Below are 116,548 nucleotides of genomic sequence, written 5' to 3'. Positions count from 1 at the left end.
AGCTGAATGCGTTTGCATCGACACTGGCTATCGCGCGCACTACGTTCTGCGTGTAAAATTTAGTAAAATGAGAGTTTAAACGTCGAAATTTCGCTCACTCGAGGGAAATATCGCATAGTTTTCGACCAAATCGACGTATGAATGAATTTTTCTAGCTTCTGGGCTTGTTTCAAGGATAGAAATCGCGTGCACTACGTTCTGCATGTACAATGGAGTAAAATGGGCGTTTAAACGTCGAAATATCTCACACGCGGAAGAAATAACGCGTAGTTTTCGATCAAATCGAAGAATGATTGAATTTTAAGAGCTGAATGCGCTTGCATCGGCACTGGCTATCGCGCGCACTGGGTTATGCGTGAATATGGAGTAAAATTGGCGTTGAATCCTCGAAATATCTCAAACTGGAAAGAAATATCACTTAGTTTTCGATCAAATCGAAGAATGATTGAATTTTAAGAGCTGAATGCGTTTGCATCGACACTGGCTATCGCGCGCACTACGTTCTGCGTGTAAAATTTAGTAAAATGAGAGTTTAAACGTCGAAATTTCGCTCACTCGAGGGAAATATCGCATAGTTTTCGACCAAATCGACGTATGAATGAATTTTTCTAGCTTCTGGGCTTGTTTCAAGGATAGAAATCGCGTGCACTACGTTCTGCATGTACAATGGAGTAAAATGGGCGTTTAAACGTCGAAATATCTCACACGCGGAAGAAATAACGCGTAGTTTTCGATCAAATCGAAGAATGATTGAATTTTAAGAGCTGAATGCGCTTGCATCGGCACTGGCTATCGCGCGCACTGGGTTATGCGTGAATATGGAGTAAAATGGGCGTTTAAACGTCGAAATATCTCAAACTGTAAAGAAATATCGCTTAGTTTTCGATCAAATCGAAGAATGATTGAATTTTAAGAGCTGAATGCGCTTGCATCGGCACTGGCTATCGCGCGCACTACGTTCTGCGTGTAAAATTTAGTAAAATGAGAGTTTAAACGTCGAAATTTCGCTAACTCGAGTGAAATTTCGCATAGTTTTCGATCAAATCGACATATGAATGAATTTTTCGAGCTTCTGGGCTTGTTTCAAGGATAGAAATCGCGTGCACTACGTTCTGCATGTATAATGGAGTAAAATGGACGTTTAAACGTCGAAATATCTCAAACTGGAAAGAAATATCGCTTAGTTTTCGATTACATCGAAGGATGATTGAATTTTAAGAGCTTGTCACGTCCCACGCTCCGCTCGTGCCGGAACAAAAACATAGATAACCGCAATACACTAACGACGCAGGTGTCAACTTGTATACCTCGAAACAAACACACAGTGCAATGAAAATGGAAATTCTTTGATAAAATGTATTAAACATAGTTAATTATTCATATATATAGATATAATTAATATACGAGGGTAAGATGGAAAATAAAATAGAAATAGATAGGCTTCAACACTCCATCAGGAATTTCCTCCGGAAAACGGACCTTGGCGTAGGCATTTGTATGTACCACTTCGACCACACGAGGTACGAACGGCCTGCGCTTCCCTCTATTCCTTTTCTTTTTCTTACACTAAAATAAAATACACAAATTCAAGATAAAGGACAACAATATGAAATATGATGAAATCAACACAAATCAAATTAATACATACCTCTACAGCTCCAGACATGTCAGTATCCATGATTCAATATAACCTGCATTCATAAAAGAAATATGAGAATACAACAAACAAAATTAACACTACAGATCATACAAACATCAAGCAATATCAAAATCACTTATTGCTACGAACAAACATTTTATAAAAAGGAAAACTAACCTAAAACTCGGCAAGCAAATCAACAAATAGAAACTACCACCACGCACCACCTCTTATAGAATGACGTATTAAAACTTGTCCTTGAACTCACAATAACTTTGGGGAACATAAGAAATAGAGCATACAACACGTGCAAAGACTCGGCAAGCACCTCGTACGCTTCACCGACATCAGCAGGGCGATCACCGGACACACAAAATGCAACCTCAGCAAGGCCAAGCAGCCACGCGACAGGCACATTCCACTGGTATCAGTAACGAAGGCCATGGAAAGAACGCAGACGCAGCATCAGCAAAATACGACCACCTGTAACATGTACATTCTTTCAAGCACCTTGTATGTCATTAACACCAAGCAAAGGGTGAGATAATCAAGAAGACAAGAACCCCAGCGGAAATAGGTAGTTACGATATTCATAAATTGTCACGTAGTAATGGTACAATTACAAAAGAAATAATCGGTCACGTGACAATTAGGAAGAATATAGATAGAGATTCAGTACTCAATAGAGAGTTGTTGGAGTGCAGTTTAATTGAGGTCAGAGCTGGTTTTACCAAGTTCAGAATATAATTGAAAGTAGTGTTGAAAGTAGTTAGAGTTCAGTTTTAATTCAGAGCAGTCAGAAGTCAGTCTTAGTTGGAAACAGTGAGTTTAACTTAAATAATATTGTAAGAGTATTGCACTTAAGGTTCGGTATTAACTTGAGATTCGGTGATTCATTTGTTCTTTTGTTCATTCGCAAGTCGATCCGTCTGCGACAAAGAAACAATCTAGTACATATTGTAATTCCGTTTAATAAAATTGTTAATTAAGTTCGAAAATCCGAAACATCGAGTAACTAATCGCGAAACAAAATTTAATTGTTAAAACCGATTCATCGCCAAACCATACTCACACCTGATCGACTCCACAAATCAAACAAGGTAGGAGATTCGAAATTGTACACCCTCTTCCTTTCTTTTTTAACTTTTAATTGAACAAAGTTGTCTTTAAACGAAAGTATCCGTCGGCAGCTATAGTTGACAGATAGAAGTATCGAGTAAATAACTCACATAAAATTTCATTCGAACATTTTGAATTCACGACAATTATTCTCTGTATCGACCAATGATCACGGTGTTTTTAATCATTGGAAACATCTATGGTTTTCGTTTTTCTCTTCCCACCGTTAGCAGATTGCTCATCCTTGGGCGAGGCCTACGAAGCCACACTGATTGTCTACAGTGAACTCAGTCACCAAATAAAATAATCATTTACTCATTTACGACTTTACTTGTTGCCAAGAACGAATTATAATTCCATGACGAAATCAAAAAAAGAATAGAAAAGATAAAAGTCACCTCAACAAAAAGCGAGCCGAACGTTGGTACAAACGATTAATTGCTGCAGAAATAAAAAAGGAAGAGAGGAGGCATCGAGACGAATTAGAGTCGAATCGCGAAGGTTCACCACCTAGTTTTTCACCCTCAAATTCACCAATTTCCGAACACTGCGAGGCGCATTCCTTTCGATCTCGTTTGCCATCGCCCACATCACACCATAGCGTTTGTTATTAATCTTATTGGTACGAATAAATATTATCCTACCAAACATTTGTAAAATTTATCCAGTTAGAAGCTAGAATATTTATTTATTGTACATCGCTGTATAATATATCTACATTTGCATCCGACGTACTTATTGCTGATATTGTAATACCTTTAATCAACTAACAACGAATAAATTAAAATATAGTTAAACCAACATAACTCTGTCAGACGAAATAAATACGTTGCCAATTGTCTATCCCTAATAACTTTAATCCTCTCCCGTGCCAGTATTCCTGCGCATAGCAGGTTAGTCGAAAAGTGGAATTCATTTGCCAGTTGCATCAAACGTAAGTCAACGCTACCCATTAAACATCAGTTAGTAGATAATAGACACTCACCTAGTTCAAACCCCACGACAGACAGGGTACAAGGTTTGTTTTCCTACAGACAAGAAAGTGCTTACAGAGGCACTTCCAGTCTGGGAATTCAACAGACACAACAGACAAGGTACAAGATTTGTTTTCCTACAGCCACGAAGGTGCTTATAGAGGCACTTCCAGACTGGGAATCCAAAAGACACGATAGACAAACAATACCCATCATACACTAACACTCCCAACTTTAAGAAATAATAATAATAAAAGGAAATTCTTTGAAATAGTTCTTAGACTATTTCTGTTGGCAGCAACTACCATATTAATCGGACATCTCGATTAATATTTCATAAACAATCATACCATTTCAATTTTCCCCTTCCGATTAAACTTAAGATAACATAAATAAAAAAAAAAAAAAAATTTTATCTGGACTTAGTCTAGACTAACACGGAAGGCATAGCACAATCAAATCGAACATAACAGAACGTAACACATGCAGAACGTAGTGCACGCGATTTCTATCCTAGAAACAAGCCCAGAAGCTCGAAAAATTTATTCATACGTCGATTTAGTCGAAAACTATGCGATATTTCTCTCGAGTTAGAGAAATTTCGGCTTTTAAACTCTCATTTTACTACATTTTACACGCAGAACGTAGTGCGCGCGATGGCCAGTGTCGATGCAATCGAATCCAGTTCTTAAAATTCAATCATTCTTCGATTAGATCGATAACTAAGCGATATTTCTTCCGCGTGTGAGATATTTCGACGTTTAAACGCCCATTTTACTCCATTGTACATGCAGAACGTAGTGCACGCGATTTCTATCCCTGAAACAAGCCCAGAAGCTCGAAAAATTCATTCATTCTTCGATTTGATCGAAAACTACGCGTTATTTCTACCGCGTGTGAGATATTTCGACGTTAAAACGCCCATTTTACTCCATATTCACGCATAACCCAGTGCGCGCGATAGCCAGTGCCGATGCAAGCGCATTCAGCACTTAAAATTCAATCATTCTTCGATTTGATCGAAAGCTACGCGTTATTTCTTCCGCGTGTGAAATATTTCGACGTTTAAACGCCCATTTTACTCCATTCTGCACGCAGAACGTAGTGCGCGCGATAGCCAGTGACGATGCAATCGAATTCAGCTCTTAAAATTCAATCATTCTTCGATTAGATCGAACACTACGCGATATTTCTTTCCAGTTTGGGATATTTCGACGTTTAAACGCCCATTTTACTCCATTGTACATGCAGAACGTAGTGCACGCGATTTCTATCCTTGAAACAAGCACAGAAGCTCGAAAAATTCATTCTTACGTCGATTTGATCGAAAACTATGCGATATGTCTCTCGAGTTAGAGAAATTTCGACGTTTATACTCTCATTTTTACTACATTTTGCACGCAGAAGGTAGTGCGCGCGATAGCCTGTGTCGATGCAATCGCATTCAGCTTGTTACGTTCTGTTATGTTCGATTTGATTGTGCTATGCCTTCCGTGTTAGTCTAGACTAAATCCAGAAAAAATTTTTGTTGTGTTATCTTGAGTTTAATCGGAAGGGGAAAATTGAAATGGTATGATTGTTTATGAAATATTAATCGAGATGTCCGATTAATATGGTAGTTGCTGCCAACAGAAATAGTCTAAGGACTATTTCAAAGAATTTCCTTTTATTATTATTATTTCTTAAAGTTGGGAGTGTTAGTGTAAGATGGGTATTGTTTGTCTATTGTGTCTTTTGGATTCCCAGTCTGGAAGTGCCTCTATAAGCACCTTCGTGGCTGTAGGAAAACAAATCTTGTACCTTGTCTGTTGTGTCTGTTGAATTCCCAGACTGGAAGTGCCTCTGTAAGCACTTTCTTGTCTGTAGGAAAACAAACCTTGTACCCTGTCTGTCGTGGGGTTTGAACTAGGTGAGTGTCTATTATCTACTAACTGATGTTTAATGGGTAGCGTTGACTTACGTTTGATGCAACTGGCAAATGAATTGCACTTTTCGACTAACCTGCTATGCGCAGGAATACTGGCACGGGAGAGGAATAAAGTTATTAGGGATAGACAATTGGCAACGTATTTATTTCGTCTGACAGAGTTATGTTGGTTTAACTATATTTTAATTTATTCGTTGTTAGTTGATTAAAGGTATTACAATATCAGCAATAAGTATCGTCGGATGCAAATGTAGATATATTATACAGCGATGTACAATAAATAAATATTCTAGCTTCTAACTGGATAAATTTTACAAATGTTTGGTAGGATAATATTTATTCGTACCAATAAGATTAATAACAAACGCTATGGTGTGATGTGGGCGATGGCGAACGAGATCGAAAGGAATGCACCTCGCAGTGTTCGGAAATTGGTGAATTTGAGGGCGAAAAACTAGGTGGTGAACCTTCGCGATTCGACTCTAATTCTTCTCGATGCCTCCTCTCTTCCTTTTTTATTTCTGCAGCAATTAATCGTTTGTACCAACGTTCGGCTCGCTTTTTGTTGAGGTGACTTTTATCTTTTCTATTCTTTTTTTGATTTCGTCATGGAATTATAATTCGTTCTTGGCAACAAGTAAAGTCCTAAATGAGTAAATGATTATTTTATTTGGTGACTGAGTTCACTGTAGACAATCAGTGTGGCCTCGTAGGCCTCATCCAAGGATGAGCAATCTGCTAACGGTGGGTAGAGGAAAACGAAAACCTTAGATGTTTTCTGTGACGAAAACACCGTAATCACTGGTTGATACAGCGAACAATTGTAAACAAAATAGATCGAAAGCTGATTGAGTTTATTCCAAACTATTCGTTAAATGTTGAGCAAGAACGTTTATCTCAATTTTGTAATTATATTCTCTGTAAACAATCCGTGTGGCTTCGTAGGCCTCGCCCAAGGATGAGCAATCTGCTAACGGTGGGAAGAGGAAAACGAAAACCATAGATGTTTCCAATGATTAAAAACACCGTGATCATTGGTCGATACAGAGAATAATTGTCGTGAATTCAAAATGTTCGAATGAAATTTTATGTGAGTTATTTACTCGATACTTCTATCTGTCAACTATAGCTGCCGACGGATACTTTCGTTTAAAGACAACTTTGTTCAATTAAAAGTTAAAAAAGAAAGGAAGAGGGTGTACAATTTCGAATCTCCTACCTTGTTTGATTTGTGGAGTCGATCAGGTGTGAGTATGGTTTGGCGATGAATCGGTTTTAACAATTAAATTTTGTTTCGCGATTAGTTACTCGATGTTTCGGATTTTCGAACTTAATTAACAATTTTATTAAACGGAATTACAATATGTACTAGATTGTTTCTTTGTCGCAGACGGATCGACTTGCGAATGAACAAAAGAACAAATGAATCACCGAATCTCAAGTTAATACCGAACCTTAAGTGCAATACTCTTACAATATTATTTAAGTTAAACTCACTGTTTCCAACTAAGACTGACTTCTGACTGCTCTGAATTAAAACTGAACTCTAACTACTTTCAACACTACTTTCAATTAAATTCTGAACTCGGTAAAACCAGCTCTGACCTCAATTAAAACTGCACTCCAACAACACTCTATTGAATACTGAATCTCTATTTATATTCTTCCTAATTGTCACGTGACCGATTATTTCTCTGTAATTGTACCATTACTACGTGACAATTTATGAATATCGTAACTACCTATTTCCTATTTCTTGTTTTCTTGATTGTCTCTCCCTTTGCTGAAATTTCGTCTTCTTGATCATCTCACGTTTTGCTTGGTGTTAATGATATACAAGGTACTTGAAAGAATGTAGATGTTGCAGGTGGTCGTATTTTGCTGATGCTGCGTCTGCGATCTTTCCATGGCCTTCGTTACCGATGCCGGTGGAGTGTGCCGGGCGCGTGGCTGCTTGCCCTTGCTGAGGTTGCATTTTGTATATCCGGTGATCGTCTTGCTGATGTCGGTGAATCATACGAGGTGTGTGGCGACTTGGTGCTTGCCGATTCTTTGCACGTGTTGTATGCTCTATTTCTTATGTTCACCAAAGTTATTGTGAGTTCAAGGACAAGTTTTAATACGTCATTCTATAAGAGGTGGTGCGTGGTGGTAGTTTCTATTTGTTAATTTGCTTGCCGAGTTTTAGGTTAGTTTTCCTTTTATAAAATGTTTGTTCGTAGCAATAAGTGACTTTGACGTTGCTTGATGTTTGTATGATCTGTAGTGCTAATTTTATTTGTTGTATTTTCATATTTTCTTTTATGAATACAGGTTATATTGAATCATGGATACTGACATTTCTTGAGCTGTAGAGGTATGTATTATTCTGATTTGTGTTGATTTCATCTTATTTCATATTGTTGTCCTTTATCTTGAACTTGTGTATTTTATTTTAGTGTAAGAAAAGAAAAGAAATAGAGGGAAGCGCAGGCCGTTCGTACCTCCTTTGAAACGTTCCAGGAAACCTGGTCGTCGTGGCGGTGCGAAAGGTCGTAGTCGGGTGCTAAAGAGGTTGAGAGGCTCAACTTCCATGGAGGGTAGTAATGGCGTGGTTACAACCCCATCGCCGAGTTCTGATGGTCCTTCGGTTATTGACCTTACTTTCTCCGACGAAGACACCCTTGAGTCACCACCAAGTTCTCCTGTGGTCGAAGTGGTAGATACAAATGCCTGTGCCAAGGCTCGTTTTCCGGAGGAGATTCCTGGAGTGTTTTATTTCTTATATTTGTCAATAAAAGTATAATATATATTCTCGTCCTTTTCCTCAAATTATTTCCTCTTCGTCACGGTGTTATTTACTTATTTTGGATTCATCAGGTGAGTTCGCAGTTCATCTAGTTATTAATTAATTGTTTTATAGGTTCTCCTCTCTTGTTGATTAATTTAAATATGTATTGCATTTATTTCCCTTTTGCTATTATGTGGTATTTAGTTATTTTAATTTCTAGATTTTACATATACATTTACGGATACATTTGCGTATTCTGTTTTTATTAACTAATTGTGGTATATTTTCTGTCGTCGGATAAAATTGTTCTTCTCCCGGATTGATTCGTAGCTTGCTCGAGTATAGGTTATGTTATACCCTGTTATATTCGTTACTTGGTTGAAGTATCTATTTCTATTTTATTTTCTATCTTACCCTCGTATATTAATTATATCTCTCTCTATATATATATGAATAATTAACTATGTTTAATAGATTTTATTAAAGAATTTCCATTTTCATTGCGCTGTGTGTTTGTTTCGAGGTATACGAGTTGTCACTTGCGTTGTTTGTGTATTGCGGTTATTTATGTTTTTGTTACGGCACGTGCGGAGCGCGGGACGTGACATTACCACGGCCGCCCGGTCGTCTCTACTACCGTGAACATATTTTTCAATGTACCCATAACACGCTCTACCTGTCCATTGGCTCTACTAGCACCGGTCGCTATCAAGTGAATTTTAATTTGCTTGCTTTCGCAGAACTCTTGGAATTCTTTACTCTTAAAACGTCTGTCCCGATCTGCTATTATCCGGCAGGGACTTCCGAATAAAAATATAGCGGATTTAAGCGGATATATATATGTCGGAGATGAAAGAACATCGGAGCCTCCCCTTTGGAGCGGTGGGAGGACCCCCTTAGTGCTGTAATCCAGATTTCATCATAGCCGCACTAAGAAACTGTTGTAATTCGATCCGACTGTACTTATTTGAGATTTATGATAGTGAGCTCGGCTCGAGGCGACTACCGGTCGCCGAACGTAGTCGCGGTCAAGGGATGAACGTTTTATCTAACAAAGGCATGAAGTAACTCTATAGCTCTCCTTAAAAGAAATACTTGGGACGGGGCACGACGGTAAACATTTCAACGATTTCTGTCCCGTGGCTCGCCACACGCAGACCTTGTCCTTCGGGTAAGATGATTGCCAGATGTCAACGCATCTTCATAGTATATGTTTAGCTGGGCGAGGACCCGCTACGAATATTAAGTTTCAGTTATACAAAGTCTCTCAAATAGACAAATGGCCTTTGCCCCAACTACGGGAAGATAAGAGAAATCTATCCTTCCACGAACGACGCTTCTCGCTAGCAACTTTCCCCAAGGACAGCTAATATCTTTCTCTAACCATCAACATGGAAATTGACCAATTAACAGCAACGTCAATTTCCCTCACCCTTCGAACGAAGACTTTTCTCCGCGAATCCGATGATCTCGTGCCCTTAGGCACACCCATCATAGTTTTCTTCGACAGCGTCACCGCGACGGAGAGTCATTCTCTAGTGCGATCTCATCAGTAATCGACCTGTCTTTCGTATACGTAATAATTGCCCCTTGCTCTAACATACAGTGTAATTTCGACGCAAACGAAGGATAAAGTTCAGCATCCGTTGACCGCGGAAACATTGCCGGAGCCGAGACCATTGTCATAGTGCCGCGAATATCGAAACCTTGCGATTATCTATCGACGCTGTAATCTCCTGAATTTGTGTCAATAAACTCAGCTATTGTTACACCGCACCTATGGCTAATTCCAACGAAGATTCACCGAACACCCCCACCCCCAATCCTGACGTGCATCCGACATATATATATATGTCGGGTTATCGATAGGATATATATATGTCGGAGATGAAAGAACACCGGAACCTTCCCTTTGGAACTTTGGGAAGACCCCTAGTATTGTAATTTAGATTTCACCATAGCCGTATTAAGAAACTGTTGTCATTCGATCCGTCTGTATTTATTTGAGATTTATGATAGTGAGCTCGGGCTCGAGGCGACAATCAGTCGCCGAACGTAGCCGCGGTCAAAGGGATGAACGTTTTGTCTAACAAAGGCATGAAGTAATTCTATAGCTCTCCTTAAAAGAAATACTTGGGACGGGGCATGACGGTAAACATTTCAACGATTTCTGTCCCGTGGCTCGCCACACGCAGACTTTGTCCTTCGGGTAAGACGATTGCCAGATGCCAACGCATCTTCACAGTATATGTTTAGCTGGGCGAGGACCCGCTACGAATATTAAATTTCAATTACACAAAGTCTCTCAAATAGACAAATGGCCCGTGCCCCAACTACGGGAAGATAAGAGAAATCTATCCTTCCACGAACGACGCTTCTCGCTAGCAACTCTCCCCAAGGACAGCTAATATCTTTCTCTAACCACCAACATGGAAATTGACCAATTAACAGCAACGTCAATTTCCCTCACCCTTCGAGCGAAGACTTTTCTCCGCGAATCCGATGATCTCGTGCCCTTAGGCACACCCGTCATAGTTTTCTTCGACAGCATCACCGCGACGGAGAGACACTCCCCGGTACGATCTCGACGACGATTCAAGTAACTCTCGGATACGTAGTGATTGCCCCACGCATTAACATTGAGTACAACTTAGACGCTAAAGAAGAGTAGAGTTCGTCATCCCGATGACCGTGGATTCGTTATTGAGCCTAGGATCATTGTCATTAGCTTCTCGAGTGTCAATTTATCGCGATTACTTGTCCAATTCCAACATGGTCATGTTTGCACTAGTAAATATCTCCTCTATTGCATAGTGATCACGTCTAGTGTCAATAGGGATTCGTTTACGCCCTCAACCCTAACTCTAATCGTAACGCCAACCCGACATCAGAAGTGGGATCAGTGCCGATTATAACAGTGTTAGAACTTACGACCATCGTGCGCGAGTAACCCAGTCGCTAGTGCAAAATCGAGTGTGAAACCTAACAAGTTTTCGCTACCACGTTTTAACCCTTAAAATCGCACGTTCCGACCCCGCTGCACGGGGCGCAACTGTCAACCTGATTATGAAAGAAAACCATAATTTCAATAACAAGTGGCGAGTCGACTTCTACGTACTGGAAGCATCATCGGGTAGATCAAGTCATCTGGGTGAGTCGTTTCCATTTTACTCCGATTCGGGAGCCGAGCGTTCACTAATTAAAGAGTCCGTGGCCTCGAGATTTCTGGCAAAAGAATGACTGACATATTAGTAATGCGAGGAGCAGGAAATACTTGTATTAAACATACGCCTCCCATTTGTTCATCGTGTGTATTAATGATTTTTACATCGAAGACAATTTCTCATGTCCTTGCTGATAGTTATCTAAAATATGATATCGCGATTAGTTGCGGAACTCTAAGTCTGGGTTTTGACGTAACATTACACAAAATAGCCTCGCTATGTGTAAAACAAAAATAATTAATGTCTGTAATGAAACCACTGCAAACGAGATCGTCGTTAATGAAGCTGACACTGATGTACATGGTAATAATAAAAGTCGATCAATTTCTCTTCTCGACAAATTCAAAGATTCATTCGTTACGGATTCCCTACGTATTCGCGTAAATACAGGCCGGTTAGAAATACGATTAATTGATCCTAACATCACCGTACGAGGAAGTTCTTATAGATTTAGTGAGGAGGACCGAAGAGCGGTACGTGAGAAAATAAGCGTTTTAATTAAAGCAAAGATCATAAGGCCTAGTAATTCGCCATTCGCGAGCCTTACGTAACTCGTGAAGAAGAAAGCGGCTCAGATAGATTACGAGTGGATCCCCGAGAACTAAATCAAAGTACCGTCGCGGATCGGTACCCTTTACTCCTTATTGCGGATCAAGTCGCGAGATTGCAAGAGGCGAGATATTTTATTAGCCTGGATATGGCCAGCGGGTTTCACCAAATTCCTACTTATCCTAATTCAGCGCAGTATACAGCGTTCGTTACTCCCGACAGACAATATGAGTAGATAACGATGCCGTTTGGACTGAAAAATTGCGCCGTCCGTCTTTCGGAGGGCCATTCGCAAGGCCCTAGGCGACCTCGCTCATTCGTACGTTGTTATTTATTTCGATAACGTTCTAATTATTGCCGACTCGATAGATCAAGCTTTAGGAAGACTGAACACCGTATTAGATACCCTCGTAAAAGCAGGATTCTCTGTTAACATTGCGAACTGTTCTTTTCTAAAGACATCGGTGCTCTATTTGAGATATGTAATTCATAACGAAGAAGTTCGTCCGAACCCGGGTAAAATACACACCTTAAGCTCTTTACCTGTGCCATCAGCCGTCACACAGTCCAGGCAGTTCATAGGCTTAGCTTCGTACTTCCGAAAGTTCATCCCTAAATTCTCACAGGTGATCAAACCCCTGTATGCGCTCATCTCAAATAACAGAAATATAACTTGGACAGATAGGCACGAGAAAATAAGACAACAGGCAGTTTCCGCCCTGACCGACGCGCCGGTGTTAATGATATTCGACCCCAGTTACCCGATAGAACTACATACTGACGCTAGCTCGGAGAGTTACGGGGCGATTTTGACGCATCAAGTCGAAGGTAAAGGCAAAGCAATAGAGTATTACAGCAAAAGAACTACCCTCGCAGAATCTAGGTATAATTCCTACGAACTAGAGACGTTAGCAGTCGTAAACGCAGTCGAGCGTTTCCGTCACTATCTACATGGACGGGAATTTCTTGTCGTCACGGATTGCGACTCGTCGAAAGCGTCGAGTAATAAAGTACATTTAAATGACAGGGACCATCGGTGATGGGCCTACTTGCAGACTTTTGTTTTTGACATTATGTATCTGGAAAGTAAACGGACAGCCCACGTAGATTTCTTCTCGCGAAACCCCGTAGATTTAGACCACCGTAAAATTGATAAAATTGCGGAGAAAGAAATCAATCTGGCCGAAATATCGGAATACTAGCTATTAGCCGAACAACGTCGTGACTCTCAAACCTTGGGAATCGTCAAGAAATTGCAAAACGATGAGCTCGCGGAAGACATCGCGAATACATACGAATTACGGTCCGGTACTCTTTACCGTAGGATACAAAGAAAAGGCAGGACTCTCTGTTTACCTATAGTCCTAAGAGGTTTTAGATAGTCTGTTATTAACCATGTGCACCAGTCAATTATGCACTTAGGTTGGGAGAAAACGCTCGAGAGACTGTACAGGTATTACTGGTTCGAAGGGATGGCGAAGTACGTTCGCCGATTCATTGAGAACTGTCATGCTTGTCAAGTTTCGAAAGCTAGTTCAGGTAAGATACAAGCCGAACTACATCCTATACCTAAGACCAGCATACCCTGGCATACGGTCCACATGGACATAACAGGCAAGTTGAGTGGTAAAAGCGATTCAAAGGAGTACGTCATTGTTTTGATCGATGTGTTCACTAAATTCGTATACCTGCATCGTACTCGTAAGATAGATTTCCGTAACACCATTAAAGCGCTTAAACCCGCTATATTTTATTCGGAGGTCCCTGCCGGATAGTAGCAGATCAGGAAAGATGTCCTAAGGGTAATGAATTTCGAGAATTCTGCGAAAGCAAACGAATTAAAGTTCACTCGATAGCGACCGATGATAGAGCCAATAGACAGGTAGAGTGTGTTATGCGTACATTGAAAATACGTTCACGACAGTAGAAACGACCGGGCGGCCGTGGCAAGACGCGATTGGGGAAATACCGCTAGCGTTGAACTGCACCACCAACCGCGTGACTAATTCGAGCCCTTTACAACTACTAATCGGTAGAACAGCGAGACCGTACGACCTATTGCTACCCGACAATATCGAGGAAAAGGAAGTCGATATCCCTGATGTAAGATAGCAGGCTGCGTAGAACATAGAGAGTAAAGCCCAGTACAACAAAGAAAGATTTGATAGAAACAAAGCTAAAGTGGTTAGGTTTAACCTCGGCGATTTCGTACCACGCAAAAACGAGAAAAGAAACCAAACCAAGCTAGAGCCAAAATTCAAGGGTCCATTCGTAATAGCAGAGATTTTGGAAGGGGATAGATATACTTTAAAGACATTAGATGGCAAACGATCGTATAAATACAGTCATGACAGATTAAGAAAAATGCCGAATAGTTGCGTTCCTGCTGAGTTGGACGTCTGTAGTGATGACAATGGCAGTGACAATGACGATATGACTACACCGATCTCAGAGGATCATTAACACTATGACTATGACATGTAACACAGTGTTTCCACACAAGCCTAGTGTTACCATACACTAGCACACAAGCCTAGTGCGACCACACACTAGCATTCGATATTTCCACACAAGCCTAGTGTTACCATACACTAGCACACAAGCCTAGTGCGACCACACACTAGCATTCGATATTTCCACACAAGCCTAGTGTTACCATACACTAGCACACAAGCCTAGTGCGACCACACACTAGCATTCGATATTTCCACACAAGCCTAGTGCGACCACACACTAGCATTCGATATTTCCACACAAGCCTAGTGCGACCACACACTAGCATTCGATATTTCCACACAAGCCTAGTGCGACCACACACTAGCATTCGATATTCCCACATAAGCCTAGTGTGACCACACACTAGCATTCAGTGTCTCCATACACGCCTATTACATCAATGCACTCGTGTTCAGTGTCTCCATACACTGCACTCGCATTCAGTGTCTCCATACACGCCTATTACATCAATGCACTCGTGTTCAGTGTCTCCATACACTGCACTCGCATTCAGTGTCTTCATACACACCTATTACGTCAATGCACCCGCACTCAGTGTCTCCACACACGCCCAGTGCGGTAATATGATCCAACAAACTGAGACTCGTCCGTGTACGAAATCGAAAATGATCTGTCATGTCATTACGGTCTGACTGGTAACTCACAAAATGCAACTGGCGCTTTGAATACCAATCATAATGCTACTGACTTTTGTGTTTTTTTTTCTTCCCTACTTTATCATTGAACGTCCGATCGAAATTTTTGTTGTTAACCTGGGCCCTTGACCTATTTGGACAGTTATTTAAACCATAAATAAACTAGTATAATTTAGCTAAACTACAAAGGAGTAAAATATTAGTCATATCAAGTCTAATGTTGGGAGAACCCAATATTTTAGATCCACCCGAGGACGTGTGATAGTCAGAATGGCCGTGTCGGAGATGAAAGAACACCGGAACCTTCCCTTTGGAACTTTGGGAAGACCCCTAGTATTGTAATTTAGATTTCACCATAGCCGTATTAAGAAACTGTTGTCATTCGATCCGTCTGTATTTATTTGAGATTTATGATAGTGAGCTCGGGCTCGAGGCGACAATCAGTCGCCGAACGTAGCCGCGGTCAAAGGGATGAACGTTTTGTCTAACAAAGGCATGAAGTAATTCTATAGCTCTCCTTAAAAGAAATACTTGGGACGGGGCATGACGGTAAACATTTCAACGATTTCTGTCCCGTGGCTCGCCACACGCAGACTTTGTCCTTCGGGTAAGACGATTGCCAGATGCCAACGCATCTTCACAGTATATGTTTAGCTGGGCGAGGACCCGCTACGAATATTAAATTTCAATTACACAAAGTCTCTCAAATAGACAAATGGCCCGTGCCCCAACTACGGGAAGATAAGAGAAATCTATCCTTCCACGAACGACGCTTCTCGCTAGCAACTCTCCCCAAGGACAGCTAATATCTTTCTCTAACCACCAACATGGAAATTGACCAATTAACAGCAACGTCAATTTCCCTCACCCTTCGAGCGAAGACTTTTCTCCGCGAATCCGATGATCTCGTGCCCTTAGGCACACCCGTCATAGTTTTCTTCGACAGCATCACCGCGACGGAGAGACACTCCCCGGTACGATCTCGACGACGATTCAAGTAACTCTCGGATACGTAGTGATTGCCCCACGCATTAACATTGAGTACAACTTAGACGCTAAAGAAGAGTAGAGTTCGTCATCCCGTTGACCGTGGATTCGTTACTGAGCCTAGGATCATTGTCATTAGCTTCTCGAGTATCAATTTATCGCGATTACTTGTCCAATTCCAACATGGTCATGTTTGCACTAGTAAATATCTCCTCTATTGCATAGTGATCACGTCTAGTGTCAATAGGGATTCGTTTACGCCCTTAACCCTAACTCTAATCGTAACGCCAACCCGACATATATATATATATATATATATATATATATATATTGAATCGTCGTCGAGATCGTACCGGAGAGTGGTTCTCCATCACGGTAACGCTGTCGAGGAAAACTATGACGGGTGTGCCTAAGGGCACGAAATCATCGGATTCGTGGAGAAAAGCCTTCATTCGGAAAGTGAGGGAAATCGGCGTTACTGTTAATTGGTCAATTTCCATGTTGGTGGTTAGGGAAGGGTGCTAGGCGCCCTTAAGAGAAAGTTCGAGAAGAGGAAGCGTCGTTGGTGAGAAAAATAGATTTCTCCTATTTTCTCGTAGTTGGGACGAGGACTGTTTGTCGGTTTGAAGGACTTTAGTTAAACAGATCTTAAGATTTATAGCGGGTCCTCGGGCTAGCTGAACATGTACTGTGGAGACGCGTCGACATCTGGTAATCATCTTACTCAAAGAATAGAGTCTGCGTGTGGCGAGCCACGGGACAGAAATCGTTGAAACGCTTACAGTCGTGCCCCGTCCTAAGTATTTCTTTTAAAGATAGCTATAGGGTTACTTCATGCCTTTGTTAGACAAAACGTTCATCCCTTGACCGCGGCTACGTTCGGCGACTGGTTGTCGCCTCGAGCCCAAGCTCACTATCATAAACCTCGAACAATCGGAGCGACATTTGTTTAATCTAAATTACGACATTACGGTATTCCCGAGAATCCAAGGAGAGGTTCCGGTGCTTTTCCATCTCCGACATATATATATATATATGAATAATTAACTATGTTTAATAAATTTTATTAAAGAATTTTCATTTTCATTGCACTGTGTGTTTGTTTCGACGTATACGAGTTGTCACTTGCGTTGTTTGTGTATTGCGGTTATCTATGTTTTCGTTACGGCACGTGCGGAGCGCGGGACGTGACAGCAAGACGCAATTGGGGAAATACAGTTGGCTTTGAATTGCACCACCAACCGCGTGACCAACTCGAGCCCATTAGAACTACTAATAGGTAGAACGGCAAGACCTTACGATCTGTTGTTACCCGGTAACATCGAAGAAAAGGAAATCGATATTTCCAATGTAAGACGACAGGCAATAAGAGGGATAGAAACGAATGCTAAATACGAGAAAGACAAGTTCGACAAAGCTAAAGCTAGGGTGGTTAGGTTTAACCTCGGTGATTTCGTATTACGCAAGAATGAGGAAAGGAATCAAACCAAACTAGATCCAAAATTTAGAGGTCCACTTGTAATAGCAGAAGTCTTGGAAGGGGACAGGTATATCTTAAAGACATTAGACGGTAAGCGATCGTACAAATACAGTCACGACAGGTTGAGGAAAATGCCAGATGGTCGCATCCCTGCTGAGTTGGATGTCTGTAGTGATGGCAATAACAGTGACCATGACGATATGAGTACTTCGATCTCGGAAAATCAGTAGCACTATGCTAATAACACCCGGCAGAGCGAGTTCGCGCATGTTTCGGGGCGATAATGTGCTAAAGCTCAGAGAGAACGCGTGATGTGGTTCATACGCATTTCATGGTAACATTGTGATAAAGCTCAGAGAGAACGTGTGATGTGGTTCACACGCTTTTCATGGTAATGAGGCTCAGTGAGGACATGCGATGTGACTCGCATGCTTCTCGGGGCGACAGTATGATGAGGCTCAGTGAGGACATGCGATGTGACTCGCATGCTTTTCGGGGCGACAATATGGTGAAGCTCGGTGAAACCGTGGAACGAAGCTCTATGTGCTCATACGATCTAGAAGACAGAGATCCTTTGGAGTGCGAAATCGAAACTGGTCCATCATGCCGTTACGATCCAACTGATAACCTGCAGGATGCAACTATCACCTTGAATACTAACTATAACGCTACTAATTTTCATTATCTTTTATTTCTTTGCTGCCAAACCCCCGTACAGGATTTGTTGCTACACTGGACCCTTGCCTCATTCAAGCATTTAGTTAAATTGTAAATGATGTTAATCGTATCGAGTCTAATGTTAGAAAACTCAATATTTTAGTTACACCCGAGGACGTGTGATAGTCAGAATGGCCGTGTCGGAGATGAAAGAGCACCGGAGCCTTCCCCTCGGAACTTTGGGAAGACACCTAGTACTGTAATTTAGATTTCACCATAGCCGTATTAAGAAAACCGTTGTCATTCGATCCGACTGTACTGTTTCGAGATCTATGATAGTGAGCTCGGGCTCGAGGTGACAACCAGTCGCCGAACGTAGTCGCGGTCAAGGGGATGAACGTTTTGTTTAACCAAGGCAGGAAGTAACTCTATAACTCTCCTTAAAAGAAATGCTTGAGACAGGGCACGATGGTAAACGTTTCAATGGTTTCTGTCCCGTGGCTCGCCACACGCAGACTATGCTTCGAGTAAGACGATTACCAGATGTTGATGCGTCTCCACAGTACATGTTCGGCTAGCCCGAGGACCCGCTATAAATCTTAAGATTTATTTAACGAAAGTCCTTCAAACCGACAAACAGCCTTTGTTCCAACTACGGGAAAATTGGAGAAGTCTATTTTTCTCACGAACGACGCGGCCCGATGGCGACTTTCTCTTAAGGGCGGCTAGCACCCTTCCCCAACCATCAACATGGAAATTGACCAATTAACAGCAACTTCAATTTCCCTCACTTTCCGAATGAAGACTTTTCTCCACGAATCCGATGATCTCGTGCCCTTAGACACACCCGTCATAGTTTTCCTCGACAGCGTCACCGTGATGGAGAGACACTCTTTCGTACGATTTTAACGACGATACAAGTAATTCTCCGGTACGTAGTGCTTGTTCTGTGGCGACACGAATATAACTTAGACTTTCACGAAGTATACACGTTCGACATCCTGTTGACCGCGGATTCGTTACCGGACCCGAGGCTATTGTCATAGCGCCGCTAGTATCTAACATTGTGATTAATTACCAACGCTGTAATACCACTCACTTGTGCCAATAAACTCATTGTTACACCGCATCGATGGCCAATATCAACGAAGATTCATCGAACACTTCCACCCGCAATCCTAACGTCCAGCCGACATCAGAAGTGGGATCAGTGCCGATTATAACAGTGCTAGAACTTACGACCATCGTGCGCAAGTAATTCAGTCGCTAGTGCAAAAACCGAATGTGAAACCTAACAATTTTTCGCTACCACATTTTAACCCTTAAAATCTTGTGCTCTGACTCCGCTGCATGGGGCGCAGCTGCCAACCTGATTATGGAAGGAAACTATAATTTCAATAACGAGTGGCCAGTCGACTTCTACGTACTGGAAGCATCAACGGATAGATCAAGTCATCTGGGTGAGTCGGTTCCATTTTACTCCGATTCGGGAGCCGAGCGTTCACTAATTAAAGAGTCCGCGGCCTCGACATTTTCTGGCAAAGGAATGACTGACATATTAGTAATGCGAGGAGTAGGGAATACCTGTATTAAACATACGCCTCCCATTTGCTCATCGTGTGTATTAATGCTTTTTACATTGAAGTTAATTTCTCATGTCCTTGCTGATAGTTATTTAAAATACGTTATCATGACTATGATGGAATTGGACAAGTAATCGCGATAATTAGATACTCGAGAAGCTAATGACAATGATCTTAGGCTCACTAACGAATACGCGGTCAAGGGGATGACGAACTCTACTTTTCTTCAGCGTCTAAGTTGTACTCAATATTAATGCATGGGGCAATCGCTACGTATCTGAGAGTTACTTGAATCGTCTGTGAGATCGTACGGGAGAGTGGTTCTCCATCACGGTAACGCTGTCGAGGAAAACTATCATGGGTGTGCCTAAGGGCACGAAATCATCGGATTCGTTGATTCGTTCGGAAAGTGAGGGAAATTGGCGTTACTGTTAAATGGTCAATTTCCATGTTGGTGGTTAGGGTGCTAGGGTGTAAGTGGGAAGGGTGCTAGCCGCCCTTAAGAGAGAGTTCGATAAGAGGAAGCGTCGTTCGTGAGAAAAATAGATTTGTCCTATTTTCTCGTAGTTGGAACGAGGACTGCTTGTTGGTTTGAAGGACTTTAGTTAAACAAATCTTAAGATTTATAGCGGGTCCTCGAGCTAGCTGAACATGTACTGTGGAGACGCGTCGACATCTGGTAATCATCTTACTCAAAGAATAGAGTCTGCGTGTGGCGAGGCACGTGACAGAAATCGTTGAAATGCTTACCACCGTGCCCCATCCCAAGTATTTCTTTTAAGGAGAGCTATAGAGTTACTTCATGTCTTTGTTAGAAAAAACGTTCATCCCTTGACCGCGACTACGTTCGGCGACTGGTTGTCGCCTCGAGCCCGAGCTCACTATCATAAATCTCGAATAAGTACAGTCGGATCGAATGACAACGGTTTTCTTAATACGGCTATGGTGAAATCTAAATTACAGTACTAGGTGTCTTCCCAAAGTTCCGAGGGGAAGGCTCCGGTGCTCTTTCATCTCCGACATATATGTATATGTGTATAGTATCGTGGGAAAGGGCCTAGGAAAAATGTCTAGTTAACCATAAACAATGTCGCGAGAGCCGAGACATAGTCGGGTCCATTAATGTGTCGTCGGTCCTTGAAGTGAATAGTTTCGTAGAAAAGCCTGCGTGACCTTGGCCACGGGCCTTCGCGGAACTCATGGGTGTTGGGGCTAAGAAAAGACAAAGGGATGCTAGCCTAGGGGGCATTAGTTAGTTAGAAATCGTACAGTGTGAGTTGAGAAATCAGAGAGAATGAGTGCAGAAGCCGGAGAGTGTGAGTGGAGGAGCCGGAGGGTATGAATCGGGAGGTTGAGAACCGAGTATGATAATAAGACGTACGACAATACTGTAATCAGTTCGTTGTATTGAATATTACTTGTTGAACCAAAACACCATTACTTGTCCTTATTCTAAGACCCATTAAGTGACTACATGTGTAAGTCGTCAATGACGGTATATATTTGTTTTACTACGTGTATATATGTATATACCTTGTTATTATATGTATGTTATCGTCCCAAGGGCCAGGAAATTTTTTCCTGTCTGGGTTAGATCCAGATAGGTGTTTATGCATTCGGCAGAGGATACTGCAGGTTGTAGCTGTGATATATATGTATCGCATAATCGGCAGTGCATTGCTTTAATTCACCTCGGTATTCCACACAGGAAGTGGGTTGACGGATCCTCGTACAAGTTGTCACTTAAAATAAAAAGAAATTTAAGAAAAAAAAGAAACTTTATTTCTTTTTTGTTTACAATATACTTCTGAGCTTCGGGAGTGACTGTTCAAGACTGACTTGGATGATTTTAGGGGGAGTATTTAAATTCTTTTATTCGTGGGAATGGGAAAAGGCTTCGATCATATATCTCGGAGATATGATAGAGTGACCGGATATTATTCTGATGGTCACTCATGTTAAGGCGCCTGGAATTTCGCTATCTTATCGCTTTGTTTAGTCGGATTTCGTCTGTGACAAAGTCTCGGTCGTCCGGATCCGAAGTGTCACAACAACATTGGCAAATGAAAAAATTATGGAACTGGTAGTCAGAACGAATTAGCTGGACGCAACAACAGGATAACAATTCTTCATAAACTTCCGGATAGTCCATGGGTAAGACTCCATCCGGAAGATATAACAATTGGTTTCCCTGATTGTTAGATTCAACACCCATTCTGTGCAAACAAAACAAAAAAAAAATATTTTTATAATATTATCAATGTGTCTCGTTCTATTATGCGGTTTCTTAATCGATTCATTTTGTGAGTGCGTCACAATGGGTATCTCTCTCTCTTTTTTTTTCAGGGATATAGTCCGCTGCCTTTAGCTTCCTATGTGTCATATGTTCTTTCCATTAATTCGTTAATCATGAATAGGTTGATAGTTAATTGCGACCCAGTTTTCATTTCTCGTGACCGTTCTTTATTGGATTTTAACATTCTTGCTACAATGTATTGTATTAATTGTTATTTATTATCCCTTATTGGTCCGTCCACCATAAGTAGCTGATGGTTTAGTAGTTAATTGCGAAGTTTTAATTCATGGTTTGTTTCACATGGGTGGTTTCTATAAATTTCTAAGATTCTTGTTATTATATAATAACGCTGTATTGTATTGCATTAGTTATTATTCATTTTCTTGATACAATCTTTCATTTGTTCTATTATCGTCTTGTTAAATATTTATTTCTTCGTTGAAAATACAATTATTTGCAACGTATAAAAGTTACTACATGCATTTGTTGATTAACATCACTTTCCAAAATGGCCGTTTGCAACTGTACCTAATATATAGTAACTTGTATTTGTTATTTATCTGTTTGTAATTTTATTTTAGTAGATAGAGTGTAATTGGATTGAGATTAACGTTATTTTGCGTTAATCATACTGTATATAATTATTGTATGTATTCCATTGCGCATGCGTAAAAGCTACTACATGTTCATGACAATCCAAGATAGCTGCTCGTGAATGTCTGCAGTAAAAGTATGGTGACGTGCTGTTAAATTTTATTTAATACCGAAATAATTATTTGTTTGTTTCTTATTTTTTCTCTATTTTAGTGCGGTTGGAATTTTGAAATGACAATAATATTGGTTTTGTGTTCGTTATAATGTGTATGTTTACAGTGTATTACTTTATTTATTATTTAGCTGTTATTTGTTTCTAATAGCTACAATATTGTTTTGTGTTTGTTGTAATATATATATAATATAATATATATATAATATTAATAATTATATATATGTCGGATGCACGTCAGGATTGGGGGTGGGGGTGTTCGGTGAATCTTCGTTGAAATTAGCCATAGGTGCGGTGTAACAATGGTTGAGTTTATTGACACAAATTAGGGAGATTACAGCGTCGATAGATAATCGCAAGGTTTCGATATTCGCGGCACTATGACAATGGTCTCGGCTCCGGCAACGTTTTCGCGGTCAACGGATACTGAACTTTACCCTTCGTTTGTGTCTAAGTTACACTATATGTTAGTGCAAGGGGGCAATTATTTCGTGTACGAAACACAGGTCGATTACTGATGAGATCGCATTAGAGAGTGACTCTCCGTCGCGGTGACGCTGTCGAAGAAAACTATGATGGGTGTGTCTAAGGGCACGAGGTCATCGGATTCGCGGAGAAAAGTCTTCGTTCGGAAAGTGAGGGAAATTGACGTTACTGTTAATTGGTCAATTTTCATGTTGGTGGTTAGGGAAGGGTGCCAGCCGCCCTTGAGAGAAAGTTGCTATCGGGTAACGTCGTACGTGAGAAAAACAGATTTCTCCAAGTTCCCGTAGTTGGAACAAAGACTATTTGTCGGTTTGAAGGACTTTCGTTAAATAAATCTTAAGATTTATAGCGGGTCCTCGGGCTAGCTGAACATGTGGTGTAAAGATGCGTCAACATCTGGTGATTGTCTTACTCGAAGAATAGAGTCTGCGTGTGGCGGGTCACGGGACGGAAATCGTTGAAGCGCTTACCGTCGTGCCCTGTCCCAAGTATTTCTTTTAAAGAGAGTTATAGAGTTGCCTCGTGCCTTTGTTAGACAAAGCGTTCATCCCTTGACCGCGACTACGTTCGGCGACTGGTTGTCGCCTCGAGCCCAAGCTCACTATCATAAATTTCGAATAAGTACAGTCGGATCGAATTACAACAGTTTCTTAGTGCGGCTATGATGAAATCTGGATTACAGCACTAAGGGGGTCCTCCCGCTCCAAAGGGGAGGCTCCGATGTTCTTTCATCTCCGACACGGCCATTCTGATTATCACACGTCCTCGGGCGGATCTAAAATATTGGGTTTTCCTAACATTAAACTTGATATAACTGGTATTTTGTTCCTTTATAGTTTAGCTAAATTATATTGTACTGGTTTCTTTATGGCTTAACTAACTGTCCAAATAGGTCAAGAGCCCAGGTTAACAACAAAAATTTCGATTGGACGTTCAATGATAAAGTAGGGAAGAAAAAAACACAAAAGTCAGTAGCATTATGATTGGTATTCAATGCGCCAGTTGCATCTTGTGAGTTATCGGTCAGACCGTAATGACATGACAGATCATTTTCGATTTCGTACACGGATGAGTCTCAGTTTGTTGGATCATATTACCGCACTGGGCGTGTGTGGAGACACTGAGTGCGGGTGCATTGACGTAATAGGTGTGTATGGAGACACTGAATGCGAGTGCAGTGTATGGGGACACTGAACACGAGTGCATTGATGTAATAGGCGTGTATGGAGACACTGAATGCGAGTGCAGTGTATGGAGACACTGAACACGAGTGCATTGATGTAATAGGCGTGTATGGAGACACTGAATGCTAGTGTGTGGTAACACTAGGCTTATGTGGGAATGTCGAATGCTAGTGTGTATTCGCACTAGGCTTGTGTGGAAATATCGAATGCTAGTGTGTGGTCGCACTAGGCTTGTGTGGAAATATCGAATGCTAGTGTGTGGTCGCACTAGGCTTGTGTGTGGAAACACTGTGTTAAATGTCATAGTCATAGTGTTAATGATCCTCTGAGATCGGTGTAGTCATATCGTCATTGTCACTGCCATTGTCATCACTACAGACGTCCAACTCAGCAGGAACGCAACTATTCGGCATTTTTCTTAATCTGTCATGACTGTATTTATACGATCGTTTGCCATCTAATGTCTTTAAAGTATATCTATCCCCTTCCAAAATCTCTGCTATTACGAATGGGCCCCTAAACTTTGGATCTAACTTGGTTTGGTTTCTTTCCTCGATTTTGCGCAATACGAAATCACCGACATTAAACCTAACCACTTTAGCTTTGGTGTTATCGAATCTTTCTTTGTCGTGTTTGGCGCTACTTGCTATATTTTTTGTCGCCTGTTGTCTTACATCGGAGATGTCTATTTCTCTTTCTTCAACGCTATCAGGTAGCAACAAGTCGTACGGTCTTGCTGTCCTACCGATTAGTAGTTCCAGTGGGCTCGCCTTAGTCACGCGGTTAGTGGTGCAATTCAGGGCCAATTGTATCTCCCCAATCGCGTCTTGCCATGATCGACCGGTCGTCTCTACTACCGTGAACATATTTTTCAACGTACTCATAACACGCTCTACCTGCCCATTGGCTCTACTAGCACCGGTCGCTATCAGGTGGACTTTAATTTGTTTGCTTTCACAGAACTCCTGAAATTCCTTGCCCGTAAAACATCTTCCCTGATCTGCTAATATCCGGCAGGGACTGCCGAATAAAAATATAGCGGACTTGAGAGCTTCGATGGTGTTAAAGGAGTCTATCTTACGGGTATGATGTAAGTGTACAAACTTCGTGAAAGCATCGACTAAAACAATGACATATTCCTTGGAATCCTTTTTACCGCTTAGCTTGCCCGTTATGTCCATGTGGACCGTATGCCAAGGTATGCTGGTCTTAGGTATAGGATGTAGCTCGGCCTGGATCTTACCCGAGCTTGCCTTCGAAACTCTACAGGCATGACAGTTCTCTACGAATTTGCAAACGTACTTCGCCATTCCTTCGAACCAGTAATACTCGTACAGCTTCTCGAGCGTCTTATCCCAACCCAAGTGCATAATCGACTGATGCACATGGTTGATAACGGACCATCTAAAGCCTCTCGGGACAATGGGCAAGCAGAGGGTTCTACCCCTCCGCTGCACTTTGCGATAGAGGATACCTGAGCGCAACTCATAGGTATTCGCGATATCTTCCGCGAGCTCGTCGTTTCGTAGTTTGCGGGTAGTTTCTATAATTTGCGGGTCGCGACGCTGTTCGGCCAGTAGCCAGTCTTCCGATATTTCGGCCAAATTGATTTCTTTCTCCGCAATTTTATCAATTTTACGGTGGCCTAAGTCTACGGGATTTCGCGAGAAGAAATCTACGTGGGACATCCTCTTCCCTTCTCGGTACATAATGTCGAAGGTGAAAGTCTGCAAGTAAGCCCACCACCTGTGGACTCTGTCGTTCAAATGCGCTTTGTTACTTGACGCTTTCAGCGAATTGCAATCCGTAACAACAAGAAATTCTCGTCCGTGTAGGTAGTGACGGAAATGCTTGATGGCGTTTACGACTGCTAACGTTTCTAGTTCGTAGGAATGATATCTAGATTCCGTGGGGGTAGTTCTTTTGCTGTAGTACTCAATTACTCTATTTTTACCTTCGACTTTATGCATCAAGATCGCCCCGTAGCCCTCCGAGCTGGCGTCAGTATGTAGCTCAATTGGGTAATTAGGGTCGAATATCATTAGTACCGGCGCGTCTGTCAGGACGGAAACTACCTGTTGTCTGATTTTCTCGTGCCTATCTGACCATGTTATGTTTTTGCTACCTGAGGTGAGCGCATACAGGGGTTTCATCATCTGCGAGAATTTAGGGACGAACCTACGGAAATACGAAGCTAACCCGATGAATTATCTGAGCTGAGTGACGGTCGTTGGCGCGGGTAAGGAACTTAAGGCATTTATTTTACCCGGGTTGGGGCGAACTTCTCCGTTATGGATTATATATCCCAAGTAAAGTACCGTTGTTTTCAGAAAAGAACATTTCGCGAAGTTGAACGAAAATCCGGCTTTCACAAGAGTATCTAGTACGGTGTTCAACCTTTCTAGAGCTTGATCTATCGAGTCGGCAATAACTAAGACGTTATCTAAATAAACGACGACGTAAGAATACGCAAGGTCGCCTAAGGCGTTAAAGATGGCCCTCTGAAAAACGGACGGTGCATTTTTCAATCCGAACGGCATCGTTACATACTCATATTGTCCGTCGGGTGTAACGAACGCGGTATACTCCGTTGAATTGGGATGTATGGGGATTTGGTGGAACCCGCTGGCCATATCCAGGCTAATGAAGTATTTCGCGTTCTGCAATCTCGCGATTTGGTCTGCGATAAGGGGTAGGGGATACCGATCCGCAACCGTATTTTTATTTAGCGCTCGGAAGTCTACGCACAGTCTATCCGAGCCGTCCTTCTTCTTCACGAGCAACATAGGACTTGCGAACGGTGACTTACTAGGTCTTATAATGTTTGCTTTAATTAGTTCGCTAATTCTCTCCCGCACGGTTTTCCGCTAAAATGGGCGTAAAAATTATACGCGCTAATAGTACGCGGGTCGATCGAACACGTTCTGCGCCTCTCCTCGGCACCGGCGTCAAAGCCACCCCCGATGGCTGCAACGCACTGGTGCACTTGCAACATTAACCACTGGTCCTTCCTTTTTCGTGTGATATTATACCAGCATCTGTGATGCCATTTCAAAGACCGCAATCAAAGCATTAAATGCCAGATTAAAGCGACGCGATAATATTACCCGAATATTCGTCCGCAAATGTTACCGTATAGATGTTTAATTAAGCATTATTATGCTTCGAATAATTTACTATCACATGTTCCACAAGAAAACATATGTTTCACTTTTCCCCGTAGTATGATTGTAATTTATAACAAATATTTATATGTCGGAGATGAAAGAACACCGGAACCCCTCCTTGGATTCGCGGGAATACCGTAACGTTGTAACTTAGATTAAACAAATGCCGCTCCGATTATTCGAGATTTATGATCATGAGCTTGGGCTCGAGGCGACAATCAGTCGCCGAACGTAGCCGCGGTCAAAGGGATGAACGTTTTATCTAACAAAGGCACAGAGTAACTCTATACCTCTCCTTAAAAGAAATAGTCATAGCGACACGTGGCAGTAAATACTTCAATAGTTTCTATCCCGCGGCCCGCCACACGCAGATTTTGTCCTCCGGGTAAGATGATCGCCGGATGTCGGCATGCCTTTGTAGTGTATGTTTAGCTAACGTGAGGACCCGCTATAGATCTTAAGATTTAGTCAAGCGAAGTCCGTCAAATAGACTTTGTTGCAACTACGGGAAGATAGGAGAAACCTATCTTCCACGAACGTTGCCCCCCGTCAACAACCTCCCCTCAAGGGCGGCCAGCATCTCTTTCAAAACGCCGATATGGAGATCGACCAATTAGCAACAGCGCTAATTTCCCTCGCCTTTGGAACGAAAGCTTTCGTTGACGAATCCGAGGATCTCATGTCCTTAGACACACCCATTATAGTTTTCCTCGACGGCATCATCGAGACGGAGATTCTTTCTTTCGTACGATCTCATCGACGAATGACAGTACCACCTTACAACCAGTGAATACCCCACATCTAGTTAACAAAGAGTTAGACTTGAACTGTGCGAGAACATACGTTTATCATCCCGTGACCGCGGATTCGTTTCGAACCTAAGGTCATTATCACTAGTGCTACGAGTGCCTAACCTTGTTGATAAGCCTGTGCTAGTAAACTCTTTATTGTATCACGGCAATGGCTAATTGTAATGAGAATTCATCAAACGCCCCTCTCCATAATCCTGACCCTAATCCGACATATAATTTATAATTTAAAATATTTATAATTCACTGAAAGTATCTTCCTGTCACGATTATAGACGTAAAATGTCAAATTAAAAGTACCAAATTAAAAACATATGGTATCCCGAAACCAAACGTACGACATGGCGAATCACGATGATACGATAAAAATTGATCTATGTCTTGATTTATTCAAACAGAACGAACTTACTCGAACTTTTCCAGAATAAACGATTTATTCGATAATATCCGTCACCAGCTTCTCCTCCTTCAACGGTAACAACTGACACCGAAAGCTCGAGAGACCCGAACGGTGAGACGTACCCAGAAGCAATGCAGTTACCTGGGCAAAAGAGTCCCAAAGACCAAGGACGTAGGAAATTTCGAGAAACGGAAATGGAAACTGGAGTAGCGCGTCAATCAGCACTGACGGAAACTAATAAAAATGAAAAAAACCAAACTAATTCGTTTCACAAATTATTAAAACGATATTATTCAAAATTTCACTTGATTTTCTCACTGCACACGTCAATATTTGTCGAAATATCAATATTAAAAAGATAATAAAAAAAATATCTTCTTTCTTCATACCTGTCTTTCTCCCGGGCGGCGAAGGAATACTAGAATGTTCGAGAACAACGGATACTTTTTGATTTTATCTCAATATCAACTTCAATCTTTTTAAACGAAATATAATCTGAACGATGAAACGTTTGATCAAATAATGTTCTTCGTTCGATACTAAAGGAAATTGAGAAGAAACATCGAAAATTCGTTAATAAAACGAATTTCTTTGTTTCTGTGAGATAATAAACTTGATATACGTATTGGTTTTTAAAATCAATCTATCTAACCAATGGGCACACTTTTAACAAGGGTGATGGAACATACCAAAAATCTTTCAAGATGGTCTTGGCAACGGAAGAGTCGAAAATATGACAATTATAAATGAAAAATTCTAATATTTTACAGCTGACAACGATAAAGAACTCCAGATATTCTCCTAATTAATTTACAACAAATTCGCGTATATGATCGATAGCTGACGTCATTGTGCCCCACAGCCCTTGTAAAACGATAAGAATTTCCTGGAAAAACTTGTAGCCACGAAATGAAAAAGATGATAAAACTTCTAACAAGAGTACTGAGACGAGCAACTTTGTACTTACCCCTTCGGAGTAGGGAACGTGATTAAACGTCCGCGAGTTCGAAACTTTTGTAAGTCACTGGCACGGCCGCTGCTTATGGTGGGAATGTAATAGATATAAGTACAGAGCGCGTGAGCGAACTAAAAACGCGATATAGGGGTAAAGAGAGAGACCGTTCCGTCCTTCTCTAATGCCCGCGTACTTGTACCGGAAATATGTAACAACGGTAAACGAGCGCCGTCAGTGTCCATTAATGTGCATGCCTGATTAAACAAGGACAGGAAATGCCTATATACAGCCTTCTCTTTCTATTTCCATGTCGCATCCATCTTTCTATACAGTAGACAGGACTCGACTATTCCATCATTATATTCGCACCCTGCTTATGTGTGAACCAACATCGCCATGACAACAAATCGTTCGTCTCCTGTTTGATGCTCAGTTTTCAACGGAGTTGAAGGGAAACTTTATAAGAGAAAGGAAGTTACGGATTGTCTCAAAGTAATAAACGAAAATTCTCGTAACTATCGAAAAACGATAGTCAATACAAGGATATCATTATCACATTTAAAACTATCACTATGAACGGTGATTTATCGCTGCAAGGTACCACAAATAAGATATCTCATAATTTGCGAAAAGAGGTAAGGAATATTCTAGATTTTAGACTTTGGAACTTCCATGACAGTCATGAGTGTGTTTTGTCATTGATTTGCCATATTGCGTTTTTCACAATTGTTGTTCATTTTTTGTGATATTTTACACTCGCACATAGCATCTATGATTTTTTCTTTCGATAATTCTTATAATTATTGTCAATAATTAATTATTTATAACCATTTACGCTGTATTATATATCATTCAGATTTATCTTTGCACGTATCAAGATAGTAGATAACAAAATTATGTGTAACAAATTTATTAAACTCGCAATGTAACAGAAAATTGCATGAAAATCTTTATATTATTAATAATTATTGTTAATAATAAAAAAAAAATAAATGTCGCATTAGGAGGAGAGTCGTACTTCGGAACGTAATCGGAACATATTGTACCTTATATGTGATTATTTGGAACGCAATGGGTGAGTACATTGCAATTTAGATATCTTCTTAGTTGCAATTTTTTCGAATAATATCGGTGACCAATCGAAATAGAAATTAGTGCGGAAAGAGGGGAAGGAACCAAAATTTGAAAATCGACATCGGTAACTCAGTAGTTATAGAATAACTCAATCGATAACGTAGATTAACTAGTTATAAATGAAAATATATTTAAATTCAAACTTTAAAAATTAGAAATTAAAAAGCAGAAGGCAAAATATTATCGCCGAGGATTTATATAATAATAAATAGACAGTACATTCTTTTTGTCTGTCTTACCTAGAAATAAAACAGTTAATTGATGATTATCGTATAGTGTGTACTCATAGCATAAAATTTGTTCAATGAATTAAAAATTATATTTTTTAGATATGTAGACATTAGCGATGTATTAATCCGGGAAGCTCGTCTACCTCGGAAATATCGAGTCTGCGACAACGTCGATTTGGAAATTATTCTTACAGAATATGAAAATTATTACAAGATGAAATTCCAAAAATATCCTATATTGTGCAAGAAAATAACTGAAAAGGAAATAAAGACGAGGGAAATGACAAATGCGAACAAAGTGTAAGAATTTAAATTATTTAACACTATTCAACGTTCTCAACGTATTCAACGTATCGATTACAATATCATTCAATCTTCGAAGAAGTAGTAAAACGTGTCAAATCTGTTAGCAAAGAAACGAGAAGTGAGTCTGTGAAAGGGAGGAATGTACAACAGAAGATGACGGGTGACGCTACGGATGATATTAATCTCGCAATGACAGTGACACCAATTTTCGCCAATGAAAGCGATGGAGCTTCATCAGAAGAGCTATTTAACGTCTCAATGGAACAATCCACGCAATCAAAGATATCGAAACGGGCTCGGAAGCTTTATATAGACAATCCGGAATTGCGGAAGATTGCTGAAGATATTTCATCCGTAAGTTATTTTCGATTAATATACGTATTGTAAAGCTTTTTAAAAATAAAATACCTATCGATAAACAATCCACTGTATATCAATGACGCAGGGATTTCAGTAAAGCTTTAAATAACGAATTACATAACACTTACGGAAATTAATACGGAGATTATGCGCCATTTCATCTTTGTATTGTCGCAGGAAATCATACTGACAAAATTAAATGTATATTGGGACAACATTGTAGGCCTAGAGGAATGTAAATCTGCTATTAAGGAGGCCATTGTGTATCCCCTTAAGTACCCTATCTTTTTTAATGGCCCATTTTCTCCCTGGAAAGGTATTCTGCTATACGGACCACCTGGTACAGGTAAGATACTCGTGTTTCTTTCATTCCCGTACATGTTTACAAGCAATTACGAAATAGGGAAGACGATGTTGGCGAAGGCAGTCGCAACAGAATGCCAATGCACCTTTTTTAACATAACGGCCAGCTCATTGGTGAGCAAATGGAGAGGCGATTCCGAGAAGTATATCCGTGTAAGTTGATTTCCTTTGTCTATGAAGAAGAGATTCTAGGTTTAAAAAGATTTGTTTTTATTTGTCGTCATTCATATATAAATAGAATAGTTGTTTGGAAAACGAAATGATATTACGTTCGTGATGAAACAATGAATTTAAGGAATTTTGAATATAATATTTAATAAATAATAAATACATTTGTTAAACTGAACAGGTTTTATTTGAACTTGCCTATAATTTTTCGCCTACAATTATTTTTATCGATGAGATTGACTGGATAGGCACAAATAAAGGAGTAAACTGTACATTGTCTGAACCTGCAAAGAGATTCAGATCAGAACTTCTTTCTAGATTGGATGGATTAGTATCTAACGAAAATTCTAATGTAGTTCTTTTGGCTGCAACTAATTGCCCTTGGTATGTATATCACCCTATTTCAATGTTTTCTAAGTAGAAAATATCTTAATATCATAATTATTCATTATCTTAATCTTAATTATTGTGTTGTGCGGAATATTCCTTTGTTATTATTAATATAACAGAACAATAATATTTATTGTAAATATATTATTAGGGACATTGATGCAGCTTTACAGAGACGCCTCGAAAAGAAAATATACGTATCATTACCAAATGAAGTTACTCGACTCGATATGTTCAAATTATACCTTAGCAACCAGTTATTAGAGAATATGGATATTGTAAACCACATAATAAAATCTACTGAAAAATATTCTTGCGCGGATATAAAATTGCTTTGTAAGCAAGCATGGCTGCTAGAAATAAGTCCAATATGGGAAAAACTTGAAAAAAAAAAAAGAAACATCTGTTACGACTTTGAAATATGAATTAAAGAATTATGAAATAATAGCAAAATTGTTAAAAACAATGTCACCTACAGTTACGGATGTGGATAGATATAAAGCGTGGAATAAATATGTATGCCATAAGAACATATATTAAAAAATATAAATGGTTATCATAATATATATCATTAATATAATTATCGTTCGAAAAATTGTTCATGTGCGTGCATGTATGTGTGCGCACGGGCTATAAACAAGTTTGAAATATTCGTTCTACATATATACGTGGTATACATATTCCCTTATAATATATAATGTGTGTAATCTGAGTGGTAATATATCCACCTATTACATATGTGTTAGTGTATTTTATCGATAATCTGTCTTTTATTTCCTCTTATCTTATTAACGCATGTATGGGCGCGTATATGCGCCGGGCGAAAGCTATGGTTATATATGGGATTGTTAACAAATAAAAATTAATCTAGGTGTTATTAAAGAAATTTGTTTCACCTTCTAAACTTTTTGATGATTGGTTTACTTTGAATATTTTGCATATTTTTGCATATCATGAGCATTTTGTACATTTCTATACATTCAAATTTTCTATGAATATAAAATGATCCGCACTACTATCTACTTCATGGTATACTCTATACGTTTAAAATGCTCCATTAGAAGCTTAAATCTATCAAAATACAGCTCCTAGGGAAATGTGAATTTTCACATGAACACATAATATCGATTTTCTGATTGAAACGTATAGGCAGGTATATACTAGCATAAGCCACCTTCGGTATTTGGCCGTATGGTGCAGCACTAGCTCTGTAACATAGAAAACCATAGGCGTCAGTTCTTCTTATTTCCTCTCTCATATATGTTTACTTTAATGTCACTTATTCAGGCGCTTGATACATTGTCGGAATGAAATTTTAGTAATGTGCAAGTAATTTTGAGTAGATTAATAAAGTATAATAAGATATTAGATTCATGTACATAGTTTCAAGTGACATCAATCTTTATGTCTAGTATATACATGTGTATTGATCTATAAGTCAGTGTTAAAATAACAAATAAATGGCAGAAGAAGGAAAGAAGAAATCTATTAAGAAACCTGTGTTAAAAAATGCTATTCCACAAGAAAAAAAGAAAGTTGATTACATTGAATGCCTTGATGAGAAAGGTATTAAAGTAATAGGGTGAGTTCAAAAAGTAAAATTTATAATCAAGAAACATATAACCTCAACCTAACCTATAAAAATCACCAATAGCGGAATATATATATTTGAAAACAATTTTTTTATTTCAGTGAGGAAGAAAAAAAAGATGAACCTCTAATTATTCCATTACTAGGTTCAAAAACCTGGCATGATAGAATTGTTAATAAAATAGATGTAGACATTTTCCTTCCGAAGGCAGATAAGGAAAAGGTAGGAAACGCTAGTGTTAACGAGGCAAAATCAAAGCTATCTAATGGAAAAACATCGCCAATAATATCAATAAAGAAAGAGCCAGTTGAAGATAGTGAAAATAAAGTTGTTACTTTAGAAGAGCAAGCGACGAAAGAGATCATTGAGGAACTTAAGTCAAAGAATAAATATGAAACTAAAACAAATGATTTAACTTTACCTTTAGTAGAAGATGAATCATTAAGAGGCAAAGAACAGGTACGTTATCAACATATTGATGTGCAATGCACAGATGTATTACATTTGCATATTATAAATATTGTTTTTTATTCTTCAGTCTACTTTAGAAGATTATGAAAAAATTCCTATTGATGCTTTTGGTGTAGCAATGTTACGGGGAATGGGATGGCAACCAGGAAAGGGAAATGGTTGAAATGAAAAGTATGAATTTTATTCTAGATTAAATTAATTATATGTGTTTAATACATCACTTATTGGAAAGTAAACAGAGAACATCATTTTTTATTTCACAATCGTTTATTCTAACTATAACAGATTAGTAGCAGCTGTGATACCAGAATTACGACCAAAAGGTATGGGTCTTGGAGCAGACAAAGTAGCATTGCAGAAGAAAAATACAGATTCCAAAAAAGAAGAGGAAGAAGTTAAAATCGAGAAAGGAACATTTGTGAAAATTATAGCTGGAAAACAAAGTAATAATTATGGTCAAATAGAAGGATTCGATGATGATGCAGGAAGGCTCATAATAAACCTAGCTCTTGGTGGAAATATAATATCTGTAAATGAATTTATGGTACAGACAGTGACTAAATCAGAATATTCTAAGAACTCAAAAGTTCTAAGTTAGTATGAAGTGTTAGTTTTTCATTAAGGGACTTTTAAGAAAATAAATTTGAATTGACATACACATATAAAGACATAATCAGACATGTAGAAAAACTAATTCAAGAGTACCTGTAAGTGTGTTGTCGCATGCAATTTTTTAAACGTCCCTTCTAATTTTATATAAAATATGATAAATGTAGATCGGTCCGTCGTGTCCAGTAGTTGGGTGACTAGTGGGTTGTGGTGGTTGTTGACTCTTGTGTTATATCTGCTTCTGGACTTGTGTATTTCATCTTTGACTGTAGGTATCTTGAGGTCACGGTGGATTGTTTCGTTGGTAACATATCAGGGTGCATTTCATAGGGATCTTAGCGTTTTCGATTGGAAGCGTTGGAGTATTTCAATGTTGGAATTACTTGCTGTTCCCCATAGTTGGATTCCGTAGGTCCAGACAGGTTTTATTACGGCCTTGTAGAGGGTTATTTTGTTCTGTATGTTTAGCTTGGAGCGTCGACCCGTGAGCCAATAGAATTTTCTTAGTTTTTCCTTTAGTTGCTTTGTTTTTTCTGAGATATGTTTTTTCCAAGTTAGCCTCCTGTCCAGGCTCATGCCCAGGTATCTTACGGAGTCCTTGCTTGGGATTATTGTGTTGTTAATGGTGACCTGGGGGCAGGTTTGTTTTCGGAGCGTGAAGGTTACATGAGAGGATTTTTTTCGTTTATTTTGAAGCCTCATTTTTCGAACCACTTTTCCATGGAGTCGAGACTTCGCTGGAGAGTGGATGAGGCAATTGCCGGGTCTGCGTGGGTAGCTAATAGTGCTGTGTCGTCGGCAAATGTTGCTATTGTTACCTCGTTTGATATAGGTAAGTCGGCAGTGTAGATGGAGAACAGTAGGGGTCCGAGGACACTACCTTGGAGGAGGTAGTGGTGGTTTGGTGGCGGGCCTGCGATTTCCATGGCGTCGTTTGAGGATTCCAATATTGCGAACCTGTTATGAGTGTTAATTTGTGTTATTGGCTGTTCGTTCGAGTTTGGTTCAATTTTGCGTTTTTTCGCCTTATTGGCGTCGTTGGCACGGGGGGATCTGCTGCACTTCTGCCACGGGGGGGGGGGGGGGTAGAGCGGGGTAGTTGTGAGTTTGCACAGGCGAGCCTGGTCGTGTTTGCTGGGCGATCATCGAGCTAGCTATTTCAATATGAATAACTAGTCGTGAGGCTATGAGGCAAGGTTCGGGTTGGGGTTAGGTGCGTAGGCTTTTCTTCTGCCTGGCGGATAGGAAACACTTGGGAGGGTAAGAGCACGCTGTGTTCACTTTCGACGGTTGGGTGACACGTGTTACTTTCGAACTTCACTGGGCACTAGAGACACGTCTGCACGCTTCGGCACTCAACAGCGAACTGTTCCAGAGCGAATGACAATCAATTATACGTCGCCTGTATATCACCGGCTCGTGTTCCTTCAGCAAGTTATGTCGCATGGGGACATACACAGTTGACAAATCTCTGGGGGAAAATCCTTTATGATTTGGAAACTCAGGAAAATATGGTGGTCACCGATATCGGTAATTTCCAGCTTAACATTAAAAGCGAGAAATCCATGATGTAATTAACTTTTAGTCTCGTTGGTTCATCGATTTTGCCGGCTCCCTCTGTATTTGCTGAATTTATTAGCAAGCATTACTTATTACTTCGTATGTTTTTCTTTTCTCTCAGATTTGAAAGTTGTTGAGGAAGTAAGGGCTCAGATATCTACATTTTCTCAAAGACGTACGGATTTGTACGACACTGTCTATAAAAAGGAGTAACTCTACACTGAAACAGAATATGTTTTCTTATAATATTTCTACTACAATACCGTTTTGTTATGAATTATTACTAATTACTTATCATTTGTACTAAATGAATAACTCAATTAAGAAAACCAAAATGTTATAAATAATAATCTGTATATCTTGCGTATCAATATGTAATTGGATATTGTAATAATATTGGAATGTCTTTGATCAGGGATATGATAAAGAACACGCGAAGACTACATTCTTTTGAACATCTTTGATATCCATCATTTATAAAATTAAACATCTTTTTAAATATTTAGATAGATTAATACGTAACTCTTTATATATATAAACATTAATTTGAAGTTACAAGCTTAGAGAAATTGGTCGATTAATATTTATAGATCGGCTGTCTTGATGAAAGGCTTAAAGAAAGCAAATACATAACAATGTCGCAAATATAATTTATAGTTTAACTTCTTTCTTGTATCTGTCTGCCTTTCACGATGTTTTACCAATTACAATAAGTAATTTCGACTTCTTTGCGCTCCGTTTTAACGCATTCGAGACCGAAAGAAATTCATATCAATCAGTAGGCATAATATAGAATTATATATATATATATGTCGGATGCACGTCAGGATTGTGGGTGGGGGTGTTCGGTGTATCTTCGTTGGAATTAGCCATAGGTGCGGTGTAACAATGGTTGAGTTTATTGACACAAATTAGAGAGATTTACAGCGTCGATAGATAATCGCAAGGTTTCGATATTCGCGGCACTATGACAATGGTCTCGGCTCCGGCAACGTTTCCGCGGTCAACGGATACTGGACTTTACCCTTCGTTTGCGTCTAAGTTACACTATATGTTAGAGCACGGGGGCAATTATTTCGTATACGAAAGACAGGTCGATTACTGATGAGATCGCACTAGAGAGTGACTCTCCGTCGCGGTGACGCTGTCGAAGAAAACTATGATGGGTGTGCCTAAGGGCACGAGATCATCGGATTCGCGGAGAAAAGTCTTCGCTCAAAGGGTGAGGGAAATTGACGTTGCTGTTAATTGGTCAATTTCCATGTTGGTGGTTAGAGAAAGATATTAGCTGTCCTTGGGGAAAGTTGCTAGCGAGAAGCGTCGTTCGTGGAAGGATAGATTTCTCTTATCTTCCCGTAGTTGGGGCACAGGCCATTTGTCTATTTGAGAGACTTTGTGTAATTGAAATTTAATATTCGTAGCGGGTCCTCGCCCAGCTAAACATATACTGTGAAGATGCGTTGGCATCTGGCAATCGTCTTACCCGAAGGACAAAGTCTGCGTATGGCGAGCCACGGGACAGAAATCGTTGAAATGTTTACCGTCGTGGCCCGTCCCAAGTATTTCTTTTAAGGAAAGCTATAGAGTTACTTCATGCCTCTGTTAGGTAAAACGTTCATCCCTTGACCGCGACTACGTTCGGCGACCGGTTGTCACCTCGAGCCCGAGCTCACTATCATAAATTTCGAATAAGTACAGTCGGATCGAATTACAACAGTTTCTTAGTGCGGCTATGATGAAATCTGGGTTACAGCGCTAAGGGGGTCCTCCCACCGCTCCAAAGGGGAGGCTCCGACATATATATATATGTCGGAGATGAAAGAACACCGGAACCTTCCCTTCGGAACTTTGGGAAGACCCCCAGTACTGTAATTTAGATTTCACCATAGCCGAATTAAGAAACTGTTGTCATTCGATTCGACTGTACTTATTTGAGATTTATGATAGTGAGCTCGGGCTCGAGGCGACAACCAGTCGCCGAACGTAATCGCGGTCAAGGGATGAACGTTTTGTCTAACAAAGGCATGAAGTAACTCTATAGCTCTCCTTAAAAGAAATACTTGGGACGGGGCACGACGGTAAGCATTTCAACGATTTCTGTCCCGTGCCTCGCCACACGCAGACTCTATTCTTTGAGTAAGATGATTACCAGATGTCGACGCGTCTCCACAGTACATGTTCACCTAGCCCGAGGACCCGCTATAAATCTTAAGATTTGTTTAACTAAAGTCCTTCAAACCGACAAACAGTCCTCGTTCCAACTACGAGAAAATAGGAGAAATCTATTTTTCTCACGAACGACGCTTCCTCTTCTCGAACTCTCTCTTAAGGGCGGCTAGTACCCTTCCCTAACCACCAACATGGAAATTGACCAATTAACAGTAACGCCAATTTCCCTCACTTTCCGAACGAAGGCTTTTTTCCACGAATCCGATGATTTCGGGCCCTTAGGCACACCCATCATAGTTTTCCTCGACAGCGTTACCGTGAACAGTTTGCTGGTGAGTGCCGAGGCGTGCAAACGTGTGTCCAGTGCCCTGCGAAGTCCACAAAACAGCACGTGACCATCCAGTTGCTGCTGAGTGCCGAGACGTGTGTCCAGTGCCCTGTGAAGTTCACAAAACTGCACGTGACGCCCATCTGTCGAAAGCAAATCCAACAAACCTAGCTAAGGGTTAACAGCCTCTCGACTAGTTCTTTCACACTAAATTAACTAGCTCGATGATGGCTCTATCATTCCCAACAGGCTCTCCGGAGCTAAATTATAACTCCGCCGCTTTTCCTCCCCCGTGGCAAGGGGGCAACACATCTATCCTGGTAAACGATCATCACTCGAAAAAACGCAAGCTGGAACCAAGCAAGACAAATGTGAATAAGAGTCAAACTAAACCACCAGCCAGCCAGGTGACCACCTTCAATAGATTCTCAATACTGGAGTCTACGGAAAACTCCATGAATACAACCGAAAAGGTAAATAATCTCCATACTCAAAGAATTCCCCCTCCTCCACCAATATTCATTGACGACGTAATCGACATACAGTCAATGATAAGGACCATTGAAAAAGACATCAGCAAAGAGGACTACAAGTTAAAAATTAACAACAACCACGTGAAAATTCTGCCGACCCAGCCAGACGCCTGTAGAAAGTTAACTAAGTTGCTAAAAACGTTAAACGCTAAATTCCACACATATCAGCTCAAAGAAGAAAGACCTTTTCGTGTGGTGCTACGCAACATCCACCACTCAGTCGACCTAGATGAACTAAAGTACGAACTTCAAAATCTTGGCCATGAGGTAACAAACATAAGCAACATTAAACATAGAATCTCAAGAAACCCACTATCACTATTCTTCATAGATTTAAAACAAAAAGGGAACAACAAAGAAATCTACAACGTCAACCGGCTGATGAACTCCATAGTTAAGTTCGAACCACCTCTTGTAAAGAAAGAAATAGTACAATGTAAAAGGTGCCAAAGGTACGGCCACATGCAGAAATACTGCAACCATAACTTCCGGTGCGTAAAATGTGCAGATAATCACCCCACTGACCAATACACTAAATCCCCCGAAACCCCCGCTAAGTGCATCCACTGTCAAGGAGAGCATCCTGCGAACTACAAAGGATGCTCAGCATATAAAACACTACATAATATTAAGTATCCAAAACTGAGACCGAAGGACATAACCATACAAGAACCTAGACCCCAAAAACTCACCTCACCATCAGTATCCTACGCGCAGGCAACACAAGGAAACGTAAACAACTCGAAAACCCACAGTGTACACACAGAAAATAGAATTCCCACCCCACAAAACACAGACAACTTCACCAGAGTCGAAAAACTTATCGAGAAGCAAACTGAGCAAATTAACAATTTGCTGTCACTACTCACACTCTTCATGGACAAATTCATACGCACAGAGGCAAAATAAAACCAATGCGAATAGCTCTGCGGAACGCCAACGGTCTAGCTCAGCACAAATTTGAACTAGAACTATTCTTAAAACAACAGCAAATCGATGTGATGCTCATATCCGAAACCCACTTCACCGATAAAAACTACCTCAAAATACACGGCTACAACTTCTACCACACCCAACACCCCAGCGGAAAGGCCCACGGCGGCACCGGCATTATAATCAAATCAAACATGAAGCACTACGAACTTCCACCATTCCAGAAAGACTACCTCCAAGCAACAAACGTAGCAATAGAAGACTGTCATGGTACAATCACCACTTCAGCTGTATACTGCCCTCCCAGACACTCCATCGCCAAAGAAGACTTTGACGACTTCCTGGACACCATGGGCAATAGATTCATAGCTGGAGGAGACTACAACGCCAAACACACCCAATGGGGCAGCAGACTGGTTACAGTAAGAGGCAAAAACCTCCTCAACAGCGTAATAACCAACAACCTCAACTACCTTACCACATACGAACCTACACACTGGCCCACCGACACAAACAAAATACCCGATCTCCTTGATTTCCTCATAACTAAAAATATCTCGTCAAGACACGTCCAAATCAATTCCTCGGCTGATCTCTCCTCTGATCATTCCCCCGTGATAGTAACAGTCAGTTCAACTATCATCGAGAATACACGTAATGGCTCCATACATAACCAACACACCAACTGGCAGCTCTTTAGAGAAGTCTTTACACACACAACTTCAGCCTCAACTTCACTAAAAACCAATGAAGAAATCGAAGCAGCCACGGAATACCTAAACACGAGCATAATAAACGCTATCCGCTTCTCCACACCGGCAAAAACGTCCATCGGCAATCAGGAATACCCCCAGTACATATTAAAAAAAATAGCAGAAAAACGTAGACTAAGAAGGATATGGCAGACCCATAGAACACCGGAGGACAAACGCAAACTAAACAACGCAACTAGAAAACTATCCAAAACTATAAAAAACTACAATAATGACCGTTTTAACAAATATCTCGTCAGCTTGTCCCCCACAGCCGACTCCAACTACTCACTATGGAAGGCCTCCAGGAAACTCACGTGCCTCCCACAAATAATACCTCCAATCCGCCGTCCGCAGGGTGGATGGGCGCGTAGCCCTATAGAAAAAGCCAACCTATTTGCCAAACACTTGACTGAAGTATTCCAATCCCATTCCTCCATAGCTGCAGCGGACGTTACCGAATATCTGCACACTCCCTTCCAAATGTCCCCTCCTATTGAACCCTTCACTTCTTCAGAGATCATAGAAGCAATCAGTCGCCTAAACCCCAAGAAAGCAGCAGGTCACGACCTAATAGGCAATAAAGCAATCAAGGAACTTCCCATAAAAGGGATTGCACTCATCGCATCAATCTTTAACGCTATCTTCCGCCTTGAACACTTTCCTCAGGCGTGGAAAATCTCACTGATCACCCTCATCCCTAAACCCGGTAAACCAATATATGAAACCAGCTCCTATCGCCCAATCAGTCTTTTACCTATCCTGTCTAAACTATTCGAGAGGATGTTCACGAATCGTCTCCTTCCACTCCTAGAAGAATTGAAAACACTCCCAGATCACCAATTCGGCTTCCGAAAACAACACTCAACAGTAGAGCAAATCCACCGCATAACCCACATGATCAGCCAAACTCTTGAAAAGAAAAAATACTGCTCAGCGGTATTCCTAAACATCCAGCAGGCATTCGACAAAGTATGGCATGAAGGGCTACTCTACAAGCTTAAAAAGATCCTACCCCACCCATACTACTCCATCTTAAAATCCTACCTAACCAACAGACAATTCATAGTCAAATGCCTAGGCGCCACTTCCGCAACATTCCCAATAGAATCCGGCATACCCCAAGGTAGTGTCCTCGGACCCCTACTGTTCTCCATCTACACTGCCGACTTACCTATATCAAACGAGGTAACAATAGCAACATTTGCCGACGACACAGCACTATTAGCTACCCACGCAGACCCGGCAATTGCCTCATCCACTCTCCAGCGAAGTCTCGACTCCATGGAAAAGTGGTTCGAAAAATGAGGCTTCAAAATAAACGAAAAAAATCCTCTCATGTAACCTTCACGCTCCGAAAACAAACCTGCCCCCAGGTCACCATTAACAACACAATAATCCCAAGCAAGGACTCCGTAAGATACCTGGGCATGAGCCTGGACAGGAGGCTAACTTGGAAAAAACATATCTCAGAAAAAACAAAGCAACTAAAGGAAAAACTAAGAAAATTCTATTGGCTCACGGGCCGACGCTCCAAGCTAAACATACAGAACAAAATAACCCTCTACAAGGCCGTAATAAAACCTGTCTGGACCTACGGAATCCAACTATGGGGAACAGCAAGTAATTCCAACATTGAAATACTCCAACGCTTCCAATCGAAAACGCTAAGATCCCTATGAAATGCACCCTGATATGTTACCAACGAAACAATCCACCGTGACCTCAAGATACCTACAGTCAAAGATGAAATACACAAGTCCAGAAGCAGATATAACACAAGAGTCAACAACCACCACAACCCACTAGTCACCCAACTACTGGACACGACGGACCAGATCCGCAGACTAAAAAGAAAATACCCTCTAGATTAAATCCTTAGTTTCTACTAGAACCAACAATATAAAAGTATTATGATCCATGTCATTGTATCACGTCAAATTAAATTAATTACTGAAAATTCTCAACGAGAATTGATTGTAAATATTCTAATAAAAAAAAAAAAAAAAAAAATCTCTAAAAAATTCGATGAAAATTCCCATGAAACATCAATTGAAACAATTAAACGCAACAGAGAATGGGTATAATCATATAATTCCTCCCCATTTCAAAATTCATTCATATACATCGATGTTTGTTTTCATATTTGTTTTATGTGTGAAGAATACGTATTTACTGGCATCAAAATATTTTCTGTTTCAATTCCTGGTCATTTTAGATCGAAACTTCCAAATATCGTTGATTAAAAATTTTTTAATTTTTAAAATGAAAGGCACTAATTATAGGACAAAAAGTTGTTTCAATTATTTGAACATTCTGCTTCATTCCTACAATAACATATTTTATTTTAAATTAAAACAAGAATCAATACTATTGTGTATAAGTTTAATGGAGTGACACAGGTGATTTGTAGCTAACACTGTAGCTAACATAGTTTCTGCAATATACCCTTTAATCGAGTAGAAACAAGGGGATTTTAGAAATTTCTATTAACCGACAGTATTGTCAACAAGTTTTAACAATGACTGAAGGTTGCAAAATTAAATATAAAATGATTTATTAATAGCATATGCAGTGTTAAATTTGTAAATAAGCAGTTTATCTTTTAAGAATAACAAAGACACCAGAAAATAAAGATAATATTCTAATTATATTGCAAACTAACGAATAATGTAAAGAATTTATTTTTGTTATCTATATCACAGATTTTAGGTAAAATATTAATTTACTTATTACTAGGAGATTGAATTTGAAATATAATTATAATTTATAAGGGACACCTTTAAACTAGCAGATATTTGGTAGCAGTTCTCTAGCCTTTGTACAATATAACACAGTTCAGTTTAATTGAGTTTAATCCCTTTGACCAGCTAGTTTCCAATTTCATTTATGGCATAATCTCCTGACAATTTCATACCCTTCAAAAGAAACACGATTTTCTATTATTGTTTTACAATCGCGGAATATGATCAGTGTTTCAATTAAGCTCCACTGTTTTAATTTCCCGTCTACGCACGATGTGGTTACACCGTTTTTTTTGTTGTTTTCAGATACAAGTGACAAGAAATTATGAAATGATATTTTAAATTTAAACTGATTTCATTCATTGATTTATTGTAGCGACAATGGTAACTTGTTTAAATAAAGATTTTATAAATAAAATATTTAAGGTCTAAAATAATAAATAAACACATGTGAAAACATTAAAGCTGTTATCCTTATTCATGGTCTTGTTGGAACGTGTTTAACGAGCGTAACGTAGGCGTGAAAACGAAAACGTTGAGACTCTTGTGGCGTAAAAAGACTGAATTCCTCATAAAAATACAAGAAACGAGAGAAAACGTGCAGATAGTTTATTCTCGACCTTGGATACATAAAACCAAAAAAAAAAAAAAAAAAAAAAAAAAAAGAAAAAGAAAAAGGAACAAAAATTTTTATTGGTTATTTACCGAAACTCATTGTATCATTTTTATTACTCTATATAAAACGTAGAATCATATACTGACGAATGTTATTTCGAATTTCTAACTTCAGAACGATAATTACATATTTGAAATTACCAATAAGTGGTAGTAGCATTAAAAATATGGAATATTCAACGAGATGAAATATAGGTAAGGTATTTAAAAGAAAAAAGATTGAAACGTTCGATGTAAAACGATGAAATTAAATGATTGGATTTGAAAACTTGATTCGGTTTAATAATTCGATGAAAAAAGTATTCATCCTATGAAAAAAGAATTCATGTTCCTGTCGATATATCAACGACGTGCGCCGTTACTTCCGACTGCTCTGCAATTCAAATGCAATACTCGAATATACATGGCGAAAGAAATGAAAATTGAGCAATTTAAGGGAACGAATTACTCTCGCGTCCACGTAACTTCAAAATGTTTCACGTGTCCGTGTTTGCGAAACGAAATTCGTGGTTGTCCAACTAACACGCTTGCAGATGCTACGTTCACTTTGTTGCATATAGGGCTTAAATATGTGAACAAATAGAACGGCGCAACTGTCACTAGCGTAATTTTTAAAGTGAATTAATGCATAACCTCGTCATCTACGTTCGACCATGATTATGGCAGTGATTATTGTTATATACGAATTTTCGTGCAATATATGTGAAAATTCGTGGTTGTCCAACTAACACGCTTGCAGATGCTACGTTCACTTTGTTGCATATAGGGCTTAAATATGTGAACAAATAGAACGGAGCAACTGTCACTAGCGTAATTTTTAAAGTGAATTAATGCATAATCTCGTCATCTACGTTTGACCATGATTATGGCAGTGATCATTGTTATATACGAATCTTCGTGCAATATATGTGAAAATTCGTGGTTGTCCAATTAACACGCTTGCTGATGCTACGTTCACTTTGTTGCATATAGGGCTTAAATATATGAACAAATAGTACTGCGCAAGTGTCACTAGCGTAATCTTAACGTGTTAAAGTGAATCAATACATAACTTCGTCATCTACGTTTGTCCATGACTACGGCAGTGGTCATTGATATATGTGAAGCTTCGTGGAGTAGATGTGAAAATTCGTCGTTGTCCGGTTAACACGCTTGCAGATGCTCCGTTCACTTTGTTCCATATAGGGCTCAAATATGTGAACAAATAGAATGGAGCAACTGTCATTAGCGTAATTTTAACGCGTTAAAATAAATTAATGTATAATTTCGTCATTTACGTTTAGTCTACGTTTTTTCATCTACGTCATCTACGGCACCTACGCGAATCTTATTGATTACGAACATTGATCGATTACATTAATTGATGAACTTTGGCAGTGTTCGTTGCTATAAATGAAACTTAATAGTTGTTGAAACCGCTCGAAAGTCGTGTTCCTAAATCATTCCCTCGCCTCGTATCGTGTTCATCAAATGGAAAAGGAGATTGTGTTTTAATGAAATCGCTTGTTACTATCAATCTTGCTGTGTCACTCGCATAGGAGAAGAAAATGAGGAAGGAGAAAAAAATTAAGGTAAGGTCATCAATGAGCAAAATGTTTAATGTACATTAAAATTGAGTCCGCTGCAACCCTCGTGACTTTTAAAATTCCATACGTATATTGTTATACGTAACATTGCCATATTAAATATATTCGATCAAATATTCAATCTCGTTCCCTGAAAGCTGTTCCTGGATATCTGGTTGGATACTTTACGCACGGAAATACAGAGTGTTAACAGTAACAAACCCTCTATGTAGTGTTTTTGCTTTGCTCTTTTGAACAGGTAGATGACATTTTGCTTCGAAAAACGGATATATGTTCCACGGATATGCACATACAGAGTATGTGTATCGATATACACATTGATATACACCTTTGTACAAAGTGCCAAAAAAGTATTTATCGCGGTTTTTTTTCAAGCCATTCTACACCTTCGATTTGATGAAAATTGGTTAAATAAGTGTAGCGCAAAATTGATCTTGACTACAATTTTCAGTGTCAAATTGTTTTTCTATTGCATCATATAGTGCTCATTAGAAAGGAAAGTTCCGTTCTTTTAGAAAAAATGTTTGCAATTTCATTAATACTTAGACTGATTTTATTCATATTTTAAGGTCAAATATGGAATACAATAACATCAATACTAATATCTACTTTTTTGTGCGAATTACTTTATATTTCAATCTTCCTTGATACGCCGTGACAAGCAAAAGTGTAAACACAGCCCGTTGATTTTATGTAGAAAGCGAATGTCGAAGGTATAATGAGAAAAGAGCATTATTTGACCATTCCACAAAATAATTTACCTAAATAGTAGTTAATTCTATTGGATATAATAAACGTGAAGTAGTACTAGTGGACGAAATACTATGTTGAAACCTTGATTCGACGAGTATAATTAATGTGTAAAACTGTAAACGTGGTTTGAGATGTCCATTTTTGTAAAATGTTTTGTACATTATTAATGTTAATGAAAATTAACTATTACATTTCGTTAATAATAACTTGTAGTTACTGTTACCTAATCTTTACCGATCACTTGAAAAATTAGTCTTTTACATTTATGTGTTTACTTTTTTCGCTCGTCGCAGTACATGTTTAAGTCAGATATGAAATATCTGGCGTATTCCAGCGGCTTTAATTAAATCTAAGATGTTGATATCCTTAATATTGAGAATGTGTTGTTAGTAAAGTAACTATTTCTATCCAAAAACAAGATATCTTTGAGACAACGTGAATTTTCGTTCCAATTTTCTTAACTTACAAGTATAAAATTTTCATCGCATGATACAATCTATCCTACAAAGTTCTTGCACACGACGAAGCTGAGAACATAGATCTTCTTCAAATATTATTTTTCTCACTGCTTCGTGTGGAATTTCTACTCGACGAGATGTTATTAAACGCTTAAAAGCTTATTATTAAACGATAACATACTTTTTCCTACATGAATGAACATGAAAGACGTCGAGTGAGGAATTAGAACAATTGTGGATGGTTGGAAACTATTATGCTGCGATCTACCATTCGTTTTTGCCTATACATACCACGGAACAAAGGATAATTATCACCGAATTCATCCAGAGCACATTTTCTAAGTTTTACTGTATATGATTACGCCCATTATATTATATTATGTTATTACGATGTTATCTAATTAATTGTTGTCTATTTGCTTTGATACTTATATTAACCATTATTTATAACATAATATACTAAATACAATTAGTATAGGGATTAGTATAAGAAATTTTAAACAGCTTTTTTCAAAAGAACGATTATGAACGATTTATAGTACGCCATTATCAAAGAAGATATGTTTGCGTGCGTTATCGATTATACGCTTTTGCCACGTAAACATGGAAATTGCGATTCAAAATTGAATTTGCACTGGAAACGGTTGACGTTACGACATCAATAACATATTTCAAAAACACTGATGATATCATACGGAATCAGAGAGATTCTATGAGAAGTTAAACGCATAATCATCCTATTGTAAATAACAGGAACAGAAAGTACACAAGGAATAATACAGAATCGTCCTATCATCCTATCCTATTATACAGGATTGCTTTGATTCGAGCTCAAACATAGGGAAATCTGAAAGAATTTTTCGCAGAATTTCCTTCCCCTTTGAATTGGCTTTTATACAGAACGACTTTAACCTTTTCAAGGAAATACCTATAGAGTGTGACGATCTATGATTTTAAATAGAGGTATATCTGAACAGAGGTGGATGTAAAACGTAGCGTATAAAACGTAGATCAAATCTTTATTCAAGGTGTGGCGGCACTCGACAAGCCGAAAAATCAGCAGTACCCCGGCAGTGACATCTACAGCCCCCATCTACAGCGGAACAGGCCTACTATCTACTACAACTATAACTCACAACACGGCCACCTCAAAGGATTTTTCTCTTCGCAGAGAACCAGGTTTTCAAGAACGATCGAATATGTATGCACTTGATTTACACGTGAAGTTGTCATTAAAAATATTGTTGCGTTTAAAAAGATAAATATTGATTTAAATTTAATGAAATTGTTAGTCCAATTGTTTTAAGCTTAAAGATATGTAGGTGTCACATTTATATATTGAAAACCTGGGAGCGGCATTAATTAACAAACCTAGTCACGCGCACACGTACTTTAAAACCATGCTTGAAAATCGATATTCCCTGAAACAATGCATCGTTCGCCGCTACCAATTTATTTTCGCACGAAGAATCAGTCCATTCATCGTTGCCGTCACCATCGCTACTGTAATCTATATTACTCGAATAAATTCTATATCTTGATTGGAAAATCGCATATTTTAACGAACTTTCTGTGTTTTTTTTTTTTTTTTTTTATGATTTTAATTGGCAATTTCCGAAATTGAACTATAGCTTGAGAATAAACCGATAATATTTGAGGGTATATATACATACATCATGTTTTTGATGGGTTTTGTAGTAAAATAATTGTAGAAAAAGCAAACTTTTTAAGAAAAAATTACCATATTCGAGTAATAAATTATAGAAAATTACCAATGTAAATTAAAACTTAAAAAGAAGAATCTATTACACGTAATAAAGAGAAGGACTTGTTCACGAACGGCAATTCAACAAATACAGTCGTTGCAGAAACATAGTTTTACAAGGGAGAAGAATCTCTCTAGGAACTCGACGATGTCACGTCAAGCGAAAATTCAATAAAGTGATTACTAACCGTATTACCAGCGGCAATCGTGTTACGGCAATTGGTAAATAAGTTAGTCGTCTATTTGGAGAAACGTCGCTGGCAATATCGTCACATTTTAATTACGTCAGCGCTATCAATTGGTCTTGGAAGAAAGTTTTCCATTATGTACTTTTGCCCACGGCGTCGTTCCAACAAATGAGTTCGAGTTTTGAATCGCTTTCTCTTATATCACGAATTTGTAACGGTGCTTCTTCAAACTTTAAACGATTGTAATGAATGCCTTTGCGTACAAAGATTGATACCTGGTTTAACTAGAAGCTTCAGCTAATTAGTGCCCCAGTTAATTTGGATGTTCACTACCACGCCACTTATGAAGTGGCTTCGTGTCCGAGCGGATTTCCTCCACGTAAAAAAAAAAGAAAAAGGAAAAGGAAAAAAAAAGAAAAAGAGATAGGAAAAAAAGAAAAAGAAAAAGGAAAAAAAAATAGAAAAAGAGAAAGGAAAAAAAAGAAAAAGAAAAAAAAACAGTTAATTTGGATGTTCACTACCACGCCACTTAAGAAGTGGCTTCGTGTCCGAGCGAATTATCCCCACGTAAAAAAAAAACAAGAAAAAGAAAAAGAAAAAAAAAGAAAAAGAGAAAGGAAAAAAAAAGAAAAAGAAAAAGGAAAAAAAAATAGAAAAAGAGAAAGGAAAAAAAAAGAAAAAGAAAAAAAAAGTTAATTTGGATGTTCACTACCACGCCACTTAAGAAGTGGCTTCGTGTCCGAGCGAATTTTCCCCACGTAAAAAAAAAAAGAAAAAGAAAAAGAAAAAAAAAGAAAAAGAGAAAGGAAAAAAAAAGAAAAAGAAAAAGGGAAAAAAAAGAAAAAGGGAAAAAAAGAAAAAAAAGTTAATTTGGATGTTATAAAATGTTATATAACCAAGAACTTATCTACTACTTGGTAGTCGCATAAGAGAAGACCGAATTTCGATGGTATAATTAATCAGTATCAACTTACCAGCCCCTAACGAGAAGAAAGTGATAAGGATAATCTGCAAGCAGATGAGCATTGCAAGTATTTTCGAGTACGAGTTCTTCATGGTTGTAAAATATCAGGAAATTTGTCGCTGTAGAATATGGGAAAATCAGGTGTTTCAATATCAGTTGTGCGGGCACTGGAGTGCGTAGACCAGAAATATCTGCGACAAAAATCAGAATACATTTGTTTTCACATGATTGGGATTAGGTATTGGGTATGATTGGGGTTAGGCTTTGCTAATTGTAGAAAAAGCAAACTTTTTAAGAAAAAATTACCATATTCGAGTAATAAATTATAGAAAATTACCAATGTAATTTAAAACTTAAAAAGAAGAATCTATTACACGTAATAAAGAGAAGGACTTGTTCACGAACGGTAATTCAACAAATACAGTCGTTGCAGAAACATAGTTTTACAAGGGAGAAGAATCTCTCTAGGAACTCGACGATGTCACGTCAAGCGAAAATTCAATAAAGTGATTACTAACCGTATTACCAGCGGCAATCGTGTTACGGCGATTGGTAAATAAGTTAGTCGTCTATTTGGAGAAACGTCGCTGGCAATATCGTCACATTTTAATTACGTCAGCGCTATCAATTGGTCTTGGAAGAAAGTTTTCCATTATGTACTTTTGCCCACGACGTCGTTCCAACAAATGAGTCCGAGTTTTGAATCGCTTTCTCTTATATCACGAATTTGTAACGGTGCTTCTTCAAACTTTAAACGATTGTAATGAATGCCTTTGCGTACAAAGACTGATACCTGGTTTGACTAGAAGCTTCAGCTAATTAGTGCCCTAGTTAATTTGGATGTTCACTACCACGCCACTTAAGAAGTGGCTTCCTGTCCGAGCGGATTTCCCCCACGTAAAAAAAACAAGAAAAAGAAAAAGAAAAAAAAAAGAAAAAGAGAAAGGAAAAAAAAAAGAAAAAGAAAAAGGAAAAAAAATAGAAAAAGAGAAAGGAAAAAAAAGAAAAAGAAAAAAAACAGTTAATTTGGATGTTCACTACCACGCCACTTAAGAAGTGGCTTCGTGTCCGAGCGAATTTTCCCCACGTAAAAAAAAAAAGAAAAAGAAAAAGAAAAAAAAAGAAAAAGAGAAAGGAAAAAAAAAGAAAAAGAAAAAAAATAATTAATTTGGATGTTCACTGCCACGCCACTTAAGAAGTGTCTTCGTGTCCGAGCGAATTTTCTCCACGAAAAAAAAAAAGAAAAAGAAAAAGGAAAAAAAAAGAAAAAGAGAAAGGAAAAAAAAGAAAAAGAAAAAGGGGAGAAAAAAGAAAAAGAAAAAGGGAAAAAAAAGAAAAAGAAAAAGGGAAAAAAAGAAAAAGAAAAAGGGAAAAAAAGAAAAAAAAGTTAATTTGGATGTTATAAAATGTTATATAACCAAGAAGTTATCTATTACTTGGTAGTCGCATAAGAGAAGACCGAGCCATTGAATCGCTCAAGTAGATTAGCTGATTCGCTTAACGTATTTTTACTTCCGATGACGTAAACAAGAGCAGACAGTACACAAGTAATAATACAGAAATGTCAAATGTACAGAGGAATAGATTAATAATTTCAGCATTTCTCTGAACAGTTTCGTTGCGATTAAAAAATATACAAAGCTTACGACGTGCTTGTTTAAAAATATTCATATGGAAGAAGATTTCGAATTTGTCACATCAATCGCGATCTCAGCAGGTGTAAATTAATTCGTTCTAATGAACGATTAAATTAAACGGCTCGTGACAAAAATTATCCCTGTCCATGTTTGTCTTTCTAAAACTAATTCAAGGCGAGTTAAATGAATCGCTGTGTACCCTATTCGCGCAGCATGTGTTTTAACGACTAGCATGCAAGCGTTAACGGTGTACTTTAGTTTCTCATGGTTGTGTTAAGCTGGTTGCTCTTAGAATGAGCATATACTTACCAAAGGAGGTGAACAGAAGATAGCCTGGCACCATTTTGGCTCCGAATGGTAACAGAAGCATTGACTGCAAATCGAAGGTCCCGGCACATACATCATTCCATGCGAGACAACTTTTCCTTCGAGATCAGTACAGTTTCCTCTTAAAGACGCTGAAAACGATTACCAGCGTCAATATTTTTGCCACTCGACAATTTTTCGTACTTCGCCGCATATATTCTCCATGTTAGACATACCATAAAATATTTCGTGCAATCGCGTATTCCTGTCTAATGTCAGGAATTCTCTTTCCATAGGTCTGCGTTTTCCATATTATCTATTTTGCTTATCAGTAAACATTCTTACAATTTGTGATTAATACTGTACGTACAAGAACGTTAAGTTTCTGACGTTGTAATATTTCACATGAAATAATAATGGCTGTATATCGACTAACTTATTAATTAATTAAATTCGTGTATATCAAGTTTCCTATCATTTAATACTTTCGTGTAACTACAGAGATTTGATACTATCAAATGAAATATAAAACTTGGTAAAAAAACGCGCTTCGTTAGGAAATGAGGGTAATGATGCAAATATTTTTTGTAGCCATTATATAATAGAATTTCGATGGTATAATTAATGAGTATCAACTTACCAGCCCCTAACGGGAAGAAAGTGATAAAGATAATCTGCAAGCAGATGAGCATTGCAAGTATTTTCGAGTACGAGTTCTTCATGGTTGTAAAATATCAGGAAATTTGTCGCTGTAGAATATGGGAAAATCAGGTGTTTCAATATCAGTTGTGCGGGCACTGGAGTGCGTAGACCAGAAATATCTGCGACAAAAATCAGAATACATTTGTTTTCACATGATTGGATCAATTTTGTGTAGGACTAATCTGACCGAACCTAACACGGGATAATTGTCCAACTTACGACCTTAACAAGCCCGCTTGATTCCCTATAAGCGCTTGAAATTGATGCTTGTATTCTTTCCAGATTAACAAGCTTTGCCCCCCCCCCCCCCCCTTAGATCGTGTTTTCTCAAACAGAAAATATTGGAAGCGTACTCGTTGGCAAAACAGTTCACGGATAGTTCGTCCTCTGCTTGTTACTTGTTACAATGCCGTTAACAAATAAATTCATGAAACATAGTGGTATCGCATAAATTGAAAATAAAAGCTTTGCGTATACTTGGGAGTTGAACTTTGGCTATTATACGTGTGTTATATATATATAATACACAATTATATGTACATATATAGAAGATTGCTTAGAATTTGGAGCTTAATAACATATCTCAAAATCATTGACATTAAAGAAGGTGAACCTTACTTGAACGATGAAACGTTTGATCAAATAATGTTCTTCGTTCGATACTATAGGAAATTGAGAAGAAACATCGAAAATTCGTTAATAAAACGAATTTCTTTGTTTCTGTGAGATAATAAACTTGATATACGTATTGGTTTTTAAAATCAATCTATCTAACCAATGGGCACACTTTTAACAAGGGTGATGGAACATACCAAAAATCTTTCAAGATGGTCTTGGCAACGGAAGAGTCGAAAATATGACAATTATAAATGAAAAATTCTAATATTTTACAGCTGACAACGATAAAGAACTCCAGATATTCTCCTAATTAATTTACAACAAATTCGCGTATATGATCGATAGCTGACGTCATTGTGTCCCACAGCCCTTGTAAAACGATAAGAATTTCCTGGAAAAACTTGTAGCCACGAAATGAAAAAGATGATAAAACTTCTAACAAGAGTACTGAGACGAGCAACTTTGTACTTACCCCTTCGGAGTAGGGAACGTGATTAAACGTCCGCGAGTTCGAAACTTTTGTAAATCACTGGCACGGCCGCTGCTTATGGTGGGAATGTAATAGATATAAGTACAGAGCGCGTGAGCGAACTAAAAACGCGATATAGGGGTAAAGAGAGAGACCGTTCCGTCCTTCTCTAATGCCCGCGTACTTGTACCGGAAATATGTAACAACGGTAAACGAGCGCCGTCAGTGTCCATTAATGTGCATGCCTGATTAAACAAGGACAGGAAATGCCTATATACAGCCTTCTCTTTCTATTTCCATGTCGCATCCATCTTTCTATACAGTAGACAGGACTCGACTATTCCATCATTATATTCGCACCCTGCTTATGTGTGAACCAACATCGCCATGACAACAAATCGTTCGTCTCCTGTTTGATGCTCAGTTTTCAACGGAGTTGAAGGGAAACTTTATAAGAGAAAGGAAGTGACGGATTGTCTCAAAGTAATAAACGAAAATTCTCGTAACTATCGAAAAACGATAGTCAATACAAGGATATCATTATCACATTTAAAACTATCACTATGAACGGTGATTTATCGCTGCAAGGTACCACAAATAAGATATCTCATAATTTGCGAAAAGAGGTAAGGAATATTCTAGATTTTAGACTTTGGAACTTCCATGACAGTCATGAGTGTGTTTTGTCATTGATTTGCCATATTGCGTTTTTCACAATTGTTGTTCATTTTTTGTGATATTTTACACTCGCACATAGTATCTATGATTTTTTCTTTCGATAATTCTTATAATTATTGTCAATAATTAATTATTTATAACCATTTACGCTGTATTATATATCATTCAGATTTATCTTTGCACGTATCAAGATAGTAGATAACAAAATTATGTGTAACAAATTGATTAAACTCGCAATGTAACAGAAAATTGCATGAAAATCTTTATATTATTAATAATTATTGTTAATAATAAAAAAAAAATAAATGTCGCATTAGGAGGAGAGTCGTACTTCGGAACGTAATCGGAACATATTGTACCTTATATGTGATTATTTGGAACGCAATGGGTGAGTACATTGCAATTTAGATATCTTCTTAGTTGCAATTTTTTCGAATAATATCGGTGACCAATCGAAATAGAAATTAGTGCGGAAAGAGGGGAAGGAACCAAAATTTGAAAATCGACATCGGTAACTCAGTAGTTATAGAATAACTCAATCGATAACGTAGATTAACTAGTTATAAATGAAAATATATATAAATTCAAACTTTAAAAATTAGAAATTAAAAAGCAGAAGGCAAAATATTATCGCCGAGGATTTATATAATAATAAATAGACAGTACATTCTTTTTGTCTGTCTTACCTAGAAATAAAACAGTTAATTGATGATTATCGTATAGTGTGTACTCATAGCATAAAATTTGTTCAATGAATTAAAAATTATATTTTTTAGATATGTAGACATTAGCGATGTATTAATCCGGGAAGCTCGTCTACCTCGGAAATATCGAGTCTGCGACAACGTCGATTTGGAAATTATTCTTACAGAATATGAAAATTATTACAAGATGAAATTCCAAAAATATCCTATATTGTGCAAGGAAATAACTGAAAAGGAAATAAAGACGAGGGAAATGACAAATGCGAACAAAGTGTAAGAATTTAAATTATTTAACACTATTCAACGTTCTCAACGTATTCAACGTATCGATTACAATATCATTCAATCTTCGAAGAAGTAGTAAAACGTGTCAAATCTGTTAGCAAAGAAACGAGAAGTGAGTCTGTGAAAGGGAGGAATGTACAACAGAAGATGACGGGTGACGCTACGGATGATATTAATCTCGCAATGACAGTGACACCAATTTTCGCCAATGAAAGCGATGGAGCTTCATCAGAAGAGCTATTTAACGTCTCAATGGAACAATCCACGCAATCAAAGATATCGAAACGGGCTCGGAAGCTTTATATAGACAATCCGGAATTGCGGAAGATTGCTGAAGACATTTCATGCGTAAGTTATTTTCGATTAATATACGTATTGTAAAGCTTTTTAAAAATAAAATACCTATCGATAAACAATCCACTGTATATCAATGACGCAGGGATTTCAGTAAAGCTTTAAATAACGAATTACATAACACTTACGGAAATTAATACGGAGATTATGCGCCATTTCATCTTTGTATTGTCGCAGGAAATCATACTGACAAAATTAAATGTATATTGGGACAACATTGTAGGCCTAGAGGAATGTAAATCTGCTATTAAGGAGGCCATTGTGTATCCCCTTAAGTACCCTATCTTTTTTAATGGCCCATTTTCTCCCTGGAAAGGTATTCTGCTATACGGACCACCTGGTACAGGTAAGATACTCGTATTTCTTTCATTCCCGTACATGTTTACAAGCAATTACGAAATAGGGAAGACGATGTTGGCGAAGGCAGTCGCAACAGAATGCCAATGCACCTTTTTTAACATAACGGCCAGCTCATTGGTGAGCAAATGGAGAGGCGATTCCGAGAAGTATATCCGTGTAAGTTGATTTCCTTTGTCTATGAAGAAGAGATTCTAGGTTTAAAAAGATTTGTTTTTATTTGTCGTCATTCATATATAAATAGAATAGTTGTTTGGGAAACGAAATGATATTACGTTCGTGATGAAACAATGAATTTAAGGAATTTTGAATATAATATTTAATAAATAATAAATACATTTGTTAAACTGAACAGGTTTTATTTGAACTTGCCTATAATTATTCGCCTACAATTATTTTTATCGACGAGATTGACTGGATAGGCACAAATAAAGGAGTAAACTGTACATTGTCTGAACCTGCAAAGAGATTCAGATCAGAACTTCTTTCTAGATTGGATGGATTAGTATCTAACGAAAATTCTAATGTAGTTCTTTTGGCTGCAACTAATTGCCCTTGGTATGTATATCACGCTATTTCAATGTTTTCTAAGTAGAAAATATCTTAATATCATAATTATTCATTATCTTAATCTTAATTATTGTGTTGTTCGGAATATTCCTTCGTTATTATTAATATAACAGAACAATAATATTTATTGTAAATATATTATTAGGGACATTGATGCAGCTTTACAGAGACGCCTCGAAAAGAAAATATACGTATCATTACCAAATGAAGTTACTCGACTCGATATGTTCAAATTATACCTTAGCAACCAGTTATTAGAGAATATGGATATTGTAAACCACATAATAAAATCTACTGAAAAATATTCTTGCGCGGATATAAAATTGCTTTGTAAGCAAGCATGGCTGCTAGAAATAAGTCCAATGTGGGAAAAACTTGAAAAAAAAGAAACATCTGTTACGACTTTGAAATATGAATTAAAGAATTATGAAATAATAGCAAAATTGTTAAAAACAATGTCACCTACAGTCACGGATGTGGATAGATATAAAGCGTGGAATAAATATGTATGCCATAAGAACATATTTTAAAAAATATAAATGGTTATCATAATATATATCATTAATATAATTATCGTTCGAAAAATTGTTCGTGTGCGTGCATGTATGTGTGGGCACGCGCTATAAACAAGTTTGAAATGTTCGTTCTACATATATGTATACGTGGTATACATATTCCCTTATAATATATAATATGTGTAATCTGAGTGGTAATATATCCACGTATTACATATGTGTTAGTGTATTTTATCGATAATCTGTCTTTTATTTCCTCTTATCTTATTAACGCATGTATGGGCGCGTATATGCGCCGGGCGAAAGCTATGGGTGTAGACTCAGAACACATATATGCGTTTTTTGCAAGTATTCCGCATGGCCTAAGGACAGATATACGCGTTTGTCGATTTTTCCGATCAAGTAGAAGTAATACTATTACATTTATGTGAGATAAATATGAATGTATTCCTTAGTAACGGCAGTAAGCAAATGCCAATAATGTCTCGTTATAATTGTCTACCTGTTTCGAGGACAGTCGCATCTAATTATCGAGAAGAAAATGTGTTGTTTGTGTGAAAAATAAGAGAATGCAGAAAATGCGATGTCGGATTATGTATCGATAATTGTCTTGAAATTTTTCTCATACAACTGAATTATTAGCCAAATTCTGTTGTAAATTCTAAATGTTTATTGTAAATTTCAATGTTTAAAATAAATAATCAATACTAAAAAATAACGCTCTTGAATTATTTAATCTCGTGCAAAAGAATTACTATAACTTATTACGCTTTGCGCTTTCAATAGTCAATCAACAGAGTTCAGTCTAACGAAGAAGTTCCCTCCTACGCTAACGAACTGTCCTGTTTTTGCGTCCAGGCTTTCACGACATAAATTAAAATATCGCACATAAGCACAGCGTAACAGCGGCTTAAATTTAAGTTACAATAATAATCTTAAAAAAAAAAAAGAAAGAAAAAAAAAAGTGTAATAATGCATGGCTATGTCGTACCGTCGCGTATCGGTACTTTTGCCTGTACCACCCTACAATCAGAATTCAGCGTTTATTCTGGAAAAAAAATCATGTAAAAAAAAAAAAAATATGTAAAAAACCTGGAATTAATAAACAAAGGTTTAAAAAAATCAACAATTAAACAAGGGATTGAGATGACCAACCCCGGTCACGCTGCGAACTTCGAACGCGGAAGAGTCGAGCCGTGGCCATGATGGGTGATTCCAGGAATCGGTCGCGTATGGCAGGATCTGCCATGCTTTACCGATCCCAGCCGCGCCGATTTCCGTCAACAGGCACAGTAACGGAGATATTTGGAACAGAAGCAGCCGCATATTCGTCTATCTGAAATTAAAGAGATGATTTCATGTAGAAGATACAAATTCGTTCCCTGATATTGAAATGCCGAACACGAGGAAAATGAGACATGCAAATGACAAAGTCGATGATCAATAGGAAGATAACATAAACAATTGTAGATTGCAAGGAAAATTTTGAAAAATGATACGTGTTCTAATAATAGAATATAAATAATAAAAAGGAGAATATAATTGCCATTCTTCTATGTATTTTAATTTATGAGACGTAACTTCTGAATGACCTGTAATGCCCGTTTCCGCGACATTATGCGCCGAGTTCCGGACTACGCGTAGATCCGGTAGCGCGATTGTTCACTCGACTACATTTACCATAGCGAAATCGAACCTCCCGCGAAATCGAACTAGAATTCGACTCGACACGCGTACGCGCGCAACCACTGAAAGTTCAACGCACCAGTACCGTCAGACGATTCGAAACTTGTGAATCATCTGCTAACGATACGTATCCACCGTCAAAATTTTTCATTGCAATAATTTTTCATAACGTTGCAACGATCGCTATATTTTCAATATACATGTATGATCGTAATAAAGAGTGTTTACTCTTCTTAGACTGTTATTTGTACAACATTATACGGAAATGTATGTTTTACGTGATATGGCTTCTCTCGACGCGTGGATCCATTTGGAAAACTGCTATATTTATGGTAACTTAATCGTTAAAATAACATAAGAACACGTAAAACCGACTCAAAGTTGTAAAAACATGCTTGATACAACTCAAGTGTATTATATACGTTTGAAGCATCACCGCCCATTACTACACCATCAACATCAATCATGTTCTACACCACGGTCATTCTTCTGCAAAAAACGATAATTAAAAGAGAAAGAGAAAGAAGAATTACTGCACAAACTTCGACAACCATGGGACTTCCGTATACATATACAACAATGAGATCACCGTGAAATTGTCTTATCTTGTTCTTTTAATCGCGAAAAATCTGTCCGTAAGTTCGTGGACCGTGTCGAACAGAACGCTATATACGAGGTAGAACGGGTTTTTGTCCGACTGTTGCACGGTTAAGAGCACGACGAGCAACATTGTTCGTGGCGATAAAATGAAGGTAAAAAAATGCAACGAGGAAACAAAGGATAGAACGTCTAGACATAGCGGAACAAATCTTCGGCAGGAAGATCTTCTCCGTTAACATCGACTCCGCACAGTTACGCTCGCTCTTTTACAGTTAGCCTCGCGGACCTGTCTTAATTTGTAACTACGTTTCGGGACATCCTCAACACGTTCCCCAACGCGTAGGTTTCATACGACAAATTCAATGTCATAGTGGTTTAAGTCGTAATTCCGAATGTTTGAATTCATTTTTACTCTCAAACATATCTTCCCTTTGGTTTCAGAACCGATTAAGTCGTAACTTTATTCTCTACCATTTCTGTTTCCACGGTTTGAACAGATGTAATCTATTTTTACGGTAATAAACACAGAAGATTATTTGATGAAAACTGGCAATGGCCTAACTTACACCACTATGATTCTCAACCCTGTTTTCCAAATTGTGTTATATAATATTTTATGAAATGTTGGTGCCATACAGGATGAAACGATCTTAGGCGAATCAAACATCTTATTTTCCCTTACGCCATTCAAATTATAAAATATGCAAACTTTTTAACATTTAACTTCGCTGTCTCATTATGTCGATTCCGTCAACTGTACGTATGCTGATGAACAGTAGTTAATTGTCGGTTTCACGATGGGATTTCGAAGAGGAAATTGGATAACGGATAGGTGAGGGGCTCTGAAGTAGGATAAGAACGTAATTGTAACTCGACTTTTGATGATTTATTGCCTAGCTAGCGGGATCGAGAGCGTGACTGGTGATGTAAGATACTGAGGAAAGTTAATTAAACTTAGCTTCATTACGTAGAGTAAATAAGATGTTTGATTGCAGTAGAAATTGTCACATATTTGATAAATGTTAGATTTCTATATATAAGAAAAATGTATAAAAGATATGTAAGAGTATAAGACTATTCCTAAGAAAGGTAAATTATGGGTTTTTCATCAAATGTTTGAATCAACTTTGTTAAAGCATTCCCTAATTTAACCATTTAGATGTTAACTATCGAGAAACCAGTCCAGTGTGTCGTATATCTCATCATTTACATAGGAACAAAATCTCCACGTTCAGGCTGTACAGTTAATTGAAATTAAAGGCAAACACTGTAACTCTGGCACAACTGTCCTTATTTTCGCAACTAATTACCATTTGTCCCATTTCATTAAAACTTTTTAACAGCCGGTAAATAAATTGATGGAATTTCCTCGGTTCAATTTATGAGTGATGAAAATCAAAATTACTTAAAAGTACCATTCCTCGATATCTCCAAAAATATGTCATTTCTAACCGTATAATAATCTATAAGCAGAGAAATGTCAATGAAAATTTAAGACGAAAAAGAGGTAAATTTACCTGAATTCCAGAGCGCGGCCGGCTTTCAAATGTCGTTGACTGTTCAGAGTTACCACGCTTACTACGGTCCGTGAACTACGGCTTCCCGGTTTACCCCGGCTTCGTATCTGCATACCGTGTGCTGTTGTCGCCGCTAAAACACGCTCACCCCTCTACTCGCGGACTTAACTACCGTTCTCAATTGGTCGCTGTTTTTAACTGTAGTTCTTGTTCCGAAAGATAGGTAAATCGCTTCCTCTATGATCTACGAGCCAACACAATCAAAGATGATCGTTTAAAGTAGCTTATAGGAACAGGCAGACTACGGGCACATTTACGCTCCGATCGTGTGTAGAACGCTAAAAGGTAGAATTCTGAAAACTGTAGAACAAACGAGCGATAGTATTGCTAAAAAGACAAGTTAAGAGTACATAAATATGTAGTAAGAGGAAAGAAAAGATCTTCAACTGACAAACAAGTAATTGTGTCTATCATCATTTCGTCAATGCGGTTAAGGATAGTTATATACATTTATACATTACATTCTAAGAGTTACAGTTGCATGAAACAAAGGAGAAAGTGATGGGAGCAACTTACCTGCTCATTTATCCTCTGCACGTTCGGAGATGCGCATTAACATTATCATAATCGCTCAGTTGAATTATGCTTGTATTAGTATGTTTTATCTTCTTCGTTAATACATAAGAAGTACTTCAATATCGAAATAATCTGTGAAATCTAAGTTACATATAAATATATATACTTTCAATGTGATTATCAATAGTTTAGTTTATTTAATTCAACATATGTATATTTTCATGAAAACAAAAGTACGTCAAATTTTAACGAGCAATAGCTTTCGTTTTACATCTCTATACGGTAATTTGCAGGATGCAAAAAGAAAAATAGAGAGTCTGATCTGAAAATAGAATGATCTTGAATAAATTGTAAAGGACATAATAGCGCTGTCATGCGCTATGGTGCATAAACTAGGGTAGAATTAAAAGCGTAGTAGAATGCAGATCGTTAACAAATAAAAATTAATCTAGGTGTTATTAAAGAAATTTGTTTCACCTTTTAAACTTTTTGATGATTGGTTTACTTTGAATATTTTGCATATTTTTGCATATCATGAGCATTTTGTACATTTCCATACATTCAAATTTTCTATGAATATAAAATGATCCGCACTCTACTTCATAGTATACTCTATACGTTTAAAATGCTCCATTAGAAGCTTAAATCTATCAAAATACAGCTCCTAAGGAAATGTGAACTTTCACATGAACACATAATATCGATCTTCTGATTGAAACGTATAGACAGGTATATACTAGCATAAGCCACCTTCGGCATTTGACTGCATGGTGCAGCACTACTCTCTCTGGGATATCCTAGCCACTTTCGGCATTTGGCCGTATGGTGCAGCACTAGCTCTGTAACATAGAAAACCATAGGCGTCAGTTCTTCTTATTTCCTCTCTCATATATGTTTACTTTAATGTCACTTATTCAGGCGCTTGATATATTGTCGGAATGAAATTTTAGTAATGTGCAAGTAATTGTGAGTAGATTAATAAAGTATAATAAGATATTAGATTCATGTACATAGTTTCAAGTGACATCAATCTTTATGTCTAGTATATACATGTGTATTGATCTATAAGTCAGTGTTAAAATAACAAACAAATGGCAGAAGAAGGAAAGAAGATTTCCTTCGGTTTTGCAAAATCTATTAAGAAATCTATTAAGAAAAAATGCTATTCCACAAGAAAAAAAGAAAGTTGATTACATTGAATGCCTTGATGAAAAAGGTATTAAAGTAATAGGGTGAGTTCAAAAAGTAATATTTATAATCAAGAAACATATAACCTCAACCTAACCTATAAAAATCACCAATAGCGGAATATATATATTTGAAAACAATTTTTTATTTCAGTGAGGAAGAAAAAAAAGATGAACATCTAATTATTCCATTACTAGGTTCAAAAACCTGGCATGATAGAATTGTTAATAAAATAGATGCAGACATTTTCCTTCCGAAGGCAGATAAGGAAAAGGTAGGAGACGCTAGTGTTAACGAGGCAAAATCAAAGCTATCTAATGGAAAAACATCGCCAATAATATCAATAAAGAAAGAGCCAGTTGAAGATAGTGAAAATAAAGTTGTTACTTTAGAAGAGCAAGCGGCTAAAGAAATCATTGAGGAACTTAAGTCAAAGAATGAACATGAAACTAAAACAAATGATTTAACTTTACCTTTAGTAGAAGATGAATCATTAAGAGGCAAAGAACAGGTACGTTATCAACATATTGATGTGCAATGCACAGATGTATTACATTTGCATATTATAAATATTGTTTTTTATTCTTCAGTCTACTTTAGAAGATTATGAAAAAATTCCTATTGATGCTTTTGGTGTAGCAATGTTACGGGGAATGGGATGGCAACCAGGAAAGGGAAATGGTTGAAATGAAAAGTATGAATTTTATTCTAGATTAAATTAATTATATGTGTTTAATACATCACTTATTGGAAAGTAAACAGAGAACATCATTTTTTATTTCACAATCGTTTATTCTAACTATAACAGATTAGTAGCAGCTGTCATACCAGAATTACGACCAAAAGGTATGGGTCTTGGAGCAGACAAAGTAGCATCGCAGAAGAAAAATACAGATTCCAAAAAAGAAGAGGAAGAAGTTAAAATCGAGAAAGGAACATTTGTGAAAATTATAGCTGGAAAACAAAGTAATAATTATGGTCATATAGAAGGATTCGATGATGCTGCAGGAAGGCTCATAATAAAACTAGCTCTTGGTGGAAATATAATATCTGTAAATGAATTTATGGTACAGACAGTGACTAAATCAGAATATTCTAAGAACTCAAAAGTTCTAAGTTAGTATGAAGTGTTAGTTTTTCATTAAGGGACTTTTAAGAAAATAAATTTGAATTGACATACACATATAAAGACATAATCAGACATGTAGAAAAACTAATTCAAGAGTACCTGTAAGTGTGTTGTCGCATGCAATTTTTTAAACGTCCCTTCTAATTTTATATAAAATATGATAAATGTAGATCGGTCCGTCGTGTCCAGTAGTTGGGTGACTAGTGGGTTGTGGTGGTTGTTGACTCTTGTGTTATATCTGCTTCTGGACTTGTGTATTTCATCTTTGACTGTAGGTATCTTGAGGTCACGGTGGATTGTTTCGTTGGTAACATATCAGGGTGCATTTCATAGGGATCTTAGCGTTTTCGATTGGAAGCGTTGGAGTATTTCAATGTTGGAATTACTTGCTGTTCCCCATAGTTGGATTCCGTAGGTCCAGACAGGTTTTATTACGGCCTTGTAGAGGGTTATTTTGTTCTGTATGTTTAGCTTGGAGCGTCGACCCGTGAGCCAATAGAATTTTCTTAGTTTTTCCTTTAGTTGCTTTGTTTTTTCTGAGATATGTTTTTTCCAAGTTAGCCTCCTGTCCAGGCTCATGCCCAGGTATCTTACGGAGTCCTTGCTTGGGATTATTGTGTTGTTAATGGTGACCTGGGGGCAGGTTTGTTTTCGGAGCGTGAAGGTTACATGAGAGGATTTTTTTCGTTTATTTTGAAGCCTCATTTTTCGAACCACTTTTCCATGGAGTCGAGACTTCGCTGGAGAGTGGATGAGGCAATTGCCGGGTCTGCGTGGGTAGCTAATAGTGCTGTGTCGTCGGCAAATGTTGCTATTGTTACCTCGTTTGATATAGGTAAGTCGGCAGTGTAGATGGAGAACAGTAGGGGTCCGAGGACACTACCTTGGAGGAGGTAGTGGTGGTTTGGTGGCGGGCCTGCGATTTCCATGGCGTCGTTTGAGGATTCCAATATTGCGAACCTGTTATGAGTGTTAATTTGTGTTATTGGCTGTTCGTTCGAGTTTGGTTCAATTTTGCGTTTTTTCGCCTTATTGGCGTCGTTGGCACGGGGGGATCTGCTGCACTTCTGCCACGGGGGGGGGGGGGGTAGAGCGGGGTAGTTGTGAGTTTGCACAGGCGAGCCTGGTCGTGTTTGCTGGGCGATCATCGAGCTAGCTATTTCAATATGAATAACTAGTCGTGAGGCTATGAGGCAAGGTTCGGGTTGGGGTTAGGTGCGTAGGCTTTTCTTCTGCCTGGCGGATAGGAAACACTTGGGAGGGTAAGAGCACGCTGTGTTCACTTTCGACGGTTGGGTGACACGTGTTACTTTCGAACTTCACTGGGCACTAGAGACACGTCTGCACGCTTCGGCACTCAACAGCGAACTGTTCCAGAGCGAATGACAATCAATTATACGTCGCCTGTATATCACCGGCTCGTGTTCCTTCAGCAAGTTATGTCGCATGGGGACATACACAGTTGACAAATCTCTGGGGGAAAATCCTTTATGATTTGGAAACTCAGGAAAATATGGTGGTCACCGATATCGGTAATTTCCAGCTTAACATTAAAAGCGAGAAATCCATGATGTAATTAACTTTTAGTCTCGTTGGTTCATCGATTTTGCCGGCTCCCTCTGTATTTGCTGAATTTATTAGCAAGCATTACTTATTACTTGGTATGTTTTTCTTTTCTCTCAGATTTGAAAGTTGTTGAGGAAGTAAGGGCTCAGATATCTACATTTTCTCAAAGACGTACGGATTTGTACGACACTGTCTATAAAAAGGAGTAACTCTACACTGAAACAGAATATGTTTTCTTATAATATTTCTACTACAATACCGTTTTGTTATGAATTATTACTAATTACTTATCATTTGTACTAAATGAATAACTCAATTAAGAAAACCAAAATGTTATAAATGATAATCTGTATATCTTGTGTATCAATATGTAATTGGATATTGTAATAATATTGGAATGTCTTTGATCAGGGATATGATAAAGAACACGCGAAGACTACATTCTTTTGAACATCTTTGATATCCATCATTTATAAAATTAAACATCTTTTTAAATATTTAGATAGATTAATACGTAACTCTTTATATATATAAACATTAATTTGAAGTTACAAGCTTAGAGAAATTGGTCGATTAATATTTATAGATCGGCTGTCTTGATGAAAGGCTTAAAGAAAGCAAATACATAACAATGTCGCAAATATAATTTATAGTTTAACTTCTTTCTTGTATCTGTCTGCCTTTCACGATGTTTTACCAATTACAATAAGTAATTTCGACTTCTTTGCGCTCCGTTTTAACGCATTCGAGACCGAAAGAAATTCATATCAATCAGTAGGCATAATATAGAATTATATATATATATATGTCGGATGCACGTCAGGATTGTGGGTGGGGGTGTTCGGTGTATCTTCGTTGGAATTAGCCATAGGTGCGGTGTAACAATGGTTGAGTTTATTGACACAAATTAGAGAGATTTACAGCGTCGATAGATAATCACAAGGTTTCGATATTCGCGGCACTATGACAATGGTCTCGGCTCCGGCAACGTTTCCGCGGTCAACGGATACTGGACTTTACCCTTCGTTTGCGTCTAAGTTACACTATATGTTAGAGCACGGGGGCAATTATTTCGTATACGAAAGACAGGTCGATTACTGATGAGATCGCACTAGAGAGTGTCTCTCCGTCGCGGTGACGCTGTCGAAGAAAACTATGATGGGTGTGCCTAAGGGCACGAGATCATCGGATTCGCGGAGAAAAGTCTTCGCTCGAAGGGTGAGGGAAATTGACGTTGCTGTTAATTGGTCAATTTCCATGTTGGTGGTTAGAGAAAGATATTAGCTGTCCTTGGGGAAAGTTGCTAGCGAGAAGCGTCGTTCGTGGAAGGATAGATTTCTCTTATCTTCCCGTAGTTGGGGCACAGGCCATTTGTCTATTTGAGAGACTTTGTGTAATTGAAATTTAATATTCGTAGCGGGTCCTCGCCCAGCTAAACATATACTGTGAAGATGCGTTGGCATCTGGCAATCGTCTTACCCGAAGGACAAAGTCTGCGTATGGCGAGCCACGGGACAGAAATCGTTGAAATGTTTACCGTCGTGGCCCGTCCCAAGTATTTCTTTTAAGGAAAGCTATAGAGTTACTTCATGCCTCTGTTAGGTAAAACGTTCATCCCTTGACCGCGACTACGTTCGGCGACCGGTTGTCACCTCGAGCCCGAGCTCACTATCATAAATTTCGAATAAGTACAGTCGGATCGAATTACAACAGTTTCTTAGTGCGGCTATGATGAAATCTGGGTTACAGCGCTAAGGGGGTCCTCCCACCGCTCCAAAGGGGAGGCTCCGACATATATATATATGTCGGAGATGAAAGAACACCGGAACCTTCCCTTCGGAACTTTGGGAAGACCCCCAGTACTGTAATTTAGATTTCACCATAGCCGAATTAAGAAACTGTTGTCATTCGATCCGACTGTACTTATTTGAGATTTATGATAGTGAGCTCGGGCTCGAGGCGACAACCAGTCGCCGAACGTAATCGCGGTCAAGGGATGAACGTTTTGTCTAACAAAGGCATGAAGTAACTCTATAGCTCTCCTTAAAAGAAATACTTGGGACGGGGCACGACGGTAAGCATTTCAACGATTTCTGTCCCGTGCCTCGCCACACGCAGACTCTATTCTTTGAGTAAGATGATTACCAGATGTCGACGCGTCTCCACAGTACATGTTCACCTAGCCCGAGGACCCGCTATAAATCTTAAGATTTGTTTAACTAAAGTCCTTCAAACCGACAAACAGTCCTCGTTCCAACTACGAGAAAATAGGAGAAATCTATTTTTCTCACGAACGACGCTTCCTCTTCTCGAACTCTCTCTTAAGGGCGGCTAGTACCCTTCCCTAACCACCAACATGGAAATTGACCAATTAACAGTAACGCCAATTTCCCTCACTTTCCGAACGAAGGCTTTTTTCCACGAATCCGATGATTTCGGGCCCTTAGGCACACCCATCATAGTTTTCCTCGACAGCGTTACCGTGAACAGTTTGCTGGTGAGTGCCGAGGCGTGCAAACGTGTGTCCAGTGCCCTGCGAAGTCCACAAAACAGCACGTGACCATCCAGTTGCTGCTGAGTGCCGAGACGTGTGTCCAGTGCCCTGTGAAGTTCACAAAACTGCACGTGACGCCCATCTGTCGAAAGCAAATCCAACAAACCTAGCTAAGGGTTAACAGCCTCTCGACTAGTTCTTTCACACTGAATTAACTAGCTCGATGATGGCTCTATCATTCCAAACAGGCTCTCCGGAGCTAAATTATAACACCGCCGTTTTTCCTCCCCCGTGGCAAGGGGGCAACACATCTATCCTGGTAAACGATCATCACTCGAAAAAACGCAAGCTGGAACCAAGCAAGACAAATGTGAATAAGAGTCAAACTAAACCACCAGCCAGCCAGGTGACCACCTTCAATAGATTCTCAATACTGGAGTCTACGGAAAACTCCATGAATACAACCGAAAAGGTAAATAATCTCCATACTCAAAGAATTCCCCCTCCTCCACCAATATTCATTGACGACGTAATCGACATACAGTCAATGATAAGGACCATTGAAAAAGACATCAGCAAAGAGGACTACAAGTTAAAAATTAACAACAACCACGTGAAAATTCTGCCGACCCAGCCAGACGCCTGTAGAAAGTTAACTAAGTTGCTAAAAACGTTAAACGCTAAATTCCACACATATCAGCTCAAAGAAGAAAGACCTTTTCGTGTGGTGCTACGCAACATCCACCACTCAGTCGACCTAGATGAACTAAAGTACGAACTTCAAAATCTTGGCCATGAGGTAACAAACATAAGCAACATTAAACATAGAATCTCAAGAAACCCACTATCACTATTCTTCATAGATTTAAAACAAAAAGGGAACAACAAAGAAATCTACAACGTCAACCGGCTGATGAACTCCATAGTTAAGTTCGAACCACCTCTTGTAAAGAAAGAAATAGTACAATGTAAAAGGTGCCAAAGGTACGGCCACATGCAGAAATACTGCAACCATAACTTCCGGTGCGTAAAATGTGCAGATAATCACCCCACTGACCAATACACTAAATCCCCCGAAACCCCCGCTAAGTGCATCCACTGTCAAGGAGAGCATCCTGCGAACTACAAAGGATGCTCAGCATATAAAACACTACATAATATTAAGTATCCAAAACTGAGACCGAAGGACATAACCATACAAGAACCTAGACCCCAAAAACTCACCTCACCATCAGTATCCTACGCGCAGGCAACACAAGGAAACGTAAACAACTCGAAAACCCACAGTGTACACACAGAAAATAGAATTCCCACCCCACAAAACACAGACAACTTCACCAGAGTCGAAAAACTTATCGAGAAGCAAACTGAGCAAATTAACAATTTGCTGTCACTACTCACACTCTTCATGGACAAATTCATACGCACAGAGGCAAAATAAAACCAATGCGAATAGCTCTGCGGAACGCCAACGGTCTAGCTCAGCACAAATTTGAACTAGAACTATTCTTAAAACAACAGCAAATCGATGTGATGCTCATATCCGAAACCCACTTCACCGATAAAAACTACCTCAAAATACACGGCTACAACTTCTACCACACCCAACACCCCAGCGGAAAGGCCCACGGCGGCACCGGCATTATAATCAAATCAAACATGAAGCACTACGAACTTCCACCATTCCAGAAAGACTACCTCCAAGCAACAAACGTAGCAATAGAAGACTGTCATGGTACAATCACCACTTCAGCTGTATACTGCCCTCCCAGACACTCCATCGCCAAAGAAGACTTTGACGACTTCCTGGACACCATGGGCAATAGATTCATAGCTGGAGGAGACTACAACGCCAAACACACCCAATGGGGCAGCAGACTGGTTACAGTAAGAGGCAAAAACCTCCTCAACAGCGTAATAACCAACAACCTCAACTACCTTACCACATACGAACCTACACACTGGCCCACCGACACAAACAAAATACCCGATCTCCTTGATTTCCTCATAACTAAAAATATCTCGTCAAGACACGTCCAAATCAATTCCTCGGCTGATCTCTCCTCTGATCATTCCCCCGTGATAGTAACAGTCAGTTCAACTATCATCGAGAATACACCTAATGGCTCCATACATAACCAACACACCAACTGGCAGCTCTTTAGAGAAGTCTTTACACACACAACTTCAGCCTCAACTTCACTAAAAACCAATGAAGAAATCGAAGCAGCCACGGAATACCTAAACACGAGCATAATAAACGCTATCCGCTTCTCCACACCGGCAAAAACGTCCATCGGCAATCAGGAATACCCCCAGTACATATTAAAAAAAATAGCAGAAAAACGTAGACTAAGAAGGATATGGCAGACCCATAGAACACCGGAGGACAAACGCAAACTAAACAACGCAACTAGAAAACTATCCAAAACTATAAAAAACTACAATAATGACCGTTTTAACAAATATCTCGTCAGCTTGTCCCCCACAGCCGACTCCAACTACTCACTATGGAAGGCCTCCAGGAAACTCACGTGCCTCCCACAAATAATACCTCCAATCCGCCGTCCGCAGGGTGGATGGGCGCGTAGCCCTATAGAAAAAGCCAACCTATTTGCCAAACACTTGACTGAAGTATTCCAATCCCATTCCTCCATAGCTGCAGCGGACGTTACCGAATATCTGCACACTCCCTTCCAAATGTCCCCTCCTATTGAACCCTTCACTTCTTCAGAGATCATAGAAGCAATCAGTCGCCTAAACCCCAAGAAAGCAGCAGGTCACGACCTAATAGGCAATAAAGCAATCAAGGAACTTCCCATAAAAGGGATTGCACTCATCGCATCAATCTTTAACGCTATCTTCCGCCTTGAACACTTTCCTCAGGCGTGGAAAATCTCACTGATCACCCTCATCCCTAAACCCGGTAAACCAATATATGAAACCAGCTCCTATCGCCCAATCAGTCTTTTACCTATCCTGTCTAAACTATTCGAGAGGATGTTCACGAATCGTCTCCTTCCACTCCTAGAAGAATTGAAAACACTCCCAGATCACCAATTCGGCTTCCGAAAACAACACTCAACAGTAGAGCAAATCCACCGCATAACCCACATGATCAGCCAAACTCTTGAAAAGAAAAAATACTGCTCAGCGGTATTCCTAAACATCCAGCAGGCATTCGACAAAGTATGGCATGAAGGGCTACTCTACAAGCTTAAAAAGATCCTACCACACCCATACTACTCCATCTTAAAATCCTACCTAACCAACAGACAATTCATAGTTAAATGCCTAGGCGCCACTTCCGCAACATTCCCAATAGAATCCGGCATACCCCAAGGTAGTGTCCTCGGACCCCTACTGTTCTCCATCTACACTGCCGACTTACCTATATCAAACGAGGTAACAATAGCAACATTTGCCGATGACACAGCACTATTAGCTACCCACGCAGACCCGGCAATTGCCTCATCCACTCTCCAGCGAAGTCTCGACTCCATGGAAAAGTGGTTCGAAAAATGAGGCTTCAAAATAAACGAAAAAAATCCTCTCATGTAACCTTCACGCTCCGAAAACAAACCTGCCCCCAGGTCACCATTAACAACACAATAATCCCAAGCAAGGACTCCGTAAGATACCTGGGCATGAGCCTGGACAGGAGGCTAACTTGGAAAAAACATATCTCAGAAAAAACAAAGCAACTAAAGGAAAAACTAAGAAAATTCTATTGGCTCACGGGCCGACGCTCCAAGCTAAACATACAGAACAAAATAACCCTCTACAAGGCCGTAATAAAACCTGTCTGGACCTACGGAATCCAACTATGGGGAACAGCAAGTAATTCCAACATTGAAATACTCCAACGCTTTCAATCGAAAACGCTAAGATCCCTATGAAATGCACCCTGATATGTTACCAACGAAACAATCCACCGTGACCTCAAGATACCTACAGTCAAAGATGAAATACACAAGTCCAGAAGCAGATATAACACAAGAGTCAACAACCACCACAACCCACTAGTCACCCAACTACTGGACACGACGGACCAGATCCGCAGACTAAAAAGAAAATACCCTCTAGATTAAATCCTTAGTTTCTACTAGAACCAACAATATAAAAGTATTATGATCCATGTCATTGTATCACGTCAAATTAAATTAATTACTGAAAATTCTCAACGAGAATTGATTGTAAATATTCTAATAAAAAAAAAAAAAAAAAAAATCTCTAAAAAATTCGATGAAAATTCTCATGAAACATCAATTGAAACAATTAAACGCAACAGAGAATGGGTATAATCATATAATTCCTCCCCATTTCAAAATTCATTCATATACATCGATGTTTGTTTTCATATTTGTTTTATGTGTGAAGAATACGTATTTACTGGCATCAAAATATTTTCTGTTTCAATTCCTGGTCATTTTAGATCGAAACTTCCAAATATCGTTGATTAAAAATTTTTTAATTTTTAAAATGAAAGGCACTAATTATAGGACAAAAAGTTGTTTCAATTATTTGAACATTCTGCTTCATTCCTACAATAACATATTTTATTTTAAATTAAAACAAGAATCAATACTATTGTGTATAAGTTTAATGGAGTGACACAGGTGATTTGTAGCTAACACTGTAGCTAACATAGTTTCTGCAATATACCCTTTAATCGAGTAGAAACAAGGGGATTTTAGAAATTTCTATTAACCGACAATATTGTCAACAAGTTTTAACAATGACTGAAGGTTGCAAAATTAAATATAAAATGATTTATTAATAGCATATGCAGTGTTAAATTTGTAAATAAGCAGTTTATCTTTTAAGAATAACAAAGACACCAGAAAATAAAGATAATATTCTAATTATATTGCAAACTAACGAATAATGTAAAGAATTTATTTTTGTTATCTATATCACAGATTTTAGGTAAAATATTAATTTACTTATTACTAGGAGATTGAATTTGAAATATAATTATAATTTATAAGGGACACCTTTAAACTAGCAGATATTTGGTAGCAGTTCTCTAGCCTTTGTACAATATAACACAGTTCGATTTAATTGAATTTAATCCCTTTGACCAGCCAGTTTCCAATTTCATTTATGGCATAATCTCCTGACAATTTCATACCCTTCAAAAGAAACACGATTTTCTATTATTGTTTTACAATCGCGGAATATGATCAGTGTTTCAATTAAGCTCCACTGTTTTAATTTCCCGTCTACGCACGATGTGGTTACACCGTTTTTTTTGTTGTTTTCAGATACAAGTGACAAGAAATTATGAAATGATATTTTAAATTTAAACTGATTTCATTCATTGATTTATTGTACCGACAATGGTAACTTGTTTAAATAAAGATTTTATAAATAAAATATTTAAGGTCTAAAATAATAAATAAACACATGTGAAAACATTAAAGCTGTTATCCTTATTCATGGTCTTGTTGGAACGTGTTTAACGAGTGTAACGTAGGCGTGAAAACGAAAACGTTGAGACTCTTGTGGCGTAAAAAGACTGAATTCCTCATAAAAATACAAGAAACGAGAGAAAACGTGCAGATAGTTTATTCTCGACCTTGGATACATAAAACCAAAAAGAAAAAAAAAAAGAAAAAGAAAAGAAAAAGAAAAAGGAACAAAAATTTTTATTGGTTATTTACCGAAACTCATTGTATCATTTTTATTACTCTATATAAAACGTAGAATCATATATTGACGAATGTTATTTCGAATTTCTAACTTCAGAACGATAATTACATATTTGAAATTACCAATAAGTGGTAGTAGCATTAAAAATATGGAATATTCAACGAGATGAAATATAGGTAAGGTATTTAAAAGAAAAAAGATTGAAACGTTCGATGTAAAACAATGAAATTAAATGATTGGATTTGAAAACTTGATTCGGTTTAATAATTCGATGAAAAAAGTATTCATCCTATGAAAAAAGAATTCATGTTCCTGTCGATATATCAACGACGTGCGCCGTTACTTCCGACTGCTCTGCAATTCAAATGCAATACTCGAATATACATGGCGAAAGAAATGGAAATTGAGCAATTTAAGGGAACGAATTACTCTCGCGTCCACGTAACTTCAAAATGTTTCACGTGTCCGTGTTTGCGAAACGAAATTCGTCGTTGTCCAACTAACGCGCTTGCTGATGCTACGTTCACTTTGTTGCATATAGGGCTTAAATATATGAACAAATAGAACGGCGCAACTGTCACTAGCGTAATTTTTAAAGTGAATTAATGCATAACCTCGTCATCTACGTTCGACCATGATTATGGCAGTGATTATTGTTATATACGAATTTTCGTGCAATATATGTGAAAATTCGTGGTTGTCCAACTAACACGCTTGCAGATGCTACGTTCACTTTGTTGCATATAGGGCTTAAATATGTGAACAAATAGAACGGAGCAACTGTCATTAGCGTAATTTTAACGTGTTAAAGTGAATTAATGCATAATCTCGTCATCTACGTTCGACCATGATTATGGCAGTGATCATTGTTATATACGAATCTTCGTGCAATATATGTGAAAATTCGTGGTTGTCCAATTAACACGCTTGCTGATGCTACGTTCACTTTGTTGCATATAGGGCTTAAATATATGAACAAATAGTACTGCGCAAGTGTCACTAGCGTAATCTTAACGTGTTAAAGTGAATCAATACATAACTTCGTCATCTACGTTTGTCCATGACTACGGCAGTGGTCATTGATATATGTGAAGCTTCGTGGAGTAGATGTGAAAATTCGTCGTTGTCCGGTTAACACGCTTGCAGATGCTCCGTTCACTTTGTTCCATATAGGGCTCAAATATGTGAACAAATTGAATGGAGCAACTGTCATTAGCGTAATTTTAACGCGTTAAAATAAATTAATGTATAATTTCGTCATTTACGTTTGATCTACGTTTTTTCATCTACGTCATCTACGGCACCTACGCGAATCTTATTGATTACGTCTTTGGCAGTGTTCGTTGCTATAAATGAAACTTAATAGTTGTTGAAACCACTCGAAAGTCGTGTTCCTAAATCATTCCCTCGCCTCGTATCGTGTTCATCAAATGGAAAAGGAGATTGTGTTTTAATGAAATCGCTTGTTACTATCAATCTTGCTGTGTCACTCGCATAGGAGAAGAAAATGAGGAAGGAGAAAAAAATTAAGGTAAGGTCATCAATGAGCAAAATGTTTAATGTACATTAAAATTGAGTCCGCTGCAACCCTCGTGACTTTTAAAATTCCATACGTATATTGTTATACGTAACATTGCCATATTAAATATATTCGATCAAATATTCAATCTCGTTCCCTGAAAGCTGTTCCTGGATATCTGGTTGGATACTTTACGCACGGAAATACAGAGTGTGAACAGTAACAAACCCTCTATGTAGTGTTTTTGCTTTGCTCTTTTGAACAGGTAGATGACATTTTGCTTCGAAAAACGGATATATGTTCCACGGATATGCACATACAGAGTATGTGTATCGATATACACATTGATATACACCTTTGTACAAAGTGCCAAAAAAGTATTTATCGCGGTTTTTTTTCAAGCCATTCTACACCTTCGATTTGATGAAAATTGGTTAAATAAGTGTAGCGCAAAATTGATCTTGACTACAATTTTCAGTGTCAAATTGTTTTTCTATTGCATCATATAGTGCTCATTAGAAAGGAAAGTTCCGTTGTTTTAGAAAAAATGTTTGAAATTTCATTAATACTTAGACTGATTTTATTCATATTTTAAGGTCAAATATGGAATACAATAACATCAATACTAATATCTACTTTTTTGTGCGAATTACTTTATATTTCAATCTTCCTTGATATGCAGTGACAAGCAAAAGTGTAAACACAGCCCGTTGATTTTATGTAGAAAGCGAATGTCGAAGGTATAATGAGAAAAGAGCATTATTTGACCATTCCACAAAATAATTTACCTAAATAGTAGTTAATTCTATTGGATATAATAAACGTGAAGTAGTACTAGTGGACGAAATACTATGTTGAAACCTTGATTCGACGAGTATAATTAATGTGTAAAACTGTAAACGTGGTTTGAGATGTCCATTTTTGTAAAATGTTTTGTACATTATTAATGTTAATGAAAATTAACTATTACATTTCGTTAATAATAACTTGTAGTTACTGTTACCTAATCTTTACCGATCACTTGAAAAATTAGTCTTTTACATTTATGTGTTTACTTTTTTCGCTCGTCGCAGTACATGTTTAAGTCAGATATGAAATATCTGGCGTATTCCAGCGGCTTTAATTAAATCTAAGATGTTGATATCCTTAATATTGAGAATGTGTTGTTAGTAAAGTAACTATTTCTATCCAAAAACAAGATATCTTTGAGACAACGTGAATTTTCGTTCCAATTTTCTTAACTTACAAGTATAAAATTTTCATTGCATGATACAATCTATCCTACAAAGTTCTTGCACACGACGAAGCTGAGAACATAGATCTTCTTCAAATATTATTTTTCTCACTGCTTCGTGTGGAATTTCTACTCGACGAGATGTTATTAAACGCTTAAAAGCTTATTATTAAACGATAACATACTTTTTCCTACATGAATGAACATGAAAGACGTCGAGTGAGGAATTAGAACAATTGTGGATGGTTGGAAACTATTATGCTGCGATCTACCATTCGTTTTTGCCTATACATACCACGGAACAAAGGATAATTATCACCGAATTCATCCAGAGCACATTTTCTAAGTTTTACTGTATATGATTACGCCCATTATATTATATTATGTTATTACGATGTTATCTAATTAATTGTTGTCTATTTGCTTTGATACTTATATTAACCATTATTTATAACATAATATACTAAATACAATTAGTATAGGGATTAGTATAAGAAATTTTAAACAGCTTTTTTCAAAAGAACGATTATGAACGATTTATAGTACGCCATTATCAAAGAAGATATGTTTGCGTGCGTTATCGATTATACGCTTTTGCCACGTAAACATGGAAATTGCGATTCAAAATTGAATTTGCACTGGAAACGGTTGACGTTACGACATCAATAACATATTTCAAAAACACTGATGATATCATACGGAATCAGAGAGATTCTATGAGAAGTTAAACGCATAATCATCCTATTGTAAATAACAGGAACAGAAAGTACACAAGGAATAATACAGAATCGTCCTATCATCCTATCCTATTATACAGGATTGCTTTGATTCGAGCTCAAACATAGGGAAATCTGAAAGAATTTTTCGCAGAATTTCCTTCCCCTTTGAATTGGCTTTTATACAGAACGACTTTAACCTTTTCAAGGAAATACCTATAGAGTGTGACGATCTATGATTTTAAATAGAGGTATATCTGAAAAGAGGTGGATGTAAAACGTAGCGTATAAAACGTAGATCAAATCTTTATTCAAGGTGTGGCGGCACTCGACAAGCCGAAAAATCAGCAGTACCCCGGCAGCGACATCTACAGCCCCCATCTACAGCGGAACAGGCCTACTATCTACTACAACTATAACTCACAACACGGCCACCTCAAAGGATTTTTCTCTTCGCAGAGAACCAGGTTTTCAAGAACGATCGAATATGTATGCACTTGATTTACACGTGAAGTTGTCATTAAAAATATTGTTGCGTTTAAAAAGATAAATATTGATTTAAATTTAATGAAATTGTTAGTCCAATTGTTTCAAGCTTAAAGATATGTAGGTGTCACATTTATATATTGAAAACCTGGGAGCGGCATTAATTAACAAACCTAGTCACGCGCACACGTACTTTAAAACCATGCTTGAAAATCGATATTCCCTGAAACAATGCATTGTTCGCCGCTACCAATTTATTTTCGCACGAAGAATCAGTCCATTCATCGTTGCCGTCACCATCGCTACTGTAATCTATATTACTCGAATAAATTCTATATCTTGATTGGAAAATCGCATATTTTAACGAACTTTCTGTGTGTTTTTTTTTTTTTATGATTTTAATTGGCAATTTCCGAAATTGAACTATAGCTTGAGAATAAACCGATAATATTTGAGGGTATATATACATACATCATGTTTTTGATGGGTTTTGTAGTAAAATAATTGTAGAAAAAGCAAACTTTTTAAGAAAAAATTACCATATTCGAGTAATAAATTATAGAAAATTACCAATGTAAATTAAAACTTAAAAAGAAGAATCTATTACACGTAATAAAGAGAAGGACTTGTTCACGAACGGTAATTCAACAAATACAGTCGTTGCAGAAACATAGTTTTACAAGGGAGAAGAATCTCTCTAGGAACTCGACGATGTCACGTCAAGCGAAAATTCAATAAAGTGATTACTAACCGTATTACCAGCGGCAATCGTGTTACGGCAATTCGTAAATAAGTTAGTCGTCTATTTGGAGAAACGTCGCTGGCAATATCGTCACATTTTAATTACGTCAGCGCTATCAATTGGTCTTGGAAGAAAGTTTTCCATTATGTACTTTTGCCCACGGCGTCGTTCCAACAAATGAGTTCGAGTTTTGAATCGCTTTCTCTTATATCACGAATTTGTAACGGTGCTTCTTCAAACTTTAAACGATTGTAATGAATGCCTTTGCGTACAAAGATTGATACCTGGTTTAACTAGAAGCTTCAGCTAATTAGTGCCCCAGTTAATTTGGATGTTCACTACCACGCCACTTATGAAGTGGCTTCGTGTCCGAGCGGATTTCCTCCACGTAAAAAAAAAAGAAAAAGGAAAAGGAAAAAAAAAGAAAAAGAGATAGGAAAAAAAGAAAAAGAAAAAGGAAAAAAAATAGAAAAAGAGAAAGGAAAAAAAAGAAAAAGAAAAAAAAACAGTTAATTTGGATGTTCACTACCACGCCACTTAAGAAGTGGCTTCGTGTCCGAGCGAATTATCCCCACGTAAAATAAAAACAAGAAAAAGAAAAAGAAAAAAAAAGAAAAAGAGAAAGGAAAAAAAAAGAAAAAGAAAAAGGAAAAAAAAATAGAAAAAGAGAAAGGAAAAAAAAAGAAAAAGAAAAAAAAAGTTAATTTGGATGTTCACTACCACGCCACTTAAGAAGTGGCTTCGTGTCCGAGCGAATTTTCCCCACGTAAAAAAAAAAAGAAAAAGAAAAAGAAAAAAAAAGAAAAAGAGAAAGGAAAAAAAAAGAAAAAGAAAAAGGGAAAAAAAAGAAAAAGGGAAAAAAAGAAAAAAAAGTTAATTTGGATGTTATAAAATGTTATATAACCAAGAACTTATCTACTACTTGGTAGTCGCATAAGAGAAGACCGAATTTCGATGGTATAATTAATCAGTATCAACTTACCAGCCCCTAACGAGAAGAAAGTGATAAGGATAATCTGCAAGCAGATGATCATGGCAAGTATTTTCGAGTACGAATTCTTCATGGTTGTAAAATATCAGGAAATTTGTCGCTGTAGAATATGGGAAAATCAGGTGTTTCAATATCAGTTGTGCGGGCACTGGAGTGCGTAGACCAGAAATATCTGCGACAAAAATCAGAATACATTTGTTTTCACATGATTGGGATTAGGTATTGGGTATGATTGGAGTTAGGCTTTGCTAATTGTAGAAAAAGCAAACTTTTTAAGAAAAAATTACCATATTCGAGTAATAAATTATAGAAAATTACCAATGTAATTTAAAACTTAAAAAGAAGAATCTATTACACGTAATAAAGAGAAGGACTTGTTCACGAACGGTAATTCAACAAATACAGTCGTTGCAGAAACATAGTTTTACAAGGGAGAAGAATCTCTCTAGGAACTCGACGATGTCACGTCAAGCGAAAATTCAATAAAGTGATTACTAACCGTATTACCAGCGGCAATCGTGTTACGGCGATTGGTAAATAAGTTAGTCGTCTATTTGGAGAAACGTCGCTGGCAATATCGTCACATTTTAATTACGTCAGCGCTATCAATTGGTCTTGGAAGAAAGTTTTCCATTATGTACTTTTGCCCACGACGTCGTTCCAACAAATGAGTCCGAGTTTTGAATCGCTTTCTCTTATATCACGAATTTGTAACGGTGCTTCTTCAAACTTTAAACGATTGTAATGAATGCCTTTGCGTACAAAGATTGATACCTGGTTTAACTAGAAGCTTCAGCTAATTAGTGCCCCAGTTAATTTGGATGTTCACTACCACGCCACTTATGAAGTGGCTTCGTGTCCGAGCGGATTTCCTCCACGTAAAAAAAAAAGAAAAAGGAAAAGGAAAAAAAAAGAAAAAGAGATAGGAAAAAAAGAAAAAGAAAAAGGAAAAAAAATAGAAAAAGAGAAAGGAAAAAAAAGAAAAAGAAAAAAAAACAGTTAATTTGGATGTTCACTACCACGCCACTTAAGAAGTGGCTTCGTGTCCGAGCGAATTATCCCCACGTAAAATAAAAACAAGAAAAAGAAAAAGAAAAAAAAAGAAAAAGAGAAAGGAAAAAAAAAGAAAAAGAAAAAAAATAATTAATTTGGATGTTCACTGCCACGCCACTTAAGAAGTGTCTTCGTGTCCGAGCGAATTTTCTCCACGTAAAAAAAAAAGAAAAAGAAAAAGGAAAAAAAAAGAAAAAGAGAAAGGAAAAAAAAGAAAAAGAAAAAGGGGAGAAAAAAGAAAAAGAAAAAGGGAAAAAAAAGAAAAAGAAAAAGGGAAAAAAAGAAAAAGAAAAAGGGAAAAAAAGAAAAAAAAGTTAATTTGGATGTTATAAAATGTTATATAACCAAGAAGTTATCTATTACTTGGTAGTCGCATAAGAGAAGACCGAGCCATTGAATCGCTCAAGTAGATTAGCTGATTCGCTTAACGTATTTTTACTTCCGATGACGTAAACAAGAGCAGAAAGTACACAAGTAATAATACAGAAATGTCAAATGTACAGAGGAATAGATTAATAATTTCAGCATTTCTCTGAACAGTTTCGTTGCGATTAAAAAATATACAAAGCTTACGACGTGCTTGTTTAAAAATATTCATATGGAAGAAGATTTCGAATTTGTCACATCAATCGCGATCTCAGCAGGTGTAAATTAATTCGTTCTAATGAACGATTAAATTAAACGGCTCGTGACAAAAATTATCCCTGTCCATGTTTGTCTTTCTAAAACTAATTCAAGGCGAGTTAAATGAATCGCTGTGTACCCTATTCGCGCAGCATGTGTTTTAACGACCAGCATGCAAGCGTTAACGGTGTACTTTAGTTTCTCATGGTTGTGTTAAGCTGGTTGCTCTTAGAATGAGCATATACTTACCAAAGGAGGTGAACAGAAGATAGCCTGGCACCATTTTGGCTCCGAATGGTAACAGAAGCATTGACTGCAAATCGAAGGTCCCGGCACATACATCATTCCATGCGAGACAACTTTTCCTTCGAGATCAGTACAGTTTTCTCCTAAAGCCACTGAAAACGATTACCAGCGTCAATATTTTTGCCACTCGACAATTTTTCGTACTTCGCCGCATATATTCTCCATGTTAGACATACCATAAAATATTTCGTGCAATCGCGTATTCCTGTCTAATGTCAGGAATTCTCTTTCCATAGATCTGCGTTTTCCATATTATCTATTTTGCTTATCAGTAAACATTCTTACAATTTGTGATTAATACTGTACGTACAAGAACGTTAAGTTTCTGACGTTGTAATATTTCACATGAAATAATAATGGCTGTATATCGACTAACTTATTAATTAATTAAATTCGTGTATATCAAGTTTCCTATCATTTAATACTTTCGTGTAACTACAGAGATTTGATACTATCAAATGAAATATAAAACTTGGTAAAAAAACGCGCTTCGTTAGGAAATGAGGGTAATGATGCAAATATTTTTTGTAGCCATTATATAGAATTTCGATGGTATAATTAATCAGTATCAACTTACCAGCCCCTAACGGGAAGAAAGTGATAAAGATAATCTGCAAGCAGATGAGCATTGCAAGTATTTTCGAGTACGAGTTCTTCATGGTTGTAAAATATCAGGAAATTTGTCGCTGTAGAATATGGGAAAATCAGGTGTTTCAATATCAGTTGTGCGGGCACTGGAGTGCGTAGACCAGAAATATCTGCGACAAAAATCAGAATACATTTGTTTTCACATGATTGGATCAATTTTGTGTAGGACTAATCTGACCGAACCTAACACGGGATAATTGTCCAACTTACGACCTTAACAAGCCCGCTTGATTCCCTATAAGCGCTTTAAATTGATGCTTGTATTCTTTCCAGATTAACAAGCTTTGCCCCCCCCCCCCCCCCTTAGATCGTGTTTTCTCAAACAGAAAATATTGGAAGCGTACTCGTTGGCAAAACAGTTCACGGATAGTTCGTCCTCTGCTTGTTATTTGTTACAATACCGTTAACAAATAAATTCATGAAACATAGTGGTATCGCATAAATTGAAAATAAAAGCTTTGCGTATACTTGGGAGTTGAACTTTGGCTATTATACGTGTGTTATATATATATAATACACAATTATATGTACATATATAGAAGATTGCTTAGAATTTGGAGCTTAATAACATATCTCAAAATCATTGACATTAAAGAAGGTGAACCTTACTTGAACGATGAAACGTTTGATCAAATAATGTTCTTCGTTCGATACTAAAGGAAATTGAGAAGAAACATCGAAAATTCGTTAATAAAACGAATTTCTTTGTTTCTGTGAGATAATAAACTTGATATACGTATTGGTTTTTAAAATCAATCTATCTAACCAATGGGCACACTTTTAACAAGGGTGATGGAACATACCAAAAATCTTTCAAGATGGTCTTGGCAACGGAAGAGTCGAAAATATGACAATTATAAATGAAAAATTCTAATATTTTACAGCTGGCAACGATAAAGAACTCCAGATATTCTCCTAATTAATTTACAACAAATTCGCGTATATGATCGATAGCTGACGTCATTGTGTCCCACAGCCCTTGTAAAACGATAAGAATTTCCTGGAAAAACTTGTAGCCACGAAATGAAAAAGATGATAAAACTTCTAACAAGAGTACTGAGACGAGCAACTTTGTACTTACCCCTTCGGAGTAGGGAACGTGATTAAACGTCCGCGAGTTCGAAACTTTTGTAAATCACTGGCACGGCCGCTGCTTATGGTGGGAATGTAATAGATATAAGTACAGAGCGCGTGAGCGAACTAAAAACGCGATATAGGGGTAAAGAGAGAGACCGTTCCGTCCTTCTCTAATGCCCGCGTACTTGTACCGGAAATATGTAACAACGGTAAACGAGCGCCGTCAGTGTCCATTAATGTGCATGCCTGATTAAACAAGGACAGGAAATGCCTATATACAGCCTTCTCTTTCTATTTCCATGTCGCATCCATCTTTCTATACAGTAGACAGGACTCGACTATTCCATCATTATATTCGCACCCTGCTTATGTGTGAACCAACATCGCCATGACAACAAATCGTTCGTCTCCTGTTTGATGCTCAGTTTTCAACGGAGTTGAAGGGAAACTTTATAAGAGAAAGGAAGTGACGGATTGTCTCAAAGTAATAAACGAAAATTCTCGTAACTATCGAAAAACGATAGTCAATACAAGGATATCATTATCACATTTAAAACTATCACTATGAACGGTGATTTATCGCTGCAAGGTACCACAAATAAGATATCTTATAATTTGCGAAAAGAGGTAAGGAATATTCTAGATTTTAGACTTTGGAACTTCCATGACAGTCATGAGTGTGTTTTGTCATTGATTTGCCATATTGCGTTTTTCACAATTGTTGTTCATTTTTTGTGATATTTTACACTCGCACATAGTATCTATGATTTTTTCTTTCGATAATTCTTATAATTATTGTCAATAATTAATTATTTATAACCATTTACGCTGTATTATATATCATTAAGATTTATCTTTGCACGTATCAAGATGGTAGATAACAAAATTATGTGTAACAAATTGATTAAACTCGCAATGTAACAGAAAATTGCATGAAAATCTTTATATTATTAATAATTATTGTTAATAATAAAAAAAATAAATGTCGCATTAGGAGGAGAGTCGTACTTCGGAACGTAATCGGAACATATTGTACCTTATATGTGATTATTTGGAACGCAATGGGTGAGTACATTGCAATTTAGATATCTTCTTAGTTGCAATTTTTTCGAATAATATCGGTGACCAATCGAAATAGAAATTAGTGCGGAAAGAGGGGAAGGAACCAAAATTTGAAAATCGACATCGGTAACTCAGTAGTTATAGAATAACTCAATCGATAACGTAGATTAACTAGTTATAAATGAAAATATATTTAAATCCAAACTTTAAAAATTAGAAATTAAAAAGCAGAAGGCAAAATATTATCGCCGAGGATTTATATAATAATAAATAGACAGTACATTCTTTTTGTCTGTCTTACCTAGAAATAAAACAGTTAATTGATGATTATCGTATAGTGTGTACTCATAGCATAAAATTTGTTCAATGAATTAAAAATTATATTTTTTAGATATGTAGACATTAGCGATGTATTAATCCGGGAAGCTCGTCTACCTCGGAAATATCGAGTCTGCGACAACGTCGATTTGGAAATTATTCTTACAGAATATGAAAATTATTACAAGATGAAATTCCAAAAATATCCTATATTGTGCAAGAAAATAACTGAAAAGGAAATAAAGACGAGGGAAATGACAAATGCGAACAAAGTGTAAGAATTTATATTATGTAACACTATTCAACTTTCTCAACGTATTCAACGTATCGATTACAATATCATTCAATCTTCGAAGAAGTAGTAAAACGTGTCAAATCTGTTAGCAAAGAAACGAGAAGTGAGTCTGTGAAAGGGAGGAATGTACAACAGAAGATGACGGGTGACGCTACGGATGATATTAATCTCGCAATGACAGTGACACCAATTTTCGCCAATGAAAGCGATGGAGCTTCATCAGAAGAGCTATTTAACGTCTCAATGGAACAATCCACGCAATCAAAGATATCGAAACGGGCTCGGAAGCTTTATATAGACAATCCGGAATTGCGGAAGATTGCTGAAGACATTTCATGCGTAAGTTATTTTCGATTAATATACGTATTGTAAAGCTTTTTAAAAATAAAATACCTATCGATAAACAATCCACTGTATATCAATGACGCAGGGATTTCAGTAAAGCTTTAAATAACGAATTACATAACACTTACGGAAATTAATACGGAGATTATGCGCCATTTCATCTTTGTATTGTCGCAGGAAATCATACTGACAAAATTAAATGTATATTGGGACAACATTGTAGGCCTAGAGGAATGTAAATCTGCTATTAAGCAGGCCATTGTGTATCTCCTCAAGTACCTTATCTTTTTTAAAGGCCCATTTTCTCCCTGGAAAGGTATTCTGCTATACGGACCACCTGGTACAGGTAAGATACTCGTATTTCTTTCATTCCCGTACATGTTTACAATCAATTACGAAATAGGGAAGACGATGTTGGCGAAGGCAGTCGCAACAGAATGCCAATGCACCTTTTTTAACATAACGGCCAGCTCATTGGTGAGCAAATGGAGAGGCGATTCCGAGAAGTATATCCGTGTAAGTTGATTTCCTTTGTCTATGAAGAAGAGATTCTAGGTTTAAAAAGATTTGTTTTTATTTGTCGTCATTCATATATAAATAGAATAGTTGTTTGGGAAACGAAATGATATTACGTTCGTGATGAAACAATGAATTTAAGGAATTTTGAATATAATATTTAATAAATAATAAATACATTTGTTAAACTGAACAGGTTTTATTTGAACTTGCCTATAATTATTCGCCTACAATTATTTTTATCGACGAGATTGACTGGATAGGCACAAATAAAGGAGTAAACTGTACATTGTCTGAACCTGCAAAGAGATTCAGATCAGAACTTCTTTCTAGATTGGATGGATTAGTATCTAACGAAAATTCTAATGTAGTTCTTTTGGCTGCAACTAATTGCCCTTGGTATGTATATCACGCTATTTCAATGTTTTCTAAGTAGAAAATATCTTAATATCATAATTATTCATTATCTTAATCTTAATTATTGTGTTGTTCGGAATATTCCTTCGTTATTATTAATATAACAGAACAATAATATTTATTGTAAATATATTATTAGGGACATTGATGCAGCTTTACAGAGACGCCTCGAAAAGAAAATATACGTATCATTACCAAATGAAGTTACTCGACTCGATATGTTCAAATTATACCTTAGCAACCAGTTATTAGAGAATATGGATATTGTAAACCACATAATAAAATCTACTGAAAAATATTCTTGCGCGGATATAAAATTGCTTTGTAAGCAAGCATGGCTGCTAGAAATAAGTCCAATGTGGGAAAAACTTGAAAAAAAAGAAACATCTGTTACGACTTTGAAATATGAATTAAAGAATTATGAAATAATAGCAAAATTGTTAAAAACAATGTCACCTACAGTCACGGATGTGGATAGATATAAAGCGTGGAATAAATATGTATGCCATAAGAACATATTTTAAAAAATATAAATGGTTATCATAATATATATCATTAATATAATTATCGTTCGAAAAATTGTTCGTGTGCGTGCATGTATGTGTGGGCACGCGCTATAAACAAGTTTGAAATGTTCGTTCTACATATATGTATACGTGGTATACATATTCCCTTATAATATATAATATGTGTAATCTGAGTGGTAATATATCCACGTATTACATATGTGTTAGTGTATTTTATCGATAATCTGTCTTTTATTTCCTCTTATCTTATTAACGCATGTATGGGCGCGTATATGCGCCGGGCGAAAGCTATGGGTGTAGACTCAGAACACATATATGCGTTTTTTGCAAGTATTCCGCATGGCCTAAGGACAGATATACGCGTTTGTCGATTTTTCCGATCAAGTAGAAGTAATACTATTACATTTATGTGAGATAAATATGAATGTATTCCTTAGTAACGGCAGTAAGCAAATGCCAATAATGTCTCGTTATAATTGTCTACCTGTTTCGAGGACAGTCGCATCTAATTATCGAGAAGAAAATGTGTTGTTTGTGTGAAAAATAAGAGAATGCAGAAAATGCGATGTCGGATTATGTATCGATAATTGTCTTGAAATTTTTCTCATACAACTGAATTATTAGCCAAATTCTGTTGTAAATTCTAAATGTTTATTGTAAATTTCAATGTTTAAAATAAATAATCAATACTAAAAAATAACGCTCTTGAATTATTTAATCTCGTGCAAAAGAATTACTATAACTTATTTCGCTTTGCGCTTTCAATAGTCAATCAACAGAGTTCAGTCTAACGAAGAAGTTCCCTCCTACGCTAACGAACTGTCCTGTTTTTGCGTCCAGGCTTTCACGACATAAATTAAAATATCGCACATAAGCACAGCGTAACAGCGGCTTAAATTTAAGTTACAATAATAATCTTAAAAAAAAAAAAGAAAGAAAAAAAAAAGTGTAATAATGCATGGCTATGTCGTACCGTCGCGTATCGGTACTTTTGCCTGTACCACCCTACAATCAGAATTCAGCGTTTATTCTGGAAAAAAAATCATGTAAAAAAAAAAAAAATATGTAAAAAACCTGGAATTAATAAACAAAGGTTTAAAAAAATCAACAATTAAACAAGGGATTGAGATGACCAACCCCGGTCACGCTGCGAACTTCGAACGCGGAAGAGTCGAGCCGTGGCCATGATGGGTGATTCCAGGAATCGGTCGCGTATGGCAGGATCTGCCATGCTTTACCGATCCCAGCCGCGCCGATTTCCGTCAACAGGCACAGTAACGGAGATATTTGGAACAGAAGCAGCCGCATATTCGTCTATCTGAAATTAAAGAGATGATTTCATGTAGAAGATACAAATTCGTTCCCTGATATTGAAATGCCGAACACGAGGAAAATGAGACATGCAAATGACAAAGTCGATGATCAATAGGAAGATAACATAAACAATTGTAGATTGCAAGGAAAATTTTGAAAAATGATACGTGTTCTAATAATAGAATATAAATAATAAAAAGGAGAATATAATTGCCATTCTTCTATGTATTTTAATTTATGAGACGTAACTTCTGAATGACCTGTAATGCCCGTTTCCGCGGCATTATGCGCCGAGTTCCGGACTACGCGTAGATCCGGTAGCGCGATTGTTCACTCGACTATATTTACCATAGCGAAATCGAACCTCCCGCGAAATCGAACTAGAATTCGACTCGACACGCGTACGCGCGCAACCACTGAAAGTTCAACGCACCAGTACCGTCAGACGATTCGAAACTTGTGAATCATCTGCTAACGATACGTATCCACCGTCAAAATTTTTCATTGCAATAATTTTTCATAACGTTGCAACGATCGCTATATTTTCAATATACATGTATGATCGTAATAAAGAGTGTTTACTCTTCTTAGACTGTTATTTGTACAACATTATACGGAAATGTATGTTTTACGTGATATGGCTTCTCTCGACGCGTGGATCCATTGGGAAAACTGCTATATTTATGGTAACTTAATCGTTAAAATAACATAAGAACACGTAAAACCGACTCAAAGTTGTAAAAACATGCTTGATACAACTCAAGTGTATTATATACGTTTGAAGCATCACCGCCCATTACTACACCATCAACATCAATCATGTTCTACACCACGGTCATTCTTCTGCAAAAAACGATAATTAAAAGAGAAAGAGAAAGAAGAATTACTGCACAAACTTCGACAACCATGGGACTTCCGTATACATATACAACAATGAGATCACCGTGAAATTGTCTTATCTTGTTCTTTTAATCGCGAAAAATCTGTCCGTAAGTTCGTGGACCGTGTCGAACAGAACGCTATATACGAGGTAGAACGGGTTTTTGTCCGACTGTTGCACGGTTAAGAGCACGACGAGCAACATTGTTCGTGGCGATAAAATGAAGGTAAAAAAATGCAACGAGGAAACAAAGGATAGAACGTCTAGACATAGCGGAACAAATCTTCGGCAGGAAGATCTTCTCCGTTAACATCGACTCCGCACAGTTACGCTCGCTCTTTTACAGTTAGCCTCGCGGACCTGTCTTAATTTGTAACTACGTTTCGGGACATCCTCAACACGTTCCCCAACGCGTAGGTTTCATACGACAAATTCAATGTCATAGTGGTTTAAGTCGTAATTCCGAATGTTTGAATTCATTTTTACTCTCAAACATATCTTCCCTTTGGTTTCAGAACCGATTAAGTCGTAACTTTATTCTCTACCATTTCTGTTTCCACGGTTTGAACAGATGTAATCTATTTTTACGGTAATAAACACAGAAGATTATTTGATGAAAACTGGCAATGGCCTAACTTACACCACTATGATTCTCAACCCTGTTTTCCAAATTGTGTTATATAATATTTTATGAAATGTTGGTGCCATACAGGATGAAACGATCTTAGGCGAATCAAACATCTTATTTTCCCTTACGCCATTCAAATTATAAAATATGCAAACTTTTTAACATTTAACTTCGCTGTCTCATTATGTCGATTCCGTCAACTGTACGTATGCTGATGAACAGTAGTTAATTGTCGGTTTCACGATGGGATTTCGAAGAGGAAATTGGATAACGGATAGGTGAGGGGCTCTGAAGTAGGATAAGAACGTAATTGTAACTCGACTTTTAATGATTTATTGCCTAGCTAGCGGGATCGAGAGCGTGACTGGTGATGTAAGATACTGAGGAAAGTTAATTAAACTTAGCTTCATTACGTAGAGTAAATAAGATGTTTGATTGCAGTAGAAATTGTCACATATTTGATAAATGTTAGATTTCTATATATAAGAAAAATGTATAAAAGATATGTAAGAGTATAAGACTATTCCTAAGAAAGGTAAATTATGGGTTTTTCATCAAATGTTTGAATCAACTTTGTTAAAGCATTCCCTAATTTAACCATTTAGATGTTAACTATCGAGAAACCAGTCCAGTGTGTCGTATATCTCATCATTTACATAGGAACAAAATCTCCACGTTCAGGCTGTACAGTTAATTGAAATTAAAGGCAAACACTGTAACTCTGGCACAACTGTCCTTATTTTCGCAACTAATTACCATTTGTCCCATTTCATTAAAACTTTTTAACAGCCGGTAAATAAATTGATGGAATTTCCTCGGTTCAATTTATGAGTGATGAAAATCAAAATTACTTAAAAGTACCATTCCTCGATATCTCCAAAAATATGTCATTTCTAACCGTATAATAATCTATAAGCAGAGAAATGTCAATGAAAATTTAAGACGAAAAAGAGGTAAATTTACCTGAATTCCAGAGCGCGGCCGGCTTTCAAATGTCGTTGACTGTTCAGAGTTACCACGCTTACTACGGTCCGTGAACTACGGCTTCCCGGTTTACCCCGGCTTCGTATCTGCATACCGTGTGCTGTTGTCGCCGCTAAAACACGCTCACCCCTCTACTCGCGGACTTAACTACCGTTCTCAATTGGTCGCTGTTTTTAACTGTAGTTCTTGTTCCGAAAGATAGGTAAATCGCTTCCTCTATGATCTACGAGCCAACACAATCAAAGATGATCGTTTAAAGTAGCTTATAGGAACAGGCAGACTACGGGCACATTTACGCTCCGATCGTGTGTAGAACGCTAAAAGGTAGAATTCTGAAAACTGTAGAACAAACGAGCGATAGTATTGCTAAAAAGACAAGTTAAGAGTACATAAATATGTAGTAAGAGGAAAGAAAAGATCTTCAACTGACAAACAAGTAATTGTGTCTATCATCATTTCGTCAATGCGGTTAAGGATAGTTATATACATTTATACATTACATTCTAAGAGTTACAGTTGCATGAAACAAAGGAGAAAGTGATGGGAGCAACTTACCTGCTCATTTATCCTCTGCACGTTCGGAGATGCGCATTAACATTATCATAATCGCTCAGTTGAATTATGCTTGTATTAGTATGTTTTATCTTCTTCGTTAATACATAAGAAGTACTTCAATATCGAAATAATCTGTGAAATCTAAGTTACATATAAATATATATACTTTCAATGTGATTATCAATAGTTTAGTTTATTTAATTCAACATATGTATATTTTCATGAAAACAAAAGTACGTCAAATTTTAACGAGCAATAGCTTTCGTTTTACATCTCTATACGGTAATTTGCAGGATGCAAAAAGAAAAATAGAGAGTCTGATCTGAAAATAGAATGATCTTGAATAAATTGTAAAGGACATAATAGCGCTGTCATGCGCTATGGTGCATAAACTAGGGTAGAATTAAAAGCGTAGTAGAATGCAGATCGTTAACAAATAAAAATTAATCTAGGTGTTATTAAAGAAATTTGTTTCACCTTTTAAACTTTTTGATGATTGGTTTACTTTGAATATTTTGCATATTTTTGCATATCATGAGCATTTTGTACATTTCCATACATTCAAATTTTCTATGAATATAAAATGATCCGCACTCTACTTCATAGTATACTCTATACGTTTAAAATGCTCCATTAGAAGCTTAAATCTATCAAAATACAGCTCCTAAGGAAATGTGAACTTTCACATGAACACATAATATCGATCTTCTGATTGAAACGTATAGACAGGTATATACTAGCATAAGCCACCTTCGGCATTTGACTGCATGGTGCAGCACTACTCTCTCTGGGATATCCTAGCCACTTTCGGCATTTGGCCGTATGGTGCAGCACTAGCTCTGTAACATAGAAAACCATAGGCGTCAGTTCTTCTTATTTCCTCTCTCATATATGTTTACTTTAATGTCACTTATTCAGGCGCTTGATATATTGTCGGAATGAAATTTTAGTAATGTGCAAGTAATTGTGAGTAGATTAATAAAGTATAATAAGATATTAGATTCATGTACATAGTTTCAAGTGACATCAATCTTTATGTCTAGTATATACATGTGTATTGATCTATAAGTCAGTGTTAAAATAACAAACAAATGGCAGAAGAAGGAAAGAAGATTTCCTTCGGTTTTGCAAAATCTATTAAGAAATCTATTAAGAAAAAATGCTATTCCACAAGAAAAAAAGAAAGTTGATTACATTGAATGCCTTGATGAAAAAGGTATTAAAGTAATAGGGTGAGTTCAAAAAGTAATATTTATAATCAAGAAACATATAACCTCAACCTAACCTATAAAAATCACCAATAGCGGAATATATATATTTGAAAACAATTTTTTATTTCAGTGAGGAAGAAAAAAAAGATGAACATCTAATTATTCCATTACTAGGTTCAAAAACCTGGCATGATAGAATTGTTAATAAAATAGATGCAGACATTTTCCTTCCGAAGGCAGATAAGGAAAAGGTAGGAGACGCTAGTGTTAACGAGGCAAAATCAAAGCTATCTAATGGAAAAACATCGCCAATAATATCAATAAAGAAAGAGCCAGTTGAAGATAGTGAAAATAAAGTTGTTACTTTAGAAGAGCAAGCGGCGGAAGAAATCATTGAGGAACTTAAGTCAAAGAATGAACATGAAAATAAAACAAATGATTTAACTTTACCTTTAGTAGAAGATGAATCATTAAGAGGCAAAGAACAGGTACGTTATCAACATATTGATGTGCAATGCACAGATGTATTACATTTGCATATTATAAATATTGTTTTTTATTCTTCAGTCTACGTTAGAAGATTATGAAAAAATTCCTATTGATGCTTTTGGTGTAGCAATGTTACGGGGAATGGGATGGCAACCAGGAAAGGGAAATGGTTGAAATGAAAAGTATGAATTTTATTCTAGATTAAATTAATTATATGTGTTTAATACATCACTTATTGGAAAGTAAACAGAGAACATCATTTTTTATTTCACAATCGTTTATTCTAACTATAACAGATTAGTAGCAGCTGTGATACCAGAATTACGACCAAAAGGTATGGGTCTTGGAGCAGACAAAGTAGCATCGCAGAAGAAAAATACAGATTCCAAAAAAGAAGAGGAAGAAGTTAAAATCGAGAAAGGAACATTTGTGAAAATTATAGCTGGAAAACAAAGTAATAATTATGGTCATATAGAAGGATTCGATGATGATGCAGGAAGGCTCATAATAAAACTAGCTCTTGGTGGAAATATAATATCTGTAAATGAATTTATGGTACAGACAGTGACTAAATCAGAATATTCTAAGAACTCAAAAGTTCTAAGTTAGTATGAAGTGTTAGTTTTTCATTAAGGGACTTTTAAGAAAATAAATTTGAATTGACATACACATATAAAGACATAATCAGACATGTAGAAAAACTAATTCAAGAGTACCTGTAAGTGTGTTGTCGCATGCAATTTTTTAAACGTCCCTTCTAATTTTATATAAAATATGATAAATGTAGATCGGTCCGTCGTGTCCAGTAGTTGGGTGACTAGTGGGTTGTGGTGGTTGTTGACTCTTGTGTTATATCTGCTTCTGGACTTGTGTATTTCATCTTTGACTGTAGGTATCTTGAGGTCACGGTGGATTGTTTCGTTGGTAACATATCAGGGTGCATTTCATAGGGATCTTAGCGTTTTCGATTGGAAGCGTTGGAGTATTTCAATGTTGGAATTACTTGCTGTTCCCCATAGTTGGATTCCGTAGGTCCAGACAGGTTTTATTACGGCCTTGTAGAGGGTTATTTTGTTCTGTATGTTTAGCTTGGAGCGTCGGCCCGTGAGCCAATAGAATTTTCTTAGTTTTTCCTTTAGTTGCTTTGTTTTTTCTGAGATATGTTTTTTCCAAGTTAGCCTCCTGTCCAGGCTCATGCCCAGGTATCTTACGGAGTCCTTGCTTGGGATTATTGTGTTGTTAATGGTGACCTGGGGGCAGGTTTGTTTTCGGAGCGTGAAGGTTACATGAGAGGATTTTTTTCGTTTATTTTGAAGCCTCATTTTTCGAACCACTTTTCCATGGAGTCGAGACTTCGCTGGAGAGTGGATGAGGCAATTGCCGGGTCTGCGTGGGTAGCTAATAGTGCTGTGTCGTCGGCAAATGTTGCTATTGTTACCTCGTTTGATATAGGTAAGTCGGCAGTGTAGATGGAGAACAGTAGGGGTCCGAGGACACTACCTTGGAGGAGGTAGTGGTGGTTTGGTGGCGGGCCTGCGATTTCCATGGCGTCGTTTGAGGATTCCAATATTGCGAACCTGTTATGAGTGTTAATTTGTGTTATTGGCTGTTCGTTCGAGTTTGGTTCAATTTTGCGTTTTTTCGCCTTATTGGCGTCGTTGGCACGGGGGGATCTGCTGCACTTCTGCCACGGGGGGGGGGGGGGTAGAGCGGGGTAGTTGTGAGTTTGCACAGGCGAGCCTGGTCGTGTTTGCTGGGCGATCATCGAGCTAGCTATTTCAATATGAATAACTAGTCGTGAGGCTATGAGGCAAGGTTCGGGTTGGGGTTAGGTGCGTAGGCTTTTCTTCTGCCTGGCGGATAGGAAACACTTGGGAGGGTAAGAGCACGCTGTGTTCACTTTCGACGGTTGGGTGACACGTGTTACTTTCGAACTTCACTGGGCACTAGAGACACGTCTGCACGCTTCGGCACTCAACAGCGAACTGTTCCAGAGCGAATGACAATCAATTATACGTCGCCTGTATATCACCGGCTCGTGTTCCTTCAGCAAGTTATGTCGCATGGGGACATACACAGTTGACAAATCTCTGGGGGAAAATCCTTTATGATTTGGAAACTCAGGAAAATATGGTGGTCACCGATATCGGTAATTTCCAGCTTAACATTAAAAGCGAGAAATCCATGATGTAATTAACTTTTAGTCTCGTTGGTTCATCGATTTTGCCGGCTCCCTCTGTATTTGCTGAATTTATTAGCAAGCATTACTTATTACTTCGTATGTTTTTCTTTTCTCTCAGATTTGAAAGTTGTTGAGGAAGTAAGGGCTCAGATATCTACATTTTCTCAAAGACGTACGGATTTGTACGACACTGTCTATAAAAATGAGTAACTCTACACTGAAACAGAATATGTTTTCTTATAATATTTCTACTACAATACCGTTTTGTTATGAATTATTACTAATTACTTATCATTTGTACTAAATGAATAACTCAATTAAGAAAACCAAAATGTTATAAATAATAATCTGTATATCTTGCGTATCAATATGTAATTGGATATTGTAATAATATTGGAATGTCTTTGATCAGGGATATGATAAAGAACACGCGAAGACTACATTCTTTTGAACATCTTTGATATCCATCATTTATAAAATTAAACATCTTTTTAAATATTTAGATAGATTAATACGTAACTCTTTATATATATAAACATTAATTTGAAGTTACAAGCTTAGAGAAATTGGTCGATTAATATTTATAGATCGGCTGTCTTGATGAAAGGCTTAAAGAAAGCAAATACATAACAATGTCGCAAATATAATTTATAGTTTAACTTCTTTCTTGTATCTGTCTGCCTTTCACGATGTTTTACCAATTACAATAAGTAATTTCGACTTCTTTGCGCTCCGTTTTAACGCATTCGAGACCGAAAGAAATTCATATCAATCAGTAGGCATAATATAGAATTATATATATATATATGTCGGATGCACGTCAGGATTGTGGGTGGGGGTGTTCGGTGTATCTTCGTTGGAATTAGCCATAGGTGCGGTGTAACAATGGTTGAGTTTATTGACACAAATTAGAGAGATTTACAGCGTCGATAGATAATCACAAGGTTTCGATATTCGCGGCACTATGACAATGGTCTCGGCTCCGGCAACGTTTCCGCGGTCAACGGATACTGGACTTTACCCTTCGTTTGCGTCTAAGTTACACTATATGTTAGAGCACGGGGGCAATTATTTCGTATACGAAAGACAGGTCGATTACTGATGAGATCGCACTAGAGAGTGTCTCTCCGTCGCGGTGACGCTGTCGAAGAAAACTATGATGGGTGTGCCTAAGGGCACGAGATCATCGGATTCGCGGAGAAAAGTCTTCGCTCGAAGGGTGAGGGAAATTGACGTTGCTGTTAATTGGTCAATTTCCATGTTGGTGGTTAGAGAAAGATATTAGCTGTCCTTGGGGAAAGTTGCTAGCGAGAAGCGTCGTTCGTGGAAGGATAGATTTCTCTTATCTTCCCGTAGTTGGGGCACAGGCCATTTGTCTATTTGAGAGACTTTGTGTAATTGAAATTTAATATTCGTAGCGGGTCCTCGCCCAGCTAAACATATACTGTGAAGATGCGTTGGCATCTGGCAATCGTCTTACCCGAAGGACAAAGTCTGCGTATGGCGAGCCACGGGACAGAAATCGTTGAAATGTTTACCGTCGTGGCCCGTCCCAAGTATTTCTTTTAAGGAAAGCTATAGAGTTACTTCATGCCTCTGTTAGGTAAAACGTTCATCCCTTGACCGCGACTACGTTCGGCGACCGGTTGTCACCTCGAGCCCGAGCTCACTATCATAAATTTCGAATAAGTACAGTCGGATCGAATTACAACAGTTTCTTAGTGCGGCTATGATGAAATCTGGGTTACAGCGCTAAGGGGGTCCTCCCACCGCTCCAAAGGGGAGGCTCCGACATATATATATATGTCGGAGATGAAAGAACACCGGAACCTTCCCTTCGGAACTTTGGGAAGACCCCCAGTACTGTAATTTAGATTTCACCATAGCCGAATTAAGAAACTGTTGTCATTCGATCCGACTGTACTTATTTGAGATTTATGATAGTGAGCTCGGGCTCGAGGCGACAACCAGTCGCCGAACGTAATCGCGGTCAAGGGATGAACGTTTTGTCTAACAAAGGCATGAAGTAACTCTATAGCTCTCCTTAAAAGAAATACTTGGGACGGGGCACGACGGTAAGCATTTCAACGATTTCTGTCCCGTGCCTCGCCACACGCAGACTCTATTCTTTGAGTAAGATGATTACCAGATGTCGACGCGTCTCCACAGTACATGTTCACCTAGCCCGAGGACCCGCTATAAATCTTAAGATTTGTTTAACTAAAGTCCTTCAAACCGACAAACAGTCCTCGTTCCAACTACGAGAAAATAGGAGAAATCTATTTTTCTCACGAACGACGCTTCCTCTTCTCGAACTCTCTCTTAAGGGCGGCTAGTACCCTTCCCTAACCACCAACATGGAAATTGACCAATTAACAGTAACGCCAATTTCCCTCACTTTCCGAACGAAGGCTTTTTTCCACGAATCCGATGATTTCGGGCCCTTAGGCACACCCATCATAGTTTTCCTCGACAGCGTTACCGTGAACAGTTTGCTGGTGAGTGCCGAGGCGTGCAAACGTGTGTCCAGTGCCCTGCGAAGTCCACAAAACAGCACGTGACCATCCAGTTGCTGCTGAGTGCCGAGACGTGTGTCCAGTGCCCTGTGAAGTTCACAAAACTGCACGTGACGCCCATCTGTCGAAAGCAAATCCAACAAACCTAGCTAAGGGTTAACAGCCTCTCGACTAGTTCTTTCACACTGAATTAACTAGCTCGATGATGGCTCTATCATTCCAAACAGGCTCTCCGGAGCTAAATTATAACACCGCCGTTTTTCCTCCCCCGTGGCAAGGGGGCAACACATCTATCCTGGTAAACGATCATCACTCGAAAAAACGCAAGCTGGAACCAAGCAAGACAAATGTGAATAAGAGTCAAACTAAACCACCAGCCAGCCAGGTGACCACCTTCAATAGATTCTCAATACTGGAGTCTACGGAAAACTCCATGAATACAACCGAAAAGGTAAATAATCTCCATACTCAAAGAATTCCCCCTCCTCCACCAATATTCATTGACGACGTAATCGACATACAGTCAATGATAAGGACCATTGAAAAAGACATCAGCAAAGAGGACTACAAGTTAAAAATTAACAACAACCACGTGAAAATTCTGCCGACCCAGCCAGACGCCTGTAGAAAGTTAACTAAGTTGCTAAAAACGTTAAACGCTAAATTCCACACATATCAGCTCAAAGAAGAAAGACCTTTTCGTGTGGTGCTACGCAACATCCACCACTCAGTCGACCTAGATGAACTAAAGTACGAACTTCAAAATCTTGGCCATGAGGTAACAAACATAAGCAACATTAAACATAGAATCTCAAGAAACCCACTATCACTATTCTTCATAGATTTAAAACAAAAAGGGAACAACAAAGAAATCTACAACGTCAACCGGCTGATGAACTCCATAGTTAAGTTCGAACCACCTCTTGTAAAGAAAGAAATAGTACAATGTAAAAGGTGCCAAAGGTACGGCCACATGCAGAAATACTGCAACCATAACTTCCGGTGCGTAAAATGTGCAGATAATCACCCCACTGACCAATACACTAAATCCCCCGAAACCCCCGCTAAGTGCATCCACTGTCAAGGAGAGCATCCTGCGAACTACAAAGGATGCTCAGCATATAAAACACTACATAATATTAAGTATCCAAAACTGAGACCCAAGGACATAACCATACAAGAACCTAGACCCCAAAAACTCACCTCACCATCAGTATCCTACGCGCAGGCAACACAAGGAAACGTAAACAACTCGAAAACCCACAGTGTACACACAGAAAATAGAATTCCCACCCCACAAAACACAGACAACTTCACCAGACTCGAAAAACTTATCGAGAAGCAAACTGAGCAAATTAACAACTTGCTGTCACTACTCACACTCTTCATGGACAAATTCATACGCACAGAGGCAAAATAAAACCAATGCGAATAGCTCTGCGGAACGCCAACGGTCTAGCTCAGCACAAATTTGAACTAGAACTATTCTTAAAACAACAGCAAATCGATGTGATGCTCATATCCGAAACCCACTTCACCGATAAAAACTACCTCAAAATACACGGCTACAACTTCTACCACACCCAACACCCCAGCGGAAAGGCCCACGGCGGCACCGGCATTATAATCAAATCAAACATGAAGCACTACGAACTTCCACCATTCCAGAAAGACTACCTCCAAGCAACAAACGTAGCAATAGAAGACTGTCATGGTACAATCACCACTTCAGCTGTATACTGCCCTCCCAGACACTCCATCGCCAAAGAAGACTTTGACGACTTCCTGGACACCCTGGGCAATAGATTCATAGCTGGAGGAGACTACAACGCCAAACACACCCAATGGGGCAGCAGACTGGTTACAGTAAGAGGCAAAAACCTCCTCAACAGCGTAATAACCAACAACCTCAACTACCTTACCACATACGAACCTACACACTGGCCCACCGACACAAACAAAATACCCGATCTCCTTGATTTCCTCATAACTAAAAATATCTCGTCAAGACACGTCCAAATCAATTCCTCGGCTGATCTCTCCTCTGATCATTCCCCCGTGATAGTAACAGTCAGTTCAACTATCATCGAGAATACACCTAATGGCTCCATACATAACCAACACACCAACTGGCAGCTCTTTAGAGAAGTCTTTACACACACAACTTCAGCCTCAACTTCACTAAAAACCAATGAAGAAATCGAAGCAGCCACGGAATACCTAAACACGAGCATAATAAACGCTATCCGCTTCTCCACACCGGCAAAAACGTCCATCGGCAATCAGGAATACCCCCAGTACATATTAAAAAAAATAGCAGAAAAACGTAGACTAAGAAGGATATGGCAGACCCATAGAACACCGGAGGACAAACGCAAACTAAACAACGCAACTAGAAAACTATCCAAAACTATAAAAAACTACAATAATGACCGTTTTAACAAATATCTCGTCAGCTTGTCCCCCACAGCCGACTCCAACTACTCACTATGGAAGGCCTCCAGGAAACTCACGTGCCTCCCACAAATAATACCTCCAATCCGCCGTCCGCAGGGTGGATGGGCGCGTAGCCCTATAGAAAAAGCCAACCTATTTGCCAAACACTTGACTGAAGTATTCCAATCCCATTCCTCCATAGCTGCAGCGGACGTTACCGAATATCTGCACACTCCCTTCCAAATGTCCCCTCCTATTGAACCCTTCACTTCTTCAGAGATCATAGAAGCAATCAGTCGCCTAAACCCCAAGAAAGCAGCAGGTCACGACCTAATAGGCAATAAAGCAATCAAGGAACTTCCCATAAAAGGGATTGCACTCATCGCATCAATCTTTAACGCTATCTTCCGCCTTGAACACTTTCCTCAGGCGTGGAAAATCTCACTGATCACCCTCATCCCTAAACCCGGTAAACCAATATATGAAACCAGCTCCTATCGCCCAATCAGTCTTTTACCTATCCTGTCTAAACTATTCGAGAGGATGTTCACGAATCGTCTCCTTCCACTCCTAGAAGAATTGAAAACACTCCCAGATCACCAATTCGGCTTCCGAAAACAACACTCAACAGTAGAGCAAATCCACCGCATAACCCACATGATCAGCCAAACTCTTGAAAAGAAAAAATACTGCTCAGCGGTATTCCTAAACATCCAGCAGGCATTCGACAAAGTATGGCATGAAGGGCTACTCTACAAGCTTAAAAAGATCCTACCCCACCCATACTACTCCATCTTAAAATCCTACCTAACCAACAGACAATTCATAGTTAAATGCCTAGGCGCCACTTCCGCAACATTCCCAATAGAATCCGGCATACCCCAAGGTAGTGTCCTCGGACCCCTACTGTTCTCCATCTACACTGCCGACTTACCTATATCAAACGAGGTAACAATAGCAACATTTGCCGATGACACAGCACTATTAGCTACCCACGCAGACCCGGCAATTGCCTCATCCACTCTCCAGCGAAGTCTCGACTCCATGGAAAAGTGGTTCGAAAAATGAGGCTTCAAAATAAACGAAAAAAATCCTCTCATGTAACCTTCACGCTCCGAAAACAAACCTGCCCCCAGGTCACCATTAACAACACAATAATCCCAAGCAAGGACTCCGTAAGATACCTGGGCATGAGCCTGGACAGGAGGCTAACTTGGAAAAAACATATCTCAGAAAAAACAAAGCAACTAAAGGAAAAACTAAGAAAATTCTATTGGCTCACGGGCCGACGCTCCAAGCTAAACATACAGAACAAAATAACCCTCTACAAGGCCGTAATAAAACCTGTCTGGACCTACGGAATCCAACTATGGGGAACAGCAAGTAATTCCAACATTGAAATACTCCAACGCTTTCAATCGAAAACGCTAAGATCCCTATGAAATGCACCCTTATATGTTACCAACGAAACAATCCACCGTGACCTCAAGATACCTACAGTCAAAGATGAAATACACAAGTCCAGAAGCAGATATAACACAAGAGTCAACAACCACCACAACCCACTAGTCACCCAACTACTGGACACGACGGACCAGATCCGCAGACTAAAAAGAAAATACCCTCTAGATTAAATCCTTAGTTTCTACTAGAACCAACAATATAAAAGTATTATGATCCATGTCATTGTATCACGTCAAATTAAATTAATTACTGAAAATTCTCAACGAGAATTGATTGTAAATATTCTAATAAAAAAAAAAAAAAAAAAAATCTCTAAAAAATTCGATGAAAATTCCCATGAAACATCAATTGAAACAATTAAACGCAACAGAGAATGGGTATAATCATATAATTCCTCCCCATTTCAAAATTCATTCATATACATCGATGTTTGTTTTCATATTTGTTTTATGTGTGAAGAATACGTATTTACTGGCATCAAAATATTTTCTGTTTCAATTCCTGGTCATTTTAGATCGAAACTTCCAAATATCGTTGATTAAAAATTTTTTAATTTTTAAAATGAAAGGCACTAATTATAGGACAAAAAGTTGTTTCAATTATTTGAACATTCTGCTTCATTCCTACAATAACATATTTTATTTTAAATTAAAACAAGAATCAATACTATTGTGTATAAGTTTAATGGAGTGACACAGGTGATTTGTAGCTAACACTGTAGCTAACATAGTTTCTGCAATATACCCTTTAATCGAGTAGAAACAAGGGGATTTTAGAAATTTCTATTAACCGACAGTATTGTCAACAAGTTTTAACAATGACTGAAGGTTGCAAAATTAAATATAAAATGATTGATTAATAGCATATGCAGTGTTAAATTTGTAAATAAGCAGTTTATCTTTTAAGAATAACAAAGACACCAGAAAATAAAGATAATATTCTAATTATATTGCAAACTAACGAATAATGTAAAGAATTTATTTTTGTTATCTATATCACAGATTTTAGGTAAAATATTAATTTACTTATTACTAGGAGATTGAATTTGAAATATAATTATAATTTATAAGGGACACCTTTAAACTAGCAGATATTTGGTAGCAGTTCTCTAGCCTTTGTACAATATAACACAGTTCGATTTAATTGAATTTAATCCCTTTGACCAGCCAGTTTCCAATTTCATTTATGGCATAATCTCCTGACAATTTCATACCCTTCAAAAGAAACACGATTTTCTATTATTGTTTTACAATCGCGGAATATGATCAGTGTTTCAATTAAGCTCCACTGTTTTAATTTCCCGTCTACGCACGATGTGGTTACACCGTTTTTTTTGTTGTTTTCAGATACAAGTGACGAGAAATTATGAAATGATATTTTAAATTTAAACTGATTTCATTCATTGATTTATTGTACCGACAATGGTAACTTGTTTAAATAAAGATTTTATAAATAAAATATTTAAGGTCTAAAATAATAAATAAACACATGTGAAAACATTAAAGCTGTTATCCTTATTCATGGTCTTGTTGGAACGTGTTTAACGAGTGTAACGTAGGCGTGAAAACGAAAACGTTGAGACTCTTGTGGCGTAAAAAGACTGAATTCCTCATAAAAATACAAGAAACGAGAGAAAACGTGCAGATAGTTTATTCTCGACCTTGGATACATAAAACCAAAAAGAAAAAAAAAAAGAAAAAGAAAAGAAAAAGGAACAAAAATTTTTATTGGTTATTTACCGAAACTCATTGTATCATTTTTATTACTCTATATAAAACGTAGAATCATATATTGACGAATGTTATTTCGAATTTCTAACTTCAGAACGATAATTACATATTTGAAATTACCAATAAGTGGTAGTAGCATTAAAAATATGGAATATTCAACGAGATGAAATATAGGTAAGGTATTTAAAAGAAAAAAGATTGAAACGTTCGATGTAAAACGATGAAATTAAATGATTGGACTTGAAAACTTGATTCGGTTTAATAATTCGATGAAAAAAGTATTCATCCTATGAAAAAAGAATTCATGTTCCTGTCGATATATCAACGACGTGCGCCGTTACTTCCGACTGCTCTGCAATTCAAATGCAATACTCGAATATACATGGCGAAAGAAATGGAAATTGAGCAATTTAAGGGAACGAATTACTCTCGCGTCCACGTAACTTCAAAATGTTTCACGTGTCCGTGTTTGCGAAACGAAATTCGTCGTTGTCCAACTAACGCGCTTGCTGATGCTACGTTCACTTTGTTGCATATAGGGCTTAAATATATGAACAAATAGAACGGCGCAACTGTCACTAGCGTAATTTTTAAAGTGAATTAATGCATAACCTCGTCATCTACGTTCGACCATGATTATGGCAGTGATTATTGTTATATACGAATTTTCGTGCAATATATGTGAAAATTCGTGGTTGTCCAACTAACACGCTTGCAGATGCTACGTTCACTTTGTTGCATATAGGGCTTAAATATATGAACAAATAGAACGGCGCAACTGTCACTAGCGTAATTTTTAAAGTGAATTAATGCATAATCTCGTCATCTACGTTTGACCATGATTATGGCAGTGATCATTGTTATATACGAATCTTCGTGCAATATATGTGAAAATTCGTGGTTGTCCAATTAACACGCTTGCTGATGCTACGTTCACTTTGTTGCATATAGGGCTTAAATATATGAACAAATAGTACTGCGCAAGTGTCACTAGCGTAATCTTAACGTGTTAAAGTGAATCAATACATAACTTCGTCATCTACGTTTGACCATGACTACGGCAGTGGTCATTGATATATGTGAAGCTTCGTGGAGTAGATGTGAAAATTCGTCGTTGTCCGGTTAACACGCTTGCAGATGCTCCGTTCACTTTGTTCCATATAGGGCTCAAATATGTGAACAAATAGAATGGAGCAACTGTCATTAGCGTAATTTTAACGCGTTAAAATAAATTAATGTATAATTTCGTCATTTACGTTTGATCTACGTTTTTTCATCTACGTCATCTACGGCACCTACGCGAATCTTATTGATTACGTCTTTGGCAGTGTTCGTTGCTATAAATGAAACTTAATAGTTGTTGAAACCACTCGAAAGTCGTGTTCCTAAATCATTCCCTCGCCTCGTATCGTGTTCATCAAATGGAAAAGGAGATTGTGTTTTAATGAAATCGCTTGTTACTATCAATCTTGCTGTGTCACTCGCATAGGAGAAGAAAGTGAGGAAGGAGAAAAAAATTAAGGTAAGGTCATCAATGAGCAAAATGTTTAATGTACATTAAAATTGAGTCCGCTGCAACCCTCGTGACTTTTAAAATTCCATACGTATATTGTTATACGTAACATTGCCATATTAAATATATTCGATCAAATATTCAATCTCGTTCCCTGAAAGCTGTTCCTGGATATCTGGTTGGATACTTTACGCACGGAAATACAGAGTGTGAACAGTAACAAACCCTCTATGTAGTGTTTTTGCTTTGCTCTTTTGAACAGGTAGATGACATTTTGCTTCGAAAAACGGATATATGTTCCACGGATATGCACATACAGAGTATGTGTATCGATATACACATTGATATACACCTTTGTACAAAGTGCCAAAAAAGTATTTATCGCGGTTTTTTTTCAAGCCATTCTACACCTTCGATTTGATGAAAATTGGTTAAATAAGTGTAGCGCAAAATTGATCTTGACTACAATTTTCAGTGTCAAATTGTTTTTCTATTGCATCATATAGTGCTCATTAGAAAGGAAAGTTCCGTTCTTTTAGAAAAAATGTTTGCAATTTCATTAATACTTAGACTGATTTTATTCATATTTTAAGGTCAAATATGGAATACAATAACATCAATACTAATATCTACTTTTTTGTGCGAATTACTTTATATTTCAATCTTCCTTGATACGCCGTGACAAGCAAAAGTGTAAACACAGCCCGTTGATTTTATGTAGAAAGCGAATGTCGAAGGTATAATGAGAAAAGAGCATTATTTGACCATTCCACAAAATAATTTACCTAAATAGTAGTTAATTCTATTGGATATAATAAACGTGAAGTAGTACTAGTGGACGAAATACTATGTTGAAACCTTGATTCGACGAGTATAATTAATGTGTAAAACTGTAAACGTGGTTTGAGATGTCCATTTTTGTAAAATGTTTTGTACATTATTAATGTTAATGAAAATTAATTATTACATTTCGTTAATAATAACTTGTAGTTACTGTTACCTAATCTTTACCGATCACTTGAAAAATTAGTCTTTTACATTTATGTGTTTACTTTTTTCGCTCGTCGCAGTACATGTTTAAGTCAGATATGAAATATCTGGCGTATTCCAGCGGCTTTAATTAAATCTAAGATGTTGATATCCTTAATATTGAGAATGTGTTGTTAGTAAAGTAACTATTTCTATCCAAAAACAAGATATCTTTGAGACAACGTGAATTTTCGTTCCAATTTTCTTAACTTACAAGTATAAAATTTTCATTGCATGATACAATCTATCCTACAAAGTTCTTGCACACGACGAAGCTGAGAACATAGATCTTCTTCAAATATTATTTTTCTCACTGCTTCGTGTGGAATTTCTACTCGACGAGATGTTATTAAACGCTTAAAAGCTTATTATTAAACGATAACATACTTTTTCCTACATGAATGAACATGAAAGACGTCGAGTGAGGAATTAGAACAATTGTGGATGGTTGGAAACTATTATGCTGCGATCTACCATTCGTTTTTGCCTATACATACCACGGAACAAAGGATAATTATCACCGAATTCATCCAGAGCACATTTTCTAAGTTTTACTGTATATGATTACGCCCATTATATTATATTATGTTATTACGATGTTATCTAATTAATTGTTGTCTATTTGCTTTGATACTTATATTAACCATTATTTATAACATAATATACTAAATACAATTAGTATAGGGATTAGTATAAGAAATTTTAAACAGCTTTTTTCAAAAGAACGATTATGAACGATTTATAGTACGCCATTATCAAAGAAGATATGTTTGCGTGCGTTATCGATTATACGCTTTTGCCACGTAAACATGGAAATTGCGATTCAAAATTGAATTTGCACTGGAAACGGTTGACGTTACGACATCAATAACATATTTCAAAAACACTGATGATATCATACGGAATCAGAGAGATTCTATGAGAAGTTAAACGCATAATCATCCTATTGTAAATAACAGGAACAGAAAGTACACAAGGAATAATACAGAATCGTCCTATCATCCTATCCTATTATACAGGATTGCTTTGATTCGAGCTCAAACATAGGGAAATCTGAAAGAATTTTTCGCAGAATTTCCTTCCCCTTTGAATTGGCTTTTATACAGAACGACTTTAACCTTTTCAAGGAAATACCTATAGAGTGTGACGATCTATGATTTTAAATAGAGGTATATCTGAAAAGAGGTGGATGTAAAACGTAGCGTATAAAACGTAGATCAAATCTTTATTCAAGGTGTGGCGGCACTCGACAAGCCGAAAAATCAGCAGTACCCCGGCAGTGACATCTACAGCCCCCATCTACAGCGGAACAGGCCTACTATCTACTACAACTATAACTCACAACACGGCCACCTCAAAGGATTTTTCTCTTCGCAGAGAACCAGGTTTTCAAGAACGATCGAATATGTATGCACTTGATTTACACGTGAAGTTGTCATTAAAAATATTGTTGCGTTTAAAAAGATAAATATTGATTTAAATTTAATGAAATTGTTAGTCCAATTGTTTCAAGCTTAAAGATATGTAGGTGTCACATTTATATATTGAAAACCTGGGAGCGGCATTAATTAACAAACCTAGTCACGCGCACACGTACTTTAAAACCATGCTTGAAAATCGATATTCCCTGAAACAATGCATTGTTCGCCGCTACCAATTTATTTTCGCACGAAGAATCAGTCCATTCATCGTTGCCGTCACCATCGCTACTGTAATCCATATTACTCGAATAAATTCTATATCTTGATTGGAAAATCGCATATTTTAACGAACTTTCTGTGTGTTTTTTTTTTTTTTATGATTTTAATTGGCAATTTCCGAAATTGAACTATAGCTTGAGAATAAACCGATAATATTTGAGGGTATATATACATACATCATGTTTTTGATGGGTTTTGTAGTAAAATAATTGTAGAAAAAGCAAACTTTTTAAGAAAAAATTACCATATTCGAGTAATAAATTATAGAAAATTACCAATGTAATTTAAAACTTAAAAAGAAGAATCTATTACACGTAATAAAGAGAAGGACTTGTTCACGAACGGTAATTCAACAAATACAGTCGTTGCAGAAACATAGTTTTACAAGGGAGAAGAATCTCTCTAGGAACTCGACGATGTCACGTCAAGCGAAAATTCAATAAAGTGATTACTAACCGTATTACCAGCGGCAATCGTGTTACGGCGATTGGTAAATAAGTTAGTCGTCTATTTGGAGAAACGTCGCTGGCAATATCGTCACATTTTAATTACGTCAGCGCTATCAATTGGTCTTGGAAGAAAGTTTTCCATTATGTACTTTTGCCCACGGCGTCGTTCCAACAAATGAGTTCGAGTTTTGAATCGCTTTCTCTTATATCACGAATTTGTAACGGTGCTTCTTCAAACTTTAAACGATTGTAATGAATGCCTTTGCGTACAAAGATTGATACCTGGTTTAACTAGAAGCTTCAGCTAATTAGTGCCCCAGTTAATTTGGATGTTCACTACCACGCCACTTATGAAGTGGCTTCGTGTCCGAGCGGATTTCCTCCACGTAAAAAAAAAAGAAAAAGGAAAAGGAAAAAAAAAGAAAAAGAGATAGGAAAAAAAGAAAAAGAAAAAGGAAAAAAAATAGAAAAAGAGAAAGGAAAAAAAAGAAAAAGAAAAAAAAACAGTTAATTTGGATGTTCACTACCACGCCACTTAAGAAGTGGCTTCGTGTCCGAGCGAATTATCCCCACGTAAAATAAAAACAAGAAAAAGAAAAAGAAAAAAAAAGAAAAAGAGAAAGGAAAAAAAAAGAAAAAGAAAAAGGAAAAAAAAATAGAAAAAGAGAAAGGAAAAAAAAAGAAAAAGAAAAAAAAAGTTAATTTGGATGTTCACTACCACGCCACTTAAGAAGTGGCTTCGTGTCCGAGCGAATTTTCCCCACGTAAAAAAAAAAAGAAAAAGAAAAAGAAAAAAAAAGAAAAAGAGAAAGGAAAAAAAAAGAAAAAGAAAAAGGGAAAAAAAAGAAAAAGGGAAAAAAAGAAAAAAAAGTTAATTTGGATGTTATAAAATGTTATATAACCAAGAACTTATCTACTACTTGGTAGTCGCATAAGAGAAGACCGAATTTCGATGGTATAATTAATCAGTATCAACTTACCAGCCCCTAACGAGAAGAAAGTGATAAGGATAATCTGCAAGCAGATGATCATGGCAAGTATTTTCGAGTACGAATTCTTCATGGTTGTAAAATATCAGGAAATTTGTCGCTGTAGAATATGGGAAAATCAGGTGTTTCAATATCAGTTGTGCGGGCACTGGAGTGCGTAGACCAGAAATATCTGCGACAAAAATCAGAATACATTTGTTTTCACATGATTGGGATTAGGTATTGGGTATGATTGGAGTTAGGCTTTGCTAATTGTAGAAAAAGCAAACTTTTTAAGAAAAAATTACCATATTCGAGTAATAAATTATAGAAAATTACCAATGTAATTTAAAACTTAAAAAGAAGAATCTATTACACGTAATAAAGAGAAGGACTTGTTCACGAACGGTAATTCAACAAATACAGTCGTTGCAGAAACATAGTTTTACAAGGGAGAAGAATCTCTCTAGGAACTCGACGATGTCACGTCAAGCGAAAATTCAATAAAGTGATTACTAACCGTATTACCAGCGGCAATCGTGTTACGGCGATTGGTAAATAAGTTAGTCGTCTATTTGGAGAAACGTCGCTGGCAATATCGTCACATTTTAATTACGTCAGCGCTATCAATTGGTCTTGGAAGAAAGTTTTCCATTATGTACTTTTGCCCACGGCGTCGTTCCAACAAATGAGTTCGAGTTTTGAATCGCTTTCTCTTATATCACGAATTTGTAACGGTGCTTCTTCAAACTTTAAACGATTGTAATGAATGCCTTTGCGTACAAAGATTGATACCTGGTTTAACTAGAAGCTTCAGCTAATTAGTGCCCCAGTTAATTTGGATGTTCACTACCACGCCACTTATGAAGTGGCTTCGTGTCCGAGCGGATTTCCTCCACGTAAAAAAAAAAGAAAAAGGAAAAGGAAAAAAAAAGAAAAAGAGATAGGAAAAAAAGAAAAAGAAAAAGGAAAAAAAATAGAAAAAGAGAAAGGAAAAAAAAGAAAAAGAAAAAAAAACAGTTAATTTGGATGTTCACTACCACGCCACTTAAGAAGTGGCTTCGTGTCCGAGCGAATTATCCCCACGTAAAATAAAAACAAGAAAAAGAAAAAGAAAAAAAAAGAAAAAGAGAAAGGAAAAAAAAAGAAAAAGAAAAAGGAAAAAAAAATAGAAAAAGAGAAAGGAAAAAAAAAGAAAAAGAAAAAAAAAGTTAATTTGGATGTTCACTACCACGCCACTTAAGAAGTGGCTTCGTGTCCGAGCGAATTTTCCCCACGTAAAAAAAAAAAGAAAAAGAAAAAGAAAAAAAAAGAAAAAGAGAAAGGAAAAAAAAAGAAAAAGAAAAAGGGAAAAAAAAGAAAAAGGGAAAAAAAGAAAAAAAAGTTAATTTGGATGTTATAAAATGTTATATAACCAAGAACTTATCTACTACTTGGTAGTCGCATAAGAGAAGACCGAATTTCGATGGTATAATTAATCAGTATCAACTTACCAGCCCCTAACGAGAAGAAAGTGATAAGGATAATCTGCAAGCAGATGATCATGGCAAGTATTTTCGAGTACGAATTCTTCATGGTTGTAAAATATCAGGAAATTTGTCGCTGTAGAATATGGGAAAATCAGGTGTTTCAATATCAGTTGTGCGGGCACTGGAGTGCGTAGACCAGAAATATCTGCGACAAAAATCAGAATACATTTGTTTTCACATGATTGGGATTAGGTATTGGGTATGATTGGAGTTAGGCTTTGCTAATTGTAGAAAAAGCAAACTTTTTAAGAAAAAATTACCATATTCGAGTAATAAATTATAGAAAATTACCAATGTAATTTAAAACTTAAAAAGAAGAATCTATTACACGTAATAAAGAGAAGGACTTGTTCACGAACGGTAATTCAACAAATACAGTCGTTGCAGAAACATAGTTTTACAAGGGAGAAGAATCTCTCTAGGAACTCGACGATGTCACGTCAAGCGAAAATTCAATAAAGTGATTACTAACCGTATTACCAGCGGCAATCGTGTTACGGCGATTGGTAAATAAGTTAGTCGTCTATTTGGAGAAACGTCGCTGGCAATATCGTCACATTTTAATTACGTCAGCGCTATCAATTGGTCTTGGAAGAAAGTTTTCCATTATGTACTTTTGCCCACGACGTCGTTCCAACAAATGAGTCCGAGTTTTGAATCGCTTTCTCTTATATCACGAATTTGTAACGGTGCTTCTTCAAACTTTAAACGATTGTAATGAATGCCTTTGCGTACAAAGACTGATACCTGGTTTGACTAGAAGCTTCAGCTAATTAGTGCCCTAGTTAATTTGGATGTTCACTACCACGCCACTTAAGAAGTGGCTTCCTGTCCGAGCGGATTTCCCCCACGTAAAAAAAACAAGAAAAAGAAAAAGAAAAAAAAAAGAAAAAGAGAAAGGGAAAAAAAAGAAAAAGAAAAAGGAAAAAAAATAGAAAAAGAGAAAGGAAAAAAAAGAAAAAGAAAAAAAACAGTTAATTTGGATGTTCACTACCACGCCACTTAAGAAGTGGCTTCGTGTCCGAGCGAATTTTCCCCACGTAAAAAAAAAAAGAAAAAGAAAAAGAAAAAAAAAGAAAAAGAGAAAGGAAAAAAAAAGAAAAAGAAAAAAAATAATTAATTTGGATGTTCACTGCCACGCCACTTAAGAAGTGTCTTCGTGTCCGAGCGAATTTTCTCCACGAAAAAAAAAAAGAAAAAGAAAAAGGAAAAAAAAAGAAAAAGAAAAAGGAAAAAAAAGAAAAAGAAAAAGGAAAAAAAAAAGAAAAAGAAAAAGGGAAAAAAAAGAAAAAAAGAAAGGAAAAAAAAGAAATAGAAAAAGGGAAAAAAAGAAGAAAAAGTTAATTTGGATGTTATAAAATGTTATATAACCAAGAAGTTATCTATTACTTGGTAGTCGCATAAGAGAAGACCGAGCCATTGAATCGCTCAAGTAGATTAGCTGATTCGCTTAACGTATTTTTACTTCCGATGACGTAAACAAGAGCAGAAAGTACACAAGTAATAATACAGAAATGTCAAATGTACAGAGGAATAGATTAATAATTTCAGCATTTCTCTGAACAGTTTCGTTGCGATTAAAAAATATACAAAGCTTACGACGTGCTTGTTTAAAAATATTCATATGGAAGAAGATTTCGAATTTGTCACATCAATCGCGATCTCAGCAGGTGTAAATTAATTCGTTCTAATGAACGATTAAATTAAACGGCTCGTGACAAAAATTATCCCTGTCCATGTTTGTCTTTCTAAAACTAATTCAAGGCGAGTTAAATGAATCGCTGTGTACCCTATTCGCGCAGCATGTGTTTTAACGACCAGCATGCAAGCGTTAACGGTGTACTTTAGTTTCTCATGGTTGTGTTAAGCTGGTTGCTCTTAGAATGAGCATATACTTACCAAAGGAGGTGAACAGAAGATAGCCTGGCACCATTTTGGCTCCGAATGGTAACAGAAGCATTGACTGCAAATCGAAGGTCCCGGCACATACATCCGTCCATGTAAGACAGCTTTTCCTTCGAAATCAGTACAGTTTTCTCCTAAAGCCACTGAAAACGATTACCAGCGTCAATATTTTTGCCACTCGACAATTTTTCGTACTTCGCCGCATATATTCTCCATGTTAGACATACCATAAAATATTTCGTGCAATCGCGTATTCCTGTCTAATGTCAGGAATTCTCTTTCCATAGGTCTGCGTTTTCCATATTATCTATTTTGCTTATCAGTAAACATTCTTACAATTTGTGATTAATACTGTACGTACAAGAACGTTAAGTTTTTGACGTTGTAATATTTCACATGAATAAATAATGGCTGTATATCGACTAACTTATTAATTAATTAAATTCGTGTATATCAAGTTTCCTATCATTTAATACTTTCGTGTAACCACAGAGATTTGATACTATCAAATGAAATATAAAACTTGGTAAAAAAACGCGCTTCGTTAGGAAATGAGGGTAATGATGCAAATATTTTTCGTAGCCATTATATAGAATTTCGATGGTATAATTAATCAGTATCAACTTACCAGCCCCTAACGGGAAGAAAGTGATAAAGATAATCTGCAAGCAGATGAGCATTGCAAGTATTTTCGAGTACGAGTTCTTCATGGTTGTAAAATATCAGGAAATTTGTCGCTGCAGAATATGGGAAAATCAGGTGTTTCAATATCAGTTGTGCGGGCACTGGAGTGCGTAGACCAGAAATATCTGCGACAAAAATCAGAATACATTTGTTTTCACATGATTGGATCAATTTTGTGTAGGACTAATCTGACCGAACCTAACACGGGATAATTGTCCAACTTACGACCTTAACAAGCCCGCTTGATTCCCTATAAGCGCTTGAAATTGATGCTTGTATTCTTTCCAGATTAACAAGCTTTGCCGCCCCCCCCCCCTTAGATCGTGTTTTCTCAAACAGAAAATATTGGAAGCGTACTCGTTGGCAAAACAGTTCACGGATAGTTCGTCCTCTGCTTGTTATTTGTTACAATACCGTTAACAAATAAATTCATGAAACATAGTGGTATCGCATAAATTGAAAATAAAAGCTTTGCGTATACTTGGGAGTTGAACTTTGGCTATTATACGTGTGTTATATATATATAATACACAATTATATGTACATATATAGAAGATTGCTTAGAATTTGGAGCTTAATAACATATCTCAAAATCATTGACATTAAAGAAGGTGAACCTTACTTACCAAATTTCCTTCCGCCAAATGATACATAAAAATTGAAAAAAGTAATATACATAGTTTTGACTTTCTTCCGCATTATAATTTGAATCACTCGATTTATTCGACTAAAGATAATCAAGCAATAACCTTACTTTACACGTATTCTCGTCACGTGAAATAGGTCACATCAGGGATTTTCAAAAGTCGATGGAATATTAATAGCGATTAATTATTTATGCATGTATTCTGCACGGTTAAAGCAATCACCTAGTGAATTATCGAGTTCCAGGAATATCAATTAGTCTTGGAAAAAAGTTTTCCATTATGTACTTTTGCCCACGGCGTCGTTCCAACAAATGAATCCGAGTTCTGAATCGCTTTCTCTCATATCACGAATTTGTAACGGTGTTTCTTCAAACTTTAAACGATTGTAATGAATGCCTTTGCGTACAAAGACTGATACCTGGTTTGACTAGAAGCTTCAGCTAATTAGTGCCCCAGTTGATTTGGATGTTCACTACCACGCCACTTATGAAGTGGCTTCGTGTCCGAGCGGATTTCCTTCACGTAAAAAAAAAGAAAAAGAGAAAGGAAAAAAAAAGAAAAAGAAAAAAAATAATTAATTTGGATGTTCACTACCACGCCACTTAAAAAGTGGCTTAGTGTCCGAGCGAATTTTCCCCACGTAAAAAAAAAGAAAAAGAAAAAGGGAAAAAAAAGAAAAAGAGAAAGGATAAAAAAAGAAAAAGAAAAAGGGAAAAAAAGAAAAAGGAAAAAAAAAGAAAAAGAGAAAGGAAAAAAAAGAAAAAGAAAAAGAAAATGAAAAAAAAAGTTAATTTGGATGTTATAAAATGTTATATAACCAAGAACTTATCTTCTACTTGGTAGTCGCATAAGAGAAGATCGAGCCATTGAATCGCTCAAATAGATTAGCTGATTCGCTTAACGTATTTTTACTTCCGATGACGTAAACAAGAGCAGAAAGTACACAAGTAATAATACAGAAATGTCGAATGTACAGAGGAATAGATTTCGTTAAATCATTAGCACGTAACATTTCCTTATAATTCTATTTGTGTATAGCAAAATAGCTTGTGTGCTTTCATGAATTATAATTGATATTTAGAAGCTTTCATGTAGGTAGATATATAACTCGTGTTAATTAGTAATTTAACAATACATCATGACAACATATCATTTTCGTTTCTTCGTTTATCTCGTTATGCGCGTAAACGAATGTGTAAATAAAGACATATAATCAACGATAACATGTAGTGGCAAGCATGATAATTATCGACAAAGGAGAATATTGGTGAAATGATTGTGGGTGATTTCACTCGGTGTATCGGTAAATAAACTTTGATAGACATTGCCGATGAATTCGCTGTCGGTGAAATCGTGTCGATGAAATAATTGTCAGTGATTTAAAGATAACCCAATTTATTGATCTCCCCTTCATAGAGTTGTACGTCTCTCTATAAAACATATTCTACCTGGAAGGGCTGAAACATTTAGCTTAGTCGCACTAAACTGGACTGGACTGCAAGTAAGAAGATTGAAATGCAAAATTCACGTGTGAGCGCAACGGTTTAGATGGAAAGTTCGATAAGGCGATTATGTATATTAACCCGAAAAAAAGCTCATGGCTTTGCAACGCGTTACACGCAACACGGAATTTCCCTCGCTGAAATAATCCTATTACAACGATACGATTTTCCTTAACTGATCTCGCAATGTAATTCTCCCTCTACAACTTTTTATTAGGTTTGAAACACGAGAGTTTCGAAGCTCTGCAAAGTCTCGCGAATCTAGAAGTCGAGTTTCAAGTATCTTCGCTTCTTATTTTATAGCTGTTAATAGTTATTATCTCACTCTGCACGTACATCAAACGAGTACTTATGTAAATCCAAAGGAAACGGAAACAACCGAGAATAATTGAGGATAATTCGAATACGTACCGATTAGTAAAGTGTTTGGCAAAGAAAAAAAAAGGAAAATTGTATCGGAGAAATAGGGGAAAAACGGTGGCGTACATCAAGCAATCTTTATGGCTTTAATACATTTATTATTCATTTATGTTCATTTTCTATCGCGTAACAGACGTTGAAATAACTGGCAGAACGAGCATATAAATCTTGTATCGC

At 37.5% G+C, this 116,548-nt stretch overlaps 3 protein-coding genes, 9 long non-coding RNA genes and 3 pseudogenes across 17 annotated transcripts; 11 read left to right on the top strand and 4 right to left on the bottom strand.

Moving 5' to 3' along the window:
* Window positions 1-1,345: 1,345 nt before the first annotated feature.
* On the bottom strand, window positions 1,346-1,788 carry LOC125385752. The gene is made up of 2 exons (XR_007225336.1): window positions 1,649-1,788; window positions 1,346-1,566 (listed from the first exon to the last, which is right to left on the bottom strand). It is a non-coding gene; the product is annotated as an uncharacterized LOC125385752 (long non-coding RNA).
* A 186-nt stretch (window positions 1,789-1,974) lies between these two features.
* LOC125385753 lies at window positions 1,975-8,450 on the top strand. The gene is made up of 3 exons (XR_007225337.1): window positions 1,975-7,681; window positions 7,973-8,015; window positions 8,098-8,450. It is a non-coding gene; the product is annotated as an uncharacterized LOC125385753 (long non-coding RNA).
* Window positions 8,451-30,696: 22,246 nt separating this feature from the next.
* On the top strand, window positions 30,697-33,641 carry LOC125385818 (katanin p60 ATPase-containing subunit A-like 2). The gene is given in 8 exon segments (XM_048409463.1): window positions 30,697-30,759; window positions 31,610-31,788; window positions 31,899-32,148; window positions 32,332-32,500; window positions 32,558-32,670; window positions 32,867-33,069; window positions 33,227-33,464; window positions 33,466-33,641. Coding segments are annotated over 8 exon segments (1,365 nt in total). The 3' UTR covers window positions 33,616-33,641.
* Window positions 33,642-34,235: 594 nt separating this feature from the next.
* LOC125385719 lies at window positions 34,236-65,149 on the top strand (annotated as a pseudogene).
* On the top strand, window positions 34,536-35,847 carry LOC125385722 (annotated as a pseudogene).
* On the bottom strand, window positions 52,675-54,412 carry LOC125385737. Its single transcript, XR_007225307.1, has 2 exons — window positions 53,738-54,412; window positions 52,675-53,249 (listed from the first exon to the last, which is right to left on the bottom strand). It is a non-coding gene; the product is annotated as an uncharacterized LOC125385737 (long non-coding RNA).
* On the top strand, window positions 55,450-58,566 carry LOC125385817 (katanin p60 ATPase-containing subunit A-like 2). The gene is made up of 7 exons (XM_048409462.1): window positions 55,450-55,512; window positions 56,363-56,541; window positions 56,652-56,901; window positions 57,085-57,253; window positions 57,311-57,423; window positions 57,620-57,822; window positions 57,980-58,566. The coding sequence occupies exons 1-7, from the start codon at window positions 55,450-55,452 to the stop codon at window positions 58,362-58,364; spliced, it is 1,362 nt and encodes a 453-aa protein (XP_048265419.1). The 3' UTR covers window positions 58,365-58,566.
* On the bottom strand, window positions 59,338-65,159 carry LOC125385728. Of its 3 annotated transcripts, none has more exons than XR_007225295.1 (5): window positions 63,206-63,699; window positions 62,729-63,050; window positions 62,153-62,512; window positions 59,505-59,685; window positions 59,338-59,397 (listed from the first exon to the last, which is right to left on the bottom strand). It is a non-coding gene; the product is annotated as an uncharacterized LOC125385728 (long non-coding RNA). The 3 variants fall into 3 exon arrangements; XR_007225296.1 differs by lacking the exon at window positions 59,338-59,397 and adding an exon at window positions 65,145-65,159 and having other exon boundaries at window positions 63,206-63,567; XR_007225297.1 differs by lacking the exon at window positions 59,338-59,397 and having other exon boundaries at window positions 62,729-62,869; window positions 63,206-63,698.
* Window positions 65,160-66,289: 1,130 nt separating this feature from the next.
* LOC125385731 lies at window positions 66,290-66,835 on the top strand. The gene is made up of 2 exons (XR_007225301.1): window positions 66,290-66,577; window positions 66,729-66,835. It is a non-coding gene; the product is annotated as an uncharacterized LOC125385731 (long non-coding RNA).
* Window positions 66,836-75,356: 8,521 nt separating this feature from the next.
* Window positions 75,357-78,780, top strand: LOC125385730. The gene is made up of 2 exons (XR_007225300.1): window positions 75,357-76,291; window positions 78,546-78,780. It is a non-coding gene; the product is annotated as an uncharacterized LOC125385730 (long non-coding RNA).
* Window positions 78,781-84,720: 5,940 nt separating this feature from the next.
* LOC125385816 (katanin p60 ATPase-containing subunit A-like 2) lies at window positions 84,721-87,835 on the top strand. Its single transcript, XM_048409461.1, has 7 exons — window positions 84,721-84,783; window positions 85,632-85,810; window positions 85,921-86,170; window positions 86,354-86,522; window positions 86,580-86,692; window positions 86,889-87,091; window positions 87,249-87,835. Exons 1-7 carry the CDS (start codon window positions 84,721-84,723, stop codon window positions 87,631-87,633), a joined length of 1,362 nt encoding a protein of 453 aa, XP_048265418.1. The 3' UTR covers window positions 87,634-87,835.
* Window positions 87,836-88,606: 771 nt separating this feature from the next.
* Window positions 88,607-113,761, bottom strand: LOC125385727. 4 transcript variants are annotated; one of them, XR_007225291.1, is made up of 5 exons: window positions 92,475-92,758; window positions 91,998-92,319; window positions 91,422-91,781; window positions 88,774-88,954; window positions 88,607-88,666 (listed from the first exon to the last, which is right to left on the bottom strand). It is a non-coding gene; the product is annotated as an uncharacterized LOC125385727 (long non-coding RNA). The 4 variants fall into 4 exon arrangements; XR_007225293.1 differs by lacking the exon at window positions 88,607-88,666 and adding an exon at window positions 113,747-113,761 and having other exon boundaries at window positions 92,475-92,836; XR_007225292.1 differs by lacking the exon at window positions 88,607-88,666 and adding an exon at window positions 94,414-94,428 and having other exon boundaries at window positions 92,475-92,836.
* On the top strand, window positions 93,089-94,418 carry LOC125385720 (annotated as a pseudogene).
* LOC125385734 lies at window positions 95,559-96,067 on the top strand. Its single transcript, XR_007225304.1, has 2 exons — window positions 95,559-95,846; window positions 95,998-96,067. It is a non-coding gene; the product is annotated as an uncharacterized LOC125385734 (long non-coding RNA).
* LOC125385725 lies at window positions 104,620-108,036 on the top strand. The gene is made up of 2 exons (XR_007225286.1): window positions 104,620-105,547; window positions 107,802-108,036. It is a non-coding gene; the product is annotated as an uncharacterized LOC125385725 (long non-coding RNA).
* Window positions 113,762-116,548: the final 2,787 nt, after the last annotated feature.

This window comes from Bombus terrestris, chromosome 10, assembly GCF_910591885.1.
Source record: "Bombus terrestris chromosome 10, iyBomTerr1.2, whole genome shotgun sequence".
NCBI lineage: Eukaryota > Metazoa > Arthropoda > Insecta > Hymenoptera > Apidae > Bombus > Bombus terrestris.
The sequence above is the reverse complement of the archived record's forward strand: the minus strand, read 5'-3'. Positions and strand labels throughout refer to the sequence as shown.

Bases quoted from the DNA above. Each gene is read 5' to 3' on its own strand.
- LOC125385817 (XM_048409462.1), top strand. From the start codon at position 55,450: ATGAACGGTGATTTATCGCTGCAAGGTACCACAAATAAGATATCTCAT. The intron at 56,902-57,084 runs GTAAGTTATTTT...GTATTGTCGCAG, and splicing joins TTGCTGAAGACATTTCATGC to GAAATCATACTGACAAAATT. The intron at 57,254-57,310 runs GTAAGATACTCG...ATTACGAAATAG, and splicing joins ATACGGACCACCTGGTACAG to GGAAGACGATGTTGGCGAAG.
- LOC125385816 (XM_048409461.1), top strand. From the start codon at position 84,721: ATGAACGGTGATTTATCGCTGCAAGGTACCACAAATAAGATATCTTAT. The intron at 86,171-86,353 runs GTAAGTTATTTT...GTATTGTCGCAG, and splicing joins TTGCTGAAGACATTTCATGC to GAAATCATACTGACAAAATT. The intron at 86,693-86,888 runs GTAAGTTGATTT...TAAACTGAACAG, and splicing joins ATTCCGAGAAGTATATCCGT to GTTTTATTTGAACTTGCCTA.